Source organism: Parambassis ranga, chromosome 2 (assembly GCF_900634625.1).
Source record: "Parambassis ranga chromosome 2, fParRan2.1, whole genome shotgun sequence".
NCBI lineage: Eukaryota > Metazoa > Chordata > Actinopteri > Ambassidae > Parambassis > Parambassis ranga.
In genome coordinates, this window is record NC_041023.1 from 10,905,466 (window position 1) to 11,044,753 (window position 139,288).

The 139,288-nt window shown below is 41.2% G+C and overlaps 7 protein-coding genes across 11 annotated transcripts; 3 read left to right on the forward strand and 4 right to left on the reverse strand.

Annotated features, from left to right (window-relative positions):
* Nucleotides 1-6,920: 6,920 nt before the first annotated feature.
* Nucleotides 6,921-9,721, reverse strand: fam8a1a (family with sequence similarity 8 member A1a). 2 transcript variants are annotated; one of them, XM_028398912.1, is made up of 6 exons: nt 9,203-9,721; nt 8,836-8,956; nt 8,557-8,680; nt 8,122-8,169; nt 7,824-7,963; nt 6,921-7,739 (listed from the first exon to the last, which is right to left on the reverse strand). In XM_028398912.1, the coding sequence occupies exons 1-6, from the start codon at nt 9,600-9,602 to the stop codon at nt 7,595-7,597; spliced, it is 978 nt and encodes a 325-aa protein (XP_028254713.1). In that variant the 5' UTR covers nt 9,603-9,721; the 3' UTR covers nt 6,921-7,594. The 2 variants fall into 2 exon arrangements, with proteins under 2 accessions (XP_028254713.1, XP_028254722.1); XM_028398921.1 differs by lacking the exon at nt 8,122-8,169.
* Nucleotides 9,722-18,780: 9,059 nt separating this feature from the next.
* fabp4a (fatty acid binding protein 4a) lies at nt 18,781-20,001 on the reverse strand. Its single transcript, XM_028430373.1, has 4 exons — nt 19,863-20,001; nt 19,545-19,720; nt 19,347-19,448; nt 18,781-19,065 (listed from the first exon to the last, which is right to left on the reverse strand). The coding sequence occupies exons 1-4, from the start codon at nt 19,933-19,935 to the stop codon at nt 19,012-19,014; spliced, it is 405 nt and encodes a 134-aa protein (XP_028286174.1). The 5' UTR covers nt 19,936-20,001; the 3' UTR covers nt 18,781-19,011.
* Nucleotides 20,002-20,831: 830 nt separating this feature from the next.
* On the reverse strand, nt 20,832-22,747 carry mrpl53 (mitochondrial ribosomal protein L53). The gene is made up of 3 exons (XM_028399865.1): nt 22,633-22,747; nt 21,862-21,974; nt 20,832-21,022 (listed from the first exon to the last, which is right to left on the reverse strand). Exons 1-3 carry the CDS (start codon nt 22,725-22,727, stop codon nt 20,907-20,909), a joined length of 324 nt encoding a protein of 107 aa, XP_028255666.1. The 5' UTR covers nt 22,728-22,747; the 3' UTR covers nt 20,832-20,906.
* Nucleotides 22,748-24,568: 1,821 nt separating this feature from the next.
* Nucleotides 24,569-61,294, forward strand: pag1 (phosphoprotein membrane anchor with glycosphingolipid microdomains 1). The gene is made up of 9 exons (XM_028399507.1): nt 24,569-24,819; nt 49,263-49,301; nt 50,413-50,644; nt 50,916-50,973; nt 53,451-53,547; nt 53,796-53,965; nt 54,192-54,617; nt 58,148-58,207; nt 58,562-61,294. The coding sequence occupies exons 3-9, from the start codon at nt 50,457-50,459 to the stop codon at nt 58,916-58,918; spliced, it is 1,356 nt and encodes a 451-aa protein (XP_028255308.1). The 5' UTR covers nt 24,569-24,819; nt 49,263-49,301; nt 50,413-50,456; the 3' UTR covers nt 58,919-61,294.
* Nucleotides 61,295-62,725: 1,431 nt separating this feature from the next.
* On the forward strand, nt 62,726-97,960 carry znf704 (zinc finger protein 704). The gene is made up of 9 exons (XM_028396187.1): nt 62,726-63,626; nt 67,047-67,231; nt 89,297-89,400; nt 90,559-90,836; nt 92,832-92,932; nt 93,237-93,531; nt 93,816-93,950; nt 94,041-94,132; nt 94,516-97,960. Exons 1-9 carry the CDS (start codon nt 63,363-63,365, stop codon nt 94,628-94,630), a joined length of 1,569 nt encoding a protein of 522 aa, XP_028251988.1. The 5' UTR covers nt 62,726-63,362; the 3' UTR covers nt 94,631-97,960.
* Nucleotides 97,961-105,426: 7,466 nt separating this feature from the next.
* Nucleotides 105,427-118,637, reverse strand: tpd52 (tumor protein D52). 2 transcript variants are annotated; one of them, XM_028421991.1, is made up of 6 exons: nt 118,449-118,633; nt 110,072-110,199; nt 109,665-109,813; nt 109,174-109,275; nt 107,096-107,144; nt 105,427-106,742 (listed from the first exon to the last, which is right to left on the reverse strand). In XM_028421991.1, exons 1-6 carry the CDS (start codon nt 118,465-118,467, stop codon nt 106,617-106,619), a joined length of 573 nt encoding a protein of 190 aa, XP_028277792.1. In that variant the 5' UTR covers nt 118,468-118,633; the 3' UTR covers nt 105,427-106,616. The 2 variants fall into 2 exon arrangements, with proteins under 2 accessions (XP_028277792.1, XP_028277801.1); XM_028422000.1 differs by lacking the exons at nt 105,427-106,742; nt 107,096-107,144 and having other exon boundaries at nt 109,170-109,275; nt 118,449-118,637.
* A 1,582-nt stretch (nt 118,638-120,219) lies between these two features.
* On the forward strand, nt 120,220-138,244 carry zbtb10 (zinc finger and BTB domain containing 10). 3 transcript variants are annotated; one of them, XM_028421979.1, is made up of 6 exons: nt 126,076-126,093; nt 127,475-127,518; nt 127,640-128,669; nt 132,205-132,270; nt 134,200-134,375; nt 135,108-138,244. In XM_028421979.1, exons 3-6 carry the CDS (start codon nt 127,643-127,645, stop codon nt 135,387-135,389), a joined length of 1,551 nt encoding a protein of 516 aa, XP_028277780.1. In that variant the 5' UTR covers nt 126,076-126,093; nt 127,475-127,518; nt 127,640-127,642; the 3' UTR covers nt 135,390-138,244. The 3 variants fall into 3 exon arrangements, with proteins under 3 accessions (XP_028277762.1, XP_028277770.1, XP_028277780.1); XM_028421961.1 differs by lacking the exons at nt 126,076-126,093; nt 127,475-127,518 and adding an exon at nt 120,220-121,141 and having other exon boundaries at nt 135,108-136,327; XM_028421969.1 differs by lacking the exons at nt 126,076-126,093; nt 127,475-127,518; nt 132,205-132,270 and adding an exon at nt 120,220-121,141 and having other exon boundaries at nt 135,108-136,327.
* The last annotated feature ends 1,044 nt before the right edge of the window (nt 138,245-139,288 follow it).

A 139,288-nucleotide genomic window follows, 5' to 3' on the forward strand; every position in this document is an offset into this window, starting at 1 on the left:
GGTGGTAATATTTAATTCCACTCTTACCCTCATTGTAATTCTCGGTGCACAACATCTGGACTATTTTTTAAATGTGGTCTCTGTGTTCATCCTACCGTTCCCAAAATAAAAAAACACCAGCACCTCATGTATGATAAATGAGGACGTTTCCTCAGCCATCTTTTCTGGTTTAATAAGGGTTGGAAAAAAATGTCTCTTCTGTCTGAGCCACTCTCCTCCTACTAAGCATTCACTTTAATTATTGACCAGGCAAGGAAGGCTCTCAAACACACCATTGCACACCCCGATATATATATACACACACATGCGGTATGAGTAGTGCGAGTGATATTTACAGTGCACAGTCACAAACTCAGGGGTCAGAGTGGAGTCAGCTAGATAATAGATGAGCTTGAAAGGGGGCGGAGGACAAATCTGTAGTGCTCGACTTACACCCTGCCTGTCTGCCTGGGTGCCTGATTTTCTTTTGGAGTGTGAATGTGTGTGTGAGGAGGAGCAGAGTAAGTGACAGTCTGAGAAAAACAGACAAAGATGAAAAACACAGATGTATTGTGAGGGTGGTGTAAGATATGTTCAATAGACTGAACTGTGTTTTTAAATCCATACAAACGGGACAGATGGTGGTATGACATGCATTGTATGTGATTTTAAGTCATCTGTGTAGAAAAAAAAGAATAAAGTGCTCAATTTAAAACCAGTTGTGTTTTGTGTAAATTACATTTTTTTTATAATGGACTTATGATTGAACAAAACGAGTTACATTAGGGAAAAAAAATCACAATTTCTTTACTGAGTAAATCAATTGAACAAATCATCTCTGAAGACAATAGTGGTTAGTAGGAGAGCTAGATTGTTGCAAATGTTGTTAGAGCACAAGTGGAGCAGGAAGAGATGTGTGCTAATGCCCTGTCTTGCTACATGCATTGATTACAATGCGTCTTGGTAACTGATCAATGCTGCCTCTGTGGCTTCACCCTCTGACCGCTATCATTAGCATCTGTGTATTGAGGTTAAGGTTACTTCATCACACACACAGAGGAACGTGTTGATATTCCTCTTGTGTTGCCATAGAGTGCAGCCTCTTTTATCATGTGGGAATGTCAGGTCAATGTCACGTCAACTGCTTCTACTCACCAGCTTTGTACAATGCATCTGGTTCGATGCATTCAACAGTGTCTAATTCAATAATAAGACTGAAATGTAAATGTGATACAAATGGTAATCTACCTCACTCATTCAATCCCTGCAGCCAATGTTATCTGCTGTGCTAGACACTTGATTTCAAAGGCCTTTTAAAGAGGCGAATCAATAAAGTTTCCGTCTCATCAACACACAGCTATTCTCAATGTCTGACCACATAAGGGCCCGATAACATTGTGCAAATGCTGAAACACCATCGATTAATCTTTACCACTGTGTCTCTCTTTATGTGTGCATATATAAGCCTCCTCGGGGAGGAGAGAGTCCCAGCTTGTTCTGACTCTATTTATGCTGGATGACAGTGAGGCCTCGTGTTTGCATGTGAACCACCATGTGCTGGTGTGGTTAGTCAAGATCTGTGGCTACATTTGGTCATAATTAAACACAAATACAGTGTATTTTTTGCACATGTAATTTCTCATATGCATCCTTCGAACTCAAGTCCCACATCTGTAGATTAATATTAACACAAAGACACATTCAGATCACTGACAGCTCATTTTGTTTTCATTCTGCTCTCTTCCTCTATTCAAACAGCCTCTCCTCTCTATTTATAGATCACTTTCTCTTTAATTTCTCAGTTCTTTGAATTTTCAATTATGCAGACTCTTTTGAGTATACTCAAGTGTATACACAGTCAGGCCTGACCATGGATTCTTAGCTGGCTATAAAAACTACCATATAGACCATTTTATCCTCCTGCAAGCTCCCAGGCAAATCAACACAAGCTGCTGCTCATGGGGTTTTTAAAGCATGTGTATGTGTATGTGATGCATGTATTAAAGTTGATGGTTTTCCCCTCTCACATGTGTGTGTGTGTGTTGGAGTGTGCCGAGGCATAATGCATTCATTCATGTAGAGCGGAAACTGTGGGGTTTTCCTGATACTATAAATACGTCAGTGTACTCTAAACATTCCATGTCTGCACATAATGTTACATCAAATTTAACATGAAGCATGTAATGAAATTACACTTAGCTGGACTAAGTGTGGGAGGAAACTGAAAATTAGATGTGAGGTTCCCCCTTCCTCATCAATGTACAAATGTCATCATATATTTATCATTCACTCTATATTGATTTAGAATTGCTGTATACAAAAGTGTTTTGTGTCTTGATCTTTGTAGTGTGTTGTGTCTGTGCTTGTTTGTGAGTGTGTTTGCATGCTTCTATTAATAGGAGTCCTCCAGAAGCTGACCCTGCATTAACACATGTTGTCAGTCAGCAGGCCAGATTATGACCCATCAGACTGTTACTACTCTGCCATCTGTGACAGAGTGGTGGGGATTTCTCAGATTCTATGTGCCCCCACCACTTAACTTTGTATGCACACATTGGATTTTTTTTAATCCGACTACCAAGTTTTATCTTTCTAGTTTACATTTTTCTGATTTTCTTCTAGGTTATAAGCACACAAGCTTCACGTATACACACTATCTGTTTACACATCGACACATATGGACATAGAGTACACCCACACTGCACCCCCCTTCAGGGATTATTTTAGATCTGTGAGTGTGTGGGACTTTTTACGTTTTGTGCATACCTCCACCAGGTGTTGAGTTTGTTGAGGCCCCACTTTGGAGGCACTAATCCTCCATCTCTGTTGCCTGAAGCATCAAACATGTAATCTGTTACAAATTTTTACAACGTTTCTGTAGAATCTGACATTATTTGCACACACACACAAACCTACTAACATACTGCAAACCCTAAAAATCCAATGTGTTTTTCAAACTGGGCCACAGTTTGCACATATATCCAGATTATTTTAATTTTAAGTTGAGTAAATTGTGTGAAGCATGCTCAGGTAGATAGGGTGGGTACATATTTGTGGATATTGGGCAATGTAGAACAGCTGATACTGTAGTTTTGCTTTGCACACACACACAATAACTTCTGCTCTGTCATCGAGCATTTACCACTTCCTCCTCCTCCTCCTCTCTACTCGTCTCCTCCCCCCATCCGTATATAGTATAGTACTACATGCTCTAGTTGACAGCTCATGCCGAGCCAGCACATTCCACATTATTACTACTTCAGATGTTTGTGGCCCAGAAGTGTGCCGATTGGCTGAGACACCTCCAACACTGAGGCCACCGAGAACCAATAAAGAGCTGGCTCTGGGGATACAGGGAGACAGGCAGTGAATTCAAAAGGAACTCCCTCTGCTGGGCAACTCAGAGAGAGACACAACTGCATGTTAAATGAATGAACTCTAAAATACTTTCCACTCAGAAATAGTTCCGTATTACTCACTCATATGAATCTATGCACTATGTTGTGTTTCCTTGTTTTCCATCCCTCTTCACAGAGAGGTTTTGTGTTTATTGGAATAGGTCTTTAGTTTTATGCAGATATCATACAGCACATTATAAGAACAGACACACAGATTAAAAAAACCAACACAGACCTGTGTTGTGTTGCCCCACGGTGTTGGAGAGCAGCCAAAGTATGGACTGAGATATCAGAGTGTGGCGATCATCTAATAGTAGCATTTAAATCTCAACTTTTATATCGAGTCATGTTGCACTATATGCCAGAATCAGGTTCTTAAAGGTATTTTATAGTTTTTTTACATTTTGAAAAAAATGTTGATGACTCATCCTGCACTCAGGACACACACTGAAAATAGTGTCTGTGTGTGTTGGCTGATAAATATGTAAAAAATTGACTGAAGCTGGTAAAACAGCAACTTAAGTATTAGCTCAAGTTGTGTATTGATTGTATAATGTGTGATTCTTCGTCTATCAGTGAAGACAAAGTGTCTGCGTGTGTGTGGATGGGTGTGTATGGTCTGTTTGTCTTTGGCGTGCACGTTCATGAATGCAACCGAAAGCAAACAGAAAGCTGAGCTGTGCAGGGCATCTCTTGTATAATAACTGAAAGCTTAAGCGAGGCTGGTTGAATTTTAATAGAGTTCTGCGGGGTATTCCATCGCCTCTGGTCCCACAGCTCAAAGATCAGAGAGAATTTTCAAGCATGGTGTCCCTCAGCCTCTCACACTCGCTCCTTCTTCCTCTCCTCCACTTCTTCTCTTCCAATTTTTTGCACTCCCCCTTTTTCAATCCTTTCCTTCCTCTTGGGGTTTTTGTCTCTCTCTCTCTCTCTCTTAATCCCTTTTTGTGTCTCACTCTTTCTGTTGCTTTCTCTCTCCTCTCTGTCTCCCTGTGAAATTTGTATTAGAGCCACTCGAGGCGTAATTATTGCTAAGCTTCTCTCAGTTCCCTGGCACGGAGAACAACTCATGACTCTCAGCACAAAAACTTGCTACTGAAGGACAAAATGCTGTGATGAACTTTTAAAAGATAGATTGAGCATTTTGTATTTCAGTAGCAAATCTTTAAATGCACAATGGCTGACAAAATGTTTGGATAGTTTTCCTGTGCGAAGAGATTATACAACAGAAAGCTAATTTTCTCATTGCCTCAAAGCCATTTAAGAAGTCTAATCCTCCTTTTTTTCCAAAAAGTCATATCTAGTAGCTCATATCTAAGATACATTTATAATTTAGATAGAGCATTTACATATGTTCTAAATAGAAGCCACTGCTGCCATGGCAGAAAAAAAAATGAAATTAACAGACTAGAGCTGCAGTAAAAAGTCTTGAATGGTAGCTGTGATTTGTCTTTTGTTTCATTTGTGTGCATGTTGGAGTGAGAAAGTTGGCAAGAGACTGGTGATGATTACTAATTCATAAGGATTAATGGTTGCTATTTAAAAACTACCATTCTGAGGAGAACGAACGTTGTGTCTTCCTATTGGGACCATAAGACAAAATATGCCCCTGGCTAATCTTACATGAACACGGCTCATAAAAATTAATCTCTGCAGCAGTTTGGCAATGGAAATAAAAAAAATAAAATAAAGAGTGGGACTGAAGTTATTCATTATTTCATTCCTGTTTCTGAATAGCAACTTGCTTGTTATGTATCTCACACCTTTAAATGTGTTTCAGTTTTTCTTACTGCTCTAGATCCAGTTAATCAAGAACCAGTCATATAATTGAAATGTGCAGACTCACTGGATACTGTCTGACTTGCTTGGGTCAAAGTTTTGGCTCTTCTGCAGGCTGAGATTTAAGTTTAAGGTATTTTTCTTGACAAAAGATGACAGGTTAGCTTTCTTATCTCTTGATATCTTTTGATCTTTGCACAGAGTGGTTAACCTGCATGCAACTAAAGCCCAGCCCTGAAGTGTGTGTACGGTCATCATGTCCCAGCACAAGTCAGATGCTTGTATAGGAAAAGCTCAGATTAACTCTCAGACTTGTCTGGTTCTTGGGCTCGATCAGCTATGACCAGCTGGTTCTAGCTCCAGGCTTTATCCAGTACCATGGCACAGTGTCATCACTGTTGATGGATGAGGTCTATCAATACAGAACAGAAAAAAGGACTGTAATCTGGTTTCATCATTATCAAACTTTACATCACATTCAAACAGTTTTAACAACAAAAAATTATATGAGTGTTTTGACTTTGAAGCAGCTTATATATATATATATATATATATATATATATATATATATATATATATATATATATATATATATATATATATATATATATATATATATATATATATATATATATATATATATATATATATATATCCATAAATACTTAATACCTAATGTAGATGAAGGTTTGAAAAGTACCCAAGTATTGTACCAAATGTACCGCACACATTCTTGCATAAAATGTTTCTCTGTTTCTTAATTCAGTCTTGCAACAGGCTGAATGGCATAATCATCATCCCTGTGTGACAAAATGCAGACTATATTTACACTGGTACACTGTTGTCAACAAGCCACATCATTCTGTCTGTATCCAAGTCAAGTGTTGCCCTATGCAGCTGGCAGCATAATGATTTCTCTTGCACTGATATTTTTTTTTCTACAGAAGAATTTCTTTTTTTTTTGCAAGTGTCAGCAACCCAGGAGCTAGCTGCAGATGTCAGCAGAGGAAAGCAAATTCTATCTGTGGATTAAAAGTTTGTCACCACTGTGAAAGTGACAGTTGCTCGGGGTTTGTTTGACATGTACCTGACCAGACACAGGAACCGTGACAAGCACACAGACAAAAATGTAGGTATACAGCATGAAACACTATCTGCAAATCAGCATAGTTTTTGTTGTGCATCCAAGTTATGGTCAGGTATGAAGGTAAAAGTTGTGCATTTATAAAATTCCTGCAAAGATTGTGTGCAAAAACCTTTGAAAAAAAAAAAAAAAAAAAACATGCCAGCATCTAGTATCTATTTCTGTCTACTGTATCTAGGTGTCAGTCTGTTCTGATCTGTGCTGCCCCCATGTGGCGAACACAATACAATACTTTTCACGGTTTTTGTCACTTAGCTGTAAACTGGTCTGAGCAGTGCTTCAGTTAAGAGTGACCTTTGTGGTAAAGAAAGACCAAACATTACATGGCCTAACAGAGGAAAAAAAATTTAAAAAAATGAATCTGTTTCATCCTATATTTTTTCAATACATCATGTTAGCTGCATGAGTCAAAGAAAATTGATTTCTAAATTGATTTTTGAATGTCTTCTGCCATGAGTACAAGAAAGGATCAAAAACAGCTAATAATAATAAATGAACCAAGTCCAATGACTAAAATTAATTAAATATGTGGTGGATTCGAATAAATGGTACCACTAAGCCAGCAGCGTATGGTAATAAATCATCAATAATATTTAATACCAAGAGATTTACACTGTGCATTAGTAGAAATCTGACAACAGCAGAGGCATTTAATGTTCAGCTGAGACAACCAGTGCTTCTTTATTGCCTAACAGTCACCCTGAGTCACAATAATTGAAGAGACGCAAAATATAAGGAGGGAATTTGAGAAATTTTCCATATACCACAACAATAATTAATCATAGGCACAAAGCATGGTTACATAAAGCCTGTCATTAAATTGTCTCCAGTGTAAGTGCATGAGAATTCACAACAAAACAACCAACAAAACAAGAAAATGCTATAGTTTTTAAATCAGCATACAGCCCCTGTATGAGATTATTCTGGATTCAGTTTGAAGAAATAAAATGTAAGTAATTATCTTAAGGTCTTTTCTGGTGCGAGGAAGGACAGTTACCAAATTCAATCAAGGAGCTTTCACAAAAATAAATAAATAATAAGTATTATTTAACTGAATATTATGACCCATGTTAAAATTCACATCATATGACAGCACCATTTTCAGCTTCACATACATCAATACTTTAAAAATGTCCTCACAGCTTATTATTTTATTAAGTGGCAACAATTAAAAAGATGATTCCAAGTCCACAGACCCAAGCCTGCATCTGCACACATCTCATTTTAAAGTGCAAGTCCAGAAAATCACAGACCCTCTTCAATTTGATTTGAATGACATTTTACAGACGCTCAGCTATCTGCCCCCTCTGTGCTGCACAACTATGGTCCCAGCCACGATGTCATACACAGCCCTGTTGTGCTGGAAGAAGAGGACGGTGATGAAGATGGGAAAGAGAAAGGCGATGGAGAAGTTCTTGTTCAACGCTCGTACTGCAGAGCTGTGAAAATTAAGATGAAACCAACATGAATCCCATCAAAGGGGATTTGATTATTATTTTTTAAAAACATTCTTAAGGACTCACGCTGAGAGGGAAACGTTAGACGCTGGAACCACAAGAACACGGTTGGGTCGCACCAAAGTGGACGTATCGCACGTCACCACCCGCAAGCCAAACAGGAACTTCCCTGGAGTAGCACCGCCTGCACCCCAAATACAGATTGCCTGAGCAGAAACACAAACATCAGACAAACGATCACTGAATAAGATTTTTATGTTTTAAAAGTTTCCTGACCATGCTAATAAAATACAGTATTAGAAACACATATAGATGTTGCTACTTATGTCGCATGACAATAAACAGGAATTAATTTGGAGGAAACCTGCCAGATGTCGTTAGTCTGAGCAGTAATCCCAGTGCTGGTCCACACCTGGGAAAAACAAGCCACTGACGCTGAGTCCAACAAGAGACGTGATGCATGACTTCATATCAGGCAATTGTGCATGCAACGTTGCATCAGTGTCCTCTGTGGAAAACAGTGTTGTGTTGTAAAGAACTCTTGCCTGCTCTCATTAAAAAGAGTTCATGGAAGTGAGGCTACTCCTGCTGAATGCTGTGAGTACTCAGATGTCTTTACCTGGCATTGTGTTTAAATCAGTGATAATATTTAGTGGTGAGAAGATATTTCAGTTTTCTGGAAAGGATGCAGTGGGGTAAACGACACCCAGGTGGACATTCTAAGTTTTTCCCCAAGCCCCACTTGACACATACCTTTTCAACATGTAAACTGTGCATATATATTTAAAACAGGACCCACCTCATAGACACACACCAGCACCCTGTAGACCAGAGCTACAGCCATCATCTTCTGCAGGTCCTCCATGGATGTGTTCTCATCTATCTCCTCCACAATAAAGTTGGTAATAAATCTGGCAATGTCCCTTTAAACAGGAAAAAGAGTGTGTTTGTGTAAGTATGGATTTGTGGATTGGTGACATCACTTGGCACTGATGATAAACTTTTAGCTGGGCCTGAGATAATTGATCAATTTATTTTAAAGCCACAGGCTGTCAAACAGATTGATTGCTTTACCCACTTCATACCACTCAGATGCATGATCCACAGCACGATGGTGGCCTTCACACAAAACAGGATGATAAAGTCCACTAACTCTGCCAGGAACCTCAGCAGAGGAGAGGGGATGGTGAACTCCTGTCCTGTGAAGAAAATGAAGCGTTTCTCATTACAATACTGAAAAATGTGCCCAAAGGTTAACAGAGGACTGAGGGAGACCTCGGAATGACTAAGCATATAAGCTTGTTTCCACAAGGACATTTACTTAAGCCTGCTTCCCACCACACTCATGACCTAGTTTATACATAATGAACCTCACACATTACTGCAAGCTAGAGACATTTTACAGTTTTCTATTAAATAGGCCACGCTATCAATCTGAGCCTCACCTGCCCGAGGCGGATTCTGCTGCTGGGCTGGCCGGGCATCAGGAGCCAGGAGCGGGGTCGTGGACGAGCTCTGCTCGGTCTGGCCGCCACCCAAATGAGGAAAGGATGCCGGGGAAGTGAATGGATAAGGGTAGTTGTACCAGTTTCTTGTGTCAAAAACTTGTTGCCCATTGATTGAAGTCGAGGCAGGTGCAGCCGGTGTCTGAGCTGTTGTCGGAGGAAAACTACACGGGGGCGGAAAAGGGAGAGCTGTCAGAGCCAGCCAGCTCTGCCAGCTGGCATACCCCCAGTAATACTGCCACATCCACTGCTGCAACTTTGCGCAATACTCCGTTGTTGCAGTGCTTTGCAGCGAATGTGTGTCAGTTTCAAGATTATCACGGCTTTTGTCTTCCGTCATATTCGCAAATATATCCAAACAACTTCACCAATTTATTGAGAAAAGCTTCTAAACACCTTCCGGCCGTCAGGTAATCCCTTCAATGCGCCTTTCATTAGCGGTGTCTGCTGCAGCACAGCGCTAGCTGCGTCTGTTTGTAAATACAGGGATTTCCGGGTTCGATCAACTTCATAAATAACTTTTCTAAATGGCGCCATTGTATGATATTTATTTTATGTAGCTAAATTAAAATTAAGTCATAGTTATATGACATTTTCATTTGTGGTGCAGATATCAGAAAAACGTGATCATGTTGTTAAAATGTTGAGTAAACCCCCCTTTCCTGTCAATAATGGTATGAGCCAGTTTAAAGGAATATTCCCCTTTCAATTCTAATTTGGCAGGGACAAAATACTCCTTGTAGTTCTACAAACTAGGGTACTATGTCTCACAAATGACCTTAGTTTTAAAAATTCTGCTTGTGTTGACCTCCTTATGTTGTATGCTATCTTAAACACAGTAGTTTGCATGTTTAATGGTACATTATGTATTAGTGCTATTTAATGTTACTGTACTTTGCAGGCTGCTGATGGAGGACAGAGGTGTCCATTATTGCAATAAAAAAATGGTAATTCGATGTGTATAGTTTCTAATAACAATAACTTCTTCTTTATCTTGGGCCTAACATGAACCTCTCAGCTTGCACCTCAAGAGGGAAGCAGAGCCCTGTTGATCCAAATTTGTATCAAAAACAGAATGTTTAAATATAATATAAAACAATAATTAATAAATATTTTTGTGTACAGTGTTTAAATTTATTCATGTTGCATTTGTTACAGTGTCAGCTTTATGTTAGGAAAGGTATTATGAGCATATTAATTACACAGTGATTCTCCATTTTACTCAGAATGTTTGATCTTTTTTTATTTTTTTATTTTTTTTTTTTTAGGGGGGGGTCTTTTAAGTGTGATCATACTCAGACCATATGTAGGAATCCCAAACATCTAGGGTTGGGACACATCGGTAGCCTGTTATAGAGGTCACTTGGGTCAAACACTCAAAACTCAGTGGCCATTCAGCTGATGAAATTCTATGTTTTGCCCTTCTCTTGATGTCCATCCTTCCTTATCATCCCAGTTCCCTTACTGTCCAACCTCCATGCTTACTTGTCTCTTTCTTTGTCTTCCCCATTTCTCATTTTACTCCCCCCTCCTCTCTGATTAAAAGGAGAGAATGAGTAGGGGGGTTGGGGGGGGGGGATTGTATTTGCTGACTGGGCTGGCCTGACTGTTTGGGATAGGTGTTAGGTCTGCCAGTTCTAAATGATTGTGCCGGGCCTAGTGAATGGAGCCAGTGAGGCGGACGCCAATCCGACCCCAATGAAAGTTATCCCAGTCGACAGAGGCCATACGATGACTGTGCCCAAAAGTAATCGGGTCCAAATAAAAGCTGTGTCCGGCAAACGCTGACCCCCATAGAAACCCAACAACCTGGTGGGATTACTGCTGTGGAGGTGTGTGTGTCTGTTTGGGTGAGCGTACGCTGGAAGAGAGGTGAATGAATAGGGGTGACTTGGTTACTGTCATCACTGCTTAGGCTTCTTTTAATGTTTGAAAAAAAAGACATCTACAATACATCTAATCTACTAAAATCAATATTGGACAAACATCATGACGAGATGTTTGTCCAATATTGATTAAAGCTATCTTGTGTAAACACTAAGCATGTGCCTCAGTGTTTCACTCAGCATGTAAAATACCATGTCGGCTCAACACAAATGTTATGTAATACATATGTCCTTTTTTGAGTCACAGCAGCAATTTTTTCATCTGCAAGAGTTTCATGATATTTGCGTGCTTAGGAAAATATGTTGTTTTCTGCATTACTATGTCCATTGGAGAAATGCACCACAGACTGTGAGTCATACAAACAGCAGAGAAATGCATTTACTCACCTAAAAAGTTTTCACAGTTCACAGAGTTCCTGTGAAAAATGTTGCTGTGTCTATACAGGATGTGCGCCATGGTCCTAGACATACACTAAAGGTACAAGGTCACGCAATAACCTCAATTGCTCTAAAACATGTTTTCTAAAGTGATTTTTCTGTGTATTTGGTTTTATTGCCTGGTTCAGATAATGGATGGATGGATGTCTGCAGATTGTCTAGATTCAGTTTTTTTTCTTTTTGCATCCCCTGATGATAGCCTCTGCATGTGGGATGTCTAAAATGAAATATTAAGGTAATTTTAAAAATGTACAAATAATTATATTGTCTAAATGATCCAGTACTTCTTTCTATTTTTAGTGTTTATGGTGAATTACTTTGACCACAGTATACTTCCCTGTCTCCAGACTTACATGAATAGTATCGAACCATGAGCAAGAAATCAATAAAGGATATCTCCAGAAATGTCAGACATTTTGATTAACACATTTATCCTGAATTCAGCCACAGAATATGTAAAACTCCAGCATATCACTTCTCTTAGCCAACAGATGTGCAGCCCTTTACAAAAAAAAAAAGCAGCGACCCTCTGATCCTCAAATGTATCATTCAGATAAGAGTGTCAGAGAGCCCACTGGGGGAAAAATTCCTCTACTGCTATAATGTGGGAACTGAAGATTGAAGTTTGTGCAGACTGCTGGTACTGGAATGTTGCTTTGTATGCACTGGTTTAGGTTCTTACTACACACAGAGGTCAGCACACAGTGATTTAGCCCACTCAGAATGTGTCCACTGGGTCGCAGGTTAAAGAAATGAACAAAGCATTCAACAGTCGCCCAGAGAATGTGGAGAAAGGGGTCAGTCATGTCCTGTTGAGAGAGCCATCATGTGACCTATGTATAAATTAGTGAGACACAGTTATGGCATTTCATTTTCATAGTTTGAGATTGTTCTTCTCTTAGACAAGATTTATTTGGCACAGAGCATTATGCTTTTTTTTAAACACATGACTAATAAATTTCAACAGAGTTCAAACATCAAGAGTGGAACAGGAACAAGCATTGCTGAGGCAGCAGAGGGAAGTTCACTAAGAAAGAAAAAATCCCTGCTTTGTCTTTTATGTTACAGTGAGAACCAATTAAAGGAATTATGTCTGCTTCCCTGGAGCCCTGACAGGAACACCCAAGGGCAGGACTACTCTCCCAAAAGCCTCAACTTTTTACCCCCCCCAACCTAATTCTCTTTATTTCCTGCACCTTTCACATCTCTGCTCAGATTCACCTTTCCCCTGCCGTTAGCGTGAGGAGGTGAGAGGTTTGCTCGTTGTACCAACACTCCTCTTCCTTTCCCAGTCTTCTGCTGTTGTCAAAGTTCAACCTCAGATTATTTCATATTTAAATCCCTTTCATATTAATGATGGATTCGATTTCTTTGCAGTATGAAAGGTCACTGCCCCAGCTTGTAGTTCACCATTTTAATCAGCCCTGATTCCAGCAGCAGCAGACAGCTGTTGTCTATCTTCCCAGCACCAAACACAGTCAGCTGGTGAGCATGCGGCAGCATTCATCACCTCACAGTAGACAGTAGTAAGAGACAAATGTAGTGTTTTACAATTATACAACTTTTACTGAAGAATCACATTTATTTGTTTTGTTTTGTGAGACCACAACATGTCACAGCTTCGTGTTGTGGCTGTAATTAGTGACTGGTCAGGAACGTCCAGCATTAAGCAAGAACCCGATTGGTAGAAATGTGCTCATCAGCTCTCGCAACAACTCAAAAATGACAAATTGTTAAACTTTAAAAGCAGAGAGAAATGTGTCTCACTGTAACCTTCATCCTCACTCTGATTTCAGGGCAGTGGGGTCAGGTTCCTGACTTTCAGTCACATGCTCCATTTCTCTCCCTTCTCCTTTTTCCTCATCAAAGACAAAGAGCTAACATAGGCTGCTTGTTTGTTTAATGTGCAGCTGTGCATTGCAGGGAAGGCAGTGCATTTCTTTCCTGGTGACTTTCACACGGGCAGCTGTGGACCTCAGAATAATGGGTCCACACAACCCTGTCCAAGTTGCTTCATACTGTGTGTTTTATGGTTGTGCTGATACAGTAGACTGACGTGTCCATCAGTTGTACAAAAACAAAAAACGAAACCTCTTTTTTTGATGCTTTGTTGTGGTTGACTGGATCTAACCTGAAGGGTTAAAACAGGGGTTTGCCGTTTGGGCTTATTCTGTTGAAAGGCCTGTTTACAAGCCACTTGGAGAAAAGGTCAGCCTGTGACTAATGGCTTCCGTTTTCCTCCCGCCTATCAGAGTCTACGGTTATCTCTCCAGTGCATTGTGGGGAAGTGCCTGTTGCCTACAGCACAAAAGTGTCCATAAGGCCAACTTTCCTGATGGTCATTGTTTTTTTTTAAATAAAAGTTTCCTCAAAGAAAGTCCAAACTATCTGAAGTAGTACTGATGCTCTGTCTGTAGATAAGGGCTCACATTTTTACCAAGGACACGAACATTCATACATCAAATTTTCAACATTCTCTACCTTTTTCCTTGATAAACTGAACTATTGAAACCTGGGCAGACAAACAGCATAGTCTGACCTTTAAAATATCAACACCATTCAGACCACCTGCGGCAGAAGGTCAGAGGGTCTGTGAGCATACTTATGGCAACAAAGCATTATTTATCTATTTCTCTGTCTTTTTAGATTGCCCAAAATCTCTTACATTTGAACTAATGTCAACAGTGCAACTGTATTGTCTGGCACAAGCCTTTTTTTCCTAGTAGAAAAGTACAAGAGTACAAATTTCAGATCTCTGCTGTGACTCTGCTGCCACCGTGAAATAATGTAACATTCTGTCATTTGCCGCTTGCACTGATAACCTGATTTGATAACCATTCTCTGATCTCAGTGGATTATATTTGTTGTTTTTGTTTTTGTTTTATTTTTACACTGTTTACTCTCACAGGTTTTGCCTTTAATGCACACATCTTTTGGTTTCACTGTTCTTATTGTGTGTTAATTTCGTTGTTTGAAGTCAGTTTTCCCTTAACAGAAGTTCCGCTCAAGCTCTTCATGCTGTGGCTATAAAATAAACTTCTCTGCATGCTGCAAAGAGTTCTTTCTGTGAATGGAGCACAAAGAGTGCTTGATGTGAACAAACAGAGCCTATTCTACAGTGGTACTTCCCATCTGGATTAACACACACACATGTTCAGAACGCACACACACTTATTTCAAAGATCATCCCATTCCTTACTTTCCCACTCTATCGCCATCACCCCCTCCAGATTACAGATCACATGTCCTGTCACACAGTAGTTGCAGGAAGAGAAGGAGGAGGAGGAAGAGGAGGAAGAGGAGGAGGAGGAGGAGTGGACAAAGCAAACATGGTGACAACTGGTGGCATGTTCTGAGCAGAAACCACCAACACTTCCCTTACTTGTTTCATTGACCTGCAATTACTTCTTCATCTGTTCTTTGACAGATAGAGGAGGAAGGAGAACATTAAAGTAATCACGCTTGTATAATAAAAACCATACATCAGGATACGTTGGAGCGGTCTCTGGGGGAGGCCATTGTGTAGGCTCAGTTTGCATAGTCTGACTTTAAAGATTTTCCACCATCCTTCCTTTGAGCTATACAATCACTCACAGGGGCCTCATTCTAGGTGTTGGACTTTGACAGGAACTCCTGGTGGGATGACATGAAAAACAGTGACTGTTTGTGGTGCTCTGAAAGACAAAAATGTATTTCCTCCTATACAGGACAGAGGCCTCTGGAAGTTACTGCCTATACCTTTTATTAGCTTTAGATTGAAAGATTCAAAGCAAAAATAAGCAGTCAAAACAAATAAGGTACAAACAACAAGATCTACACAGTAAAAATGTACAGACTGAGTGCAAAGACAGCAGCAGTGTACAATGTGAAGATTTATGTAAACATCAGCATTTATTACGGTATATACATATTATTTAAAGCTGAAGCAATTGGATTCTCCATCTGTCTTGATAATAAATTGAGTAAAAGGCTGATGCTCAGGGTTGAGCTAGCTAGACAATTAGCTTTAAGCAAAACTTTACAGGAAACCATAAAAAAACCTGGCACATCTAAAGACTATGGACCATATTGTAATTGGATATTCCCATGTATATACAGCAAGTCCTGCTAATAGGACACAAATCACCGTAATCCAGATGTTTACACAGCAGTGTCAGTGTCACTGAGCTCTTTTGGTGCAATATTAGACCAGCCAGCCTTTGAGTGACCAGACAAGACACTGCTTGCATAACATTCAGACACTTGTTGATGAAATCAGAGTTTGCTTTTCAGTATAACTGGATTGGAAGGTTCACTGGAAAGAAATGTTGTTGCATGGCAACCAGTCTCCCCTACAGCTCTGCGGGGGCCTCAGCAGACATAGTTCTGCTGTTTGGTTGCCCTGGAGACAGATTTTGAACCTGCATAGATTTCATATAGGTCCCGTTCAAAGCTGGCTGGAGACATACCTCACAGAATCTCTCCTTGGACAGCAGGTGGAGGTCGCCCCTGAGGCCATCCCCACCCTCTTGCAGAAGCCTGGAATGGGACTGGGATTTGGCTTGGTTTTCCCAAGTTGTTCTGAGGCAGTGAAGTCACAACTCATCTTTACACTTTCAGCTGTGAATAATAAAATGTTGCTTTTGGAGTTTACAGCCAAGTGTGTGTCATAGTTAAGAAAAAAGGATAAAAAAAATCTTTCCCAAGAGTTAAAAGCTGAGCAGAAACACTTGGAAATATGTCCTTCTATCTTCCTACTGACAAGAAAATAATACATTATTTGTTGAAATCCCACTTATCATTTCTTCAGATGTTAAAATAAACAGGAACTATTGTGTCTCTGATGCACTTCTCTTTGCTTTGCAGATTAAATAGTTGTGACTAACATGTTACATGTCCAGACTACACATCATTCTTGCACTTTACATCCCTGGAATTTAAAAAAAAAGAGTGAAAGTCAGCAAATAAATTATCCTTATTGGGTAAAAAATAGTTTGCATGTTTGGTATGATTGCAACACATGTAAAGATATTTTGGCAGTTCATGATGAAAAGTAATAACACTTATACATGTTGCAATGTTGCCTGAGAGTTAAAGGTCATACATCATGCATCTGTAGCCCTGTCGATAAACCTGATAGGTGTTTGTGTCTGACAGAGTTTAAGTTAAGGACAGGCAGAGGAAGGGTGTGAACGCCACAACTCAAGTGGAGCTTTCCAGATGTTATGCAAAGGATGGGATTTCCTTCTTATAAAGTCCAAAATGATCTCACCAAACAGCCGCCCTGTCAACAAGATATGGCCATGGAAAAACACAAACACATACAAGCAGCATTACTGTGTGAGCCTGTTTTCTGATGTTCTGACTTAAATGCTGCACTGAATATAACAACTCCAGTATTTCTCTCATGTGGTGTCTTTGTGTTTGTTGCTTCCTTCCCTGCCAGCTCAGTGGGGTCCTCACTATCTTTCTCCTTCCTGACCAGTTTCCTAATTGCACTGAAACCGCTCCGCTGATGTAAGCTGTACCTCTGTTAACTGTGGGCAGCGGAGAAAGATCAGGACCTTTTCTCTCCATTGGAATACCTCCCTTTCTATCCTGTTTGGCTGGAGTATTATTTCAGGTGGTGGGAGGGAGTCTCAGGCTCATGTACATGTTCATGTTATTTATGCAGTAAATATATGACTAATGTAATTTCCACGGCTCACTTCCTAAATTACATGTTAGGATAATTAAGAAAAGCTGCAGACTGTGGACTCAAGAGGTCTTAGATGAAACAGGGAGGTGGAGATCTTCCCTGTTCCCTGCAGTTATCTAAATAAAGTGATGCTGATGGCCCGTGGTTTCCAGGCAATGCACCTGTAAGTCAATCCACAGCAGATGTGACCTGTTCTCTCTCACTGTGTTATCAGGCTTTTTTGATTATGTGCACAGGGCCCTTTCAACTGCATTCACACACAGAGAAGATAACTCTGATTGAGCTACTGTGAAAAGTCTATAAGTACAAAGTACATACATACTCAAGGAGCATTTTGAATCTTACTGTAGTGCACAGTGAAGTGTAGGCTATCGATTGGTTCGGTGATTGAGGTGTAGGGCATACATAACACTGTAGATACAATATTTTGATGCTTTGGTTGGCCCAAAGTTACCTCCCATCTACCTTGTGGTAAAAGAAACCAGAGCTACATCATGCAGGTGAAGAAGAAGAACCTGAACAGTGTTTCAGGGGCCCCTGGAGGCCTTTAGCGCAGTTTCTGAGATTCAAGGAGGATCATTACAAAGCTAAGTTTGTGGGATCAGGTCAGGTAAATGTATTTTTATTAACTGACTTAGTCTAATCTGGTGCGGCTATGTTCGACGACCTCTGTGGGGGAGAAATGTCTTTAAAAACATGGGCAGCGACACACTAACTCTTCGATGTTGACCCTTGCTAGCTGTGATGTTGTCATTCACTTGGCATCTCCCCAGAAGTTGAAATACTGTACGTCCTCGACTCGCTGCCAGATCTATTGTCCTGGTTGAAGGGAACACGAGTGTTGGCCCAGAGTTCCACCTGGTTCAGCTGTTTTGGACATTAGGTCCAATCAGTGCTATCGTCTCCCTTTCCTGTCATGGGAAAGTGGCCGTCGCCTCTCGAACAATCTCCCCAACACACACACACAAAAACACACATACACGCTTGACCAGTGGCCAAAGGGTGGGGACGTCTGTAGGGACGACCCATAATGCCTTTAGCCTGCGTACAGCTGCCAGTACATGTGCAATGGGAAATGTTCAACGTCCTAAAAAGGAAGAGGGGATACATTTCCCTACTGACCTCCCTGCATGATGTTCCCAATACTTCTAAAATGAGTTCACATTCCTCAAAGAGCCCCCTGCCAACACTCATCATATATCATCAGGATGTCTGTGTGGTTTGTTTCTTAACCTTTATGTATGTTTGGATCGTTTTGTCTTCTGATAAAAATATAAAACATGCTGTACGAGCCAAAGAAAGTAGGAAAAGCCAGCACATGTGGAATAAGTACACAAACATAAGGGTCAGGAAATCAGCTTCCCAGATTAGGTGGTATGTTCCCCCATTAGTGCACTTTTTTTTGTAAGACATTCCTCAGCATGCCCGAATGCTTTCAAGAATGTCATAATTGAATCTGCCCGTTAAACCTTTAGTAGCCAGCATTAATAATATTCAGAAAAATCCCAGAGGCACCGTGTTGACAAATTTTCATTCATTTTTATTTAAATCACCACAACAATTCCAAATGAAACCAAATGTGTCATGTTGGAGAACAAAGGCACAGAAATCGGATTTTTTGGCAGCACAGTGAGGATAAAGAAGAAAAAAAGGAGAAAGAGCAGAACACTCCATTACTTCAGTTTGGCATAACGCTCATTGAACTGAGCCTGTCATCCAGAAACGCATCCAACGAGTAGGCTGATGGATCATGCCTCCTTCACGTACGTCCGCACCGCCACCACGTCTCCCATTATGCATTTCTGTGTAGAGAGACAGAGATTAGAATATAGCTGCAGATGAATTATTGCACACTGTAACACTGTAATATGTAAATGACATGATTTTTATTATTGATGTTTAATACTTCATAGTGTTTTGGTTCTGTTATTTTATTATGTCTTCTATCATAAAGTTTTGACTGTGTTTTTGTTGTTAGCTGCAAATCTTTTCATAAACATAAGGGTGAATGTAATTTAAAGAGAGTAAGTTAGAGTAATTTAACATCTACCAACTGCTTCTATTTCAAAATAAAAGTCCTTACCGCTATCATCTTCCCATCTGTGATCTCTCTCTCAATATTCGTCTCTTTGCCATCCCAGCTCTGTTTCTGCACAAGTTTTCCATTCTCCATCGTCACCACGGTCTGAAGGGGGCAGAAAACAGACAAGAGCTGTGATGAATCCAGCAAAGACAAGATTGAGAAGGCTGTAATTTACTGTTTTTATTCTCTGTTTCTAACCCTTGTCTTCCTGTCATCTGCAGTCGTCTCCTCAAATGGCTCGTTGAGCTTAAACTTGATTTCGGTGGTTTTGAAGGTGCTCTGAGACTTCAGGCATATAGTCCCCTGATCGTCCATGGTCACAATTAAATTGGGCTTGGTCCGGTTTCCCACCTGCCGGGTTGCAAATCCAACACCTGCATAGAGTTAGCATCAAAATGCAGCAAATATTAGCACAAATTAAATGAGTTTAAATAGTTCTCTCAAAGTGACCTCACAATGTTACTTAAGTTAGCTTAATTTGAAACTAGCTTAAAGCAACACACATAAGTATCTTACCAATTGCCTTCATGTAGTCATCAAAATTCTCACTGGAAATCATCTTCCATGTCCCAACAAACTGGTCAACCATCTTGCAGGCTTTGATTTGATATCCTTCAACAACAGACTGGATGCGGCTCTCTGTCTCTTCCACTGTGAGAACTCCGTCTGAGCGCTTTTAAAGGGACACTCCGCGCAACAACAGCCAATCACAGCATGCGACGTCACACTGGAAGCCCGCCTCTGCTGGACCCCCCCACTCAATGGCAGCATGATGGATTTGGTCAAAGAGAGGGTTTATTTTTATTGCCAGAAATCATTATGACAAATGTGTACATATTGTGAACTAGATGGGTCTTTCCTGCTTTGTCTTCCATGGGAAATCCTTCATTATTCAAAGTATCACCAAAAAGTAATCCTTAAAGTATAAATACATTGTAAAAGTTACACTGACCTATGACTTACATATTAAACAATGGCATCATTACATCATTATTGATGAAGAGTCAGTGTTGAAAGCAACACGGTGAAGCTAGTTTGAACTAGTTTTACTTAAAAGGAACACCAAATGTATGCAAATGACTATAGATTATTAATGAAAAAATAAAAAAGAAAGCACTCTTAACCACTGGTTAGCATTTAATACTATGAGAAGTTTTAACACTAAGTAAAAGTTTATCTATGACTTATATAAGTCATAAGTATAAGTAAAAGTTTTTTTTTTGATGGGGCCACATTAAAATCTCTGTGCCAGATTACATTTCAGCCTGTTGTATCAAAGGTTGGAGCTTGCATAATGTACTCTCAAGCACTGGAAGGCTCTCTTTTATCAGGAAAAAGTCACATTATGCAAGGACACACTATGACCCGTTCCTGATCACAGCACATTTCTTGTTTTGTGTGGAGAAGGTAAGCGTAGCTGATGTTAAAATGATTCCTCCTTATTACAAGAATGTGTAGTTCTCCTGCTGACAACATAACACATAATACATATATATGAAATACCTTTATTGTACATGATAAATACAAATAAATTTAATACATTTGATGAGTGTATAATCATTATTTCAATCCAGCTTTTGCCTGTGGGTCCTTGGCTATGCAGCGGGCCTGAAATGCACTCAGCATCTCACCGCTGGTCAAGTTTGCACCCTTCATCAGCAGCCTCTCTCCATCCGCTGTGGTAAAGAAACACAAGGACACAATGAGGTGACTCATATCATCACAATGTTTAAGGAGTACATGAAGCAAAAGTTGAGTCTGTGCAAAAGTCAGCGAACACAATGGGATTCATCAGAGCACTGCTGGCTGACCTGTGGGAGGCATTTTTACATTTGGGAAATCTGTGACTCACTGTGTGTGAGTGATAACTATTGTGTGATACAATACAGCACTGAGTTCTAAAACTAGGTCAGATGGTCCTTAGTTGTACATGGAGGATGTTGTGCTGCATGTACACAGCTCTTTCAGTGCAAAAGGAAAGTGTCGCATGGACCAGAAAAAAAACCTCTATTTACATTTATACATCAGGGGATTGTTTTTCTAGACATAACCTAAAACAAAATAATTAATAACAGGTCAAATAAATAGCCCTGAATCCTGAATTCTAATGAACCATAAAGCTAGACAAATGCTACATGGTGTGTGCCTTTCAGCCACATCAAATTCAAACAGACACAGGCTGCATTTTACTATAACTTATTAACCCAAAAACAGTAAAAACATATTCATGTCATGTGAATTTCTGCATTGAGTGCATCTCGTTGTTTCTAATTGATATTACAAATATATGCATATACATGTGTGTATATGCAATACATGTAGTATTAAAATCAGTGCAAAAGTAGTCTCCTGTGGCACAGACAATGTTGTACCGTATGTTTCTTGAACTGAAACTATCTTGAGTCCGGATATGAAAGCAGGTAAACATCTTGTGGGAAATAAGAAATACTCCAACCTTTATGACTAGTGATGACAGCCTCTCCAATACATTTGAAAAGGATTAGATCATACTTACTATACATAATATCCACTAGAGGCTCAGACTTGTCGTGCTTCACCACAGGTATCACTTCACAGTTCATGTTGGATGCTCGGGCCTTCTCTGAGCCCACCATGGCCAGAAACTCCCTGTGTGGGTGAAGACAAAGGGAAAGCAAGCTTAGTACAATACAGAAGTGATGGAAAATAATATGCATTAGGCATGATGATGCTATGTGGGGTATTTACATTCTATTTTATTGCTGAACTACTTAATTCAGAAACACAGCAAGAAAATGTAACTTGAACCGTTCAGTGTGATGCTTAACACCATCATAGCAGGAATCAAACTGAAAGTTTAATCTGTGCTTACACATACCTTCATCATTCTCACTTTAACCAGACTTATACAAACACATATAGAACTTTCAAATAAAACTACTTATATCAACGAACTTGCCACGTGTTTACGTTTTAGACCCACTATTAAAGACGGTTACGCCCACGTTAAATATATGCAGGTGAACATACGTAGGGTACTGACGTACGTAACCTGGTTGTGTTGAGCAGAGGAAAGGCCTACTGTTATTTTAATATGATATCTAAACTCTTCATAAGCACAGTGCCTTCATAATTAGATACTAGTTAATTTCCAAATAACCCCAGCTAAAAGACAGAACAGCTCCTCCAGTGTCGTCTTCTGTTGAAAACACTCGCTATCAGTCGTCAAATTACGACTTTTAACCGCAGTCTAGTTACACAAAACGACTCTCCGACAAAACAGCAGCAATAAGCGCACAGTTCTTACCGTGTGGACCGGACGTTGGACTCAAAGGGACAAAACTGCACCGTTATTTTTTTCACAGTCTTCAGCAGCACCGCAGCTTTCCTGGAGGCCGCCATGTTTTCTGTCTCAATGACCCCTAACCTCCACGGAGAGTGACGCAGCTCAACTGCGTCACTAGAGGGCGCCAGAGGATAAAGAACTCAGCAGCGTTGGGCTGAAGTGAAAGGGCAGTGCAATTTATTGATTACAGCATTATGATAATCATTGATGATCAGTGACCCATGTTATATAATTACAATTATTAATATTTACTAGTAATTTCTGATACCTCTGTAGGTGTGATGATAGATGATAGATTCATGACAACAACATAACACATAGGTGTACATGTAGGTCATTTTAAAATGCAGAGTTGCAGATGGCAGCATCTTGTTCACAATGGCATGACAAGGCTCATTAAAGCAAAGTCAGAGGGAAAGTGACTGTGTCACCTTCCTGTGAAAATGTCACAGAGCAGAATTAGAGGACAAGCGGAGGGGATGGGGGAGTCTGTCAGGAACTAAGTCAATAAAGGAGGTGCTGCTCTCCAAATAGACAATCAAACAGGCACATCTCATAATCAAATAGACAAGGAGGATGGGAAACAGTCGCTGCTTCCTGCATTCAGCAGATGAAAGAGGTCAAAAGGCCTGTCAGTGTGACAGAATGCATTTAAATTTTGATTGCATTTGCACTTGAGTCAAATTTAATTATAGCATGAAATAAGTAAGCATCTGTGAATACTGGATGAGTTTGCAGCATTCAATCAAAACAATTGAGGAAGTTAAGGTTGTTAAATTGAATTTTAACAGCAGAGAACGCATGAGTTCAGCATTTTTATTAATAAATTAATTTCTTTCAGATATTTCCTTCTTGATTTAAAAAAGAACTAACACTGCACCGCACGAACCCATTTTAGACTTTACTATGACACTTCTGTGACCTCTGCTCACTGTTTATAGACACACTGTTTTCCAATGTGTTATCAGATCGGTAGAGCTTTGTACAATTTATCCTAAAGTTAACACGCCTCAAGTCTCTTTCCTGAATGGTCGGCTAGCCTGTGACAGTTCAACAGTGGAGGCATGGGGCTCTAAATTTAGACGTAAGGCTAGCATTTCCTACACACACACCCCGCACACACATGCTTAGTGAGTAGTTGTATTTACAGCAATAAGAAAGTGGGGAAAAGGGTGCTCAGAAACAATGAATACTCATGGGGGGGAGAGGGTGGGGTTGACCTCAAAAGAAAAAAAAGTTATTGTCTAATGCAGGACTTCATATTTCAAGGTAACAATAATAAGTTATGAAATGGTCATATGAGGAAGCACTGGTGTTTACTGCTCGTGTCCTCTTTCAAAGTGCTACTTTAGGGCCTGTCACTGCTGTTTCTGCACAGATAAATACACAAACACAGGGTCACATCCACATTCAACCCTATGAATACAGACCATAAAATCCAGAGATAATGAAACAACTGCAACAGCATGTGTGTGAGTGAACGCCCAAAGAGGGTTCTCATGGAAATACCAGCAAATCCACCTCAGGAGAAAAAAGGTGTTCCCAGAGTACATGCGGAAGTGGCACTGGTATTCATGACACTCTTTATTCCAGAGCTCCTAGAAATATAAAGGGTGTTTACTGCATCACTGACAAACTTAAAAAAAGAAATAAAATACATGGAAATACACATGAAACTCATAAAATCTGTAAAAGAAAAGAAAAAAGTGGAAACTTCAGCAGCAGCAGCAGGGTGTTGTAGTAAATTCTACTCTATACAAAAATATATTTTTTTCTGTGTTTCACTGAGACAGTCAGCTCCTACTTTTCTGACTACATTTCCCATGAAGCTTTGCGCAGCCGCTCTTACGACCCTCCCCCTGATACCAGCAGCGTCCTGGCTGGCTGGCTGGAGGAGCACAGAGCGGAGCGGACTGAAGTGAGAGTCTCCGTGTCTCATGTCCTGAAATGCGCGCAGACTGAACAACGGGTCTCATCGCTGCCTGTTGTACAAAGTACACATCACGCTCCGCTGTTTTTTTTTTAATGCAGCGCCGGAATGTTTTAATCGGAGGATAAACTGCTCACTGCAACACACAGACACACACGCAACCACTTTCTGTTAAAGCTGACCCTGAATGCTGATTTTTGGACAGTTTTCTTTCTCCGGTGAGTGCTCAGTTTGTGGATCTATATAAAAGTTGTGCTGTTTATTTGTCGGTCTCATTGTGAGGCTGTGTGTGTGTGTGTCTGGAGGGCATCACGGGGAAACTTCACTGACAGGCAGAGTTGTTACTGCGGCAGCCTCAGTGCAGTGAAACCAAATTTGAAACGCGGTGACAGCCGAGCAGAGACCGGGACTTGTTGCTAACTATAGAACATGTTGTTGTTTCCTGTTAATATTAAACAGTGCAAAGCATCTGTATTAATGTTTAAACCGGCTCATTGAGGCTATTGCTCTTTGCAGTTTTATTGGCTTTTATTGCAGATTTTATTGTTTATAATAGAACCAGACTCACTGAATTCTTTGGGAGATGCCCATAACAATATGTTGGATGATATATTGTGTTTGTATACATGTTACAGGCTGTATATAAAGATGGGTGAACCATCTGTGACATGCAGGTTTTTCCAAAGAACAGACCAATAAACCTGCAGGTTTGTGGATATTAACTCACTTTTAGAGCCAGCCTTAAGTGGTCACCTGGGGAGGTGCAGTTTTTGTCTTCTTTGGCTTTGCTTTTCTGCCTGAGAGTTTGACACTTGACACTTATTTCTGGAATTGAAAGATGTATTTGCAGCACAAGAAGTCTAAGGTGTCCCTGAATTCAGAAGAGAATTGTGGCCCTGGTAGATTCTTCCTGTGCTGAGATTCAATAGATTTCACTAACATAGCAAACAGATACTCAGGTGTGATACATGTTCTGCTCCATGTGCTGCAGACAGTTCTGTCTATGTTGGCACACATCATCCAACATATACTGATGTTAGTTGGATGTTGCTTAGCCCTTGGGTCATCCTCAGACTTATTTTTGTTGACCAGCCTTCCCCACACAAGTGTGACCTTCCTCCTGTCTTCATAGCTTACAGCATGCACGCATGAACAAACACACATACTGTATGTGCATATATGATGCAGATGGCACACACACACACACACACACACACACACACACACACAGTTCTACAACAATCTCCCTCTGTAAATGGGAATTTTCTGTCTGCTCACCTGCCGAATAAATAAACACTCCTTTCACACTCCGTCAGCTCTTCCCCAGTTCTGTCTCACCCCCCTTCACTTTTCTCTGTGTGTCTCTCTCTCTTTCACACACACACATAGGCAAACAGAGCCAAATGCCAGCAGCCCCCCCCTCTCTGTCAGCCTGTGTGGATGCTGTTGAATATGTTGGCAGACCATCCACCCCGCAGCAGTCTGGCTTTCACAGAAGCTGACATTCACTTCAGCAAACACAATTTGCACTTTGTTTTAGCTTCCTTTTGCATTCACTGCACTTCCCTGTGTTGCTGCTAAACATTCATGTGTTATTTTTTCCCCTAACAGCATCTTTTCACAGGAACAGGGTGGACTTCACACCTGTATGACAGAATCCTAAATGTGCACCCATGCTTAATTTGATCTTGTTTAGACTTTGCATAGCAGCAACAATGGCTTCATTTCAGAATGTATGCTAACACATGAATCTCTTCTATCATTATGTTATTATGCTGACAGCCTTTTGCTGTGCATATGTTGGGAGTGTCACAGTGGGATGTCTGCATGCGACCAAACCTTTGTCACAGTAGAAGCAGTTGGCTGGGTGTAAAGGGACAGCAGCGTGGCAAATGCTTTGTGACAGTTTTAACTCAGGAGTATTCATAGCATGCTGCTAATGCTGGAATTTGGATGGAGACGAGGCCGGGTGCATGCAGCTGTTGCACGTAAGAAGGGAGATGAGTGAGGAGCAGAAGAGAGGCCAAGAAGAGTGTGCGGTAAAAGAGTTGACTGAACCGAGTCAGGACAGTCCGGAGTGTCAGATTTCCAGTGCAGTAGCTGCGGTATGTAGCTCTGTAAATGTTTTAGTGTTGTAGAAATGTCTGGCATCCTCACTATCTGAAATGACAGGTCTTCACAGCAGCATCTTTGCTTCATCTGATTGGGTGAATGATGGGTCAAACATGTGCATGATAAGCATGAGTAGACCACAGGGATGATTTTGTTTTCCTGTTGTGAAATGACTATGTAGAGCCTCATTTGCATGGATAGAGCTGTTCTGTATTCAGGAGTGAGGAGAGGCTGAACAGCTGCCTGTAGTTCTGCACTCATTAAAACTGGTCATGATGAGTCTGATCAGGTAGAGACAGCCAGTGATGGTGCTGTGAAGGTTCCTGTGTGACTGCTGTGCACGTAGAGTTTCATCATATTCAAGATGTCTTTTAGCAGACTGCACACATTTCACACTCACTTAGGCTTCAACAAGCAACAAACCCCATCCCCAGCATTGGTAGGCAAACAGTGGAGTGTCTGGCTCTACACCCCAGGTTTTACAATTACCCTGCACGGCCTGTTTGACGCCCCTGTCCACCTGATACACACACACACACACACACACCTTTGGGATTAAGACTGAGAATTGAGTCTGGAGTGTGTTGCTGTGGCTACCAAAGAGCTCCAACATCAGGCTTGCTTTAAGCGATAGGATTCTATTATGAAAATGGAAAACGTTTTTATGTGCTGTTGTTGCAGAGTCCTGTCATTGATCTGGAACAGAGCAAAAACAGAGCAGCTAAATGTAATTATTTTCCTTTTAGATGCTCTTTTTAGCTGATCTTCTGCTGTCACAAGGGGATTTTTCAAAATAAAAGCACCGAGATACATTTGAATTTTTAGAATTTTTTTGGTCTTTTCTCTCATCAGTCATTAGTTTGCATATTTATTTCTGTAAGAAAGAGGAAGAAGCTCACAGTCACTGTGAAGCAGTTGACAGTGTGGTCGAGGGATACCTCAAAGGGTGGTAGCTGCAAATTGTCAAGGAAACACCCATTCGTGTGGCTGTCGCTGATGAAACTTTGTAGTTTCCACTCACCCCCGGTTAAGGCTTGAATTCACAGTGTCTGTGGTGTTCCAGTTTGATTTAAGGTTTTGATCATGACTAGCGTCAATCCATCCCTGCATGCGGCGATGCTCATTTGTCTTCTGTGTTAATCTGTCATTTTGTTATTAAAGAAAAAAAAGGAAGCTGCTAGTGCAGCAATAATCATTACATCTGCACTTGGTCACTCCAGCTCATAGGGAGGCTGCTCTGCTTGCAAAAATTAGAAGGTTTAGAGTGAGACATGAGACAGATTTGATCAGATTAAGAGAATAGAGAAGCTATGAAAAGGAGGGTGTGGCGATGAGAAGAATGCAAAATGAGTAATTCCAATAATAAAAAGGGGACATTGATCTACAGGGCAGCAGTAGGTTATCTGTGGTGCTCCTCTACAGTATGTCAGCTACTGACCCTTGCAGAATTGATTTTTCATTTGTCCCTTATAATATAAAGGCCTCTTGGAATTTTGAAATGGTATTTGTAGTGGTCGTTAAGTGCCTGTTTTTCAGAAGAGACTCAGTCCTCAAAGGGTGCAGAGTTTAAGAATTTTCAACAGATTTTAGAGCTGCGTTTGTCTCAGAAATGCACATTCTTTCAGTGAAACCACAAGGATAGAGACAGCTGGCGGGTTTTACTTTCGAAACAACTCCTTTTTTAACATGTCACTAAGATCAGGAAACACTCCTAGGTGCTTATTCAAAGCTCCTAACGGCCCTCTGAGCTAGAATGTTAAAAGAGTTAATGGATGACACCATGATGAGTGTACTCTTTGGAAGAATATATCACAGCTCAGCCCTCATTCCATCATCCTGTACTTCACCATTAAATGACTGACAGTTTTTGCAGTTTTTAGTGTGTGTGTGTGTGTGTGTGTGTGTGTGGATCTTTAAAAACATGCAGCAGCTCAGCTCATTATGTAAGCATAACAAGGTTAGGAATGCACACGTGTGTGTGTGTGTGTGTGTGTGTTTGCAAACAGTGCAGTACTCATTGTTGAAGTCTGACTTGTTTGTCCTGACGTACAGTAGTTGGAATCCTGCCTGATCATGCCTAGATAGACTGTAACCAGCGCACACACACACAGGTTACCCAAACACACACAGATACAAACCTATAATGCGTAATTTCCTCCAAACTCCCACAAAACTTCAGACACGCTTACATATTGTGTACTTCTTTTATCAGCTCACAGTGGCCCTTAGCAATTTTCTCAAAGATAACAGTTCCACTGCTCTTGTATTTTATTTTTTTCTGCTGTGCACCAACTCTCCAGGCTGTAGTGCAGAAACGACCTCACCTCTGTGCCACAGAGGGAGAGAGAGAGAGAGTGTGTGGCATGTTCAAGGCAAGTAAACACTGTGTGGATGCAATTAATGAGATTGCCTAAGAGACGCTCTGATGGGAAATCAGAGTCCTTCTTCCCAAGAACTGAGGATAACACAAGTTGTCATAATCACCTCTGCTTTGTTAGAATCTGTGTGGAGAGGAGGGTGGGGAATTCGCCGTGACTTTTATTCTCATTGCTGTCTTGTGCAGGGAATAATTACCTCTATTCTAAGCTTGAGAGGCTTGTCTTCTGATCTAGCTTCTTTTTAAAAAGTTACCTGCTAACTGGACACATTTATAGATAGCTGCAAAGCAACATCATAGGCACAGGTTTCAGGAGAGATGGTGATTTGGCTTAACTGATATTAGATGCACAAAGCATGTGTATGTGTTTGGGAAAACATTTCATATTTGACTGGCTGGCGTTCACTGGTTTTAACATGCTTTGAAGCCCGTCCAACTTTACTCCAGTTCTACATTGGCACCCTTGTTTGAATGCTTATTTATGTGACTGCTGTCATTGTTGCTTCTTCGATACAAATGGAGCGATGCCAAGAGTGAGGAGGGAACGAGCAGCAACATCCTCACTGTAGCACAGAAGCAGCAGGACTGGTTGGTTGTGCAGTTGTTATTTTGATTAACACAACTTGTAACACCTTGCCTGAAATGTGCTGTGCAAGTGCCCTGTTCTGTTCATGTAAAAGCTGTAAACAAGTGATAAGCAAATGATTAACAGCATGCCGAGTGTGTGGAAGGCTGAGGTGAGATGAGGTGATGGACAGCGGACATGGGTGAGTGAACACAGTGTGTGAGTGTGTGTGTGTGTGTGTGTGTATAGACTGTCCTTTCTCCTTGGTTTAACGTGTTGCTGATGCAGCAGATGTACACACACACACGGTCACACACTGCAGAGGTGGGATGCTGTAATGTCGCCTAAGGGGAGGATCCTCATCTTACACTTTGCTGGCTAAAGCACTGCAGGGAGCTTATGCACACACTTGCATGTTACACTTACTGTGTGTGCATGCATGCACTCTCGCACACACACAGAGCCAGTGTGTATTCTGAATGCCTGAATTATTACTTGTTATTGTGAAACTAATATCAGTGGTTTTCATTAGACATTTAGTTAATTTATAGGGACAAATGCTAATCAGGGCATCTTTATGCTGTACACAACTATATTTGTTCCACTTTTACTTGCAAATACCTGAATTGGACACATGCACTCACACAGGTGATAGTGTGGTGGAGGTGTTTTGCTTGTGTTATTTGCTATGTTTACGTGCAGTCAGATGACGGATGGGACGGCCACCGGATTGGCTTTCATCCATCACCGAGGCCCTCCGGCTGGCTAGCACCATTTTACACCTTCTCTCCGCCGTCTTTGTTCTTTTCTCTCTTCCTATGTTTCTTTCACAGTTTTTTTTATTCCATTTTCTCTCCAGTCTTTTTTTTATTTCCTTCTGCGCCACCACCTTCTTTTCTTTCTCCACCTGTCCCCTCCTCTTCATCTTGCCCTGCATTCCAGTCGTCTTCCTCTCCATGTCTCACTTACACACTGTTTCCTTTCATTCGTCTGCTTTCCATTCCTCTTTCGATATATATATGTCACAAGGCTCTCACGTACCATTTCCCCCTGGTACCTTGTTTTTTCTTTTTTTCGTAGTTCTTAAAAAAACAAAACAGCATCAGTACTCCTGGCATTAATCTGGAGCAGGAGCATTTGTACACAGACATGTACACACACACACACACACACACACACAAAGACAGACTGTCCTGCTTACAATTAAAGCGCACCTCCCTCTTCCCTTTTCCCAAGCAGGCTCATAATAGGAAATGCCCCTGTTATCTCATCGGGTACCAGTATATTAATATAAGCCATAGACAAACAAGGTGGGTACGTGCTCTGCTGTGTCTGTAATCTGATTAAATGCAGCAGTACAAGGCTGGTTAGCCTTTCTAAACTCATTTAGCCCATCAGTGCATTAATGTGGCAGAAGAAGGTGAAGTGCAGATGAGTGAGAAATGACAGGTACATCTCCAGAGTGTGCATAAGCAACAGCGAGGGCCCAAATGAATAAAGGTGGGACTTATAAACCCCTACATTTTCTATATATACATAAAAAACAAATCAATTTACAATGGCATAAAACAGAGAAAGCGTAATAGTAAACACTCACATTTGAGAAGCTACCAGCCTTTACGCCGTCTGTCCTTGATGTATTAAAATTACATTTTTTACATGATTGTTTTCAGTATAGTGCAACGCTAGAGATTTGGTTGCCACAGAAACTTCACCTCAATACAGCTGGATGCTGGTTAAGATTTTTCTTCAACCAAAGAATGGTTTCATTTTGTCCTTAACTCATGCTTAAACTTACATTTTTCTGCTGATGACAGGCTGGGTTTGTCTTTACAGGGGGGCGTGAACTCGTGTCCCAGTGTCAGATCATTTCCTTTGATCCCTGTGCTTCTGATACTGCATTCTCTTTAATATTAGCTGTAACGGACGTGATCGGTTTTGATCTCTGTCTCAGCTCAGTGTGTGTAATTGTTTGAAGGTATTATCTGGCTGTTACAGAGGAAATAAGTGGCTACTTTTATCCATTTTCTTTCTCCTGAGATGGGCTTTAGCCTGATTGCAAATGACTGTTTATCTCCAAGACAGTATTTGTTAATGGACTTTAGGGGCATTATGTCACCAGAGAGCATGATGTTTGTGTGTGGGAGCATCAGAAAAAATGGACTGTGTGAATCTAAATGCAACAATTTGTAACATGAGAATTGTTAAAAAGCTTTGAAAAGGATGCAATTATAGCCATTAGGACTGTTTTCAGATGTTGTATTTACTCTGAAGGGATTGCTTATTGATATCTCAGACTTATCCAGGGAATTTACTCTCCGTCTCGGCCTGTTTTTCCCCCCACTCCATCCTCCTCCTTCCTTTCTCAGTGCTTTCAATAGGCTGCTTGTTTGCCTCTGTTGGCTGCTGGTTAATATGTTCCACTATCCAGGAGGAGACAATGACAAAACGTAAACGGAAGAAGAGTGACAGAAAAAATGAAAGATACAGAGAGTGACACAGACAGAGGATTAGTCCTGAGAGAATGAGTAAATACAATTGGGGAAAAGATGTTAGAGCCAAGTGGAAGAACAAAGAGCTGATTGTTGAAGTGAACTGAGGGGCCTTTCAGTTCCTGGACAGTCAGTCCCTGATGTTTTTCTTAGATTCCCTGATGAAAACTTACAGCGTTAGGCCCCATCACTGTGTTAACAGTTTCACTCCATGCTATGCATTCAAAAACAACAGCAGTGTGCTGTTTTATTTAGTAAAATATATATAGCACGGCTAGCCAATCAGTGTGTTACATGGCACTGATGTCTCTGTAAAGCTGCTCAAGTAGACATGTAATGATTGACAGATATTCAGTGAATGAAATGATGGCTGGAGGTCTTGGTAAGACTCGCTGAAGGGCAGGATTAGCAGCAGAGCTGACCTTTGTTGAGCTGTGATTCTACATCTTCCCTCAGCTTTGCTAAAATGCTTTTCTTTTGCTTGTATATGCATTTTTTTCACAGATCAGAGTGGCTGTAAAGAGTGTGAGGGAGTAACATGTTTGGGGAAAAAAAAAGCCAGCTAAGCATACACGCTCATATTGCTTTGCAGAAGCTGCACCTTTTCTTTACATGGCGAGAGTTTTGACAAGAGGAAGAAGACAAAGGAGGGGTAGATGAAAGCGGTTTACCTTCTAGCTTTGGGTAAAGGAAGTGATGTGAGTGCCAGTGAGGGAGTGACCTTTTTAAAAGAGAGAGATGTGAGCATGAAAAACGGAGAGACCCACCACAGCAGGGGTGCTCTGCTGAGCTGCACTGAGCAGCGACATAAAAAGGTTTTGAACCAAAGCCATGCCCCTGAGCTCTCTCTGAATACTGAAGGGGCTGAGGAGAGGAGAGGAAATGATGGGAGATGAAAAGAGTAGAAAGTGGAAAATATTTGGAAAAAAGAGGCTCATGAAGAACAGGGCTTTTCACTGCTTTCTTTCAAGTTTGGAGATGAATAATTTCAGGTGCAGAGGTGTAGCTCTCAGTGAGACACTACACTTTCTTTTCTGCAAACAACTTGAACAAATTGGAGTTGTGTAGAAGACTCCCTGAGACAGCATGAGGAGATAACAGTAAACTTTATTAAAGGCTGTGCTAGGTTTGAAGATGACTCATTCAGAAAAGACTTAAAGAGATCCAGAGGAATTGGAAGAATGCAGCTGATGAGACGAGCCAATGGCAACTCTGAGAGAGGCAGGATATCCAACTTGTAATAAGAAGTACTTGATGCACATTTGCCAGCTGTAACAGAGCTCAGACATTCCAAGCACTCTGTAAAAACGTCCAATCAACTGCTGTCCTGCTTGCCAGTTTTCCTAATAAGAGACCTTTTATACTCTTTAGAAAAAATATAAATGATCTAAAAAAATCTACAAGCATCTTTTAAATTTCTTTGCCAATAAAATGTGTCAGACCGCTTTTGGACCATCAGGTGCAGCTGAGGCCTGTAGAGGCTTTGCCAAGATTACATATCTTAGCCAGTAGACCATCATGGGTTGGAAGATTTCTTCACTAGGCATGAACACCAATTGTTCCATGATCTCTGGTAAATGTGCACTGGAATACCTGTGGAGTGTTACTTGCTCCTCATATGTTGGAGAGCAGACTACATGGTACATTAACCTAAATATCCTGTCATGCTACAAAGGATTGTGTGATTGTATATGGTCTGGTGTTGGCTGCCTAGCATGCTAATTTTAGTAGTTTATCGTGCAATGTCAGGACTATTTTTCTTTACATTCTGTTGGTTTAAATGAACTGATCGTGAAATATTTTTCGCTTTATTTTTAGTCACATTACCCCATCGGTCTCAGCTTGGCTGCTTGCCCATCATGCCTTTGTTTGTTTTTTTCCACACTAGTTTTAACTATATGTAACACATATTTGTAAGATAACAGAAAACGTTCATTTTTCTGTTTTTTTTTAATATGTGACTTGTGTTTGATTGAATGCACGCTGAGTCATGTTTTATTATCTATACACTATTTCCTCTTTCGACCTAAACTAAAGGGATAGCTTCCCTTCCTCTGTTTGTCCAATAAGGTTATCAATGTGCTTACAGTTATTTATAAGAGCTTCTCTTTTTCCTGCACAACATTATACTTCTGCATTGTTGCTCAGATTTAAATAAATGTGCCGAGCATTGTTTTCTCTCCGGCTCTGATGAAGCCTGTTGTTTTTTTTTATTCTGACAGTAAAGCTACTCTGTGTCGTATTTGATAAGGAGCAGGCTGCAGTGGCTGCTGCAGTGAAGCAGAAGACATAGATGTAGAATCGGGGGTGGGGAGGGATCCCACAATATAATTTTTTGTTTTTTTTCCCACATATTCCTGACACTACATACATATATAGACTGGTGACAATAAGCACACACATTAGGTCATTACGCGGCAGATTAAAAGCCTGAGTCAGTGTAACAAATGAGGCGGGGGGATTAGCGGCCTTTTGACCATGTTATGAAGGTTATTTTTAGGCTCTTCTCAGCAGCTCACACAATGCCTCATGAAATAACAAAGCTGGTAGGGTTTGGCTTTTGAATACAGATGTCTGGCTCTGTGTCTCTGGGTGAGGTTTCAGTGGGTTTGGATATGTCATTGATTTTGACTTCCAGTAAATTTGTCTTTGAGCATGACAGACAGGGCGAGGTTTTATTGGACATATAAATAAAAACGGACCCAATTGTCTATGTTAAAGACAATAATTCAGTTTTTTTCTTCCATCATGTGTACACACACAGAGAGAGAGAGAGAGAAATGAGCGCTGGCCCTCAGCCCCCACAGTAACTAATCACTCCGACAGCATGGCTATGCCCTCTCATTAAGCATGCTGTACACTGAAAGCAACACTGCTAATGACTCTGCGTTGCCTCTTTCTCACACAATACTTTCAGACTTAATTCTATAATAGCTAACTTAACCCACGCAAACACTACAGACAGACAGACAGAGTGGCAGACAGACGGCACTCCTACCAAACTGTGGTGATGTGAAGCAGACAGAAAAAGAGGGGTGTGTCCTTCAATCTACACAATAGCTGTCAGTTAATAGGTCCGTGTGTGTTTCCCTATATTCTGTCAGTAAACAGAGGATGTATGGCCTGAACTGTACTCTCAAAACACTGTTCCAGAAACTTCACATCACATTTGTGTTGATGTTGATGTTGCTGGTTCACTCCTAGGCTTTTTAGCGCTTGCTTCTGCGCTGTCATCTTGCATCCACTGAGAGCTGGAAGTGAGCATATAGCCCGCTCATTTATTACAGTAGAGTTAGGCTGCCTGTGTGGTTCACTAACTCGACATGTCAGCCAAGCATGCACAGATTCAATCAACAAGAATTTGCACGCAGGCAGCTCACAGTATGACTGAATCCAGTCCACACAATCTGCTTCTTCTTTTAGCTCTCTGTAAACTGTCTGGGTGTGCTTCATAGACAATACATAACATCCATTAACTCTTTCTTTTTCAGTTATTCATAACATGCAAACAACTTCTTGGTTCATCAGATGTTCAGACGTTAATGAATGACAGGAAGTGTCGGTGGCATATTAACTGTGGAAATTGTGTGTTTTTATGACTTTTCCCTGACATTGAGTTTTATTTATGATGCTACATGCAGAGTTTGTTTGTGTTTTCAGTATGTTTTTCATGTTCATCTGTGCCTCAGTATATGTGTATGGATCTAAAAGGTTCACATAAACAGCCCCTTGGCAACAAGCAAATGGAGAGTTCTGCTCTGTCTGTTCATTGTCAAGCCTCTGTCGCCCCGGGTTACAGGGTTGCTAGGGGATAGATGGACAGACTGGCATCACCAAAATGCCAGCAAGGCATGTGGGTGCTCTGCTTCTTGGTTTCCTCTCATTTTTTTTCCTCATCAGCTTCAGAAGAAGCCAATGGATTATTATTTTCACCTCCACAGATTTGAATTTAAAAAAATCTTTTTCACACTGAAAAGCAGTGATGCTTTTCTTTAGCCTTGTCCTCAGTAGGTACCACACAAAAAGGCATTCTACCAACTGTGGTCTGCAGATGCTTGAGACTAATACCAAAAGATCTGAGGATTAGGAAGCAATGCTTGTGAGCTTGTGCCTGCTCCATAAACAGGGTGTGTGCTGTCCTTACAAACAGGAAGTGAGCCTGCTGTTTCATCATCTTCCTCTAGTTATCCCAGTGCAGAAGTAACTTTAATAATTATTACATGAGAAATCATGTATCATACAGTTCCTGATTTTTCCCCAGTTATTGATTTATTATAGTGATAAATGTATATTTGTTCACTGACAGAATCCTTTTTAACAGTTTGTGTCATTAATTATCACTGTAAAGTGCTCAATGTAACCATGCTCCACATCGATGGATGTATTAAGATAAATAGCAGCTATATATATGTGTGTGTGTGTGTGTGAGAGAGTGAGTGAGAGAGAGAGAGAGAGAGAGAGAGAGAGAGAGAGAGGAAAGGAGTGGAGGTTTGAGGCGCCAGCAAAGAGGATATGTCTGGCAGCTGTGTCATTTCAGAGAGTATGGGATTATGGGAGAATTACAACGAATGAGCAGGAGGACCCACACACACACTCACATAACTTTCCCTCTAGATTGTGTGTGTGGTAAAGAATCAGTGAAACTCATCGCTCAGTTGCTGCCAGTGACTCGCTGTTGTGGCATTCATAGCAGCTGGTAGCACTTGAGTCACAGTCTACCTGCGTAAACAAACACAATAGACTGACTTACTGTGAACCATGTGTGTCTGTCTGAAGTATTTTCTGATGGCAACAAAACATATGTATTATTAACTTTAGATAGGCTTACCACTTTCTTTAAACTACCGTTGTTTGTAAATGGCAAATTTAAACTGAATAGGCACACTAAATGGTTACTAGGGAATGAATGTAAGACTATTTAAATGCTACAGTAGAGACTGACTATGACCTCAGGCTCTTTTAAATGCTAGTGACATTTCACTATGTATGATTTGTTACGACAACTTGTCACATGGCCAAACCCAAACACACACACCCCAGACACCCTCAAAAAGCAGCCTTGTCGTTTGGGATAGTCGATGTGTAACGTGTCTGTGACGGCATGTGTGTGCCTGTGTTTGGATGTGTCATCTCTCATGCTGTCTTACTCCACACATCAAGGTTGCTTTTATATCCTCAGGAGCATCCCAGAGAGTCTCTGAGGCTGCCGATATGCATTGTCATTTTTATAGCCTATTATTAGGACACGCTGCTTTGGTGCCTGCCAAGCGATAACAAGACCCAGGGACGATGCCCGACCTCTGAACATCAGACGGGATGTTAACAAGCTTCCCCTGATCCCGGGGTGTTTGTCATACAGCATGTATATATTGCTTCACAGATGTGCGCCTACACAACGGCTCTCTGGCTTGATAGCATCAATGAGTAACAGATTTGTTAATTTTCCAATCACAAAGGCTATGTTTCAAGTACTGTAAGCCTGGCTGCTCTATCAGCAGTTTCTTCTTATAGGTCAGTGGTCTAATGATTCCCATATGTCTTGTGTGTTTGAGTCCAGGTTGTAACATATGTCACATATCAGACTTTTTCATCCCAGGACATCCTTTTGATCTACACTCCTAACTTTGAAATCAATAAGATCAATATCCCTCCAGGTGATGCTCCATTCACCAGATCTCAGGATGGAGCTCATTACTGAGTCATCATATGGAGCAGCGCCTCGACCCGTTAATCAATTATTCATGGTAATAGACTGTGAGGTGAATCACAAATTTGTGTACAGTGTGTGTTAAACAAGAATTTTTACAGCAAATATATTAAAATTCCGCTCCTTCCTCAGAGGAGGAGATTGACTTTTTGCTTTAACAGTCACTTCAGGTTCTGTTTTTACATTTCCTGCAGAAAGCTTTGAAGGCGCTGCGGTCCCCAGCATCTGTTTTGACTTATTTTACCTTCACACAGCTCCACAAAGAAAGAGCTCACAGCTTCAGACGCTTTTTATTTTGCTAATGCAGTCAAGCTAATTTAATGGGCCATTATGACCAAACACTGAAGGCCTTTATTACTATTGAGTGTGTTGTTTTAATTAGCGATACAAAGAAATCAATTATGTTGGACCACTAAGTTAATTAAGAGTTGTCGACATAGATTTTGGCGAGATTATTTCCCTACATTGTTGCTCATGAATGATGTGATGTTTTGTGGCTCAGATGGATTTTCTTCTTTCTGTCCCTCAAGGATTTTTTTTTAAATAAATGTGTCAGCATCTTCGTGACCACTTTTTTTTGCAGACAAAACATTCATGCTGAAAGCTGAAAGGGGAATCCCTCCCTTTTGAAGCAGCTGTGGCAAGTTTAGCCACAATAACATGGGCTGAAACCAGCTGTTTATTTAGCGGCCTGTCAGCAGAACAATAACTGTGGTGGCCACATAGCTGCTAAGCTAAACGACAAGCGTAACCACAGTTCAAGGCCAAAAGGAGTCAAAACACAGGAAATTGGCTGCTGTGTACTTTCGTTTGTCTAGACTTGTTCCCACTAATTAATGCCAAAGAGGCCCCTGGTGGATTTCTGATCTCAGAGGAGTCTGTGCTAAACGTTACTGTTGCATATTGTCTATCCTGTATTTTGAAGTGTGGCAGTGTTTGACCCATTTGTGGCCCCCAGGAGTATGTGCTGCAGCGTTAGCCCTGCAGTAATCCACCAGCGACCCAGAAAGTCATTTCTAGAGCAGGTGGTTATGTGGGCCATAGGCCTAATAACATAACAATGGCATCATATGGCAGAGTAAGTGTTAAAGTGTTTGCCCTTCTGATGAAAACGTATTCAAATTTTGTTACTGACCGCTGCTCTGCTGCTGGAACTCTGAAGTGCGTCTTTGGTACAGATGTGCACACACATACAGGACTGTACGGTGGTCCGCTGTGTGTGTGTGTGTGTGGGACCCATGATGACAGCTCATGTCACTTATCCAAACATCCATAGGATAAAATGAATGCAGAGGATTAGGCTGCAGTGAAATGAATGTACACACACACACACACACACACACAATTGTGAGTTCAGTAGAGATAATAAGAATAATGTTTTCTGAGTTTTTCATTAAATTGCACCCCCCCCCCAGCTCTGACTTGAGCCTTGTAATTCTCACTAAACTGTCTGTCTCCTTATTTTTTTTTTTACCCATAATTCCATAAGATTTTGCCCACAGGATGTTTAGTACTAAAGAAAAGGGTAAAGGTTGACATATTTCCCAGCATGCATCTGCATTCCTGCAGGCTCTCTTGGGGCTTTTTTGGAGGACAGTGTGGGGACAGTAAACTAAGAGGACAATCCCAACAAACTGCACTGTTCTCTGGGGCATTTTTTTCCAGATGAGGCCCTTGTCTCACGGCCTCTGATGAAGCACTTTGAAAGTGTGTGTGTGCATGTGTGTGTGTGTGTGTGTGTGTGTGTGTGTGTGTGTGTGTGTGTGTGTGTGTGGGTGGGTGGGCTGTTTACATTCCACTGATTCCTCGTGGGAATCCCATTCTCGATCCTCTGTTCCCTAACTGTAATACCCAGGAAGGTGTATATTGAGTGTGTGTGTGTGTGGATATTTTTAGTCTTCTCTCTGCAGCAGCACCCTCTGAAACTGTACTGCAGCACAAACACACACATCCTGATGAACTCTTTAACTTTGAGTGGACTTTTTCTTGTGTGACAAAGAGGGAATGTGATGTCGATGTGTAATAATCCATAGCGTTAAATTAAATATTCATAATCCTGCATGCATTTTAAAATTAAAGACCTGTCCTTTTTTCTAATCTCAGCCCTCTGAGTGAGATTTCTAGGAAGTCTTATACAACAAATTTGTTGTGAGAAGTGGGGGGATTGAAAATGTCAATTTTGTACTCAAGCAGCTTAGGGCGCAATCTGCAATCTCTTCTCTGGCCCTGTTCATGCTGTTAATTCCTCCTTAAGGGATGATTTTTTATGCTCCTTGCGGTGTCAGCTGATGGTAAACTGGTTGCCTTTTTTATCTTCCTCTTAATCTCCAGGAGAAACACAAATGTTCTCTTTTAAATATCGTTGTATGTTGAAGTTTTTCAGCATCTTTTTTAAGGCAATATATCTGTATATCTTTGAGAATTTCTTGCAGTGTGTGGTGAATAACATCCTGTCTGCCCTGACTCACAGTAATTCATAGACACTCAGGAGGTTCTTAAGTAACCAAGTCATAAACACCAGCCATTATCACTGTAATATGATGTCACATGTTGCATTACACATTTCACCTAGGGTGAGAAAAAAAAAATCAGCATCATTAGCTCGAGTAGGGTCAGTGCTGTGTGGAGTGGGTCTGTTGTGCAGAGTGTGTTAAGTGTCCAGGGCTCTGCTAATGGCCTGATATGATTTTTTGCGGTGAGCCGCGTTGAGAGATCATTTACACAAGTTGTAATGTAGTGACTCTTGATCTTCAGGGGCACTCCGTTCGAGTGTGTGTGTGAGGCAGTGCACAATAATATATATATGCACCTGGGCGACAAACTGAAAAATGAGTAGAATGAGTCACTGCGGAATTAAAGGGTTAATAGTTAAGAAGAAGTGCAGCCAAACACTGCAGGTGCATGTTAAACCACCTCCAGATGTAGTTGTGCATGTGTTTTAACATTAATCAATGGATTTCGCCTGGAAGACTGAACAAGGCCCTTGTTGTCATAGCTACAATAAAAAGAAACTCCAAACACACAGTCAGAAAAATATGGGTGGATGCGTTTTGATAAGCTATCTCACAGATCACTAAGCAGTTCTGATAGAGTATTTGAGTGCTTGAAGCACGGGGACTGGACTTGTTGAGTCCCTTAAAGATGTTTTGCTGCTTCTCCAATAATAACTGAACAAAGTCTCATGTTGACCTGATGGTTTTTTTCTTCATCATAATTCACTTCATGTGTCTTTCAGGAATCCTCTTTGCCTCTCAGTCTCTCTGTCACCCTGTGAGTAATATCAGCCCTCTCTGTCCCACTCCCTACACACATCATGCTGCATTATCCACCCACTGTGTCAGGACTGATTTGCCACTGGCCACCTCAGCTTCCTTGAAAGTGTCGGAGTGTGAAGGTGCCTGGGTTGCGTTTTCCTCTCGGACTGGCTTCCTGCACACTGAGTGCTTTAATGTATTCCTTCGCGTCGTTCCCTCCTTCTTTCTCCCTCCATCTCTTTCTGTCACACTTGATGTCTGCCGCTTGTTAATTGGTTCATCTCTATTCAAATGTCTGTCTGTGTGTATTTTTGTGTGTAAATTCCCAACTGTGTGCGTGTGTGTGCCTAAACAATTGTGTAGATCCATGTATGACTGACAGCAGATTTTCCGCCACCAGCAGGCATTCTGTTTACAGCTCTGATGCACATTTGGTTGGTTCATTTGCTTTTCAGCTCTCCCTCGGGACACCCTGAGCCACCACCATTAACTGATTTGAGAAGGGCTGTGGCAGCCACCGCCGCTTTGTAAATAAATATTCTACCATGTTATGTATTTATTATACATGATGCGACCCTCTAGTTTATGCAGCTGTTGAATGTAGCAAGCAGTGTGTTGCCAAAGAAAGAATAGCTGCATGCTATTGTGTCTTATTGTATCTTATTAAGAGCTATATCTACATTGTATAATCTGTATTTTAGTGACAAACACTGGGACTGACTGACTGGTGGTGTCTATAAACAGATGTCTGCATATGATTATGCGGTCTCTTTGACCACAGAAAATCTGAAGGGCCCATGTGGGACCTGCTGCAGTTCTGCCCCTCAGGCCCCTATGAAGGCTCTCTCACTGCAGGCATCCCCACCATGCAAGCCCACACAGGCTAAGCTAACAAGGCTGCAGCAGTTTTCCCCTGTATAATAATGCCTTGCACTATATATGCCAGTTTCTGTCCTAACGTCCTAATGAAAAAGGTTTTTTGTAGCTATTATTAGTGGTATTTTAAACTTTTTTGTGGACAAAATTTTAGTTGTTACCAAATATAATAGGAAAAGTGAACAAAAAACAATTCTGTCCTAGTGTACTCTTTGTTTTAATTCCTCCCCTTCTAGTGCCTGAAAGATGGAGCAATCCTCGGCTCATGAAATGAGAAATCAAATGGAATTGAGAAAAAGGTGAAGGCAGAGCTCTATCTGCCTCATGCAATCTTCCAGAGTTGCTCAGGCGTGCGCTGGTTGGATTTAAACAGAAATCTGAAGATTGCTCTCTGAAGGTTGCCATCTCTTGCAGCATCCCTGTCCACCCCCTCCTAACTCTTATAGCCATCCCCCCAAGTGTCCGCCCCACCCCCCAGCTTCTGATTGTAGATATGCCCTTTGAGTCCCTGCAGGCTTCCATATTTTACCATATCTTTGTGGGCTTGCAGACATGTTGCATATGCGATGGGCTGGTCTGGAGAGGCTCTGAAAGTACAGAGGTGAGAGAACAGAACAGATGACAGGAACAGAACTTTAGTAAAAAAAACACAGGAGAGGGAATGACGGTAAAAAGAAATGGGGGGTGTGTTGTTTGGTGTTAAGGAATCTGTCTGTCTGTCTGAAATTGGGCTTCCACTGAAAGGTCACACACTGGATCAGTACGTCCTTCTATTCCCTTCAAAATGAACACATTAGTAAAGCAGACTTTCTTTTTAACATCAGCCTCCAATGTCTTATATTAACAAGGGTTGGAAGGGCTAGCCCGCCTCCCCCGTCATAATAACTCACCCCATCTGGGTCATCTAATAACCCCACCCCTGCTGTGGTTAGATCCTTGTAAAGATGGATCACATTTCCATTTCAGCCGCTCACACACAGACACACACCTCTATTAATTCTCCCTTTTGCCCTATGCCTTTTGTCCAAAAGACCAAAAGACTGGTGTCACAGGAGGAGATAAATGCAGCACAGCGTGGCCATGTGCAGCAACGGCAGCTTCAGGGTGTGGCATGTTAAAAAGACAAAATAATAAGATGTGTTGTTTATACAACTTAGATGGAGAAACTGTGTGTGTGTCACCTCATTGCTATAAAGGGGAAGAAGATATGCTGGCATCTGTTGCATCTCATTAGCAGCTTTTAGAATGAATTACCTCAATGGATTTCTCACACACATCCACACACACATAACATCCTTCATCCTATTCCATCCACCCTGATAATCCCTTTATCTTGGCGGCTATTCAAAGCATAGAGGCCAATGCCACTGAATAATGATGTGCTCGTATCTACTCCTTATTCACTCCAATGCTAATCTTCATCTCAAGGTGACAATGATGGAGACATTTTATGCGTGCAGTCGTTCAGGGTGGAAAAAATCTGCTGTTTCCTAATCAGAGTTGTGTGCATCAGCTTGTCTGACAGCAGTTAATATTTCCCTCAGAAGAGGAGGAACATTAACCAAGACACACACCATAAGACTTTAACAGTTCAGCCCGCCCTCTGTCTACTTTACATTAGTGGGGTTTTTTTCTATAAAGGTCGATTACCATGTTAGTGACAGTTCCTGAAATCAATACAACAATCCATCTCTATGTTTTTTTTCCACTCTCCATTTACATATTTGGATGCCACGCCTGGCTGGTTTGTTTAATCACTGTACATTGCTCCACTGCACAATTACTGAAGTCGCTTTTGTTTTAGCATTTTATTATTAGCTGCTGTCACAAAGCCAATCAATCTGAGACAATGTTTTTTTTTTTTTTAGCAGAGTTGGGAGAATGAATAGTGGAGAAAAAAAAATGTGTGGGCGAAGGTTTTAATACTGATAATACACTTCTGTTTTCAGAGAGTGTACGAAAAAGAACCGAAACTTAAAGATGTAAGCAGGAAACAACTGTAAGGAGCCTGAGAAAGCATGTGGGTGAAAGAAGGGAAGGAAATAGAGAAGTAGAACTGAAGTTAAGAGTATGTAAGTGTAAGTATGTGCTGTGGAAAGCTTTAGCTCCTTACACTCACACACACTGTTAAGTTTAATTGAATGCTCACAGAGTAAAGTCCTAATGATTTTAAAACAGAGCAGCTGCCTCAGGCTCAGAGGGCAGATAAAGTTGAAGAAAACAACAGACTGAAGACTTTAAGACAAGTTTGCACTATGTGCTTTTTGTTCAAGTGAACAGCTCTTATGGTTTTCAAAGTCACAGAAGATGCCAGAGGTGGTCCAGCTAGTCAATTAAGTTAGTGTTTGAACACAGCAGTTTGTGCTTCACTTGTGTTTGAGAGAAATGTCTGCAGGCACTCCAAAGACCCCGGGTCATCAGTGTCCTTGAAAACTGGCAGTGGAAGACAGGAAACGTGGCTTTCCCATGACTTAGCGTAACATTAACTACAGGCTGATTTTTACAGACATGCACACGTGTTTACACAATCCTGGCACACATGCACAGAGCCTCTGTGGACTCTAATGTCTCAGTGGAGGTCAGGACAGGTCAAGAAACGCTAAGGGAGAGAGGAGCTTTGTCGTTTACTGTGAAGACATATGACACATGTTGCTGTTTTTGTGGCCTTGCAGCTGGTGAGCATTCAGGAGCAGGACATGCTTATATTTGAAATCTTTTGTGGGTATAGAGGGCTTATAAACAAGAATTACTAGGAGGATATAGTGCTACTTCACATCTTGCAAACTGTATAACCAAAAAGAAAACATAACAACAGTGGCGCAGTGGTTGTCTAGTAACCGGAAGGTTGGTGGTTCGATCTCAACTCCTCCCTAGTCACTGTTGTGTGTTCATGGGCAAGACACTTCACCCTAGCCTGTGGCGCGCCTTGCTAGTCATTGTATGACACTGCTTGGCAGCAGCCGTAAAGAATTTCCCTCTGGGATTAATACAGTATCTAAAATAAAAAAAAAAAATAAAATAAAATGATGATGGATCACCCCACATGTGTGCACATAGGACTGGTTTAATCTCTTTATATCAGGAGGGGAATCATTTATCTGCTTGAAGAAAATGGTTCATATTTCCTTTATATACGTCCCCAATGGAAGATCAATACAAATGTTACGGCTAGTGGATACAGTTACTGTATCTCGTTATGAGAGAGGAACACAGTCCCGTATATGGATGAAGATAAAACCCACATATCCGTAATATGAGGAAAACGAGGAGCCTTGCTAAATTATGCAGCTTCAATTTCCCCATTTAGGGAAGATGGATATATTTCTCATGCTAAAAACCATTAACCCTTTGGATGGCTATTGTTACCATGGCAACACTGATGTGTCCCCTTGATCATGAGCACCTGTTTTTTCATGCTTGCACTGACACTTATCCACGCTGATGTCTACAGTGATATAACACACACCTCATTCGTGCGTGACACTTGTAGGTGGCTCTGTTAGCGCCCTGCTAATAGTGTCTGATTCAGGTGCGTGTGTCCGCCTGCATTTATATACTTGATTGCATTGTCTCAGTCAGAGCAGGGTCCCTCTCACACTGCAGCCTGTGGGGAGTTGTATTTCATTAACTCTCCCTGATATGTGTGTGTGTGTGTGTGTGTGTGTGTGTGTGTGTGTGTGTGTGTGTGTGGTTGTATCACTATGACTGTCATCCTGTATGTTCTTTCTGCTTTCCTTCCTTGTGTTTCTATTGCAACATGTTTTCTTTATCTGAGTTGCCGTCTTTCTCCTGCATCAAATCACATTCAAACACTTTTGGACACTCTTATAATTGTAGTGTAGGTTCTGTACATCTCGATTACTCCCCCCTCTTTTTATCTTCTCTTGGCTGCAGTCCCCTATATCCATTGTCTCCCATCCCCCATCTCCCATCTCTCTCACCCCCCACCATCCAAATGCCCCTCCGGTCAGGACACAAGATGGTCAGTGGTGTGTGGATTTCATGCTCTTTGTTTTTCTGTTTTAAGATGGCCAACTGTCCACACAGAGAAGGACCTGTGATGAAGACTATAACACATTAATATGTGTGTGCCGGAGTGCATGTGTTAATCATGATGTGCATTGTTGTGTATGTGTGTGCATGCACATATAAGATTTGCATTGATTTGCAGGTCATTGTTTATCCTTACCCAGCTTCCTATAAGCAGCTTGTTTGCACTGTATGTCTACAAATTTTTGGAGAACATAATCCAAAATAGTGCTTTGTGTGCATTGTTTTTTGTAACAATAAAACCTGCTTCATTTCCCCAAACGATACACAGTAAAACATTTAAAAGCAGCATAGCAGAAGTACTCATTGTTTGGAATAAACTGCAGTCATCACTTTCTTCTCTAACTGTGTTTATAATCGTGCAAATGCAACTTTGCGCTCCCTGCAGAGCTCCACGCAGGCAGGACTTCTTTAAAGAAAGTTTTCGTCTCTCTCCCCCCTAAAAACTTGGATTATTTAGTATTGTGGAAATGCCTCCGGCTCTCCTTTGAGAAGCTTCCTGGGGCTCATTTCTCAGCAGCGGTGCAGCTGTAAACCCTCCCTGTCTGCGTACCCTCAGAGGACCCTGCAGAGGGAGGTGTCACACCGCTACAGAAGCATCCACACAAACTGAAGCACTGCTTTGCCTGTGGATGTTACATTTTTTTCTCTGCTATGCAACAGACGAACTCCCACACACACACACACGCATAGCCTACATCTTTTTTTCTGACTTGCATGCTTCACTGCAGGGTCAGGTAGAGGCTCTGCCTGTGGAGCAGCAGGACTCAGATGGTTTGGTTTTTTGGCTCTATTTTCTTGCATGGATGGTTCTGCCATGATGAGGCTTGTGGTGAGCGTCAGGTCCGTGTGTTTCTATGTGTACAGCTGGGTGGGGGTAGGATTTGGATTTCTGCCTTTAATTTCCCCAAACACATTCCTTTTTAAATGACTTTTCCAGTCAGTTATTTTCTGTGGCATAAAACACAAGCCGCACTGATTGTCTCCTTTCCAAGGCTTCTGTTTTCCTTCATCAAAGCCTGGAAGCCATGAGAGAAAAAGAATGACAGTGTATGAAAATACAGTTGTAGTCTTTGGCTTGCTGTGTGGTATCATGCAGAGAGAAGTGGTGGCCTGTGAGAAGCTGTCCACAGTGCAAAAGAGCCTTTATGTATTGCATTAATCACGTAATTAAGATGATGAACCGGATGGTTTATATTCCACCCATATTTTCTCCTCAGCAGGGAAATACATCAGTAATGTTATCCAGGACTGGGTCTGTGTTTATACTTAACAGGTTTTTTATACCATTTCTGTAAAGATGGCACAATCTGTTTAGAGAGCAGAGCTTATAAGACTGGGACTACTGGACTGTTAGATGCTGGCAGCAACTGCAAAGAATGCACTCACAATGTACTAAAACACAAAGCAACAGCAGGATAAAAAGTGTTTGCATTTGTTTGCATGCATTAGCAACTACAAGCTTGTGGTTGTATCTTAAGTCTTTAATACTAAACCTGGGTGTGTTTTCTCGCTGTTACTTTGCTAACTTTACATTTGTAAGACTGTGAAAGTGTTGTTCTTTTTAATATTACACAACCACATCGTAAAGCCTCAGAAAGATGAGAGTAATAATAACCTCATTATGTAAAGATGTCTCATCATCATCATCAGTGCCTTCGAAAGAGTCAAGAGTATTTCAACCATGGTGTGTTGAGTGTTGTGTGACAGAATGTGTTAGTAAGAATCAAAGGAAAGTATGCTGTATAGTTTAGAGACTGTAGCAGTGAGGAAAAGATAGAAGGCAGAGCTGGAGGTAGCAGAGTTGAAGATGTTGAGGTTCTCTTTAGAAGTGACGAGGATGGACAGGATAAGGAACGAGCACATCAGAGGGACAGCTCAGGTTGGCTGTTTTGGGGACACAGAGAGACCAGATTGAGATAGTTTGGACATGTGCAGAGCAGGGATGCTTATGATGGCAGAAGGATGTTTGAAATTGATGATGAAATTAAGCTGCCAGGCAGGTTAAAAGGAGGTTAAAGGACGGCCAACGAGGAAATATATGAATGTGCTAAAAGATGACATGGAGTTAGTTTGTTGGTGTGAGAGAGGAGGATGCCGAGGATAGTTAGGTGGAAACAGATGATTGGCTGTGGTCACCCACGACCAGAACAGTCGAAAATAGAAGAAGAAGAAGATGGTGTGTTGAAATTCAGATTAAGAACCTCCCAGAAAGAACAGAGAAAGACTACAAATATGGCTGCCATTGAAAAAAATGTTGTCTACCTGTATTTGAACCAGTTGAGGGAGGAAATTATATTTTATTTATATGATGTCATAAGGGGAATAAAAAAAACCTTAAAATGCTCATTCAGAAACACTCAATAGAGAGAGGAAAGTATTTTAGGTGGACTTTGCATATGTCCTTATTAAAGGTTGACATTGGCCGTTTATTCTTGATGCCTGAAACAGCAGCAGAAATGAAACCAAACACAGCAAAGCTAAAAACAAGCACGCCAACAAATCCACTAACCCTCAAATCAATAACCTACCTGAACACCACCATCTTTAAAAAACATTTCTGTGGATTTATTCTCTTTTTTTTTCTCTCAACCACCATAAATAGCGCTGATGGGTAGAAGGAAATGTTGCCATGGTGACGCAGTGCTGTGGCAGCCGGTAATTATTCTGGTTTAAGTGCCAGCAGAGACATGCTGGCACACAGTGGCAGATAGTGACACCTGGACGGTAGCCGCTCAAAAGAGGTCGGATTAAGAGTTTATCAGACAAGACCTTACAAAATTTTGAAGACACACCTAATTAATTTAAAACAAGATCAGAGAGATCAAGGTCAAAAGTGTGTCTTCCACTTGATGCAACTGTGGGGGCTGTAACTGAAACACTGCACCTTGGGGAGTGTGTGTGTGTTCACAATATAAAATGGCAGATATGTGTGATATGATATAACTTTGTAATGATTATTGCCTAGTATTATCTTCTCAGTTACATGACTAATCAATAAAGTGTGTGTCCTGTATGTGACTTCCTGTTGTTCAATACATGCTTGATATGCATATTAAAACACACACAAACATACTCTCTCCCACTCCCACTGTATGCAAACATAAGCTTAAAGTCCACACACACACACTCGCAGAACAACACCACCCTCCAAGGATAATATTCAGCTCAGTGCAGTAATCCCCCCCACCCACCCAGCTCTTCTCATTTTTATCTCCTCTCTTCCAGACGAGGCCGACCTGACTAATCATCATCCAAGGTGTCAAGGTAAGGCTGCTTCTCACAGCCACTCACACTGATAGCAACATGAGCCCCGGTGTATTTTTCATCATCATGGGAAAACACATCCGACGCTCTAACAAAAACAGGACTTCCTCTGCGTCCTTTGAAAGCAGAAGAAGAAGTTAAAATAGGATTCTGCAGCTCTCCATCTGATTCGACACAGAACTTCCTTGCTGCTCGAAAATGAGGAGCAGCTCCCACACTCCCCGGTCACATTAGCATAGGCGAGCTGAGAGACACACAATGGAGTTTTTCACTGCCGGAACAAATACACACACACGCACATACACATTACTCCAGACAGGAGTTTGGTTCCTCCGGGGAAAGATGGATTGTCATATTTTTGTTACTGTCATGTCGACCCCTGTCAGGTCTGCTGTAGGTGTCTCTTCAGCTGATTGAGAGGAGGAGGACATTCAAAAGAAGGCAGATAGATAGATAGCCACAAAGAAAACACTCCTGACTTTTCTGGGGTTTTTTCTGCTTGCTGTCACTCATCGTTGTATGTCATCCTTTCATTCCTGCTCCACACTGTCTGCCCACAATAACACGCAGACAGTGGGAGACAAGCCACCCTCTCCACCCTTACTTGCCAATTTTTGGTCCCTTATAGTATCAACCCAATCTCATCCCCTGCCTCACCACTGCTGTGACTCACTGCAACTCCACACAGCCCCATAAATCATCCATGATAAAATCAGGGGTTCCATCAGTTTAGTGAAACCCAACTTTAGCTGTTAGACAGAGACGTGATGAGGGTTCTGATGCTGTGCGCAGAGCCCAGACGCCAGCTGTGGAAGCTCTGGTGTGAGGGCCACTGCAGTAGACTGAGGCAGATCGCTGTCTGCACTGCAGTCTCACGCTGCTCTGCTCTGCCACCTGCTGGCCATGTGTGGTCATAACATGCAGCTCCGCAGCTGGTGAACAATGAAAAGAATAGATACATTTATTAGAGAATAGGTCTTAACAAAACAGAAGAAAAGACTAAGATCAACAAATATTTCATCCTACTTATATGTCTGTGTGAATGATGGCTGTAAAATGAATATCTTCACACTGCAAGGCATCTATCTATGATTCTGTTGTGTTTACACAGCCGGTACCTGTCAGATGTCCTCTACGCCCACAGTGTGATGTGTTATGGCTCCGGTGCTGAGTGGAGTGTGGTGGGGGCCGGAGGCGGGTGTGGTCCAGTCTGGGACAGAAGATGCAGCAGGTGTGGCGTCCTGGCTGTGGAGTGAGCAGCTAGCCCTGGTTGTCACCCTCAGCGTTCTCACTGGCCTGGTGATGTTCTCTGTCCTGCTACTGCTGTGTGCGAGCTGCCAGGGGTGAGTTCCGTGTATAGTTGTTGTCAAATAATTTTCCATGTGTTGTTTGTGTATCGACACATTCTGCTGTGTCAGCGATCAAAAGCAAATAAACTTTGGTTATTGGAAATGTGCACCTGAGAGCTGCCATAATTATAAGTACAGTATAGCACAGTGCTGCTGCCCTCAGGGGTAATAGCGATTTAACCATTTATAGTACAGACTAGGGCTCATAAGGGTAATGCTAGATTGTTTGCACTCACATTCATGTAACATTCCTTTCACCTTTTAGGCAGAAGAAAGCAGCTAATGGACATCCGGCAGGAGACCACGAGAACCTAATGAATGGAGTGAGTTTGAGTTTCTTGTACCTCTTTGTTAAAGATCATCCATAACATTAAATCTGCTGACAGCTGAAGGGAATACTGTTGATTACAATGGTACCTATAGGTAGTAGGGAGGCAGTGGTTAGGACATACCAAGGAGGTAAAAGCAGGTGAAAATATTTCACTATTACGACACAAACAAAACACTTTCAGCCAGATTATTATTACATGCATAGCTGAGCATTTATATTCATTTTGTGTGAAGCCATAAATGTTTTTTTTTGTTTAACAATTTGATCTAAATGCTAAAAAAATATTTACCCAGAACCATCAATGTGCACACACACACACACACACACTGTGGGAGAGTAACACGTCTGTAATCAGGCTCTGTAACTACTAGAAAATTAGGCTTTCAGATTGGCTGCAAGCCTGAATAACACACACACACGCAATGCTCACACATCTCTGCTCTGATATCCCATGACACACACACGCACCCTCTGACATTTGCCTTTTTGCCCACTTCCATCACACTGACACAGAGACACACACAAACCAAACCTCCCTGCACATGGCTGACTGACAGCCTCCAGTAGTTAACGAGATTGTTTCTAAATTGCCAGCAGCTGCTGATGGGGAAGTAGTTACTCCTAAAGAGCACATGTGAGAAATTCCACAGTGGGTGTTCTCATATCATTTATTATTTATTTTTATGTTGTAGTCTGTGCTTCTTGAGTTATTGAGGATTGAAGACAGACCTACCCTGACAAGGAGAAGCAGAAAAAAAATCAGTATCTATTGTTGACCCTTTCTCTTTTTCTCATGCCCCAGTCATAAAGTGAACACTGTGTCCTCTTGTACACCATGTCATGGACAACGACTGTAATTACGAACTACTATAATATTGATGCTTCAGTAACCAAGCAATTTAAGTGTGACAAATACCCGGCTTTCACAGGCTAAGTGACATCCACTTACTCTCTTATTCTGTCACTTCCTCTGAGGCCTTGTGTTTGTGTATGTGTGTGAGTGCACATATACATTCCTCAAAGCCAAGTGATTGATATCTTCACAGTAACCTTTAAGCAGTAGCGTAATTGCCAGGCGGTCAAATTGTTTCAAGAGGGGCCCATTTGTATGATGGACCATGTCACAGCCCGACAGGTTAAATGGGGGTCTTTCTCTTGCGGATGAGTAGATTAGCTCCTCCTGACTCACCCTCAATCTGTCTGACTGTCTTTTCCTTTGTGTCAGAACAATTGGCTTGTATTCTCATCATTCATTACATAGATTCTTTGAGGTTGTAAATAAATTCAAATACCGGTATTCTTATTTTTCCTTTGGCCATTCCTGATTTTAGGCAGAAATATCCTGCATCCTCACAAGGTCATAGTATTAAAAACACAAGATCTGTGAATGTTGAACATTTTGGCCCAATTACAACTGTCAATATGAATTTATTAAGATTGAGATGGTGTAAAGGTGAGATGCTTGCATTTTTAAAGCAAATTAAACAATGAATGAATGATGTAAGGTTCACAAAATAGTTAAAGATTACATCATTGACATAACTTGTTATGAGTAAAAGTGGCCACCAGGTGGGGTTGTGGAGCTTCTAATGCAGAACTTTCTGCTCAGAAGGTAAACAACAAACCCAAACAAAGAAGGAGCCATGCTTGCACCGTTTAAGTGGTTGTTGCATGTTCTGATCTCTTAGTGACTGAGCGATAATTATGCATGTAGGCAGAAGTTTATGTGTAAAGTGCATGTTGACAATTCATGTCTAATATTGGCATCAGCTCAGCAAATCCTGCCTTAATTAGCAGCAACAGTGTTGATTCTGCTCCGTAGAGTTTGACAGTTTAATTAAAGATGCTGAATTTTTCCACAATTCCATGATGTGTGAGACAGAGAGGACACGTTTAAAAGGCACAATGTGAATCCCTGCCAGTTTCAGAGCCGATGTTCTGTAGCGCTGGGCTTCCTGCAGACTGGAGGAGGATAAAGCAGGAAGCCACTAAATTCCCTGAGGGTTTCCACAAAAAGTATCATCCTCCTATGGCTTTCATTGATATTCATGTGACAGTACTTACATTAGTTTACTGAACTGTGCTTAACTTGATGTTAGGGTCTCATTAATCATCAGCAGAGATCGGTTCAGCTTTCTCAGACAGAGTCTGTATGTATATATGTGCTTTCTTTGGGGGTTAAAATACAATACATGTAATTAAGTATGCATCGCTTTGTGGTAATGAGCTTAAAGTACAAAGAGATTCTGCTCCACAAAACCTGAAGTCCCTGAAGAAAATGCTTCAAACCGATTATATTCTGCTGCCAGTGGGTGAGGTGTGAAAGTCATTCATCATGACTATGAAGGATCATCGATGGATTTCAGGATTGTTTTCAGTGTGACATGAATTTTTTATGTGCATTAACAGGAGATTGATTTAAAGCTGTGAGTGCAGCAGTGACAAACATCTTATCCTTTTGTTGTGCAGGTGTCAGAGAGAGAGATGATCAGCCAATCAGCAGACAGTCCAGTGACTGATGCCGCAGTCAGTAGCTCTCACAATGGTCCTCTAACCAGCGGTACAAGTAAGATGACTTCTTCTCTCTTTACCTCATTTTCTTGGTGTCATTTGCTCCACAGCTGTTGTTATGAAGCTTGTTTGCACTTTGGGTTACTTTCTACTTCAGCTGTTGTTTTGTTTGGTTGTCTACGTAACGTTCTTAGTCATTTGTACCTGGGTGGATACAAAAATGTCGTCTCATTACAGAATGACTATGAAGTAATTGTGAGGAAATACCACGAGAAGCTGTTTAAAGCTTTGTTTTTTCTCCAGTCCTCACTGACACACAGGACACCAGTCCCCAGTTGTCAGAGGAGATGCTCTCCAGCCAATCAGAACTCAGGTCATCCAAGTGTCCTCAGGACCGTGAGCTCCCCAGCATCCCTCCCAACAATGCCCTTATCGGGAACGGACCCCCAGCCTCAGGGGACAGCACCTATGAGGTCAGCACCTAAAGGCATCTCTCAAAGACAAAAGCGTTTTTATTAGATTAAAGCTTTGATTGGTTAGGAACATGTTGCAAGAGTGTGGCCGATTAAAACTGAAACACTCAAATGCATATTGCCTATTTCAAACAGTAGAGAATCTAATCAATTCAAATCTAAATTTATTTGTCACATAGACAGTTGTAGATAGTAAAATGCATAGTGAAATGTTTGTGATATCCAGGTGGTGAAGGAGATGGCGGCGGCATCACGTGATGTCAGTGTTGAGGACTCCCTGTACGAGACGGTAAAGGAACTCAAAGACCCCCCTGTGGAGCTTGGCCTCCCAAATGGTACCATCCAGCTGACCCCCGACGAACCTCCACCTCACCTTCCTGCCCTTCTTAATGGCCGCCTCAGCCCCTGCACTCCTGAGCGAGGGCCCCTGTGTGCAGGGGTGGAGTACGCCTCTGTTGACCTGAATAAGAAGAGCCGTCACAGCGTTGACATGGAGGCCAGAAGATGCTCTGATAATGCTCTATCACACAAGCCTCAAGAGGAGCCTGACGAGGATTTACCTCCACCGGTACCGAAGAAGGTTCTGGATGAAAATGACAACCAACCAGTGGTGATGAATGGGCTGGTGGGAGTTGGGCTGCAAAATGGAGAGGTAAGGTTCACTACATTCTAAAAAAATGAGTCATGACTTTAAACCATCAGATGACCTTTGACCTATATTAGATTTCAATTGCATTCCATATTGCTTTTCCAGTTCATGCATCTGCATGTTGGAGATCAGTCATCCACTTAGCAACATTTTGTAACAGATTCAAACATAACTAGCTTAAGATGAAGATAAGAAAGGAAGGAAATGTGTCTCACCATCACATTTATTATCTGCTAAGCTGCCATCTAACTAATGTTTTAGGGAGAGTGGCAGGCTTAAGGAAGAGAATTTGATGGTGAGAGAAAAAGGGCGTAGGAGTGAGGAGAATGAAAATTGGAGCTGGAGTTTGAAGAGCAGGAAAAAGTAATAGATGAAACAGAGATAGTGACGGAGAGATGATGATGGGAGATTGAGTCAAAAAAAATGGCTAAAAGGACCGGCAGGCAGGAAAGGGTGAGGGAGAAGGAGAGTGAAGAGTGAGAGACAGTGACAAAAAAGAAACCCAGCAGAATACAGATGAAGCCATCAGCACTTAAGAGGAAGGTAGTGAAAAAGGAGGGGTGATAAAGAAGAAAGAGCATTAGAAAGAGGATCACATAGATAAGTAAAGAAAGAGGTGGGATGGAGGGGTGAAAGGAGGAGAAAAGCCGTTAATTGTCAAGGACTGAACAGTGCAAAGCAGAGCTGCTGCTTTTGCTCTCAGCGTGCTGCCTTCCACAAGCTGAGATCGCACACACGAACGTGCTTTCAGAGCTAGGAAAGAATTGCATCAGACAAAACGTCACATTGTCAGTCTGCCACAAAGCTGTATGAAGCTGTTCTTCTCCACAGTCCTCTCTTAAGTTTTGATCATGTCTGCTTTCTGCCTTCATTCACGAGTGTCCCGCCTCCTTTCAAAATAGTTCCAATGCTGTGTTAACACCCTCTGTCTTCTCGGTCCCTCCTCTCCCTTTCCTCATCCATCTTCTCCTCTCTGTTCCTTTGTCTCCAGTGTTTGCAGCCAATTAGTTAATCACTGCTGCTCGTTTGGACAGCAGGCAAATGTAACCTCATCTGACCTCCAGTATCTGTGATGAAATCTTCACTGTTCTGTATCCACAGTCCACAACACAGGCAACCACACACACTTCAAAATGTACTCTTTTATACAACCACCCACAAATGTACATTTTACATTTTACACACACACAGGTATTACAGCATGTTTACTTATATCCTGCTACACATAGACACCCCCGGGGCTGATTTAAGGTTAACCATGATTCCCTGTGGTTTACGCCCATGTATGACCAGGAGTTGTCTGTGATTTGTCTTGTCTTGACCGTGTGTGCAGTGTGTGTGTGTGTGTGTGTGTGCACGTGTGTGTGTGTGAGCCTACTGTGCACCAGCTGGCCACCATCACTATGACAGTTAGTCTGGCTTCATGATGGATGATATGGACTATCGAAACACTCGCTCCATCTCTGTCACACACACACACACTCAGACACACACACACAGATGAATTGTGCATACACTGTATGTAAATGTCTGGGAGGGATCCCCTCAGGTTGTAGTTTGGTAAATGCTGCACACTTACACACAGACACCCACACAGACACCCACACACAGGCAAGTGTTTTTCCATAGTTTAACATTTACTCCAGCCACACAGAATTACACCCAGCCTCTCCTTTGTGACCTTTCATTCACAGCTTCTCTGATCCTGTGCAGTCCTTGCAGTTATTGGACTACCGTAAACAGCAGCAACACTTGTATGTAGTCATTTGCTTGTGTGTCGCCTATGGGCTTTTTATATGAGGTGCAGGAAATGAATTTGACCCAGCCACCGGGCTGCTGGGGATATACACCAGGGACACAGTCCAGGCAAACGGCATGTCAGCACCGACGAGCTGCCTGTCGCTAAAGAGAATCATTGCTGTTAGACAGAGGATTTGTGAGATAGAATATAAGATGTAGATTATATATTTTGTATTAAGAGTTAATGTACTCGGGTGACCACATATGGCTCCGACAACCTGAGCTGATTTATGTGTGACACATGCATCACCCTGACTGACACATTGACACCTGAGCCATCCATCTTCTGAGGCACCTGTAATCAGCTTACAGTCACACTTGCTTGCCCTGTATGTCATTGTATCTCCTACGTCTGTATAAACACATTCAAATAATCCTCACATGCGCACATGCAAGCATGTCACGTCTTATGGTAAATCTCTCCGATGCATAGTGACACAGAAGCCTCCACATACTTTCACAGGTATTTATTTTAGTTTCATAATATCATATTTGTTTTTAACCAATTAATTAGAAGTAATACTGGAGCCAAGTAGAAGTGAGGGCTTTACATTAGATGGACTGTGTAAGTGGACGCAGGTGACTGGGCCAAGTCACCTTGTTTGGTATGAATACTCCTCTGGGGGCGTTCTGTCTAATTGGTTGGCTAATTAAAGTGAAATGAAAAAGGCATCTGCTGCATAGTCAAGTGCACTTTGGATCTATAAAAGTAATCATGTCTCTAAACATGCCTTATCCATAAAGTAATCATATTGATTTAGGTGCTTTGAGTATAAAACGTATCTGTATGAAGATAGTACCACATTCAGCTCGGGCAGACAGGTTGATGGATGATCTCCGTGAGCAGGTTTTCATGTGGTGAAGCTTCTGTGGAGATGTGTCCTCAAATGGTACCAAGTCAACGGCTTTTCCTTTTGTTTTTTAATGCATCTGCAGCCACCATTCAAGGACTAAATCTGAAGTTTTATCTGTACATAAAGTAAAAGAAAAACAAATATAAGCAATGTTTTCCCTTTTCTTCCCTTTTTTTATGTGATATGAAGTATTTAGTAAGTGCTGGCAGGGATATTGAGGTTCTTGTTAGACTCCTGAGGTGTTTTGTGCTGCTGTCAGATGTGCTTTGTTGATTAATGACTCCCTCATTGATCATAAGGCGAAGTGGACAGGGGCTGTGTGCAAAAGCATCACGCTCTCTGTCGCTGCTTATTGACTTCTACTCAATAACTTTTGGAATGAATGGGTGGTTATATAGAACATTAGCTTCATATGTATCAGGATAAACATAGTATATGCAGCGCATGCTTCTCTCCCTCTGTGGGGAATAGTTTAGAATTTCACTATTGATCATGCTTTCTCTCGTATTCAGAGAGATTTTCGACTGGTGTACATGTTTTTGAAAACTTGTCAATAGTTGCCAGCATGTTTTAGGAACACACCTCGATGAGAAATCCAACCATATCTTAACTGCAAAGCCTTGAAGAGGTTTGGAATAGCTCTGTTACTGCACTCTTAATTATTTAATAAAATAAAATAAAAGTTCTCCTGATTTAAATTTTGTAGACGTCACCAAATTCTTAGAAATAAAAATGTGCGGGAACCCTTCAAATGTTGATAACAACCACTTTCAGGTGAAGCGCTCACTTTTGTTAAAATGTTTTAAACGTCTGGGTCTTTTCTTTTCATACTCTAGTCTGCCATATCTGAATCCATCTTTTTGTTCTTCTCTCCTCCAGTTACACTCCCCTCTGTCTCCTGTGCTGGGGTTCGACAACCACGTTCTGTCAGACAATGAGGTAAGTGTGTGCTAAACTCCCCTATTCCCCAAACTGCCGTTTCCAGTCCCGAGACAGCAGCACTTTAGTCTGTGAATGCCAACGCTCCAAGCATAAAAAGAAGAAGAAGAGAAAAACCACAGTAGAAACTGGTAACATTTAACATCAGACAATAAAAGGCAAAGTCTTAGCAGGAATTTGTGGCTATGAATGTATTACTGTCTTAACTAGTAAGGCTTTATCATTCATTTTCTGTCTGATATGCAGCTCTCTTTTGGCTCATAAGTTAATTAAATCGGTAAACCAGCTTAAGAAAACACCATTCACTCCTCACAACATATGAAAAGTTGAGTTTTTCTCTTCTCTGTGTTACAGTCTGCAGTGTACTCTACAGTCAACAAAACAAACTGTGATGATGCTGTAAACGAGGAAGACAAAGAGCACGACTACAGCAGCATTGCAGAGATCAAAGGTCTGGTCCCGGCCTCCTCCTCCAGCGACCTCTACGCCACCGTCCGAGACATCTACACCCAACCGGATGAGCCCCAGTCAGACGTAGATCCCAGCAGCATAGACCCCTGCTACGAAACCATCCGCATCCCAAAGACTAATAGTTCAGATGACAACCACAGGGCTGGGCTGGGGGCAGAGGGGTCAGACGTTGCCAAGGCAGAGCCTGACTACGAGAGCGTCGGAGAGTTGGGTCTGTCTCCGGAAATGTCTCGTCTTTGAGTTTCAGTCATCTTCATCTGTGGTGACGTCCTCGCCAGTGCTTACAGACATCACTGCAGTGCTTTAAACCTGCTCTCAAGCATGCTGTCTGTGCATAACCTGAAGAAAACAACAGCACCCGTCATTGATGCACGAGTGTCCTCTTTACAGCTTGGTACGGTTCATCATATCTGAACTTAATTTATCAGCCAGGGTGAATGTCGTCGGTACTGGTAGGCCTTAACAACACTTGATTGTCAAAAATAATTATCCAATCACACCACATGTGCAGCATTATAAGGGTTAGGTGAGGACACTATTAATGCAAGAATTCAGTGCCATATACTCATGAAATTCATGCACTTACTGTACATGTGAAGGTATTATTATTTGTATGCCCTTTCTGCAGCTGCTAGCCTTTCTAGCTTCTACCAGGTGTCTGAGTGTCATGTTTTATTGAGGGATCAGTGTATTTCTAGACTATTCTCTGTCAGGTTGGCAGCACTAACATTGTGAATTCTCTGATGGAAATTCCTGTGTAAAGAAAAAAACAAAAAACAAAGAGGTCAATCGGGAAAAAACATATATAAATATTTGATCAATTACACCATCAGCTGGAGCTGATGACTTCTTGACTGCTACAGATTATGCTGCTAGCGTATGTGGCGAGATGAAAGTAGCCACCAGCAAAACCAAAATGGAGGAAAGTAAAGATGTTTTCACACAACTTATTTCAAGCAGTTTTAGAAGTCCACATCAATGGTTTTTGTGAAATTCATATTTATTTGAAAATACGTATTGTGTAATTGTGAAATGTGACGGTGTGTGTCTGTGAGAGAAACGTTTTAGGCTTTTATAGAAGTTTCTAGCACAAATTGAGTTGTGAGGGTGACAACAGTTAGGTACGCTTTCCCCACCAACTATTTAAAACATTCATTGTTTAAAAAAGGAACTTGTTTTTAACATTTTGCACAGAGGTTGATATGAATAGAAGATTTGGGCCACTGTAGAAATGTATCTTTATTCTAGAGTTCCATCTTTAAGCCTTCATCTTAAAGTCAGAACTCCAGTGCTTTTCTACAGTGGGCCCTGATCTGCTTCTGTGGGTCGAAAACAATTCAAATGTGTTTCTGCCTTCTCTTGGTACAGTCTTTAGTTGGCTTAAAAGCACAACTTGTATTATAATGGTACTGCATTTATATATAAATTGCCTGAAGCATCATCATCACAACCTTTTGGAACATATAATGCTTTTTAGAAGAAAAAAAATATGTTTGTCTGTTTGTAGCTTGTACTGACAACATGCCAACTGAGGCTTGTGTATATAGTTAGAGCACTATTTTAACCAACTTGCTGGAAAATTTATGTAAGCTTTCACTTATTTGTACAATGTCCAGAGCGGTATCAATTTGTGTCTGTTAGGAGCACTGATGTATGTCTCACTTGTTTTTTTTTTGTCCAATTACATTTTTTTTTATTTTCTTTGAGTTCTTTGAGTCAAACAGTGTGTCCGTCCCAACAAGTAGTATGTCAGACATACGGTATGGTACAATTGTTTTGGTACATGCATTTTAAGAAAAGTGTGGTACATTAATTTATTAATTTTTCTTTCTTTTTTTGGCTGTAAATAATATCTTTTTCATTCCTCTTTGGCAGAAAAATTGGTGTTTCCACCTGTATCTAAATATTATCTCCAGCCTCAGTTCATGTTTCATTAGAAATCCTGCACCTTGTCCGTGATTCAGAACAACAAACACAGCCAGCTCGCCCTGCCTGGTATTGGATTCATAAATGATAGACATCTAAAATGCTGTTACATCTCCCAGTGTTACTACAGTGAAAGAGGATTTCAAGCGCAACCCACTCCCAGTGTTTTTCTGAATAGACGTGTAAAAAAGAAGCCTTTGACCGAATTATGCTCATTTTTGCAAAGAGGTAATTATCAGTGTTACACACTTAACATGTGAAAATAACACAACCATTTGGGTGCATTGTCCCTTCCATGTGCGCTGCATATCAAGGTAGTGCCATTGGAGAGAGATAATGGCGCTCACAGGACGCTATAAATGACCTCTAAGGAAATGATCTGCCAAAGGGGGATGTTTTAGTGCCAAATTTAATCAGGACAACACACACAGACACAGTTAATAGACACTTACCTAAAATCACTTATTCTAGCTGTCTGTGTCAGTCATATAAACACACATACACACACCCCTTACTCTCCACCCCTAATGAGACTATTCCCCCCCCCCCCCCCCCCCCCTACAACCAGCAGACAGCTCTATGGTGACACCCACCTTTGATCAAAGGGCAAAGCCTGTTTTGGCAGTTATGGCCACATCTGTCACTCCACCCTGTCCAACCTCCATTCTCTGCATGTAAATATTTTATGACATGAATTGTTCTATTAAAAAATATATATATATAATAAATTGTTTCATTTTGTCTTTTCATGCACTGGGGTGCTGTCTTGTAGAGGGATTGCACGCTGCAAATGATTTTTCGAAAAACATTACATCTGACATTAATTAGGTCATTTGTTACTGTGATATCATTCTTTGGTGTATTTTCTCCGCCACTCTGGGTGATAATTACGTTAAGTGAAATAGTCTCCTAGTAAAAGTTGATTTATCAAAGCACTGTGAACCTTCTAATCACAAGAGATCAGATATCTTTCTAGCAACATGCTGTGAGATTACACATCTAGTAGGCAACAGTGTTACCTGCCTGTATGGGCAGATATACAAGGCTGTAATAAATGGGCACACATTAAGGAGTTTGGAGTGTCTATTATCGGCAGGTGTTGAACACATTCAGGTGCAAAAAAAACTAAAACATTTTTAATGTTTTTTTTTCCCAATTATTATTATTATAAGTGGGAATCCTGATTTCCTCAACTGCCTGTAATGGCCTCTGATCTAATGTGTATGTGAGGCAGACTTTCCACAATAATCCACAGGACGTGCCTCACTCATGAGATTGCTTACATTAGCTTTCTAGCAACCTGAAGTTTAAGAAGTCAGTTTTATGTAGATAACAGCTATACTTCCAGTGCTGATCTGGTCGTCATATTTCTAAAAAAAATCAATCTTACAAGCAACATTGTGTGAGCTGCAGTTCGCTTGGTGGCCACGGGTGTCGCTATAAGGATTTTACAGCACCTTTAACACAATTTTTAAACTGCCAGGTTGAATATTCAACATGTTTTTTTTTTAATTTTAAAATATCACAGTATCATTGTGGCAGTCCTAGACTACATTATGACATTTCGCATAGCTACTATCAAATAGAAATCATTAAATTCTTACTAAATGTGTCCTCTTTGGCATATTTTACATTCTATCATACCCATTTTTGTTTGCTATTTTAATGCAATCCCCTTGGCGCCTTTAAAAGAATAAAACTCATGCCTAATGAAAGTCCCACAAGAAATTAAATAACCTGTTGTATTTACATTAGAGAATCAGTGCAGTCTTTTTAATTTTTTAACCAGATCATAGTAATTTAGAAGTCCCGTGGCACCAGAAAAGTAGGCTATGTGCCTGTATAACTAGGTTATAGCATAAAGGCTGTCTGGCTGGTTGAAGTTTCTGTTTCCTTAGCCTGAATTCCCGCTTTTCCCTTTTCACTCCTACTGCCACACACCCTCCCCGTTGCTTTCCTATCCATCCTTGCGTCATTGTTTTGAATGGAGCATCCTTCGGAGTTGCATTACCTTCTGTTGAGGAGAAGCAGGAGCGGTGGGGGCTTGTGGAGGCGTGTGCTGCATCGACCAATCGCAGGCCGTCTTGGCCGCCGGACCGCACATGTTTACAGGCAGCATTCCGCCGGTAGAGGCTCTGCTCGGTGGGAAACAACGGCGGACTGGATGTCGCACAAGACGGAACTGGAGTCGCATAATGGACGTATTTTCAAACGTTTACAACATTTAGAACTGTTTTTACTGCGTGAATTGGCAAGTGAGGTGAAATAATTCGACGTATTTACTTACATTTTTATATGTTCGATGCGTTTACTCCTGAATTAGCCGCCATTTTGTTTAATCGTGTACAAATGTCATTTCGGTTCTTCAGCAGGCGATTAGTCCGCGTTTTCCAGGCGTCCTCTCCGCTCGCAGGGAGCAGTGGGGAAAACAAACAGGTCGAACGGAGGAAGATTGGTAGCCGGTTGGATGTGAAGGCTGTTTAGTGGCGAATGAGTCGTTTTCGTGTTGCGGGCTGTTGTTGGCTGTTATTTCGAAGTTCTTGGTCAGTTTTCGGTGCTTTTGCGTGCGGAGTTGAGTGGGAGTTTTCGCCCCTTTGAGTATGTTGCCGCTTTCTAACATTTTGTCAGGGTTGGAGAGCGTAGTCTACCCGTTGCGGTTTTGTGTTTTTCTCGACGTTGTTTACCGGTTATAATTCGACGTTTAATGATTTAAATCCACCGGCTTGCCGGCTCTGAATTCAGTGAGACACTTTTAGACATGCATACGAGGCGTCTGGTGAAGCGGTCGATCCTCGGCAGCCGCGTTTATGCGCCGAGTCCAACAGGGGACGGTGCCCCGGTGACAGGAGTGGTCCAGGCTGTCAAGCAGGAAAACAGAGACGCCTCGGCCGCAGCGGGAGCCCGGCGTAGCGTTTACACCGTGCTCATGCAAGACGGGAGCCTGAAGGAATTCTCGGAGGAGGAGATAGCCAGTGGCTTTAACCACACTGCAGCCAAAGGACCCCTCAAGTCCAGCTTAAAGGTGTGTGTGTGTGTGCGCGCAGAGGGCCCCGGCCAGCCGGCAGCGCTTCACTGTTTTTGTTGTGCGGTGTTTTGCAGCGTTTAACCGCTTCCTGCACGGAGCGGACTTAACGGTGTCATCGCCGCCGCTACCGCTGCCACTGATGGCAAATTTAACCGGTCGGCACAACACCTGCATAATTCAGCAAAGCAAAAAATGTCGACTTGGTTGCATGTTGTATCAAATAACTGGCTGTCATGACATTTGGCGACATCAGATATATGGGACAAAGGGCTTGATAGGGCCTGCGCAATGTTTATGTGGGCTAGTGGGTGGGTAAGATGAAGCAAACAAACACACTGACTGCAGCGTTCTGGACTGATGTAAACATCTAGTTCGATAGTTGTGCAGATAATCTTATGGTTTACATAGCACAATCAGCACAAATAATTGTATGCATTTAGCAATAAATTGCAGGTTTTCACATAAAGAATGAGTTGTATTTTGAGGAGGGGGGTTCATTCATACATGATGCAGTCTGTCACCCATTTGAATATTGAATGGCTCTCTGTAAGCACAGGCTGTTATTGTTTAGAAATGGTGTAAAAATAGATCATGTGGTCATCTGTGGGAAAATAGTAAGTTTTGATGGTGTCCAAATTTTTAGTCGTGATCAGCAGTGACCTAATTCACTTTAAATACAACTTGACTGCTTTACTTTCACATGGTCTTAGATAAAGATGATGAACAGAAGCCAAACCAATACTTGGATAAAACAGTTTCTGGCTTAAGTTGTGTGTGTGTGTTGTGTTCAGTTCTTTTTTTCATAGCAAGGGAGTGACTGAGGAATGCATCTGATTGAATAATGCTTGGATTCTGATTTATGTGCATCCCAGAAGTCAGGCATATGTGTTGTATTTTGTGCAGTCTTTCGCTTCATTCTGTTAGAAACTGTAGCTTTCTTTGGAAGGATTGGCAGATGTTTGAGTGATGGGAAATGCAGTGTAAACTTGAGTACTCTTATTTTGCATTTGCACATTTGTGTTTGCAGTGCAGCACTCACAAAAGCTGTTGCACAATGCCGCTACAGTCAGCGGTGCAAGCTGGAGTAGTGCAGCTGAGGCTGAAAGTGTACTCCTGTCAGCACAATGGTCAAGTCTCTTTCAGCACAACTCAATTCCCACTGAGGTCGAAAACAAGCCATAAAATGAGGAGGAGGGGTCTGCTCTGAGTGTGCAGATACACATGTGTACTTGTTTTCTGTGCATAAGTGTGTAGTAAAGCATGGATGTGTTTTTTTTGCTGATCTGTATGTGTATTTGTGTGTTTAATGACTGACTTTAAATTTTGGAGTGGGGGTTGTTTGTGAGAGCATGCCGCCCCATTTGAGCAGCAGCAGCTGTACTGCCAACAAAATGGGCACCCCAGTTTGGCAACCGGTGGCCTGTTCCAAAGAATCTGGATGCTTGGCACATGGCCCAGTATCGCAAACGAATGTCCCCTGATCTTGTGGAGGATGAGGGGGGCAGGATGCCACTTGTTGACTTGTTAGTTTGTGTGTGTGTGTGTGTGTGAGCTAAGTTACAGTGATTTCTCACTGCTAACAAAGAGGCATTACTTGTTTTGTTGTGCTGCTGCTTTCAGTGTCCTCGCTGTTGTTTTGTCTGTGGTGACTGTACGTCAACGTGGGAGTCAATGAAGCAAGCTTGTTGACAGAAGCTGAGTGACTCTTTGTTCTGAAGCCGTGATCCTGGGCAGGCCAGTGTTGGTCGTCCTTATTGCTTGGCTGCTCAACATCAGTATGAAGCACAGTGATCAGAGGGTCATGTCTGGATGGTGGTGCCCCTGTGGAAATGTATGAGTAATCTTTAAAGGAGTATGCGTTTAAATATGTATTATGCCTGCTATTTACCCACAATCTATCGTACGTTTGATCCAGTTTGAATTATATTCCTGCAGAATACTTCCTCTGTTGGCAGATGCAGGGAGTTGAGACACTCCAGATATTTGTTCAGTTTACAGGCACCAGCTTTGTGATATGAAACTCACATTTCAGCTTCAATTTGGCTTGATTCACAATTTCCTGTCTCTGTGAAATGCCATAATTCATAAGCCTGGTGAAGGGAAGGAATAGGTGTTGGTTTTGTCTGAGGAGCCTACACACGTCATACACACACACACACACACAGCACCTAATCTTCCCCAAGCCGGTGTAATCCATCTTGTTGTTTTACTCGAGTCTGAGTTTTAACTGCACGTTTTGTGCACCACTAAGCATCCATACAACCAGCGTCCATCATGAGTGATAGTCAATACTCATTTCTCTTGTTTTTTATCGCATTAATCTTAAGTAAATCGGTCTCTTAGTGTTTTTTGTTTGAGTGAATGACTAGGGTGTAGTTGCCTTTTCTACAGGCAAGACTAATTGTGTTACAGTATGTTGAGATAAAGATCTAGATCACACACATACACAGACATACACTGGCCTTCATATTATGCTCCTCAACACTCCAGTGACATGGGCAGCTGTGTGTGTCACTCTATGTTTTGGACCTTTTCTCGATATCTTTCTGAGAGCTTGATGGCTTTAGTTTCCTCCAGAGGTGTGTGTGAGAGTTGGTGTGTGCGTAGGTGCATTACACAGGTATTCATGTGCAGAAGTATTTGTTACTGTTGTGTAAGAGAAGAGATGGTGTTGGGCTTTTTTTTTCTCTAACATTGGTAGGCGTTTAAGAGCATTGTGATTGGACAGACGCTATTCCTTTGTGACCGTGGGTCAGTGTGGGGTGGGAATATCTATGCAGTCTTGCTGTGTAGAGTATGTTTGTGAGTTTATTTGAGCATGCATATGGTTTATAAATTAACTGCCTTTACAAAGCAATACAAAACTTAAACAAAGCAAGCTATCACATCATAGTAAAGTATGTTATATTTTAGGCAGTTACTGTGGCCCTTTGTGAAGCTTCATTTTATTTCTGCTCGTAAGATATTTGTGGAATACCTCACATGTCCAGAAATGTCTACGGAAACTAAGAAAAACGACTTTGCTTTCTCACTAACCACTGTGCATTTTTGAGTTTATCCAGTCTGTTTTGAAAAGGCTTTTTTAAGCCCAAAAGTCTAAAAATGTTTTCTTAGACCATCGAGCCTTCTTTTGAAATGTAAACACCCTGACACAGTTCTATTGTGTTGTATATATCTGTTGAGACAATGTTTCCCTGCAATTATGTAATTCTTTCATGATATAAACAGGGAATTTAAAAGCACTTTTCTTTTTTATGGTAATTTTTCTACCTGTAGCAAATAGCATGAAGCATTCATCACTATGGTCCTTTAGAAAAGGAGAGGAAAGAATGTCCTTCACAACTTGCAACCCATACCAGCATGTTTATTTCATTTACCAACCATTGAAATATTCCTCTTTGCTTTCCTTTTCAACAGAGCTCCACTAATGAAACATCAGACGGCCAAAGAATGGAGAGTGGCTGTCTGAGTCCAGAGGCCGTGGAGGAGCAGCGGTTGGCCGATGGCAAGCGGGTTAGCCGGGACCCCGACACACGATCAGTGTCCCTGCTAGAGCAGAAACGCAAAGTGGTCTCCTCTAGCATTGATGTTCCTCATGCCAGGTAAGTCAGTGTGTGTGTATGTGCATGTTTGTGCGTGTGTAAACATATACAATTTCTTGGCCAGTGAGGGTCTAATTTCCATCCTAGAGGGAGTTTGGTTTGAGTTCATACGTTCAAAGATCATTGAGAGGTTATGACATAGATCTGTCATCTCACAAATAGGACAGAGATCATATGGGCTGACATCCTGGTTTTTTTTTATCTGATTCTTGAAGCCATTTTGGCAGCACATTGATTACATTTGACAGCAGTCCTCTTTTACCCCATTACATATATATTTTATTATGTGCCTTTATACATTGCACATTAATGCTCTTGGTATGTTGAATTTATGTATTCTTAATTGTACGAATGTATCCCATTTTTAAATATTAAATGTTCTCTGCACATGTAATTTTGGAAGAATCCCTGGCTGCTTCCTCAGCTTTCGAGAGGCAATTAAAGGTATGCTATTTTAAACAACATGCATTAAACAACATGGTGTTTCCCAGATTGTTTCAGTACTGCTCCATAGTAAGGTCACTATGGACTTCCCGGATGTTTTTGCAGTCTTACAGCCTGCATGAACTTATCGGAACAATTAAGCTTGAAATTTATGTGGTGGTGTTTCCATGTTTTATTGAAAGTAAGGTACATAGTCCATCTGACCCTGCCCTGTGCGATGCAGAACCCTATACAACTGGAAACAATTATTTTATGATGCATTAGTTCCTCTACTAATTCAGTGCTTCTTCTTACACTATACACACATGGACCCAGATGTTATTTTTTGATGGTCAGCAAGAAGCTGGTCCACAATAGGGCAATTAAACATTAATAGGCAGGAACACATGGCAATGAAGCACAGTCTAATAAAGAAACAATACTCTGTCACTATTAAATGTGAAACACTAATACCTTGTAGGACTCCTTGAGGAGTGCAATCGATGGCAACTTGCTGAAGTACAGTAGAAGTCTCTCATTTGATCCACTTTATCACTACATCCTGATCCATTGATTTAAATTTAATAGTTGTTTGCTGGGGAATCATTGATTAGATTCTGTCTTGTAGCCAATTAAGAGGAAAAATCTCGTTTTATATTAAATCTATCACATAGATTACACATAAGTTTTACACATGTCCCACTATAATTACCTCCTTGCATAGGCATTGCAATAATATTGATATTTATATGGTTATAGGGGGATGGTTTATTGATTTCTTTTGCAGAAGTTCTGCTTGTTGCCTCATCTCAGGGAGGACTGCTACATAAGCCAACTTTCTGTTTATCCTCCTAATAAGACCATGTAACACCAAGACAATAGAATGCCATACAAATCAGATATCAACTCACATGCAGGACACCTGATATAATGGTTGAGAAAAACTCCGACCTTCAAAAAGCTGGACATTTAATAGTTTGGGCACACACTCACACCCTAAACTCAAGTTGTTTCTCTGTGGCCAAAATTCCAACAAGACTGTACCAGGGTTTGTGTGCTGTGTTTTTATTTAGAATACTCAGACATTTTTGAAACGTCATTCTGTTCACAGTAGTTGACACTGATGAAGATATTGCCAAAGACACCATAAAAAAATTCATTTTTCAGTCACCCACTTTATTAGGTCTGCTTCTACAGATATGGAAAGTTTATTGTTGTCACATCCTCAGAGTCGCTATGAGCCTGAGCTTTTTTCTTGGATATCCCTATGGTGACCTCTTCAGCACACAGCAACATTATTGCATCTAGATTAAGATCCATGGCTCACATCCACTGCACACCTGCGACCGATTTTCAGGCCTGCTCAGGCACTGGGGAAGAAATGGTATTGCCACTGACCACAAAGTAACGTTTATCTGTAATGGAGACAAAGGGGGGAGTGAAACAGGGTGGAGGCTTGCAAAGAATGGTGGAATAGGGGCAAGTGGATACAAGGAAATAAAGTGAGGGAAATGTATGAGGAGGATAAAAGAGCAAAGGAGATGGAGTGTGAGTGTGAAGATAACTGCCTGAGGTTTTTTCAGAGCCAACTCTCCAGAGATGTCTGACCTTGAGGTTGTTAATTGCACCCTGAAAAGTTCCTTCTATGCTAGTGATTTACCAAGAAAACGTCTGGCTGCTTGATGGCTCTCCAGATCCCTTGCAACCTAGAATACAATAGGTCCCCTACGTCACCGGGAGTCACTTAAGTCCCTGAATCCCTCCTCTGCAATCATTGGGCAAATAGAGGGAAAATGACAGTGTGCCTTATAGGTAGTGGACCTCAGAGGTTTTATGTAGCTACAGTTCATGTTTCTGTCAACTAGTCCAGCTCTCATTACTTCATCGAGTGGCTTCCCTCATCGTATTTGTTTACAGCACATTTACTTTGTCAGATCTTGTGCCAAAAATCAATAGGTGTCATTCCATGATTGACCTATTTTCTCCACTGCTGCAACTCCCAGATGTCCAAAGAAATTGTATTTCTTATGAACCATTTTTAAATGTGCTGTGTCTTAAGTTATAAAAAAAATGCTCACTGTGGCAGATTCTGATTTGTTTATGCCATGTTTACTGTGTGATTCTGTCTATAGAACACTCACACATCTCTACACATCGTCAGACTGTGGTCTCAGCCAGCTGCTGGACCTGCTCCTTTCTCCAAAGGCTGTTTTCTCTATGCAGGAAACAGTCAATTGTAACAAGAGCTGGCGGGGGCAGACCAGTGGAAACGAATGGCTTGGCTTTTGACAAATAGCATTCTGGAGACTAATTGCTAGCAGGGGAAGTGAAGTATAACCTTAGTTGAAGAGGAAATCAAGGGAGTGCTTTGCTTATTATTGCAAAACCCCAAAACAACAGATCTGAGGGTTCAAATACTCTTGTTTTCAGACCGCCAGCTGTCAGCACTCCCACTCACAACACTTGTGTAGATGCTGGATCCTGTGCTGTTCTTCCATTACTTTTTATGTACAAGCCCAATGCAGTCAACACATGCAAATTGATTATGGTAACTGATAACAATTTCACAAAGCTGTAAATTGAAACAAGGAATGGGGTAATGCTTTGTGGGGCCAACTTCAAAATCAACTTCCAAGCCAAGCAAAATAGTTTGTTATTGTCGTTTTTATTGTTTAGCAGTGTGCTTGCAGATCACCCGGTTCAGTCTTCTGAGCCAACCATGTGCTCCACACTCAGAGCTCAATGCATCAGCCAAGTCAGACATGGAATGAAGCCAACAAAAAAGGCCCAGAGGGACTTTCAAATTACCATTTGTTGTTTGATAAAGTGGCATGGCTTGTAATCTGCTTGTTTTTCCTTCTGGTCTTGGTTTTGTATATTTCTTACCTTCTTTTTAGAACACTGTTATAGCACTTTTGCACAATGTGTTTGTGTTTGTGGTGAAGGAGGGTTATTTGAGTTTCGAAATAAGAGAAAGGGGGAGGACGGACTGTGTGCATGAGAGCAGTCTGGGTTCTCCAGAGAGTGAGTGACAGAGAGAGTGAGGGAAAGACTGAGAGAGATGCTCAACGTTTGCCAAAGAAAACAGTTTTCCTGGTTTAGATGCCAGTGGAGTCCAGAAACCATAAGAGTACCATCTGAAAAGACAGCTCCAATCGCTATCTCTCTCTTTCTCTCTCTCTTTCTCTCTCTCTGTCTATCTCTCACTTTCTCTCTTTTCCTCACATGAGCTGCCTCGTTCTCTTAGTTTATTATTGTCTGATTGAATGTTGATATCTTTTTCCTCACAACAATTTACTTGACAAAACCAAGTGCAAGAAATAATAATCTGATTGGCCTGACTACACACAGTTAAAAATAACACCAAATTGCCTGTATTTATATAAAGCAAACATTACCCAACATGTGTAATTTAGCATTTTTGAGCCATTAAACTGGCTCCCAAACTTTCAAATGTTAGTGATGATCATTAGGACGTTAGCAGTCAGGCAGTGTTTTTCAAAGACATTGATTTTACTACATTGCTTTTGATTGGTTATCATATTTCCCTCTTTTCACCAGAAATGAGTAGTTGAAGGAACTTTAGAAAGGCTGCAATCACATTTTACACATAGTTACATGATCTTTTGAACACAGTGCTCACTACCCACTGAGACCTGAACAGTGACCAGAAGTAATTTTTGACTTTTGTTTTCTGGAAACTGGTCTCAGAGTAGGTTTTATGAAAGGGTTTCAATAAATATAGCGGCTGAGCTCTTCATAGCTTTGATGTTGCTTCAATGTCTAAGAGCCTTGTTAGAAAAATCCTCAGCTTTATAACTGCCTGTTGGGGCCACCCCAGGGTCCATATTGTGGCTTATGTGGAGTTAAAAGGTCTCTGATGATATCTTGGTATCAGGTGCCTTCATGTTTTAAAAAGGATTAGCAACGTCCTAAAATCAATTCTGAGAATATCAGCTAACAAGTGTAAACATGCTAAAATTAGACTGATATGATCTCATTTGTGTCGGGGTTGCACCGCAACTATCGTGTACATCACTGTAATATCAGACTGCCTCTCCAACCTCCCACTTTTCATCTTTGGTGTCTCAGTATAACTGCAATATAATTGGGCAAAATGAGATCTTCTGTGTGGTGGGGAAAAAAAAACACATGTGAAAGCCAGCTGAGACAAAAGCACCTCTTTGCTGCAGGGTATCATTGGGGTTTTCAAGCATGAATGATTTTTTGAGGGAGCATATCTTATTAAAAAGTGGGCTATATGGATTTCTTAAATATCATACTAATGTTTCTTTGGTTGTTCAGTCTCTAAAAGCTGGTGACAAGCACTGTTGACATGTGCCTTGAAAAAATGAGTTTAAGTTGGCTTGCTCTGTTAAACAGGATTCACTTGAAGTTGGTTTGTTTAAGGCTTGAAAACATCTAAGCTTCTGAATCTCTTAATCTCAGATGCATTTGAGTATGCATGGATTCACCCCATCCTGCTGTTAACTGAGCTTTAGATTTATCACACACAGACTAATCAAAGGCAAAGCCTTCTCTCTTTCTCAGTATCGAGGCACACAAGTGGGGGAACCACATCGAGTTGTTCTACCAAATTAATCGACAGGGTTTGGCTCCCAAGAAAACAGCCACCTGTGATGCCACAGACGTGACTTTATATTTATATGCAAATGAGCTCTTTAATTAAGTATGCACTGGTGTGAGGGGGGTACTGGTTAACTCTGGATTAGTAGGTGATCTGCCTGACGACTTTGTGATCTTTTTGCCAAAGCAGTGGACCCTGGCAAGTATATGTACGCATGTTTACATTTACTTGTAAAAGAAATAAACTTCAGTTACTTCCAAGTTTACGGCAAGTGGTGTACATCAATTACAACAACAGTTGTAAAAATTAAAAGAATCAATGCATCTTTGCATTTTTTACATGCAGGTTTTCTGCATGCAGTTTAAATGATTGCTTTGGTAATAAATTGATAATTTATTTAACAGTTACGATGTACACTGCTGATTACTAGTAGTGGAAATGACTCATTACTTTCAATATTCATTTTGAAGGCATCAGCAAAATCTATTTGTAGTTATTGATGTCATAAATAAACATAATGCAGCTTCTTGGGAGTTTGAACGCTCGTTATGGCTGTCAGAGGAGCGTGATCAAATGTGTTTATGTGACAGCATGGATGTCATGAATCAACAGATGAATCAATGTAAAGCCTCGCAGAAAATGTCACTAATATGTCGATTGGTCATCCCTGTTGTTGTATCTGTAAGGTAACTTAAATCATTACATGCATGCTATCTGTACCATAAAGTGCAGGGCTTCAAAGCCAGTGTTTAATGTGACAGTTCTGTAGCTTCACGCTAATCCATAGTCCACAGCTTTAATGGACTGATGGCACAGAGTGCTGTGGCAAAAGAAAAGCTCTAATTGATCCTATTGACAGATGTGCATTATGGTCATCTACGGTATATGCAGGCTGGTACTAATTAACAGCAGTGTCAAGTGTCACACTATGCAGCCAAACACAGGTACTAATGATGAGCTGAAGCTTCGACATCCTCCTGAACATCCACTCTCTGATAAAGTGTGTGAAAACCACTATTGACTTAAATTAAATTACTCACCATTAGTAGTGGTAAATTAGCAAATTATATTTATTCCAGACCTGTTATTCAAGCAGTTTCTTTGTTTGTTTTGTGTCGTGTCTTTTTTGCTCCTAAGGTGTTTTTGTTTTTTTGTTTTTGGTTTTAATAATTGCTCTGACACCAAAGAAAAACAAATACAAATCTTGAGTTCAAATTGTACTGCCTCCGGGTCACAGCTTTATGAAATTGCACCTCAGCTCCTGTCATAATTTTGTATTAATATTGCTGTACTGACCCCGACAAAGTTTTGGTTTGGGGCAAAGACATCATGACACAACAGGGAGGCTTCTCAAGTCTAACCTATTAAGAAACAAACCCAGCCCTCCAGAAGTGTCCCCCTCCTCACGTTATTTCTAATTATGGCCATCAATTTTGAAGCTCCATTGACCTGTCTCCTTTAAATTATTGATATCTGTCAGGCTGACAGGCTTTATTAATTAAAATGGAGATGTACTAATTAAGAGCACGGCATGAGGGTGTCATAATTGTAGCCCCTTTTTAATTTGAGTGTCACACATTGGTTTTATCGCAGTTTAGCAGAGTGGGCGCAGTGTGGCAGAGCATTGATGAAGGTGGGGTGGAAGTGCCCTAGTTTGACATGTGATTGTTTGAATATGTGTGCTGTCGTATATGTTTGTGTGCATTTATTCTGCATTTGTGCTAATTCCCAATGTTTTGATATGACTTACAGTTTGCAGGCTGCCAGCACAACCTAATTTAAAGACTAGATGTTACAATGGCTTTCTTTCTTTGTTCATGATGGTTTGCACGAGAACATTAGTTATTCTTCATTATAATTCAAGGAGATAAGCACAAATTAAATTCAAGAACAGGCCCAGTTCCTCCAATGAGCTGCTGTCCACATGTTGTACTGTAGGGCCCTTTGAATGTAATTTAAAACTGTTGAGAAACAGGACAGGGAAGTGGTATAAAAATCTGTTCAGTGTGCTTCAGTATCTTGTCTTAGTGTCATGGCATGGCTTTGTTGATTCCTTCTATTGGTGTCCCAGAGAGAATCTGTCATCTTGGAATGAAATGTGGAAAAATGCTGTGACTGCCAAGCAGTGTAGTAAGGCTTGTTTAGTACATTCAGTACATCTATTTTCAGAATATGTGTGTGCATGTTTATTTATGCATTTTCAGAGACATTAGTGGATACACATACACACACATAGCTATATAGCTGTAGTAATTTCATAAGATTAATGTATCAGTGCTGCCATATTACTCACTTGCGGCATCTCTCTGTCTCCCCTGCTGCGATCTGGCCCCCCTCTGAGTCATATCGGGTCAGAACACAGGTGTCTCTGTTCTCCTAAAAAATGTTCTGTTCTGCAAGCACTCAGACAAATCTCACATTTTTAAAATGTATGCCCAGTCCATCAAATGCCACAGTCCTTTAAAACTATCAATAGTTTGTGTACTGGTCTAATGACAGTTGTATTATTGATCACAAAAGGACACAAATTACTTGCTAATTAGCTGTTTGGACATCATCCTGACAGAACACTGACCTTAAATCCCCACAGTGTCCTTCAGAGTTAAAATGACACATGTTGGAAGTGATTGACTAAATGCCAGTTGTTAACAGAGTACCTTAAAATGGTCTTGTGAATGTAAGCAGTCACAGCCAGTGAAAAATCAAGAATTCTGTTGATTAAATCTCTGCCTGCGCTTTGTGTGATCCTAACTCACGTAATGAATCAAAACCATGGTGACTCTATGAGTTTTAATTCCCAGATGTGATATGAATGCACCTTCTGGACTAACAGATGTATAAAAGATATTTACACCGTGGGAGAGGCTGTAATGTGTTTAGCACTGTTGAATGTAATTTCACCTCAAAGAGAGCAAAAAGATCATTTTTCACACAAGCGGCAAAGTTGGAAGTCGTGATAATGCATCATATATCAGAGGACCTTTCAGTGCACATTTGCTCGATTTACTGTCAATACGATCGTGTTTAATGATGGAAATAACATTTAGACTCTGAGAAGTGAGGAGGCCATCTGATATGTACTGGCATCCTTTGAGATTGGTTCAACTGCATCGTCAAATAAGCCAGACATTTAGTCAAAACTATCCCACAGATGTCTCCTTCAGCACAAAGACCTTATGTTGTGAGTAGGGGAGCGATAAAGTTAATTGAAAGTTAGCCATTTGCTTGTCACATCTAAGAACCATCTGCTGGGGCCGATCTACATAAATTGTTCTACAACAGTGCATCTATGGGACAACAGTGCAATATCCTTTTACCTCATAATCCAATAAGGGCTGTTGGTGTCTCTAGTAAGATCTAAACTGTGAGTAGGCAGCAGACCAGAACTGTAACTAAGAGACTAGGTGCATCCAAAGTACATTTTAAAGCACAATCCATCATCTGTTAGGCTTCGGTTTACTGACTTGGCCAGATATATATCCTACTTCAGAGAAGAGACAGAAATAGTATTTTGTTTCCTGAATGCTATTCTCAACTTTTTTTTCAACACCCCATTGTTCTCTGTCCTTGTGACTTTCCCCTCAGAAATCATTATGGCATTTAAAAGCTTTGAAATGCATAAACCTGCTTTCGTGGTGCTAAAACTTTAAATAGGGGGACCCCAGCTGCATCATAAACCTACCCAGTCATAATTGGCCCTTGCCACACACACCAAGCCAACCTTCAAATAAGATAAAGCTTCGATCGTTGTATCTCTCCTCCGCAGGGGTCCTGTGTAATGTTCTGTGTCTCTCTTTTACTCACACTCACTTTCTCTTCGTCTCTTCCTTTTGGCCGTCTCTTTGTTCTTCACAGACATTCGTCATTAGTTTCACTCGCTTCACCTGCAAGCTACAGGCATTGGCATGGTTACTATATACGTGTGCACATGTGCACGCCGGCACACACAAAACCCTGAAGGTAAAGGTTAGTTTTTCACAGTTTTGCTTAGCTTCAGGTTGTCCCTTGTCGCTGAAAGGAACAGCTTGTAAGTGCGTATACAGCCAGCAGTGGCACTTTCAGCTTTGAGGTAGATTATGTGTGTGTGTGTGGAGTAGGGGTGGTTGTGTGGATGGTGGTGGAATTTAGAAGACAGCTGGTACAGTTGCCCCCTCAACCCCCATTTGGAGAGGTTGTTCAGACCATCTCCTGTTTTCTTTTAGACACACACCACCCCCACCATCAGAGAGCTTTTAATAACGACAAAGCTGCAGTTTGCTCAAACTATAGATTCATCATGTTCCCTTCCTCGCTCCGTCCCCCTTTCTCTCCTGTCCCTCCCTGTAAACAATGGGAGCCAGTGGCTTTGGTCACGTGAGCTACCAGCATCTGCAGAGGAGGTTGTTATTGTTTTGATTTTGGGTTCCACATGCTGAACTTGACTCCCATGTGAGTGGGATTGTTCGTCTGGGTTTGGGTCGGGTGGGACTCCAATGTTCTGCCAAACCAGCTCTGTCGAGCTGCAGAACTTTGTGTGTGTGTTTTTGCATTTGTGCATGTCGATCGTGCTGGTCTTGGCAGCATTACCTCACTGTTGAGCTGAAAATGGATGTGTTTACCAGGGGGCTCTCTCTCTTTTGGTCGCTTTTTCTTTCTTTCAGCTCCCTCTCTTTATTTTCACTCTTGCAGCCAATTGAGGATCACAGCCTAGATGAAGGGGAAACATAACACCCCGATTAGACAGATACACAAAAGCATTTTCTAGAGTTTAGGTCTGCACACATGCATACACGCGAACCATGTGGCTCCACCATATAGCATGCATAATTCATGACATCCCATTGACATCTATGTAAACATGGGTGCTTCCCTTGGCTTCTCTGTAGTCGATCTTTGTTTGAAAGCTTGGAGAATGCATTTAAAATACACCACATGTACTCAGCCTAACACACTTTCATCCAATAATGACGATGCATGTCAGAGAATTGTTGTTTTTGCAGCCAGTGTTGACTTGTTGCATGTCAGTTGAGGCTTACATTTTCCAATAATCTGAGTTGCACTGCAGAAATACGTCAGATTTAATGGCCAGTGTTATACATTAGATTCAAGGTGAATGTTTATCTGAGCTGAGTCCTGCTGTAGAAAAGATAGGGTCTCATGGATCTTTGCTAAAACAAAGAGCAAACTGAAAACCACCCATCCCTTAAAGCATGCTTCTTCCTCTGGCTGTCTCGCCCTTCCTCTTTTTTCTTTTCCATCCATCTATCTTTCTTTTGCCCCCCCCCCCCCCCCCCCCCCCCCCCCCCCCCTTTGCCCAGATGACTACATGAGCTTTCCATTTCTTTGTTTCGCTCCTGCTTTCACCTCCCCTGACTCACTGTATTCTATCTTTCTCCATCTCTGCTTTCCCGCTCATTTCCCCCTTCTCTCCCCCATGATCTCTGTGTCTCTCCCACCCTCCCACACTCCAGCCCTCCCTCTCTTTCTTTGTCTCCTCTCCCAGCTGCCTGCTTTGTGTGTGTATGTGTGTGTAAGTGACTGTGTTTTTCCTCTGCCTGACAGAGAGAGATGTTAGCCCACTACTGAGCAGCTCACTGGCTATAGAATAAACAGCATGGCTAACTTACACAAGTATATAAAATTGAAGAGAACACTGTCAGACACGTACAAGTTGTTTGTTCGAGCGTTCCCTGAGAAAAAATGATGCCACAATTTGGCACCAAAGCTTTTTGGTTGGATTTTCCCGTCTCTACTGCCTAGTGTACTTTTCTCATAACATGCATTATACAGAGTCGATACCCACACACACACACACACATATGCATATTTCCAATTAAATATGTAAATATGCCAGTCATAAGCAGTTAACCTCTATAGGAAAGGTCAATGATGAATAATTAGTGCACCATCACCTATTTAGAACTGATTATGATATTTCAGGGAGACGGCAAAGAGGCATCCTCCACTCAGTTGTAGTTCATGGTAGTCACAGCCTAAGTTTGTTTTGTTTTTGTGTACCTTTCTGCTTCACACAATTGCAAGTAACAGCGTGCAGCATTGACCCAAATGCTAAGTGACAATTGGCACTTTTGCTGGCTGAAACTGTCCATCAATTTGTTGCCTCGCTTGCGGCCGCTGGGAGCATTACCACAGAGGATGTGAGAGGCATACTGACACATACACAGGTGGTGGGAGTGCAACCCAGGAGTCCAAACACATTTATCTACAGCTTAAGGGCTTTACTTTTTGTTGTTTTGCATGTTAACACCTGCATTAGGACGCTCAATTCGCAAATCATTTTTGTAGGTTTAAATCAATCTACACACAAAATATGTATGCTATGCTTTGTAGAATGCTGATGTCCTACACAATTAGGAATAATCAATAGTGCAACTGTAATGTGATGCATTTGTATTTGTTTGTGAGACCTATTGATTGTTATAGTACCTGCTTCAGTCAGCATCCCTGTGCACTATTTAATTTTTTCTGTCCTCATGTTCAGTGCTTTGCACATATTTTAGGCATTGCAATCATTTTTTTAATTGCTATCTCTAAGGTTGACTTACAGTGTGGGTTTTTTTTGGGGACAAAGGGGTAATTTTTACTGCAGAAACTTTCAAAAATTAGTTTTGTGTTGACATTCCACAGCTCTGTACAGTCTGGTTTAACTCTGCAAATGATAGAGTAAGAGTCAAGCGAGATAATAAATCCTTTTAAAAAGGGTGTTAGATTTGAGCATAACTAAAAACCATGTCTGGTCTGTGCTTTGCATATAAAACTGCTAAATTATATAGAATGTTTTTTTCTTGTTTTTGTCTCGAGTGTGGTCTGCATACATGCATAGATTTAGTTGCTCTTATAATTGCTAAATATAATGCCCTGTTTTCATAAAACTTGATTAACAATTAAGTGCTAAAGTAAAGTTTAATTTACAAAAACACCTTTTATATAAAAGTGGGCAGTAATAGATGGATTGATGCATGTGTATAGATCTGTAAAGGATAATGTAGTAGAGGCGTCTTTGTGTGGACTTGTTGACATGGATGAGAGGAAGTGGGGTGGATCTTTCCTTACTCTCTCTCTTCCACTCTTGTCCTCCCTCCCCCTCTTTCTTGATGTTTTTAATTTTTGTTTGTCACGGCTGTCTCTTTATGGTCTGCAACACATCCTCATACTACACAACAGTAAATTAATCAGAGATGAGGCTCGTCTGATGGACACCTTCCCCCAAAACACATTCTTCCTCTCTCCTTTTTACTCTTCCTCTCTCTCCTCCTTTCAACAAAAGGTCATTCAAACATGGTGACTGTGATGTAGTGCACTCATTAGCTGCATTTTAGCCTAACTTCTCATTTAAGGCTGTAGTACAGTAGGTCACACTATGGTGAATGTGAATGATTTACTTCCCAGTGAACTTTTCCTGGACAATAAAGGTGCAGACTTAGGAAGTGACTCCCAAATGATAAGCAAAAGGAGTGAAAGAATGAGAGTGGGACGGGGTGAGAATAATGGGGGAGGGGTGTAAGTAAAAGACCTTTTAGGTAAATGTTGAAGTGGCAAGCGGATCCTTTGTCCTGCCTAGAGGCTGTATGATGCGATTGGACCAGCTGATAGGTATTTTATAATGCTCTCCATCAGCTCAATCTCCAGAGGTTTTATGAGAACCTTAAGCAAACATGCACACACACACACACACACACACACACAGTGTCACATGCACACTGACACACCGCTACCCCCACCTTCAAAGTGTAATTGGTAAAGAGGCCCCTTCCATGTGTGTGCGTGTGTGTGTGTATTGCTCTCTTGGGAGCTGAGGAGCTGGAGGTGTGTGTCTGCGTCTGCTGTGGTTACAGCCAAGGTGTTTATAATCAAGCTCAGCAGTGATAAAAGGGTGCTTGTGTCTGTTGATTTCTGTGGTTTATGGCACTTATTAGCAGTTTGTGGGTGTGTGTGTATGTGGCCAGAAGGCAGGTGGAGAGGGTGGTGAAGGTGCTCTCTGGGCTAACCCTCCCATTATCCCTGCAGCTCTTGTCACTAAACACTTTAACAGACTCACAAAAACACATCGATGAGGTGCAGGATGGATGCTGGATAGGTTCTTGGTTCTTGATAGAAAACTGGGAAGGTGGACAAAGTGATAAATGTTCTATGTTGTTTTGCACAACATATATCTATTCTGGACATTGCCCATGCAACATTTTAAACCATTTTGTTGTCAGTGGCATATACCACAAATATAGGTTTGATGTGGGGCTGCCTTGGAACCATGCTTGTCAAGTGAATCACTGACTGTGTTACCAGAGCCAGGACTCTGATGTTAACACAAATAAATCACGCTATACCACAGCCGGAAAAAAAGGCATTACCGAGAAAACCACCCGAGGTTTGCTTTCCCTGCTACACTATTGGCCTTCATTTACTCCATTTTACAAAACTCAGATATTTCTGTCCTGTGACAGTCTCTTTGTTTACTCCAAGGCTGCATCATATAGATGGACAATGTTGAAAAAGAAAAAGACAGGTGACAGAGAGAAGGGGGTTGAGGAAGAAGCGCCGAGGAATAAATGTCCAACAGTCATCGTGACTCTCTTAGCTCATGCCTTTGTTTACATCACTGAAATCTCTCTGTCACTCTCACATACAGTTACACACTGCCAGTGTATGTTCATGGCACATGCTTACTTGAGAGCAGAAATATAAACATCTCCCAGTGAGCAACACATTTACTCATACACACACACACACCTACACACACACGGTGAAATGAGTAGCTTGGAGCAGTAAGGTCCTGTGTATTCCCTCTGCTCATTAGGGCATACAGCAACATCAATTCAGAGGAAGCCCATCACTACTCGTGTGTGTGTGTGTGTGTGTGTGTGTGTGTGTGTGTGTGTGTGTGTGTGTGTGTGTGTGTGTGTGTGTGTGTGTGTGTGTGTGTGTGTGTGTGTGTGTGTGTGTGTGTGTGTGAAGATGGGTTATCCCTTCTCCCACCTCCTAGCTCCTGTTTCCTTTCCCATCTCCCTCATCATCATGCTTTGCATTTTAAATGTGTCTCAATCATTACATTATTATGCCCATTGTTATCTTATTGAATTATTCTAGCTTTGCATATTTTTTATTTAGAATTTTATTTTTGTGACATTGTTTACACAGAATTTCTGCTTATTCAATGCAGTTGTTCCAATTTAAGATTTTTTTCAATTTTAGGTTAGACTAAACTGAAGGGGAAAGAGGAGGAAAATAACTCGTAACTGGTTATGTTGTGATTACGTGGTCAGCGTCTTAAACCTCTTTGTGTCAGGGCACATCATGGGGATGATTTTGAGTTGTTGTTTTGTGCTTTGTGCTCAGCAGACAGGAGATAATATACAGCAGTGGCTCATGATTTCCTCATGTTTATAATCATTGTAAGTCCTGAAGTTTATGTTGAATGTTTGGTGTGTGATTGTCTTGGTTTTCAGGTGCACAGGTTCAATAGACAAAAAGATCAAAGATTTTAAACCACTAAAGTACTGTATATTGTATTTGTGTGGTGCATTTATTATTCATGTTTCTTAGCACCTTGTTTGTACAATTCAAGTCTAGATTTTGGGAAAAGAATGCAATGATCCACTAATAGCATTGCAGAATCATTCAGTCAGGAAACAAGTGTTGAATGTAAAAAGGTAGTAAATGTAGAAGAGATAAGCAGTGATTGTTCCAGGTTTACATTGGTTTGTTAATGAATGTGTGTTTTTTACATTGGTTACTTACTCAAGCCTCATGCTGTAGGCTTATTACCATCCCCCAGGTTTGCTTTACCTTCTTTTGGCCTCACTTCCTACTGTAATGTTAGAAAAGGGTTAGTGTCCATAGGTACATACATGGGACCTCTAGCCTATAACATATATCTAGGCCATAACCACAAGTGTGTGTGTGTATGTGCACATCACAAAGTCTAGGATGTACAGTGCAAATCTAGGTCACACGCTCGTGAAGTGTGTGTGTGTCAATCAAACGGTATATTAAAAGGTAAAGTGTGGCAGAGAGAGCAGATGATCATTTCTCCTCAACTCTGTAGCTCAAGGGGTTAACTGTATTTGTAGATGTGAAATGAGAAGAAATCCAGACCTATATACATCAACTTGATGCACACGTGCACATTCAGTCACAGAAGGGCTTTTCCCTGCAGCAGTTTTCCTTTATAAACACATATACGCTCTACCTGACAATATTCATTCATATATTTAAACATTGCTGCATTTGGAACCATTAATGTGTCAGTACACTTCTTTGTCCTCATGAAGTGTTTACATTCAATTTCGAAGGTAATGCTGTCAATAGAAACATGCTGATGCTTATCCCTGGTTTGTGTGTAATCTGTTATTTTTGCGTCACAGATAAGCATCCCTTTCTGAAATTATATTATTAAGGTCCAGTATTGCGTAAAAACCCCAACTTTAACATTTGTTTTCATGGTCAGTTACCTGATCAAACAGATGATGTCTTCAGGCAACATACAACAAATTGTATGTAGGACTACACTTCTACCTAAAAATTCAACATTTTTGTGGAAAACTATGGATTTACATTTTCTTGTTGCTTCTAGATGGCGAGTACAGGTTAGTGGAAAGTTTAGACACAACTTGAAATGGTTAAACTATGGGTGTTGATGATGTACTCCAACTAAGTGCAGTCAAATATTTGACTACACTTAAAATAGTTTTTAAGTCCCGCTGACTTGGTGAGTGCCTGTGAGTATGGAGTATGTGAAATTAATATATAACTTAAAAACTGTTGGATCCAAGCGATGTAAAAATCATTATGTTTTATACTGTCAAAATGAAAAAAGAAGCCTCAGGGTCTGACTGTTATATCTAAGTGGAAATAATTGTTTCTCCCTTGTGCATGTGTCCCTGTTCACATGTATGATCTAATTTTAGTTTGTGTGTGCACGCTCAATCTCCTGGTAGTGCGGTGTGTAAATGCTTATTAGAGGTAAGTAAACTCTGCTAAAGAGCAGCAATGAGTAAGGATGTTGTATTTTCTGTCTTATTGAAAATCTTCTTTACTGTGTAAACATTAAAAAGATTGTATGCGAGGAAACTGTGTGTCAGCGGGTCAGAGTCTGCTTATTCACTCAGGCAGTACACATATGAAAAATACCTCATCCACTGCATCCAGTGCATTAGAATGGGGCAAAGCAAAGCATGCACAGACGTGCAGATGGAACACTTGATCTGTGGATCTGTAAATAGTTCTACTGTACAGCTGTGACTGTCTGTCTGCAGACTTATGAGGAAGTAACACACACACACAAACAGTAGACACATAGTGAGGGTCTTTGGCCTTATGCCCAGCTAATGTACACCACACCCTGTTTTCTTCTCCATACAAAAAGTGTATCTGAGTGTGTTTGTTGTTTTTTAACAGGAACAGTTAGGGGAACTACCAAACTGTGCGTGTGTTTCCATCTGCTAATACTATAATGTTTATGTATATAGTTCTCTAGTGTGTGTTTGATGGACAAAGACAGAAAAGCAGGCAACTGAGACACGCTAATGCATAATCAACTAATTAGCAGCAGTAAATGTCAAAGATTAGCTACAGTATGTCACTGCAATAAAATTGTTGAGCCTTAATGAAATTGACTTTAAAGTATATGTGACCGTGTTTATACATTCAATAAGCAGTTCTCTGCACAGTGAACTGTGCAGAATTTTGCTGAGGGATATGATAAGAAAAGACTTAACATGCTGGATATTTCACATCCCCTTCAAGAAAGACAAAAACACAGCAACTTCCTCTGGAGAGGAAAGTCTACCACTACCTTAAAATTTGTCATGTCTGCAGAATAGTGCACACTCTTGGGTTGGATTGATATTAATCGCACAAAGCAATTTCCTGAACATATTTCTGTTCCTGGTCTCTGATCTTGAAAGCTTTGAAAGTCAGCAGTCACTTATAATGATGTCTTCATTGGCCTCACTTCACTAATGAAAGCGAATTCTAGCAGCCTCACATCTTCTGATGCTCTTCAGAGTCTTTTTTTTTAAGCAAAAGAGATGTGACATCACTTCTTTGAGCTTTTGTAGTTTAAACCATGTTAACCCTTTAACCGCCACACCATACAAGTGGCGTGATTGATAACTCTGTGTCCTGAGGTACAGGGAGTATATTTTTAAAAACCTAGCACATTATTTTTAAACAGTCACGCCTTACATGAGGTTTATTTATTTATTTATTTTTACAAAGTCTGTGTGTGTCCTTATTACCAAGTTAACTTCATTACCAGGTTAAGCTGTCTTTCCTCAGTAATGTCCGAGTCAGTTTGGTACAGGCTTTTTATTATGTTCACAATTCTCCGTACATGAGACACATTTGTTTTCTGGTTATCCCCTGCTTTCTGTTCCAGCTTCCTTTCAAATGTTTCCAGTGTGATGTATTAACTTGGCATGCGGGTATCTTGAAGTTTCTAGGAAGAGGAACCCATTTATTTCAGCACTTGAAAAGCACAGTTCCATGAAAAACTCTTGTTACAGTGAATCAGATGGAAGTTTGGTACTGAGTGTGTGTGCAGGGAAAGATGCCCAGGGCTCCTATTTCAAGACACTGGCTGCCAGGCCAGTGCGTATGTTGTTATGGCTAGAAAGATGATTTGGTCCTTTGATTATGTGTGTGGCTCCCAGAACAGATGTGCTATTCAGGAACTCTGAAAACCTCTTGGGGATTGACCAGTATGGTTGTTTCAGTACCGCTAATTATTATTCAACATGTGAAAGTGACATACAGGATTTATGAAGTTTAATTTATTACAACAAAACAGCTTTGTAAAACTTTTACTTTGTGTATATATAACATATATATAATATTTACACAAAGTAAAAGTTTTACAAAGCTGTTTTGTATATATATATGTATATATACATGTATTAATATCAAATTAAATTAATATTTTAAGCTCTTTTAGGCATGCGATTGGCTTTACAATGGGACAGCTAGCACACTAGTCTAATTTCCCCTTGTGTTTATGTTCAGGTTTTATATAAATTCTCTTAAAGGACTGATAACATCACTGAATGCATATAAGCATGTCCCTTGTATTGCCAATCAAAAGATGTCTCCTTCATGTATGGTAACCCCACGTTATATGCAGATTCCTTTTGTGGTTTTGAACTTGGTGTGTGTGTTCATGCACATGCATGTGTGTGTGGGAGAGAGAGGAGTCAGATAAGCACCAAGTAGAGGAGGACCTATCTGATTTATAGGACCTTATTTAGCAGGAAATAGGCTTCATAGTCCAGTGGCTGTTATAAACGAGGAGACCTCCCTGCTCTCCCAGCATCAAAGAGACAAGAGCCAACCCAAACACACACATTTTTACACACACAGCTGCACCCACACACACTCTTTTCCTTGCTATCTTTTTCGCTTACTTCACTTTGCTTACACACTTGATCCATGTGTTCAGAGTGGGAGGGAAAGTAAGTGAGGCAGAGAGAGAGAGAGAGAGGCACAGAGAATTTTAAAGTCAGTTCAGCAGGGGTGAAGGGAAGAAGAGGAGAGAGAGGATGGAGTGCAGACGGAGGGGAGCGTAGGAGTCAGGGGTGTGCTTGGCAGCGCTGGCCTCTGTTTCAGGGGAATTCCTGTAACCCACCACACCTTTCAGCTGCCTTCATTAGAAATGATTGATAGCTTTTGGGCGACATAGAAACTAACAGGGCTTGTGCATGTTTGTGTGTGTGGAGACTGACCTTGGCCCATTTAGTTTGAAGGATTTTTGAAAGAGACTTTTTAATGGTGCATGGCACATCAAGAGTTTTTATTTGAACTTGTGAAGAATGTCAGATTGAATGTAAAAAGTCCTTTTTCATTTAATAAATCATGTAGATACTACATCAGTGTTTCCCATATAGTTTTTCTTGAACACCAAATTTAAAAATGCAATGACAAACCAAGACCTGTCCCACACCTCATAGGCTTCGTTCTACCTGTCAAACAAAGATGGCCACAGTAACATGAACCCCTGTTTTTCTCTCTCTCCCTCTCTAACTGCCCAGTGTTTTGCTTGAAACTGGACACTTCTTGTCCCCCACAATGGTGGCGACTTGACTACAGACACACACCATGACCCTGCCTCCTGTCTCACTTATTCTCTTGCAGGCCCTTTGTTTGGTAAATTTACATGCGGTATCTGAAAGGATTAGGTACATCTTGCATTAGGGAAGTACAGCACTCACACACAGTCAATGGGCAGGTTGGCAAATAGCCATGTCTCCCACCAAACTCATCACAACCCCTGAAGAGGGAGCTGTTGTTTTACTTGTAGCTCCACAAGCACACAGGGTTAATACCATCTTACCCCTGCTTCTAATTTTAACTCCTTTATTTTTCAGCATGTGTTCGTGGTTTTCTGACTCTTCGATGTATGTGTCTTTGTATCTTTGAGAAATCCAGTAGCTCTTGAATCTATAAATAACAAATGGCCTATATCTTTTTTCTTTCAGAGTAACTTCCTTGTTTTTGGTTCTCTCAGGCCCTTTTCAACCAGCATAAGCTTGTGCGGTTTGTCTGTTCTGTTAAAAATAAGAGAAGAATGAAGAAGAAGTAGAAACAGTAGTTATTACAATTATATACAAAATATGAATTGCCTGTGTGTTTTGTTATGTGCTTGTGAAATTAATAAATAACATGTGCGTTGTGAATGGAAAGGCTTGATGGCAGTGTAAATCAGATACATATAATTGTGTGTAGTGATTCTACCTGAACAGACTATTGTTTTCAAGTTGTTAATAGACCTTGGAAATCATAAAAAAGGGCTGTATTTATTCGGACCCTGAAGACAAACTCCTTTTTCATTTATGAATAGCCTGCAGCATGATAAAGTTATGGATCGATTTAGTGTAATCTGAATTAGTAAACAAGCTCTTTACTCGCTCTCTAGTTATCTGTTGATGAAGCTGTACATTCAGGATAATGTTCCTTTTAGGAAGCCTCAGGGAAGATGTTGTTATTGCAAATAAGTGAAGTAAGAATATTAAAACACACGCTGGTGCACATACAGCAACACACAAACATGCCAACATATGAAACTCATTTCTCAAAATTCACTTACCAATCCATTAACCATCCCGCCATGTCTTCTGTGTCACATGTATCAGGCTTTTCAACATCGCGCACACACATGCTCTTAGTGTGCGTTAATTATAGCCATAATAAGCACTTGGGCGGAAACTAAGTTTGATAAGACCACTAATGACAAATGCGATCAAGGAAATTCCCGTTCCTGCTCTCCTTTTCTCCATCTCATACATCATATCTTAATTATTAGTCTTCTTAATGTGTTTTTGGAAGATTTACCCTTATACATTTCACAATAGATACATCTCCCAGTAATTATTGTCTGTCACTGTTGCCATGGAGATAATATCTATAGTCACATGATGGCCTCCCAAGGTGACCAGGAAGTGGTTTTACGGCTGTGCAGGGTGGGGGTTATGGGTGAAAGTGACAGTTGGGTGCGCAGCTTCTTCTCTTGATTTATGTAGAGGCTGTAATGACATCATATTCAACAGCAGAGAGGGTAATAAATTAGACATCAGCTAATGGAGGCTGAGGCTCACTCTTTGTTAGCTAACGTTCTCCCATCTTACATCGCTCCAGTTTACCACAGAAGTAAATACACTTTTAATAGTTGACATTCATTTTGAAGCATATTTTATTCACAGTGTTTATTACTACTATATTATAAATAAGGAGATACACAACTTTTAAGAGCCTGAACTACATTTAAAAGATTTGTTGCTTGTAGCAACTCTCTTATAGATGAGAACCGCAGAGCTCTATTTTCAATTTAATTATAGCTACATACTGTTGTGAAACCTGTGAGTGTTTATTTTATTTTTTTATCATATTGTTTACAGCTGACCCAACACCAAGTCTATTATAAGATCATCTAAAATAATCTTCACAAATCAGCTTTTGTTTAGCTTTAGCTTAGCTTTTTTGAACTTGTAGTTGCAAACACAGGCTCTCAGTCCTCACATGGGACATGCAGCCAAAAGTAATTCTTACTGACTACATCTGGAGAAAGTTACATTCAGAATAAAAATGCAGTCATTTTACAGACTCTCTTCACAGTACTGAGCATTTTGTATGTGTTTTGTCAGGCAGAAGGAAGAAGAGTTGTTTGTTTTACCTGTTTGTTGCCTATACTGTATGTATACCAATTAAGATGCAGTAAACCTACTGTTTGATCTCAGCAGCAGTGAAAACTGGGTAATGGCTGATGTCATGTTTTTCTATAGCAGCAGCAGATTTCATCATTGTTATAGGTGTCCATGCATCATCAAAGCCGTGCTTGCTAAGGGACGGCACACACACACACACACAAAGCTTGTCACGTTAATAGTGAGTATGTACTGCAGGTTTACTGTCAGTAATGAAGCTATTGACATCGCTTTGATCACAGGGGTTGTATCTCTCTTAAGAATACATTTGAGAGGATTAAAGTGCACTTCTTCTTGTCACCAATTAGAATAGACAAATATCATGTTTTTTGGTTACTGTCTTGATGTGTGTACACTGTGGCATTGATGTTGTTTGTAACACTGGCTGTAGGGTACCCACATCGTTCTAGTTTAGTTATATAAATGTTTGTTATGTCTTTGTCACTTCAGCAAGTCCTACCTAAAAATCCCTTGTGGCTCTTCTTCAGCCTTTTCTGACAATAAAACTGCAACTACTTCAAAGAAACATAACCATCCCTTTAACTGTTGATTTTTCCAACGCCGGGGTGATTGCATTAGTCAGGATGAAAAACACAAAAAACTTGTAATTAGAAGCTTACATTGCAGTTACTCCACCGGTATGCAAACCAGGTGGTTTGTTCTTTGTCCACAAACATCTGGCTGAGGGAAGTGAGGAAAACGAATGCTCACTGGGTTGAGCTAAGTGCTTCCCCTCTTACTTATGTGTCGTTTTTTCGCTGCAGCCTGCATGTGAAAAGCCTAATTTTGGACCTTAAGTTTAACAAACTATAAATAGAAGATGCTGAATTAATTGTTCTCTTTTTTTCTGCTGTGTTGTTACAGGCGGTCAGAGGAGGAAGTGGACATGGACAAGGTGACGGCTGCCATGGTGCTGACCAGTCTCTCCACCAGCCCACTAGTTAGGAGCCCACCAGTCAAAGTCAACGGTGAGTATGAATGTTTGATCTCTGCTGTTGCTAATAAAGCAAGAGAGTCCATGAAATGCAAACACAAAAGCAGTAGCTCAGCTTCAGCCAATAATTTGTATGTTCTGTGGTACAATGACTTTTCATTCCCTCACAGCTGTTATCTTGTGAATGCATGTGGAAGCCCAGGTGATAAATTACTGCCACCTGCTGTGCTGCGGAATTGTCTCACCGGCAAGACCTGCAAATCCACAGAAAAACACAATGAGTCTGGATCCCTGCCACTCCACAAAGTGGCGGGAATCCAAAGTGGCCCGTAACTGCAATCACATGCAACCATTTAGATAGTCTGTGCAACCAGCGAGGCTGGCTGTCCATTCAGCCGAGCAGACATGCGCACAGCCAACCCTCGGGCCACCAGCACACGTTGTCAAAGCCACAGACGGAAAAACATACATACATCATGCACATATGCACAGATTACATTTTAAATACCATACACATACACTTGACTGTACAGTTGATGTAGTCCTACAGATGTCATGCCCATGTGCTTTTACATCAGTGCATTCAATAGGTTCTCATAATGTGCACTTCAAGCTCAGGCCTTGCTGGCATTCTTACTTATACTCTACCATATAATTGTTAAAATGATCTGACTGTCTCATTCTAAATTGTATACTATACTATAAAAATACTAAGAACTCTTCCTTACTGTTTTGTAAAACTCCACCAACATGAAGAAAGAAAAGGAGATACAACCTGAAAGAAGCAGCTTCAAAAAACTAAACTTGGTCTTTTGGCTTTTTCACACACATACACAACTCTTGCAAAGTTTTCCCCATCCCTGCACAAAGTTAAATAACTTTTCTAGCTGATATTCAAAAGTAATATGTCTTTGATGTAAAAAACAGACCTCAGAAATGTCTCAGCGGAATCACAAAAACAGGAGAGTAACCTTTCTTTTGTTGTGACACAGACAACAGTAGTGCTCGGAGGCTCTTTTATGTGAAGTGCAAATAAAGCTGTCTGAATTTAATTGGATGTCTTGATCTCCCCCTTTCTTGTAGTTGTACCATCTACAAATATGACTTGAGAAGTAAGACATATTATTTGATTTACTCTAATGCTCTGCCTCTCCTCTTATCTTCCCTCTCTATTTCACCTCCATTTTTTCAGAGGGTCTGAGTGGTTCATGGAAGGACAACGGCTCAGCTGGACCCTTCACCCCATCTAGCAACAGCTCCTCAGGAGGGTACTGGAGCTGGTCTGCTCCCAGCGACCAGTCTAACCCCTCCACACCTTCCCCACCACTCTCCGCTGACAGCTTCAAACCTTTCCGTGTGCCCAGCCTGGGTGGTGTGGGGCCTGGCCCGGCAGGACCTGAAGATCCCAGTTTGGATGAGCAGGATGGCAGCAGTCTGCTCTTTGATGAGCCCATCCCTCGCAAGCGCAAGGTGAGACCAAAACATCTGTAGGGATTCTTAGTAAACATAAACAACTGTATTGTGTGATGGTATGAGATTTTCTTGTTTTTAGTCATGCACATTATGACTCTTTAGTCATATTTAAAGTTTGTCACTCCACCTGGACCACAGCATATATTTTTCTGAAATAACATTTAGTGGTGGTCAGAAGGGGGCAGCAATCTGTTTATTTATTTAGTCCATTCAGGCAAGGGTCTGTATAACAGGTAGTATGAGATAAGGAATGAAGATTTTTTTAACTGTGAGTCATGTAGAGCCACACTTGTGGTAGGATAGAAATGTTGCACTGAAAGGTTAAGTATTGCATCTTTCACAAGACACTTTAGTCTTCACAGTAAACAAACATCTTATGTTTTCCAGAATAATTTGAAGGATTTGGAGTAATCTATAGTCCTACTGTAAGAATGAGTTTTCTTAACATTGTGGAGCTGTCATAGACTGATGCTTTAGTAGGGTTTTAAAGAAGAGCAGAAGCACCTCTCCTGAAAACAAGCAGATCTAGAATAAAGGTTAGGAATGCATCTGATGCTGTCACATGTACGGGAACTGTTTGCTTCTCCTCTTCATCATGCAGTATCAGGTTGTGAGGTTGTGGCTGTGTGTGACTGATAGGCATAAATGAGGAATGGGACAGGAAAGGACACACAGCCTTTTTCTGCAGTGGTGGTTGTCCCAGCTGCCATGATGTTGTACACACACACACACATGCTCTTTGTTTTCTTTCTCATGACAGCTCATCACATCCATGGCCCTCTGTCAGTCATTATATTTTCAGATATGTATTGCGCTCTCTCTCGCTCTCTCACTCTCTCCCTGTCTCTTTATCTCCTTATCAGCGCTGCTACTTGGTAGTTTGCTGACGGTATCATCCATCTGTCCCTCCTTTCTCTCTGACTTTGTTGTTTTTTTCTCTCTTTTTTGTGTGTATGCATCTCCTCCCCAGACATTTGCCCATAATTACTTCTCAGGTATCACATGCAGCAATTTCACAATAGCAGTAATGATTTTAATGCCTGCCGCAGCAAACATAAAGATCCTGCTGGTTTCCGCTCAGGATCGATCAAGACTCTTGGGTGAGCTCCACACCAGCACATGTCTTTGATTTAATAGGGGACTTATCACAAATACAGACATGGAGGGAGAGAAACGGAGACTTGTATAGAAGTGATCCTGGTTTTCACATGAAATTATCTTCATGCGCTTCTGGTGTGCTCATTTTTTTCCTCCTGGCAACACAACACCGTTTGAAGCTCCCCATTTAATTAACTATGAAATGTTTCTTTAAAGGGGCTGGAATACGCACACACACAAAATGGGCTTTTGTTACACAAAGACAAAACAATGCACATGGGAGAGATGATTGTTGTGCATGCACATGTTTCTGAAAGGAGGAAAATTAAAAAAAAAACATATTGTCAAAATTAAATCAGCCCCCTGAACAATAGTTTGATAGACTGGCCTGTAAGCCCATCTATAATGGCTCGGAGAGGGGGTGCAGCAGGGCAGAGAGGAAGCTCACAAGGCTTTTCTCTCCGTGAAAACATTATACAGTCTCTATAAGAAGGGTGTAATTACAGAAGACAGATAAAAGACACAGGAGCAATGCCAACATTGTGTTCAGTATAGCTCCACTGAAAGATGTTACAGTAAAACTATTTTAAGCCCAGTCACTATTATTTACAATTCATTGTTAATCAGATATGACTGCTGATGCTACACATGCAATTTTTGTGTTTCTGTGAAATTGCAGTTATGGCCCCCTCGAGTATTTTGAGTAAGCCCATACAATGGCAGTGTTATTTTTTTTTAGAATGAATATGGCAGCAGATAAGAAAAGGTCACATCCTCTGAACTGAAAAATATGTGCGTGATTTGTTGTTGTTTGCTCTGCAGTCTGTGAGGAGGACGGCTGTGTTTGAAGTCAGAGTGTTGGTGAAAAACTGATGTGTTGTCTGTTTCCTCCAGAACTCCATGAAGGTGATGTTCAAGTGCCTGTGGAAAAATTGTGGCAAGGTGCTGAGTACCGCTGCTGGCATTCAGAGACACATCCGCACCATCCACCTTGGGTAAGACAAACAAACAAAGCCTTCCACTCACAGATAAATCCTCTCCCTCTACTATGGATCTCTAACAGAAGATTAATGGTTTATAAATTACAGCACAATTACACATCCTGCACCTGTTATGAAGGAGGAGGTGACAGGTGAAGGGAAAATGATTGAGGCATGAAACATTGATATTGGATGGGTCACACATTTATATTGATATTTTAGTGGAGAGTGACATTAATGTTGAGAAGAGGGTGGGTGGAATGGCATTGAAATGTTTAGCATCACATTTATCATCATCATCATCATCATCCCTACCTAGGCGCAACTGTGACTCAGACTGCAGTGATGGCGAGGAGGACTTCTACTACACAGAGATCAAGCTCAACACGGACTCTGTGGCTGACGGGCTGAGCAGCCTGTCCCCCGTGTCGCCGTCCGTCCTCTCCCCCCCACCTCCCTCCCCCTCTCCTCTCCCTTCTCTTGGCGAGCTGCCGGACTCCCACAGACCAGCGCAGTCCTCTGACCCCAAGGAGCCTCATGCTGGTGGAACGACACCGCTCAGTCGCTCTGCACCCAGTGCTCTCTACCTCATCCACACGGACCACGCCTACCAGGTGTTTGATGCGATTTATCACAACAAACACACAAAGTGTACACATTTTTCACACGCCGCTATCAGGGTCATGATTATGCTGATGATCCATCACATTGTATATAAACAAACTAATGATGCCACAGCTGTTGTCCTTCTTTCGTCTAGCATGTGTGTTAAAGTAGATTTAGTAGATTTACATAATTCATTGAAGGTGTAATAGAGCTATCAAATTAGCCGACTAACAGCTATTAATAAGATAAATAACACTTGATTCATGTACTAATTTTAACTTTTGCTCTTCAGGCTACGGCTCCGGTGTCTATCCCGTCCAGCGGCAGCAACTCAGCTGGCTCTGCCTCTACCAGCTTCACTCCCACCAACAGCTCTAGTTTTAGCATCTCCTGGCAGTCACCGCCTGTCACATTCACCGGGAACATGGTGCGAAAAGTGTACAGTTGATTGTTTACTGTAATCCATCGTTCCTCTATGGGTTTTTTTTATGATCACTCATCTGTTCTCACTCTGCAGGTTTCTCCCAGTAAAAGCCAGGGATTTGGTGAACAGCGTTCTCAGACCATCGCAGTGCTTTCGTCCCCTCCCAGAGCCAGCTCCGCCCTCAGGTACAGGACCCCCTACTGTTTTTAGACTTAATTAAAGGCTGAAAAACACTAATCAGATATCACTAGGAAACAACTCCTGTTAAAACCAGTGCATCTAATATAATTTTCTCCTTGAATTCAACCTTATTGAGGCAACATCACCTCATGTGGTGAAAGATAAAAATATTGACACCCACAAATTAGCTTAATGGCTTTTAAAGTAAGCCATAATCAGCTTAGTTCAAGCCCTGATTTCCTTTGATATGGAGCCACACAGTTTTGGGTTAAATGTGTTGCCTTCCACACCAGGACACAACTTATTATTAATTATGTTTTGTGCTGTCAACATAACAGTTTACATCCTTCTTTATCATAACACCTCCTCTTGTTTTTCTCCTTTACAGTCGGAAGGTCCGTGGTGAGGGGAAGAAGTGCCGTAAGGTGTATGGGATGGAGAACCGCGACATGTGGTGCACCGCCTGTCGCTGGAAAAAGGCCTGTCAGAGATTCACTGACTGATTGCCACCCGTCACACCAACAGTTTTTTTTCCAGAGAAACGGGGGGTGGGGCATCATTTTGCATGCATTTGGTTTTATTCAGCTCAAAATCGCATCTGTCCATATAAGCTCTGGCTCTGCCGCTGTTTTCGCCCCCCCCCAGCTCCAGCACTGGAAACAACTGAAGGACGGCAGATTAACCTTTTTCATTCCGTCCAGGATTCCCAGTACTGCCTCGCCATTCCCATATTTCCCAGTTTTGGGAAAACCCCAGTGCAGCTAAACAGTGTAAACATAGATTTCTGCAGTTTTTCATGTTGGGTTCAGTGTCGCATCTTTCTGTGTTTTGTACAGCTTTGGTTTTTAAATGGAAGTTGGAGAAAGGGTCCAGAAAAAAAGCCAAACGCTTTTTTTTGTTTCTTCAGAAAAAAAACAAAACAAAACAAAAAAAACTTTTCAAGGAGAACGGGCCTCTCTGTTGGAGTGTTTGAAGACAAAAGCGTGTGAAGGCTTCTAGTTTTTGTTCTTCCTTCAACATCTATTTGTTTTATTTCTGGACTTTTTTGAGGTGATCTTTTATCACCAACATCAGAGCCTCTTTTGCTCCCTCACCACTCCTGACAGCCCCGAGGGAATGTACAGCCTGACAAACAAAGAAGGAGGAAAAGAGACACACAAGGTGAATGATCAATGCAAAAAAATACATTTTATACAGTCAGGGAACAAAGATGGACCACAGCAGTAATTTACTACAGCATTCACACAGGTATTCCCACACAATCATGTTCATGTTCTTTCTTTTATCAGGGATGGGATCCCTAAGAAAGCAAAAACCAGCAGCTTAAACTTTGGGGTTAAACTGTATGCAGCAGCTTCTGTCTTATCACACATGACAACTTTACAACCAAAAACTCCTTTATCTTGTTCTTCATGTTTTTGGGTCTTGTTAAGGTGCCATGTTTAGTGTTGTCGATGGTTTTATTTGTTGTTTTTTGTTGTGTTTTATTGGTGAAACCAAGACTGTTTACCTAACTGCTTAACAAAGACCTTCCTGACAGCACTGGAAGTCAGTGGCATGTGACGCCATGAAAAGATGAACACATACAGACAGACCAACTGCCCTCCTCCTCCTCCTAAAACAACCTTCCCAAAGGGAACAAAATATCTTTGTGTTTACGTATGAACCAAAGGAGGAGGGCTGAAAACCAAAAGTGAGGCACTTGCACTGTATGTGTGTAACACAGCACTTGGTACACCAGGTTTAGATATTTTCCACCACGTCATCTCCATTTCCAATTTTACTGATAGGAAGCAGCAGCAGCATAAAAAGGCCCACCTAAATGTAGCTAATCCTGTTTTTGAAACATTTGCACCATTTTGTTTTTTTTGTTGTTTTTTGGAGAAGGGGTGGGGTAAAGCACTTAATTAGGTCACTCCCTTGTTGCTTAATGTGTACTAGACACTGAAAAGTGTTATCGGATTTGTTCATTCGAATTTCAGCCTTCCCTGTTGGCTTAAAAAAGAGTTTACAAATGTGGACCAAGACTTTTGTCACCTTGAAGGGGGGGCTGTGTACTACTTTATTACGATGAAATGCGTCTAATTTGAAGACAAATGTGTGTCCCAGCAGGCAGCCTGTCCCTTTTATTTCAGCGTTTACTTCTGCTTCTTTGTGAATGCATGCTGCTGGAGTCTTTGTCAGTGTCATTTCACACCACGATTATTTAACAACCAACACCAGCTGATAAACTCACATGTCTGCCCATTTAAATACACAGTACTTCCACACGTAATGATCGTAGCTTTCTCTTACATTTTTTTTCTTGTATATATGTAGATCTTGTATCTTCTCCCTCTTTTTTTATGACCTCTGTCATTACATCTGCCACCTTATGAATGAGACAGGTTTGAGTGTGATGTGTGAGGAAAATAATGTACCGTTTAACCTGTCGGGCTTCTGTTGTTTTTAATTATAGGGATAGCCTTAAAGTCACTCTTTGTGCTTCTTTCATGTCATTACATTGATGTTTCAGGAAGAAATATTTAGATTGTCTCGAAAACTGACACCATTGTACTATGTGAACAGATTGTTTAAGAAAAACAAAATCTATATACGTAAAGAAGAAAAAGGTAACAACATTGATTTGGCTGTTTTGTTTTATTAATTTTTCCATATATATGAATATATATATATATCTATATACTGTTTATGAGTTTTGTTTTCATGTTCTGCTGAAGGTGATTTTTGTGGCATGAGGAGGAAATCCCTGCTTTCAGTGTCATTACAAACTAAGCTTGTTATGTTCCAGTAAGTCCTGGAGCTCCTTCACGTCATGCTCCCCGCCACCGGCGCTGCTCAGAGGTCAAAATCCACAGTTGATTAAAACCTTTATCTTATTTCCAATTCTGCTCTTCCTCTGTCACGCAGGCCCACTCGCAATTAATTTGATTGACATCTCGGTGTGTTGGCGCCCGCGTTTGTGCGCATGCAAACGTGAAGGAGCCCCCCAGGCTGAGTACGCAGGGCTGTCACTGAAGCACGGTGTCCCTCCCCCACCTCACCCATGCATCATTCCTTCTGAGGAGTTCCACACCTTTTATCACATGGCCTGCGGAGTTTCCCTGTCGGGTCATAGGTCCGTTCTGAAGCTTCTGACATCTCTTGGGTTTAGTTATAACGCCCTCCATGGCTGCATGTTTTTGTTACTTCCCACTGCCGCTTCACATCGTTGTGGTGCATTATGTTCCATTCTCCTCCACTGGTGTTTGGAAAAATCTGGCAGCCAATTCCATTTAGTGAGGGTTCAGTCCAGGAACAAGTCCCTGCAGCACTTCAGATCATTCAGAGGTGCTGGCAAGACTAAGTGGCAGCATTTCCAGGCAGCTAATGTACGGAGAAGTTCTCTCTTTGGATGCTCATTTTAGTGTGTGTGGATCAAAAAGGCTAGTGATAACAAGATTCGGCCAAAATAAGCTAATCCCTCATCCTCATTTTGGATCAAATGACCTCAGAAGTAAATTCGCTGCCATATTCTTTTATCTGTCCATCTCCTTGTAGATCAGTGAGGCACTCTGGGATTTGTTCATGGACTGTGGCCCGGCCTGCATCCGTGTACTGAGAACACATGGTCCCATTCACTGCCGATGGCACAAAGGTGGAATTAGCATAAAGGTGCTTCTTTCAGAGTAACTTGGCTCACATCCGTCTTTGCCTGCTGTACATTCTGGTGCTGTTGCCTCGGCAGGTGGGGGGGAACTGGAGGTGCTATGTCCTCTGATCATATTAACTCCATTTTGTACACATTGTTATGCTGTAGAACATGAAAATAAAAACACCCTGCCTCAAGTCTACCAAGTGTCCAGACACAAGTTTAGTGAGTGGGTCGCCCCAAAACCTCTGTCTCCTGCTTCATGCAAACTGTTTTAATGGTTTTATTTTGGTCAAGTCCAAATTGTTATTCTTATATAAAACAAGGAATCTATTTAGAACTTAAATTTGCACATAAACATTGGTAAAAACCTCACTTGGAGCTTTCAGGCATTATCACATAGTCTTGCTGCAAACGTGTACGACTTGTTAGCTGCACAGTAGCAAAACTGCTGGAGTTGATCACAGCATCTTATTCATTAACTTCTCAGGCAGCTCTTGCCACAGTAAAGGCTAAATCAGTCTATCAGGTAAGATTCAGCCAGTAGGCTAAGTGTAGCTCGCTAATTATATCACCTAAAATACTACCTATAAGCAGCAAGTTGGAGAGCTCACCTGTTACCTGGAACTTAGTCCATAATTCTAACAACAATCTGGGTTTTAAGGCAGCAGTAAATGATTAAACAACTAATTGTTGTTTATCATTAGCCAAGAGTAAGGCATAGACATTAAACTGCTGACCCCCATTGGTTGCTTCATAATGTTGTCATAATAATGCACAGGGCAATATTGTATCTGGCCTCTTTGTTGGTTTAATATAACAGTAGTTCAAAACAACAGTGAAAAGTTGTAGAATTGATCCAATCAATGAGCCCTTGATCAAATTACTGCACCTCTGCTGACAAAGACCATGTGATCTAGTCACAAAGCTCCTAATGGATCAGTAACTCACATTTTGTTTTGACTTTTGATTTTAAACATACAGACGTATTTCTGCTCAAAACTAAATGAAAACTATTGCCACATCCTGGAGGTTTCAAAGATTAAATACTTCACCATCAGATGAACATGTTGTGTTTTGGGCAAAGCTGGCAGACAAAGCGAGATCATAACGCTCATCATTTTCCTCCTAATGATGCCAAACGTGCCATATGGCAGCATTCTCCTGATCTGATCATCTAACTTATTTATATCAAACTCCTCACTCAGACCTTTGGAGGAAGGGGGGTGAGCAGCTAAACACAACCTCACAAACGGGCGGCCATTATAAACATGTGTTCGCACAGCAGAATTAAAACTGTGCCATTAAAGGCCCACAATAGGCGTCCTGTTGCTCTGGTGAGAGTGATATGAATACTTATGAGGACTTGAAGAGGCAGCGGCGGGGCCTGGCTTTTGTTCTCTGGCGTGTTTGCTGCTGCCTATTAAAGGGCTGAGCTGTGATTTAGCATTATTCTGTTTATGGATGGTATAAAAATCAACTCGTGTGAGTTATGAGGGACCCTGTGTGTGTGTGTGTGCGCACACACAGTGATGGCTTTAACAGCAGTTCATGTGTTGACCGTTTTATAAGGATTGCTGATCCTTGGTGAGATCCATAATTCATTTATGACAAGACTTGTTTGTGACAAGAGGCTGACACATAATATACCTTGTATCATCCAAGTATAGGTCAATATGCTACCATATATACAGAGTAAGCTGCAGTACAGTATATCTAAGCTACAGTATCAGTGTGTATCTGTGTATTAATGTCATATCCCTAACTTTTCCACTTTTATTCACACTCTGAGTGAGTGGAAGTGACGGGTTGTGCCTTCGGTCAGGAGGCGCCCTCAGAGCTGCGGTAGCCACATTCACCGCCGGGTCGTTACCTGCCACCACCTTCACACTGACCCTCCTGTGTTTTCAACAGGCAGACAGCAGGTGGCGCTCTGTGGAGCCACAAATCAAGTTGTTGTTGGTCTTGCATGACCCTGAGCAGATCTTGAGGAACAGTGCATGTTTTTTTGGTGTCCACCTCTTACTGACTGTAAGGCTGGTTACCCTGGCAACCACACTGACTGGCAGGATTATGAGCTCCTATGGGCTGCCAGTGCAGCGGCGGGGCAGTGTTATTGTTGTCAATAAAAAGAGGAGCGGCCCTCCCTCAGTCCTTCATTCACCAAGGAGGAGGGTGGAACAGCGGGTGGAATGGCTTCTGGGGCCATTTTTTGGAGGGGGATTTTTTTTTTGGGGGGGGGGGGGATCTTGAATGTGCCTTGATGAGAGTTTCTAGAAAGGACCTCAGCTATGTGTAGAAACTCTGGAGGGGTGTTGCTGTGATATGCAGGCCCACAGCGACGGTGATGGAATGTCTATGGTGCTGGCTAGTCCGAGTTCTGCTTTCTGTATCTATGATTCAAAGATTTGTGATACAAAGAAATGTCCTGTGAGTTGCGTTCAGGGTCCTGTTTGGCCCCTTCTTGGTTCCAGAAAGATGTTGCAAGATCTAAAGAGTGACTTTTCTACTCTTTGCTGTAACTTGTAAACTATTTTTTTTAAAATCCGAACTTATGATGATACTGTGTGTTTCAGTGTGTTTTTCGTCTAATATTTCTTTGCTTTCCCAAACCTAACTCCTCCCCCCACCCTTTTGTACAAGGGCTTGTACATAACTGTGTGTCGACATAAAGAATTCGCTGTTGTGGTGCAATCTAGAAATGTTTGGGAAATCAAGGAAGCCTCATTCAGCAAGCAGCATGTGAAACAGGCGGTGAGATGATCCAATTTTAGTGCAGAGCTGCTAAGTGGTTTCTACAGGAACCTGAAAAGGCTCCACTTCACAATTCTGTGTGAAGGTGGGTGAATATTAATGTGTAGAAAAAAAAGAAAAAACACTTTCATCAGCCTAGAGTGCTATTATTGGATTTAATCATTCAGAATATTAATTAATAGAGTTTGCTTCATTATTTCAGGGTATTTGTGCCGCAGCTCCAGTCTGAATATGCAACAGAGAGCGGCAGACCCGCCCTCTCTTTAAACTGGATCATCTCAACTGCTGTTTTATCTGATTACAATCATGTAGACCTCAAGAACTCAATGACTGTCGCACTGGATTTTTACACTCTTTTTTCAATATATATACTGCTCTGGTCTAACTGTATTTTTAATACTGCATGTGCATGCAAATAAGGAAATTATGGAATACATGACTTTATATAAATGTGCTCTATTTGTGCTGTGGCGGCCATGATGGGAGCTGAGAGCAGCTCAAGTTTTCACATGTATAGCCTACCTGTGATTTCCTGCTGGCACACACAGATTTGTCACAGTCTGACTCCAAACGTCTCAGAGAACTCCACTGAAAAACACGCAGAGCTTTAAATGGAAGATGTTTCCCACGTGTGTGATCACAGGAGGCCAAACTTTCAGAAACATGCATGTATGATATTTGACTGGCTTTAGAGGTGGAACACGGGCCACTAAGAAAAAAAGTGATTATTTAAAACAACATTCAGCAGTACTTACCGGAGCTGCTCTCGGCCCTGACGTGGTCGGCACAGTCTGTGGCGTTTTCTATCCTTTTTGAAGCCTCTACATGTAAAATGTTTGATATGTGTTTCCAGACTGTAATCTAAGTCGTAGATGCAACATGTTTTCCTTCTCCAGATCTCTTCAGTGCTTTTGGTCGGTTCAAAATGTTAAACACTAGCTTAGCTTGTATCTGACATTAATGGTTGGAAGAAGTTATTTCTAGGATGCTGAGTTCAGCTTTTGGTTTGGTATGAAAACATTGATGCAACATGATCCTAACACAATGTGAACACAGGGAGAAAACAGCTGTTTGCTTTCTTGTTGAGAGTTACCTGGTTTAAATTCCGCTCCATTCTCCTCTGTGTTTCCCACAGTCCTAATGCTAAGCTAGGCTAATTCCGTATTTACCATACAGACCTGAGAGTGGTGTCAGTCTTCTCATCTTCCTCTCATCGGGAAAGCAAATAAACGTACCAGGCTTACCAAAAAATGTTGACCTCTTCCTTGGCATTCAGGTGAAGGCAGAGCCCGGGTGTACTCCCCACGCTGGTTGTTCTTATGAAATATAACATCCTGATGCCTTAAATTTGTCTCATCCAATCAGCATCACTGAAACAACAAGCCTGATATTTCAGTGTCAGAGTGTCAGCTCCAACAGGAACAGAGCCTCTCTTTACTATTCAGTGAGAATAAGTCTGCATTATGAGCTCCAGTTTGGGTCCTATGGGTCATCATTCATTAACCCGGTGTCTTATGACTGATGAATGAATGAATGAGACACTGTATATCTTTTTTTTTTTTTGCACTGAAAAGATGGGTGAGGCTGATACAGAAAATCAGGTCAGACAGTTTTCTTTTGTTTCCCAACCCGCCTTTAAAGCCACTGCAACATTTCTATCGATCTGCATCACGTCGGATTTATCAGGAAAGAATATGCAACTGAACATCTCAGTCAGTTACTGCACTCATGATGTTACACAACGCAGACCCTTTCACACACACACACACACAGGCGCATTATGAGTGAAAGAGGTGTGAAAGCCAACTGTGTTAGACTCATGTCATCAGGGGCAGTGTGTGTGTGTGTGTGTGTGTGTGTGTGTGTGTGTTCCTGCCGATGAACATATGTCCCTGTGGCTTCAGGTCTCGTCCTGTGATGATGTGAAGAGCTGGCTGATTGAGGCCGCTGGTCCAAAGGCACAGCTCTGCTAAGGAGTTGTTGCATCAGTGTGTGTGTGTGTGTGTCGGTGTGTGGGTGCAGTCGTGAGAGTGTGTTTCCACTGACCGCCCGAGGTATGTCCCATCTGCTCCATGTAGCATTTACACCTCCTCCTGTTTGTCTGTGTTGGAAAAATGAACACAAAATCTTTGTTAGAGCATTAGTGTGTGTGTGTGTGTGTACCTCCACTCCCTAAAAATGCCTAAACAAGCCATTCCTGCAGCTATAAATGCACATTTCAGTGCGCAAGCTGTCATACCTCATGCATTATCAACTAGTACATTGACATAAACCTCCGTCTGCTGCACTTCACACCAGCCTGTCTGATTCATCCTCATAAACACTGACATCTGCAGAGCATCAACCTCCATCCAATGACCAAACAGAAATGTAATTAAGGAGGGGGATTCTTGATGCTAAACACAAGGTCACGTCGCACTTGCTGTAAGCTCTGACATTTCACACACAGTGCAGTGACGGTGGCGATGCTTTTTGCTGCAGCACACTTGTCAGGGTGCAGGTTGAGGTGTGGAGGAGCTGTAGCCTCAGTGAGTCAGGAGATGTTTGTGGGTTATTAGTGTAGCACGGGGAGCTGCGTATGTGTTCATGTGTGTCCAAGCCATTGAATAATTGATGAGGACAATGAGAGAAACACACACACATATGTACGCAGGCTCCATCTGTGACCTCAGTGGATAAGAATCGCTGCTGTCCATGAAATTGGTATTGAAAGAAGGACGAGGAGACACATATGGATCAGTTTTACATAAGCAATATGGCTGACCTGAAAACTCAAGACAAAGAGAGAGTTCTTCAGTTGAAACAGCAGAATCTGGCTTTGATAAATTAGAGAGGAAAATCAATTCTGCATGTTTGCACCACAGCAGAAAGGTCTCAAGTGTCACAAGACCTGGTTTCCACTATAGAACCATGATCTCATGTGTCGGAGAGCAGAAACAAGAAGGAATCGAAATGCACTGTGGCATGATCTGTGTGTCTTTATAGCAGAGAAAGTCACTCTTTATTGTTCACAAATGTCAGCAGATATGCTTCACATTCCTGCAGAGGATACCACGAACTGGTGTACAGTGGGGGGAAAAAGTCTCCCATTGTACTGTACAGTCTTTATGCTAATCAATGCTAAGCTGGTATCAATCTCCTCATCACCAAAACAAATCATTGAGTATTTCCCATAATATGAAAATGTTCATCTCAGATGATCATTTGGGATTTTGTGAAGGTTTCTCTTTTGCCTACTGGACCTTAAACACACCAAGCCATGTTTGAACTGAATGTTCTCTTTCTGCACACTTTATAACCGGCCTGCTTCTTCACATTACACACACACAGTTGTCAGTGTCACACTGATTTTATGTCGGATTCTTTATTAACACAACGCTCTACACGAAGCACTTGGCAATATGTATCTGTACTATTACAAAATGTAATCTCTGTTGCACCAATGATGTTTTCTTATATTCTTTTCCACGATATTATCAAATGAATTCTATCAATAGATGATGACTCTTCTCAGATGAGAAGCATCGATGCACACTGACTGTTAACTCCTGTACCATTTTGTTTTCTTATCTGATCTTTCTGTGTAGAAAACTGCCATTGTTCTTGTTGTGAGAAGAAAAAAAAAAGGTGTTTACTGACGAATTGCGTTCTGGTGCTGTTGTTGTTTGACTCGGTGTACAGTTTAGACCCTCTGCCAGAGTGATCTGTGTGACTGGACGGCTCGGCAGATATCTGGTTCTAACTGAATAAAGATTTTTTGGCAGCTGTTTGTTAGCTGCTGTCAGCGTGTCTTTTCTCATCTGTGCACAGTTTAAACTGAATATACTCTAGTTTACTGCCTGCTGCACTGCATTAACTTACAATGATAGGACTACTGCTTAACAAGGCTAATGTATACTTTCATTGATACTGAAGTGCTTCTTCCAGCCTGGTCTATTGTGGCGTGTGGTGGCAGCACTTCATTAGAGTATTCATGTAGGAATACACACACAAATGCATCTAATTTTTTGCTTACTTATTTACTTTAGACTACAGTATAGACCACTATGCTGTTGTTTTCAGTTATTACAATATGTACAGGGTGCTTTTGGCACCACTGTAAACACAGCATTCTCTGTTGTGACATGGTAACATAGGTGCATCCTCATTTTTTGCACAGAAACACAATAACTAATATATTTATTTTCTGTATCTGTAAACTTTAAAAAGATGTAGCTCCTCCACAAATAGTGAGAAGCCAGTTCTTCCACTAAATATAACAGCCACCAGTTCTGACTGTGATGAGTCAGCAGCAGCAGCAGCAGCAGGCTCGGCTCCAGGCAGTCTGGTCTGGGTTGAGAAAAATAAAGCAGCTTCTGATCTTGGCTGCCCTCTTGTGTACAAATCAGGTACTGCATGTATGTCTCTTCAAGTACATTTATGATACATACTCTCAGCACTGTATAATGAGCAGTCACTTGAATTAAATGTAGGATGTTTGTTTTTTTTTAATATTAACATTCATGTAAAACTGACACGTTGGCCCCACACAAAGCCCGCTGAGTCAGAGTACTTCAAAAGCATTTTAATCAGAATACACTTCATCTGTCCACAGTTCCATTAATGGACAAATATGTGTGTGATGAATATATGACTACAAATAATCTCCCCGTGAGATAAAAGGCTGTAAGGAATACTCTCAGTGAAGTGGGTCACAGCTGGAAACACAATGCTGCATAAGGACATGAGATATTGTATTAATGATAAAGAAAAAAATCAATAAGACAAAACAACATCTTCACACAAGATATCCTGCTGATCCACAGTCAGTGGGGCATCATTAAAGGTTGGGACTTCTCTTCAGTGGGGGGGGGGGGGGGGCTGCTTCTAGTTAAGATCTGGTTCAGTGTCAGAGGGAATCTCAGCTGTGCTCAGATGTAGTTAGATCAATTAGAAAAGCATCTGCTGGGACTAAGTGTTTCAATCATTTTAAACATATATGAAGCAGCATGACATTGTAAAAAAACAACTCACTGAAGATGTAATGTTGATCTCTTGTAAATGAAAGCAGCTTTTTTTTCCTTTTTTTTGTAAATACTGTGTATAACTCTGGAGTTTGTAAAGGCTCTTTTTTCAAAAGAAGCACCATTTCATGTGCGTTCCTAAAAACTTCTCAACAAATACGAGGAAAAACAAATGATTGCACATTACTGGCAAAATGGGGGGGGGCAACCCCTTTGTATCCCAGGCTAGGTGTTACCTCCCACACAGAAACAATGGACAAGTGTTTCAATATTGACTCTGGCTCTGGAAGAGACACATTTATTTCACTCTCACCTCAGGTCAAGGCTGAACCTTGACGCAGTGTTTGCTCTGTTCTGCAGAACTTGGCCATTTTCCTGCCGCCGTCTGAGCACAGAGGCCATTTTCATGATATGCGTGCTTTTATTCTGAAACTCTGATTTTAGAATTAAACCCACAATACTGAGTTAGTGAAGTGCTATGACACCGAAAGGCATACATTCATTGTTTGAAGACAGTGTTAAACTACTATATGCGTGTTGGTTTAAGAAGAAAATCAGGTAACCCACAGAAAACCAGGAACGACCCCAAAATGGAGGCCAGACCAAACAAATTTTAAAAATAACTAACAATTAATACAGGGTCACGCAGAAGCTTTAAGCCAACAACTGCCTGGTTCACATACAAAGGAACTGTATTATTTTGTGCAGTTCTCTACACATAAATAAACTTGTTAACTTGACAAAATAAATCGGAGCATGTTTGGCATTGCTGGTTAGACAAAGGCAAAAGAAATGCAGGTAGAAACACGAAAGCCACTCAGCGTGGAGGATTCCTCACGCATTGAGCCTGAACAGACTCTAAAATATACGACCGACGCAAGACCCTGCACCCATCGCATGCTCTCAGTTCCCACACAAGTTAACAAGTGAGCGCACGTGTCAGGAGGAAAGACCAGACAATTAGATCACAAGGCTGGCCGGGGGAAGTCATTTGTTTCCAATAAAGGGAGACTGGCACACAACGGTTTGGGGGGGTGAGTGCTGATGGCCCAGAGGTTAGAGGGTCAAGTGAGGAGGGGCAGAGGGGAGGGTTAGGCTGGCTCAGTGCATCGGTGTCTCCTGGTTGGGTGAGCCTTCTGGCTCACTGAGAAAAGCCTCAGTGCTGGGAGGACTGCTGCTGTCCTGGTTGTCAGGGTCACCGGTGGATCCTGCAGGAGTCATCTTGGTCTAAGGCAGCAAAGGAAGAAGCATAAAATATATACTCAGGTATTAGTTAGAAATTCTGCCATCAATGTCTCACTTTAAAAGTTGAGTAAAAACCTTTTTAAAAAAAGAACTCCCTGTTCCACTGACAGGCATTGTTGAACTGTCTGTGACCTCAGGGAATACTCAATAAAGCTATGAAAACACGTTTGATTGAATCAAGCTAATGCTCTGACCAGGTCAAGAACCTGACTTATTTACTGAATGGTGACATTTCCTTCACAGAATATTCACAGTTATTACATATTCAGGCACATTTACATACACTGTTCAGGGCTTTTAGTTATTCAGGGACATCAATGTCATCAATGTGTTACCTTCAGAGTCTCTACTTTCTCCTCAAATGACTTGAAGGTTGGTGCATTCCTGTGAAAAGAGAAAAGACATGAAAGAGCACATGTGACAAGATCACAGAGGAGATTCATTTGATCCTGATAAAAGTTAAAAAAAACAGACATACAGACAAAATGTCTCCTCTTAAAAGAAAATAAAAGGATGAAGGAGCACAACCTTGAGAGATCATGTTATCTGATACCCAATGCACACAATGCAAGATAATATGAAGTGACCCCATTCTTTTCTGTGTTGCTGAAAAGGTGCTAAAAGGGTGTCACTTTCATGAAAACAACATGAAGAGAATGCAGAATGAAAAGGAAGACAGGAGTGAAGGATGGCTTCACGGTTGTAAACATACAGGCAGAAGGAGAGCTGTTGCTCCACACGTGGGAGCCTCTGGGCCGTCAATATAATCCGTTCTTCAGCTGTTATATTGTTGCCCTTTCCTATTGTGTTGCACCATTTTTAACTGTCAAGTATGTGCATTTATTATAATAAAAAACAAAGCTGAATGCTACAAAGCAACCATTAGCATTACAGCTAGCTGGCCTCGTTGCATCATGGTTCATGTTGGGAATTATTATGCTGAGCTAGCTACATTAGCCCACTGCATGGTTACAGACAGAAACTACTCCACGGTGTCATACTTCAGTGTAATTATATGCAAACATTAATTGATTTTGTCACATGTCAAGCATTTAGACATTTATCTCTACATTTTCTATCAGAGAAGATTAAAAGATCAGATTAAAATGTTGAGCACAAAATCTTATTACATATAATGGAGGAGGCTGCAGCCGTTTGTGAAGATGGGGTGTTTCCCCTCTCACAGCCAGTAGATGTTGCCCCGGCTTTTATCTCCATATTGTTGACAAGTTTTCTGCAGGACCTCTGTCAGCTTGACGAAACGGCAGCCTGGCTAAGTGAGATTATTAAAGCTGCAGCTTGACTGATAGCTGATAAGGAGGCTGTCAGCAGCGGACTCTCTTGGTGTCCTCATGCTGCTAACACAGAGCTTTTAATTTACAGCACCTCTTTCTGAATGTTTTACCTCAGTCATGTTTCATTCAACATGAACACCATGATGCAGCATTCACATGAACATAAACCTTACCTTATGACAGGCATACTAGCCGAGTGTTGTAGTGAGTGTATGCTATCCGTCAGCGTAATAGAAAAGAAAGGGAGGGTTAGTGGTCATCAGAGGCATAGCAAATGGGGAAGAAGAGGACCACAAAAGAAAGACATGCCCATATATACAAACACACCATACAACACAGACCCTCATTTATTCTACCAACTGCATAAACCCTATAAATCCTTCTCTATCCCATTAAGATCAATTGTGTATTAACACAGTGGGTATGTGCTAATCCTGCGCATTATGGGTGAATATCTTGTCATCAAACCACCACCAGACAAAGGACACACACAAGCACACACAAGCAACCCCTGTGACCCCTGTCAGGTCGCTCTTCACTACCCCCAGCCCCCAAACCAGGCATCTGTGAGGCTGCTTTTCTCAGCACATCGCAGCTTTAACTGGGCTAATAATCTCGTTTGCAGCTCAGTAATCCAGAGAGAAGGATGACAGGAGAGAAGACAGATTAGGACCTGACCGGGGGGGCAGCATCAGCAAGAGATCTCAAAAGGAACTGGAATGGATCTGCAGTTAGGTTTGTTGAAACTGAATTTAAATCAGAGAATATAAACAGAAATGTGCTGATAGTTTTGTCATTTTGAAAGAATATGAGGATTATTATTATTAAAAGCTGTGTTTGTGCAAGGTTTACTAAAGATATGCACAGCTCATGAAAAAAATATAAAGATCTGTAATTTAATACTTCTTTTTGGCAGTCTTACTGAAGCAAATTAGAAATAGACTGGAACCTGTAAAAACAAAGTGCTGATTTAAATTAGAGACATTTGTAGCATGTGTGCTACACCTAAGCAGCGCATCAATAGCCCCAATAACACAACACGTTACTACACACACACACACACACAGTGTGATTCACATGTAAAAGCTGCTGGATATGTGGTGATACTGATGTCTCACCTGACATCCTCCAGCTTCCGGCTGATGGCTGAGCCCATATTGGAGAAGGCTGCTGTGGCCTTCAGACTAGCCTGAGACAGAGTTTCAGATGTCCTCCTGTAGCTGGGGCGAAGATGAGGAGATGAGAGAGAATATGAGTGTGATACAAAGAGACTGAGGGATCAAAGACTGAATAGAGACATCAAGGTCAGAACTAAATTTCAGTGTCTTTTTCATTTTAAAAAAGGCTGCGAGCATCAGAATTCTGCTCATTTTCTCTTTTAAAACCCATCAAACTATTTTACACAGGATACAGGCAGCCTCTCAGCAGCTCTGACATCCCTTTCCTCCATCAGTGAAGCTTTTTCAGCACATGTGACAGTTTAGAGGAAAAAAAGACATGGTGATGGGTATGTTGGAGAAATTATCTATACAGCAGCTGTTGACCTAAACAGAAGTGTGCAGAGGGTTAACTTTAAAAGAGTGTCAGATGAAACCTCCATGGTACTTACGCAGTGGAGGTGGTGACCTCCTGCCAGGTTTTGGTGATGTTCTGCTTCAGCTCATTGAGAGGCGTGATGCCCAGCTTCCTCTTAATGTCTGCCAGCTGCTTCTCTTTGACAGCCAGCACCTGAGACAGAGTCAGGATCTCATCCTCAACCTAAGTGTGGACACAAAATGTCAAAGTTGTTTTACTGGCTCATGTGCTGTCAGGTATATTCAGACTGTGTGGTCACAAATTTGGACCTGAAATTTAATGTTGAAAACATGAACAGTGCCGTAATTACAGGCAGCCTGGCAGCAATTAAAATAACAGAATATGAGAGCCAGGCAAAAGAACTGTCCAACTGACACACATCCAACATAATCTTGATTCTCTGAACCACAATTGTTTCAACTTCCCCCATCACCTCCTGACCTTCACCAGCTCCTCCTGTAACTCCTGTCGCTCCTCCTCTGTCATGGCGGGGATAGGTGAGGAGGGACTGACAGCTGTCACAGCATCTTCTCCCACCTCTGGGACTGAGTCCGTATGCTCCTGGGAACCTGGGAGGTGTAGAAAAAAAAGTCTCTGAGGTTAAACAAAGCATACAGCACACTCAATGTATTCACAGTATCACATCTGAATGTTATGTGGATGAATAATGCATTTCAATGCAAAAAAGAGCTATATAAGATCAATGCATTATGATTATTGTCATTTTTATTATAAACAATGGTGAGTGAATATGTAGAAAATGTCACAGCATGCTGATAATGCTGTCAATGAATGAAGGTGAAGGGTTTTCACACTAACACTTTCCTTTGTAAAGATGCACAACACCCTCACACCCACGTTTCCCCTGCACACATGCACTGTATGGAGTGATGCCCTTTGATGGTGCAGTCTCTAGCAGAGCTGTGCCCAGTAAGAGCAGCGGTGCATCAATAATACAGAGAACTTTGTAGATGGAGACATCCTGGGTCCAGACAGTGTGAGAGAAGACAGGAGGGAGGAGGGGTTGTCAGGATGTGTGAGTCAACAGCAGATCAGGATGTTCTGAGAGGCTCAAATCTGTCTCTGAGGTCAGTTTTCTTTGTAAACTATTATTTCCAATTATTTCAAGGAAGTTAGAATACAAAGCCAAAAATAGGGCAGTATTAAAAAAAAGGTAAAAAGAGGAAACCCGAGAGCTGAATACAGGGAGGGGAAGAACACACAAAAAAGGAACTACTGGGGTATTAACTTCATGTGTTACTGTACTGTTATCTCAGCAGGAAGAAGTATAATTATTATTAAAAGAGACGGCAGAATCTGTTGGGTTGTTACAATAAACTTAGCTTAATAGTGTAGCATAAAGACAAAAACCTATTATTAGACTCCTTCTTCAGCCTCCCACCTCATTCCAGTCACACCCAAATACTTTAAAGAAACATTTGAACTGAGCCTGATAGGTCAGAAACATCTAGCAGTACATATCCCCACACAGACTTCCAACCACCTGTCAGTAAGCTAAGAGCTGCCATTACTTTTTACTTAACATGCAAATATTTATACGTCAAAGCACACTCAAGTGAGAGCAGAGGAAGTACAAAGGAAGCTCAAGACACAGTAATTGAGAAAAAGTACAGAGGAAACTCTCCCCCACTGGTTCACTGAAGTGCCCTCAAGCTCTTTCTCCTCTTTCTTTTCTCCCTCTCTCGTGTCTTACACTTGCCCTTTCTTCATAGTACTGGTGATGTCCCAAACACACACACACACACGCATACACAATACACAGACAAAGACAATATTGTGTAAGAAAACACACTTCCGTTAATAACGGCTATACTTGAGTCAAGTTTATACACGTTTCCCTCCTCCTCAGATTTTCTGTTAATATATTCCTGCAGGCAGCAGTGTGAGATCGCTATAATGTGCAAGTCTGAAGGTAGTTCTGCATGAGTGGATCTATGGCTTGGAGGTGTGTTTCCATCTGTATGTTAAGATTGAGAGAGGAATAGAGAAGTTTGAGAGTGTAGGCAGAAGTTTGGCTTGCTACACCAAACTGCATACCCACCCACATCACTGCTCTACCCCTCTGGCTGAGCTCATTTCCTCTTACAACGTTCTGCCCCATGACCACTGAACTCTATCAATAAAAACAGAACACTGCTGCACAGTTACTCTTTACTTATGACTAAGCATATACAGACATGTGGAAATGACAGATGCCTGCTCTGGAAGCTGATTAAACGTGAACAATGGAATCTTACCCTAAAACAAAACAAGTCATATGCATGCAACACATAGACACATCTCACTGACATTCCACTTCCATACTCTATAAGAAAACAACAAAATACATTTTTAGAAATTAGGAAGTTAATTCATATATCTGTACAAATAGAACCCACACACAGAAAAGCCTTGCTGACATTAAATATTCATCAGAATTTCTAACTTTGAGAATACACACATAGTGTTATCCAGAGTTCGAAGACAATTGAGAACTTCTCTGATGAAGGAAAGATAGCTAAAAGTATTTAGGTAACCATGCAGGATGTTGTGCTATAAAAAAAACAATAATTTTCAATGTAAGCTTTCTAAATTTTAAACATTAAGACATTTAAAACTGGCATAGGTTGCTGTCACACACCATCACCAATTATCATTTGTTCCCTCCCCTCCAGCTTGTACGTATTCTCCCCAAATTCTTCCTGTTCAGTGAACCTTAGCTTGTGTCCAGCACACAAACACACACACGAACACACACACTCAGCCTCTCCCTTCACTCTCTGTGTTTACCTCTGGTTTTGACAGCTGGCGAGCTGGGCGGTGTGTCGCTGTAGGCTGGGGAGAGGTAAAGGTAGCTGGCATTGACGCCTTGCTCAAAGTCAAAGGGAGAGTGGTACTCCTCCAGAGGCTCCATATTTACAGCCTGCGGTGTGTTGTTTGTCAGAGCAACAACCACCTCCCTGCCACCACTACCTAAGCAAATCCAGCCAAGTGCTGATTGTCTGCATGTGATCCAGGCGCGTGCTGGTCGTCTCTGTGTCTTCTTGTTTACAGCACCAGGGACTTCTGTGGTGTGTGTGATAAAGAGGCACACTCAATGTCCAAGTGTGTATACATGCAAAGTTGTGTACTGGCTTTTAGGTGGTGAGAAGGTCAGAGTACGACTACAGTGAAGTCAGTTGGTTTTCCATTCCTGCAGGAGGCCACAGCGTTGTAATTCCTCGGTTTCTTTCTTGCTGTTAATAAGTTACCTGCACCCTCAAACAGTTGTTGCAGCAGAAACACACACACACCCTGGAGCTTCCTTTCCACCATATAATCCCAAAGGTTAATTCTCAGTCCATCTTTCAAACATCCGTTTGCACAATCAGACGCTAGCCAACATTAGCACAAGCTAGTGCTGCAGGGATATTGCGTGAATCCGACCAATACTCTCAGGTCTCTCTCTGCTTATTCCCCTCCTCCCTCACTTTCCATCACCCAGTGTGTCATCCAAGGAGGAAATAAGAGATGTCCCATTTGTATAGGCAGGTCACGTGATGTGATATGTGTGTGTGTGTGCACGCATGTGTGTGTGTATAGGGGAGCATTAGATGAAAAGCATAATCTGCAGTGTCCCAGATTACAGCAAAGCACTAATCCTTGGTGGTCAGTCCAGCTTGAAGCTGCAGTAATGCTAGTCAGCCAGAATGGAGAAGAGAGGGTGCTGGAGGCTAGGCCAGGTATTGTGTGTACTTGAAGAGTAAGTGCTCTGTGTGGTAAAGAGAACACATGCGATTGTGTGCACATACCGTGAACTACACGCTTTCATGATGTAAAATGTCACATTAAGATAATCAAATATCGTTTCTTAAATTATAAGAATAGTCTTTGTATAACGTCATAGAAATAGAGAAATAAAGCTGCTGTCATGAACAAAGAGGCGGGTATATGAGCTGCACATAAACAGGAAAACCATGTCAAGTTTCATTCCCATATAATGTCAGCAGAGAGCAAACATCTCATGTATTCAAACACCTGCTGCTATTTCCAAGGCAGCAGTGACATGGAAAAGCAGTCTGGTGACATTCCGGCACAAATTTTATGGATGACACAAATGACTAGATGTTCCTGAAATTAGGTTTTACCACTAATCTGTTTAGTTTCCATTTGCAAACTAACCTCCAGTAGAACAAATACAAGTTAGTTCAAAAATGAAAATACTGTTTCATGAATGCCAACACTAATGTCTGCTGAATTTCAGCACCACATTGACTTCTCCTCAGCCACTGTTCCACTGTTAGAAGGAAGCCAGATGAGGGGCATACTTGTGTGATATCCTTCAGGAAATACCTCGCATTTAGAGAGCAGGCAGGCACTCTCCTGGAAGTACTGAGAAACCGGGGGACAAATTCCACACACTAGGCCTAAGTGAGGAAAATTCTCTATAAAGCTCAATGTTTTATGTCTTTTGACAAATGTGACAATTTCCTGCAGAACAGCATGTCAATTTTTTGTATGATATTCTTATTAATCTGGACTGAATTTCTCACTTTGTCATTTGAATTTTTACTACAACACTCACTAAGAATATAGAAGCAGCGACAAGGATAACAGAAGACTAATGATATCCCTATTAGGGCAAACTACTATCTGTGTGACAAGTCGGTACGACGACTGTGGGACATACCAGGCTAACTAATGTACTGTAACACACCGTGCTGTGAGTCAGGCTCCACTGCACTGCTCTTTCATTCAGCAAGGTCAGCCCAGAAATGAGACGCTTGGAGTCACTCATCACAAGCTATCAAATGTCAACATGTACAGATACAGCCCCACATCAAGGACACTGAATCCTTTCCCCTCTCACTCCACAGATTTTTGACCCATTGATCCTTTCCATTTTTTTCTGAAGTTTTTACAGTGATCTACATCATTCCTACCAATGTATCAATGAGAGTCCCTCTATTTGACCCACTTATCCAAAATATTTGATAAATTAAAGACGATTAAACAGCTCAGTTGATTTTTTGGCCTTCCTACAGAATGAGCTCAACATCACTGTACTTCCATTCTGCAGCCCTTCTGACCACTGGAGCCACTCATTTGTGAGACACTGGATTCATGTGACGCTTATTAAAAAGAAAACGACTTGCATGCTTGAACTGGATAAATTATTCAATAATTTAAAATCAAAGTCACATATTTTTTAACCAGCTTTTTTCAGTATGTTCTTCAAGTGGACTTTATATTTTTTCACATTTGATTTATAAACCAAAAACCAATACGAACACTAAAGACAAGTAGAACTGTAGCCAGGAACAGACAGCCATCTTAAAGTGGTTAATGAAGCGCAGCATGAGATCAATTACCTTGCTATTCAAGGCCTAGCCTGTCACATGATTAGCCTAAAACTAGAATCATGAGACATGGATGCATCAACCGGGTCCAAAATGTTCCCATGAGATGAGCATCATGGGAAAAAGGTAGGAAATGAGTGGAGTAGCTACACCTCAGCTGCAACACAGACATAGTGAAGTTGTGCTGCCCTGCCTTAGACATCAGATTAAGATAAACATTAAAATAAAACCTTTTTTTGTTGGTGGGGGAAACTGTTGAACGAAGCACCCCTATAATGTGTGTACACACTGCAGCTACTGAGCAGGGCTGTATTTTACATTCAGTAAGGGACTGCTGTACATGCTGAGTGGAGGAACCTGTGTAAATATTGGTAGAACATTACCAGTGTAAAAAAAAAAAAACAACTCTCAACATTAGCCTAAAGGAAAATGTCAGCTTGCTGTGAAGAACCTATCAGCAGCTACGGGTGTGATTTTGGTATGACAACTGCACACACGTTACAAGCTGACACCAGGATATTTATCCATCACATCAACTGAAGGACAACTTCTCGGCTAGTTTGTTTTAAATAAATGTCAGGCAGATAAGGTTAAAGGAGCCTATTAGCAGCCTATATGTGACAATTGGACAATGCGTTATTGAAATACTAGTTCATCCTAAATTTACAATGACCAGCAATGTCATTGAAATGGATATTAAACTATCATGTGAGACAACAATAGAGGGATGTACAAAATGGAACTTCCTGTTCCTTTTTACATCAGTGGGTTGATAATAATAATAATAACAATGATTACATTATAACTCTTGGGTCAAATAATACATGGATTTGTAAAGTATACATCCACAGTGAGGTCTAAAGTTTCTCTCAACAGTGTTACGTTGGAAGATATGCCGTGTGATGCCAAGACTACCAGACAGGTGAGAATGATGCTCGGCCAAATCTCACAGGTTAATGAAAAATTCTCCATAAAGCTGTAGTGAAAGAAGAGGAATTAAATTCAAACTTTAATTCAAGTAACCAGTCCAGAGAACAGAGTTTAGACAGCAGGGGTTCCCTTTAATCTCTGGGATAAAATGTGCAAAGCTGCAGGTTTACTATTCTAACTTAAAACTCAAACCCATGACAACCATGACTGCACAGCAATCATTTGGCCCTACCTAACATGAATGTAACATATTTATTCTATTTACTAATCGTTGGAGCCTTTACTCCAAGTTTAGTTGTGAGGCCAAAAGTTCTCATAACAAGATACACAGAGCTGCTGCCATAAAATCTTAATAAATAGGAGGACATATTTTAAGAAGTACTATTTTGTTGTATTGAATTCCTAGCTTGAGCAGCTCAGCTGTACATTGCTAGGGGGTTGTTGCCTGCTAGAGACTTCCTCTGACTGCTGAAAGCAAACGGTTGTGCCTTGTATAAATCTAATAAAGCAAAAATGTTGGGTTACTTGCTCATGATCAATCTCATTAGATAAGTGAACTGAAAAACAAGATGAACTGGTAAGACTGCGTGCGTCAATTCAGAACATCATATTTTAAATAAAATCAAACAAGCAACATTTAAAGAACAGACTGACTGACATCCCTGGGACTACTGGAATTTTTACTGCATGTAAAGGTCATCTTTCTGCTATATAAAAATAGCAAAAACTACGTGCTAATCAGAGTTAGAGGTATAGTACAACAACATGGCAAAGAAATTCCACTTGAGGCAAAAGCACAATCCATATGATCTGAAGTCACTATTGGAACTGCTGTTCAACTGCAGGCAATAGCAATCCCAAAGAAAGAGATGCTTGTTATCAAAAAGGACATCTACACACAAACACACGCTCACTCACATACACAGTGTTCTCTAAAAACAAACAAAGCCTGATGCTTCCTTTTTTTGAAGCCCTTTAGTTTGATGTTTTCAGTGGCATATTGACAAAATTAAAATAATCAGAGAAAATCTAAATATGTTGATATTTAATTTGCCTTTTTAGTCTAAAACACTGCTGACTGAGCTGAAATCCAGCAGGTGACAGTGACAAGCACCACAATTAAGAAGGATGCAGGTACAGATGGTGGAAGGACACAGTTACCATGGATACCTGCATAAAAGTGCGACAGTGAATGAACTTTGCTTATAGTTGCCATGACAGTGTGACTATAAAGAAAGAGAATGCACCAACTTCTGTGATGATATTTGAAGTGAGAGAACGACAGCTTGGAAGCTCATTTGTGTACAAGTAAGGTAAACAGCTATTTTAATCTGAAGTACTATTAAGCATGCCTCAGCAGATGCTGTTTTCTAACAGTGTAAAAAAAAGACCATATAAGGCAACAAAAGAGGCACAAAAGACACAACATAAATGCTGGTTGTTCTGCAGGTGCATCAGCTGCATGTGGGGAGAAAAATAAAAATATATTCTTTGCACAGCACAGAAAAACCTCCACAGGCAAAGATGAACCATACTGACCGCTCACAAACTGACAGTGAGACAGTGTGCTTAACAATACCAGTATTTCACCCAACTGGACCCAAACATATGATATGTCTGATATGTAGATACACACACTATCAGCTGGTTGCATCTGTTGATCTGGCATCTATGAAACTTTCTGTGCATTTCCTTTCTAAATATTAAGACAAAAACAATAAAAACAGACATCAGGAAATTACATTCCTAAAACCAGGTGGATGAAGACTCTTTTTTCTGAAGGGAAATGAGGTCTATTTAGCTGGCTAACCCTTAAGGTGAACAAATAAGCCTCACATGTCACATGGTTCTTTCCACAAGACATACATGATGCTGTCACATACAAGTAAAGGCCTTTTTGAAGAACCTGTTGGAAATTTTCTTGTGTGACAAACAGCTGTCACAACAGATAAAGCAGTTGTGTAAAAGGCTGTGAGAAAGCAGCTGGGTACTTGGCAGTGAATGGAAAGGCCCAGGCACATGAAGAGAAAAAAAAGCAGGACTAGCAGGTACATGCAGAGCATACCTGTGGCTCATACACTGTACTGTGTGTCCTTTGGCAAATACACATTTGCACTCATTTAAATTAAAATACTTGTGTGCCTTGGTTAGATTCTCAGCTAAATAATAATAATAATAATAACAATAAATATTATTTTACTAAACAACGTCAACTTCCTCGTTTTACGTTTTTACTGAAGTAACTTTACGGCTGGTTACATGTTGAAACAAATGAAGTGTAATTGCACTTCCGTGTTATTTTATAACATTGGCATTCTATTTTAATAATAAATAATAAATAATTATCTTCTACACAACTCTCAGTGTTGTTGTCTCTGGGTGAAAATTGACTAAATGTATTTTATTCGACTTTGAAAAGTAGCATATGTTCTCTGCTAGCTACTGTAACTTCAGTCACGTCACAAAGTTAGCTAGTTTGCTCATTTTCATGTGAGGCTTTTAAAACTCCACGGTAACAACACATTAGAACAGATGAGTGAGTTCATTACCTTTCTCTGCATCCTCCATTGTACGATCAGTCGTAGTTTCTCGTAGTTTTTTTTATGTCCAGAGTGTGCAGGTTGTTCACTTGCTTGTTGCAGATCTTCCTGGTCTCTCCCTCATGTTGTCAGGCAGCTCGCCGTGAGGGGTGGGGCTCTCTCTGACGTCATCACGCAGCAGTGTAAACACAAGCGAGCACGTGGATCAAGTTTTACACCATCAACAATCCACAGCTGCACGACAGGGACATGTCATTATTTCAGTGTTTTCTTCTACTGTACTGCACAAACATATATGAATAAGAAATATTGTATAAATATAAAATTATAGTGTATGACGTAGAAGTGATCGGTTTTATGTACAGCTTAGATCTCTTGTTTTAAGTCCAACATGCATGCTTAATGTTTGCAAGTTTTCCTCCTCATACATTTCAAGGGGTTAACTTTAATGAGGAGATACACTTTATTGATCCCGCAGTGGGAAATTGTTATGTTACAGCAGCAAGAATAGAATTATTAAAATAGAATTATTCAAAATAAAGAGAGTTAAAGCCTGCTGACAGGTTAGCTTAGCAATTCCACCAATATATGTATTTTAACAGTAAGTAAAGTATGTAAGTAAAAATGTCTTTATTCACTGATGTCTTCTGGGCTCGCCTATTTGGTTCATACCTGACAGAATACCGTGGCTGAAATGTTAATAGTATTTTAAATTAGCTTTATTTCATTTGTAATATAGACAAGTTGACAGACAACGCTTGTGAGAAAATAGACACACTAATTGTACACAGCATGCCTTATCACCCCCTTGGGAACATACCCATTACGGCTAGATATACAATCCCCCTCCTTATTGTAATCAAAACCTGAGTTAAATCCCAGTCTTGTTCACACATTGTGTGCAAAGCCCTTAATTGGAAACTATACACCCAACTATGTCAAGCATCACACACGCAAACACACACAAAGACAGTGCCAGGAACGCTCACATGAAAGAGTGCCACCTGCTGGGCCCCATTCTGATGACAAGGATCAGACACAAACGGGAGAAACGTGATGATAGAGTACTTCACTCCAGGCTATAACAAGTCAGCAGTCTCTAGAGGATGACAGTTTCACATCAGAACCCATCACATGACTTCAGTAGGTCACACATTATTGCACCTGTTTCTTTGCTTTTGAATTAAAAATAAAATCTAGACTCCAATGGTATTAATTAATCATATAACTTATATATTGTACTGTGTGCACTGTTTTCTACTCCTGTCCTTTAAAAAACAAGCAGTTATATTGCTACAATGAAGTATTAATTAATGTAATACAAAATGCAAATATTACAATTACCAGATATATTGAAACATAAAAATGTGTGTAAATGAATAATAAATAAGTTCATTGATGAGGGCATTCTAATATACATTTTATACACTTGTGTATTTCTATATATCTTTGATCATATATACATATTTTTCTTAATTAAAAAAACACTTGAAAAAGTACTTTGCAAAAAAAATGCAAAGTAAAGAATTTCTATAAAAATAATATAACAGGAATATCATGGTAACCCCGCTTATTACAAGGACTACAGTGAGGCACACAACTCGACATTTATGGGCTGAGAAAATAGGCAAAAATCAAAAGATAGAACGCATCCAGAAAATGGGTGCAGTCTTAAAACACAAAAGACCCCTTGCTGGTCCACAGCACCCCCATCTTCCTTTAAAAGCCGCCCCCTCCCTCTTCAACCCCCCTTTCTCCAGTCGAGGTGCATTGTGGGGAGGAAAGTCGTTGCCATTCGACCTCTGCGGGGCCTGCGCGGACGCAGCGAGAACCCTGAAATTCATTATGCGTTTAAAACCTTTATTTATTTCCGCATAACCTACATACTCTCACCGGGAGGGCCAAGCGGAGAAAAGAAACGACGACGGTCCATCTCTTTCGGAAAATACATCGTTTACAAATAAACTGTTTTTTGACGGAGGGAGATACTGTTGAGAAAGAGAAGATTCTAATATATATTAAGAAAAATGTCCGGTGAGAGAAACCGCAGGTCGTTGGCTTTCCGAGGAGGTGGATTAGCTGGGTTAACGGGTTCCAGCGGTAGCGGTGGGGGGAACTGTAACAGCTGGGAGGCCCCGGCCTGTCAAGACCGACATTTTAACGGGAATAGGGCAGATCAAGAGGAGGACAGGGATCTGGGGGCAAAAGGACCGTCGCAGAAGAGAGTGGAGGGCGCTGGGTCTGTCAGCGATAGCACGGAACCCGAAGCGGAGGAGGAAGAGGACCCGGAAGAGGGCAACTGGGCAGCAGGGGACGGCGACGATCGTGTCGGCTCGGTGGAAGGGGGGGACGAGTCCAGAGAAGGGAGTAGTTGGTCGGCTGGGAACGGTCCTAACAACGCCGACGGCCAGGAGTCGGGAAGCCAAGCGAAGGGAGGCGAGATAGGATCCAGGAAATCTGGGGTTGAGATGAGACCGCAGACGCTGCTTCAGAAACACTCACTGTTCCACGCTTCGTGGTTACAAGAATTTCCCTGGCTCAAATTTTGCCAGGAGACGGGACTCATGTCTTGTTCCTGGTGTCACAACATTGCCACTAAAAACAGCGACGAGCTTGTCAAAGGGAGTCGCAACTACAAACGGGCCTTGCTGCTGAGACATCACCTGTCTTCTGAGCACGGGAGGAATGACCCCACCAAACAGGTAACGTTAGCTCCATTTATGACACTTTCGCTTAGTTAACTACGTAACATTGAATACCTGTCAACTATCATCACCTCATGTGGCATTTTCTGCTTTATTAACCGATCATAATGGCTGTTTCTATAACTTTTAAAAGACAGCGAAGAGAAAAATAGGCTCTTACTTAAGCTTTACAATCCCCTCTCCTGGCTAATTAGTTAGCATCAGCCTGCTAACCTGTGCTAACAACTAGCCTAGCTTACTAGCCGCTTGTAGCTTTCCTGACTCGCCGGAGGTAGATGGGCACTGGCTGCGGTGGAAAGCCCCTAGCAAGTCTAGGAAGTAAGAACATTGCAAAACTGAACTACTTGTAAGTGTAGGGGACACGGACCGATGATTAATTTCTCCTGTAAAATGTGTGTCAACTCACCAGTCAAGTGACACGACCTGCTCCTGTATGACACCTGCTAGCTATTTTCACTCGGGAGGCTTTGTCTTAAATTGAGCAGGTAATTAAAAAATGAACAAGTCGGTGGCAGTGATATTGACTATCTTGTTAAGTGCACACTGTACAGAAAACCACCTTTTGATGCATCAGCAGTAGTCTTGATTGCTAGCTCGCTAGAGGTCACACAACTGCAAGGGCTCGACCCCGGCAGCCTTTGGGGAACCGCACCCCTACCCAACCCCCCGCCTCTCGGCCACTATTGCTGCCTCACAGTCCCGGGTGACCTCTGGCGCATTTCTTCCTCCTCCCTTTAGGGAGCTAAATTAGAGGCATTGTGCTAGAATGACCCCCCAAAATCCATAGAGGGTGTCACTTGCAGGGCTGGACAAGAAGAGTAGAGTAAATCATGTTGCCCGGAGCCTGACAGCTTGCACACCCTGGAGCAGCCTTTTGAATAGATTTGAATGAATGCAATACATTTCAGCAATAGAATGACACAGCAGCACCTGAACCTGTCATCCTTGTGTGTAGATTGATGGAACCAGAGGTGTTTTGCAGGAAATCTTGTAATTACAGCCTCATCCTGTATGTACAAGACTGAAACCATATATTACTCATTGGAAATTAGAGCTCTTTATTTAATTTGCATGCCAGTGAGGTTAGCCTTATAAGAGTTGGTACAAATTTATTGGGGCTATCAGTATATTGAATTGTGTTAATTAAAAGCTCTCAAGGCAGTTTTATAATTGAACTATGTCTTTATTGATGTGCAGTGTATCTTTTTATTGGTTCATTAGATTTTATTGCAATGTAGGCAATATGGTACTCTTTCAGTGACCTCATATAAACAGGGATAGCAGATTTACCCAAGTCAAAGGGCATTTTCCCCATTAGTCCAATTACAGTATAAATACTTTACTCCTACTACATTGCCACATTCTACCCTATATCCTGGCAATAGTCTGAGCTGTCATGGGATGTAGAGCGGGGTGCTATTTGACTCTAATTTGTGAGCGAAGAGGATTTCACTACTACATTTAGTTCCTTCCTTTGTACACGCAATCACTAATCAGAATGACTTAAAGTGATCCACTAACTTGTACACATCTCTAATTGGTAAGGAGAGCAGTAGGAGTGGATTAGGGGCTTGGTGTGGCTTTTCCCTAGCAACAAGGACCCCAGATACCGCATTGAGAGGTTATCCAAGCTATTTCCTCATGGAAGGATAGAGCTGGGATGATCAGCCCCATGGCTGTGTTATTGTGGAAATTATTTTTTTCCCCAGAACTATTTTTTTTTTTTACTTTTTTAGCATTGTGTTAATGTTTTTTTAATTAATTTTTAATAATTCTTGTAAGGCTTGACTTGAATAAATATAACCTTCATGTGTACAATTTTGCTGAAATAATATGTTACACTGTGAGCAAGGCTGCAATGTGAGGCAGCACATTAAAGGGGAATTATTGTGTTATAAGGCAATGTCTTGTTCTATTCACCCATTCCTGATGTTAGTCAGGCCTCTACTGCATTCGTTAAAGCTAACTCAATTAGCCCTAGCACACCAGGGCAGCTGCTGTAAATGTGGGTATCCTTGGAGAAGGGGGCTGTTGTCCTTAATTCTCTAGATGCTGCCTTGTGCTTGCATTGTTCCCTGAGCTCACTGGTAAAGGGTTAAAAAAATGTAGGTTATTGGTTTTGTAAGATCACATACGAAGAACTGATATAATTTAGTTTTACTGTCTCAATTTTTTCCTTATGACAGGAAATATATGGCACGGGGCTGCCAACCCACATTGGTCAACCTGTCATGGCTTATAGGAAAAACTATTCTACCACTGTAGTACCAGGCACATTAAATTGCATGCATACATTGTATGTTTGTTTTAGAAAACTGGTTTTGGTTTCAGTTTTCCACAGTAAGCCTCACAATACATTCACTCCTTCTGTTGTAGCACACACATCTGGTCTTTTTGTTCTTTATTTAACATCATAACATATTTTCACCAAATATCAGGATAAGGGTCACGTGTGTTATGAGTTGTAGCTCCTTGATTTGATGTTGCTGCAGTAAAATAATACAGCCTTTACAAGCACTTTTTAACTCCATATTTTAGTTAAGACAAACACCACATATTGTTAGTGAGTATCCCCAAACGGGGAGACTGACCCACCCACTGCGGCCTGATGCCAGGCAGATAGATAGGGATGTTTATTAGGGGCCACAGGTCAGGGGAATGGGTGGGGTGGAGCCAGAGGGAGAATTCTTCTCGTTGAATCTGTCAGTGACACCCCCCTACCAGCTCTTCAGCATTGTTAGGAGGCAGGGAGACACTCAGTGCAGCCCTCCCACACCTTGGGCCAAATGCACACTGCGGTATTGTTCTAGCATCTGGGGACAGACAGGCTGTTTGGGTAGGGGGTGGGGGGAGCTGAGTGAAGGATACAGTAGATGTAGGGATTTGGTGATGGCCTCAGGGCTGGGCTGGTCATGGGACTGAGTTGATGGTGGTGGAGAGGGGATGGAAGCAAACGTGTGCATAAAAGGTAAACAAAAACTGGCTCCAGTGGGTCATTATGTTGCATAAGGACAGTGTTGTATCACATGATCTGTTTGAGGTGTGTCTGAAGGTTTGTCATGGATCTGGTGGCCTCGGGGCTTTGGGATTTGTTTGGGTTTGTGGTTTGTTTTGTTGAAGTACACGTTTCTCCAAGTTTCTAGCTTTTCAACTGTGCAGCCAGTGCATCAATAGCTTTATGACCATCTTGGTTTGTTTAATCCACCTGTAAATCAGCCGTTATTGGCAATGCACCTTTGATTTTGAAACATTCATTTTTTACTTAGATCAAAGGATTCTTCTTCTCCAACAGCCTCTTGGATTCAGTACTGTCTTTCTTTCTCGCATGCCTTACGCCCCTGCCATCTCTGGCTCAAATAAAAACCTAGCCACGTCATGGCTTAAGGGGGGGAACAATATTGTCCCCACATTCTGTCTTGGCTCAGGCTGGTTTGGCCTCCAGCATTTGCTGTGCAGGGTTGAGCTGCTGGTTCTCTAAGCTCCCAGCTCACACGTGGCACATCTGGAGAAAGGATGATGCTGCTGATGAGGCCAATATGAAGCAACGTATCCAGTACCAGGCTGTCCTAGCTAGGTGCACACACAGGCAGCACATATGAGTTCTCAGATCTTAAGCAGGATAAAAGCTCTGGGGAGTCATGACCTTTGTGGGTGGAATGGCTGATTGGTTGAGCCGATAAAAACTACTAAAAATGTTTAAACGCCTTGTTGTTGCCAGGAATTTACCTTTCTGTGTAATGTTCAGCATCATGTAAAACGAGGTTGGCACAAAAGATTATTTTTTTTATTTCTTTCACTTTGATTTCTGTTGAATGAATGATGTTTGAGCACTGTTTCGAATATGTTAATACATTATTGCTAGATCATTGCTAATCGGAGCTGGAATGGATAAATATCCATGACTACAGCAGTCATTTGACCTAGTAATAAAGGCCAGTTATACCTTTTCCCTCAGAAGACAAACGTGAGATGTTAGTGTTGGTTAAATTCTTAATGGCTTTGCTGTTAACTCCTATTTTTTTAATTGTTTTTAATGCATCATTTTGCTGCAATGTGCAAGTGGAAAGATTGTTCTGTCTAAATGTATTAAAAGAGGGGAACACTTGGCAACGACAAAGCAGGAAAAACAGTGTGAGCCCTGACAATCTTGAAAGCATATCTGATTCCTCTTGCCGTGATAGCTCTCCTAACCCTTCACCACACCAATATATTCCACTATAGTACACTGCGTGATGACCATATCTCTCCAGAGGCTTTGATGTGTATATCATGGAATAATTTTTCTCCCTCTCTCCTCATCCTCTTAGCCTCACCCACATGCACCATGGCTCCTTTCTATGCTTGTGAGTGGGAGCTGCAGTGTAATAAGAGAGTGAGTGCAGTCTTTTCACAAAGGCCCACAGTGAGTGGACAATAAGCCTCGGGGAGAACATGGACTATTGTGGAGGCTAAAACGGGGTGACCCAACTCCTTCTCTATGGCGCTTGTTCTCTGTCCCCCTCTGCTCCACATTTTCTCCTCCGCCCAAGGTTTTGCTCTCAATCTCTGCTTCGTGCTCTTGTATTCTTTTTGTTTCAATCTGTGTTATAGGCTGTGCACTACCCATTTCTTGTGTTCTGTCAAGGTCTGTCTCTACAATGTGACTCTTGACGCTCTTGTATTTTCTGCTTTTGCATCCTCTATTTATTTTCTGTGGTCTGCAAAGCATATCCACCCCTTCTATCTTCCCTCACTCTGCCTCTTATTTTATCCCCCCCTCCCTCTCTCTCCATCTCTCCCCTTCCAGCTGTGGCAAAGGATGATAAGCCCCCCATACTGGCCTGTGTGCCCAGGCTGCCCTGGACAAGAGCTGCTGTGTGGCGGGAGTAGGGGTTGTGGGTGGGGGCTGGGTGGGGACCTCAGAGAAATGGATTTAATCTGAATTACTCGAGCTGAAACCCCAGCTGTGTGTATGTGTAGGCAGCTTGGTTTCTGTGTACTTGTGTGTGTACGTGCATATGTGTGTGGAAGAGATGGTAGTGGGTGGGGGCAAAAATGCAGGGCTCGAGCAATGTGAATTATTCTGGATTAGGACATCTGCTGTGCAATTCTAAAATGAGCCAGAGATATATGCCCTGCCTGTGTATTACTTCAACATACTATAACATTACCTCCTCTATATTCCCTGGCATACGCACATTTTTCTTTGTTGTTATTGACCTATGTATTTTGTCTGAGCATGTATTTATTTACCAAACGTCATCCCGCATGGTTTATGTGTGTTGCCATGCGTTTAGCAAACGTGCATCTGCGTGTATACTCCGATCTCTTCTGGTCTGTACCAGGCTGGCGCTTTGCCCTCTTACTCCCCCTCCTCTGCTCCCCCATAAAAGGGGAGGCAGGAGATGGGAGACTGAGGACTGTTCCAGGGTAGTTCTATGATTCTGCCAGTTTCCCTTCTATCCTATCCAACAGCACGGTTTGGATCCTGCTTTGGATAGTTATCAGCCCTCCTTCTGGTCTTATTATGGTCTGTTTCACATTTAGTATCTATATTAAAGACTGGATATATGTCCTGTTTAGAAGCCAAAGGTTTGTGAGATATTGAGTCTTACTTTGCAGTCTAACTAAAAACAGTCTTTATGAGTCATGTAAATGTAGAATGTTTCTAAAACAAAATTCATTTTCTAGTGGTTGAGCAAATTAGGTTTGATATACTTCTGGCAAAATGATGAAACTACTTCCTCCTTGTTGTCTCAAAAGATACTTTTTAACCTAAAAAAAGCCATGATGGTTGTATTATGTCAGAATTATCTGTGCTGCATTCAATTCAACTCAATTTTATTTGTATAGCACCTTTTACAATCAAAGTTGTATCTAGGTGCTCTGCAGATACCCAGAGCTGACCCTGAGCAAGCAAATGCATGTAGGCAGGCATGCATAGATGGCATTCGGAGATGTTTTGTTTTGTTTGCATTTGAGTTGAATCGATAAGCTTTGTAGACAAGCAGTCAATGTGTTGAGGTTTTAAAGGTGTCATGCGCTTCCCTGCATATATGCTCACTTACATCATACATTTATTGTAGGTCTGCTATGAATTATGCATGCCTGAAATAGTGAGTGATGTCTCTTGCATTGTGTTCCTTTTTTCGTTTGCAGCAGTAATTAACGTGACTCTCACAGAATATTTTATTTTTTGTATTAGGAGTGGTTGCATGTAAGTGTGAGGGGGAAAAACATTGCATATTACAGGACTATAAGCTGCTCAGCCGTAAAGTAATACACCCTTATTGCCTCATTTTCACCTCCCCCATTTAAAAGCCTGTCAAACCTGTTTTACCCTTGGGGCAGGTGCAACACTGTCACACCAGGAAAACATAAGGGTGTATGTGTTTGTAAGTGAATTATAGAATGAAAAACCTGTGGAATTATATTTATGCTTGCTAATGCAAATTACTTGTTTGACAGACAAATTTTCTGCAATAATAATCTTCTTCTTTCCTTTTTGCCTAAAAGGAGATGAGGCCCTCAGAGAACACCAGTCCCTCCACTAACTGCTCAGAGGAAGACTACCGCAACAAGGCCAATGAGAACTCCTACTGTTACCAGCTTCTCCAGGAGCTGGACAAGCAACGCAAAAGTGGTATCCTCTGTGACGTCAATATAGTTGTCTCAGGCCAGGTGTTTCGCGCACACAAGAACATCCTGGTAGCAGGCAGCCGCTACTTCAAAACCCTCTACTGTCTGACCAAGAGCGAGGCCCAGGACCAGGCCACTGTCACACATCTTGATGTTGCTGCTGTGCAGGGCTTCTCAGTTATCCTCGACTTTCTTTACTCTGGAAATCTGCTGCTCACAAGCCAAAATGCCATTGAGGTGATGTCTGTTGCCAGTTACCTCCAGATGACTGAAGTTGTACAGTCTTGTCGGGCTTTTATAAAGGATGCCCTAAATATCAGCATCAAGCAAGAGGCTCCAGATTCTGTAGTGGTGGACTACAACAAAAGACAGATGGTGGCCAAAGAGGGGCAAAGAGGGCTAGACCGGAAACCGAGCAACTTCTGGGCCACAAGCATCCTGTCAAAGTTATCAATCAAGGCCAGCAACAACCAAGGAAAGGATGCCATGGAAGAAGATGATGATAATGGCAGGGTGAAGGAGGAGACCAGTGATATAGAGGTGACAGTAGTTGGGAGTGAGGGCTGTGCCCTTGTGACCCCCGGAGCCTCTGGTAGCTGGTCCCACCACAACGACAACTCATCTGATTCAGCAGAAACCAATGAGACACGGGCGGTGAGTGGCCAGACGCAGGTCTTCGTCTGGAACGAACCTGCCACTGGAGGCACCGCTGCAGCACCCGCAGCAATAAAGCGAGAGGCACCAGATGCTGCTGCTGGAAGTGGCCGCAGGAAAAAGCAGACCACCACGCGGCGTTTTGTATACAACTTTCCACCAGAGCCTGAAGAGGGGTTTGATGAGGGGATGTTCATCCAGCCCTCAGCCTCCTACCCAAGAGAAGACTTCTCCTCCCTTTCTGAAAATGCCGGTAAGACACACCTTTACACTTTAACACACCTAAAACACACTCTTGGAACACCTGAGTTATTATAACACATTATGCACTGTTAAATATCAGTGTAGATGACTGCTGGCCATACACTGGTGTTTAATCTGATGTAAGTGAACCATGAAGAATCACTGACTGAAACTTAACTGAAACAGATTCAGGATGTCAGTGATTGATGTCCACTCCTAGATACATAAACCTCACACAAGCACAGTGTTTTCATGCCTGCACCCTTGCACAAATTAAACATACTCTACATGTGTAGTATATACTATTTTTTGGGGTCACCTGGCTTCAAGCAGTATTGCTTGCTGCTGTGGGTATCATTGGTTTGATCACTTATTTTCCCAATCTAGTTGAATACATAATAGATTTAAAGTTTTCAATCAATACCCTGCTGGTTCGCTCTACACGCTTAACAAGCTTTTAACCTGCTGTGCATAGCCAACAAGTGAGTCACTCCTAGCTGTGATCTCCACTAATCACTCCAGAACGGGGGGCTTACGAAAGTTAACGCCCACCTGGAGAGATGAGGGATGTGTGTGAGGAAATATGTTGCCACATCACTGCAGAGACTTGTTTGTAACAAAAGTTATGGGCTTCTCTCCCAGTTTAATGGCTGGAATTTTATGTTGTAGTGATTTTTCACATCAACAGAGAATTTAATTTTTTTTTCAAATCAGTCCTTAGGTACCTTCCGTTCTGTATCTCTTAATCTATCTACTGCTCCCTCCCAACCCTACACACAAAGTGTAGAGCTTCTGCTAATCCCTTCTCCTATCTCCAGTCTTCTCCTTCTGTTGGTCCTATTTAGCATGGCACTCCATGAAACCATAATGATATCACATATTAAGTAGAGTGTTCTGGGTAGGGGGAGGGGCAATGTGTGAGGCTCATAGTGTGTGTAGAAATGGAGACAGAATCACATTTTGTGTGTGTGTGTGTGTGTGTGTGTGTGGGAGGAAGAAACCCTCCCTGATGCAGGATAATGAAGAAAGCAGGGGAAACATTGCTTCCCCCAGGCTTCCCTGAATGCGCTTGAATGCTCTTAGTACCTCCAACTCCTCCTAGAGCTCTTTAATGCATGCACGTAGTGTTTCAGGGTGTTGTAACAGCCCAGAGAGACTTGCTTAAGGTGTTCAACCTTCTTATATCCACACACCTTTTGTTGCTTAGCTCTGTCTCTTTTTAATGTATACTACTTTGACAAATAGATCTGGTTATGACTTCAACTAGGTTGTTAGTCAAATTAAAAGGACTCAAGGCAGCTGTTAAGCCTTTGTTGTTTCAACCCAAACATCAGACTCCGTCAGCTATATATGTGTTGACAGTTAAATAATTCGCTGCTGTATTAAAGAACAGTGAAAGTCTGTTGTCAAACAGCGGAGGTTGGTGGTGTGGTGTCCAGAGAATTTAAGGGGGAATGTGCAACAAATTGTCCTGGTAATGTTTGATGTTGAAGTGAGGTGTTTTAAGCTGTCAAAAGGAACATGTGAAGTTGAATTTTTTTCTGTGGCTAGATTATCGGTGCAGTCATATAGCACATGCTGTTTTTCAGTTCCCATTTTTTTTTAACATTTTCTGAGTTCCTTTTAAAGAGTAGTGCTTTACACAGTACTGAATAGAGTGGAGTTTAATTTTAAGTGTCATTGCAAAGAAATGTAGTTATATGACAGATGTTTTTCCACTGCAGGAATCGTGTGAACATTTACATGAACTGCCACCTCATCAAATCATACAGAGCTGTTTTTTCCCAGTTCTGAATAAATTTATCTGTAAACGATATTCAGTATTTTCCATTTTTACATGTATTTCTTGTAAGTTGCTGGCTGTATTAGAGCATGCAGTGCTTCCAGAGCTGGGGCAACTCAAAACCATATTAATGCCATTTTCACCCCAATGGTCCAGTACCATTTATGAACAGACAGCTATTTGTCTCTTTGTGACAGTGTTTCTCACAGGCTCACTCTACATTGTACTTACTGCTGTCGTCAGATAGAATGAACAATCTCAACAACGCCCCACCTCTGATAAACCTGTATTCCCCTTGCAAAACATTTTGAATTGATAAGGCTGCTCTCCGAAGCAGTGAAATGTCTTCAAGGAGCTCTGACAAGTCCAGGTAACTTGCCTCAACCTTGAATTAAAATGATCTGGATGATTGAGAATCTTCATTATCATACACTGTAATAAACTGCAGACACACCAAAAGGTAAGATGCAGTTACATCTTACCTTTTGGTGTGTTAATAGTCTCTAAGACTAGACAGCCCTACTCACTGCATTTGCTTAAATACATCTCAGTCTGTGAAGAGTCATCCAGTAATCATTGCAAACCCACAGTGATGTCACGGTCTTAGTTTTCACGTTGCTTCAGTTTGATCTGTGCAGTCATGCTTCATGGAGTGCAGTGGCATTTTCTTTGTTGTTGTTGTTTTTTTAGAAGTACAACAGGTAGGATCAGAATTGTTGGCATTGCACCTCTCGGGGATTGGAATTGTTGTTGGTGGTGTTAAAAATGACAGATGTTAACATTGCAATGGGGTGACTTGTGATCATGTAACAAATAAGAACCCTAAAACAAACCCAATGTTTTTGGTGACTAAATCTCACCGAACAGCGAATGGGAAGGAAAGTGAAATGATCAAATACGGGACATCAATCGGTCTCTTGGGTATAAATCGTAACCACATTTACTATCAAGGCTTTTACCATTTATGCGTGACGATATGTTGGTAGATGTAGTTTAAAGTCACGGGTCAGCCAGTGAAGAATAAAAACTGTTAAAAGGTAGAAGCGAGGCTAAACATACTTTACCAATGCTGTCTGGTGTTACAGAGCTCGCAGCCAGCACTCATGGCCAGTAAATTCTTGGGTGTTCCCCAAACAAACCTGTTGGATTGTTTAAAGGGTGGGTGCTGTACAGAGCAGGTGAAGTGCATTTGCATGTGCACTACTCGCTGTTGAAGCGCACACAAACACACCCACGCACAATAAACCCCCCTCAATCCCTGAGAGGTGCAAAGCCACCCGGGGCAGTCCCTTCTTTCCCTAATCCACTCTAATGCACCAGGGCTGTCCTCACTATTCCAAATATTGACCCAGGGAGAATGGACACACACATTCACGCTCACACACACAAGGGAGTGTCTTTAATGGGTTGTAAGCGCCAATGCTATAGGAACCAGACACTCATGCACCCACAGGTGCTCACACAAGTGCGTACAAAAGCCGAGTGTAAGATGAGCTGCTGTGAAGGCTTGACTCCGTCATCCTCTAATTAACCCCTTCTCTGTGGGAGCCCTGGCTTTGGGAACACTCTGCTTTACATACAGGAAGAACCTGTGTGTCTGTGTGTTTATTTGCTTATATTGTTCACTTGAAACCTTTGTTTGTGTGGGGGGTGGTGAGTTGTGTACCCAGGACATTGTGAGGTGTGCACACCCCCAGGCTCTCAACCACCTCTCATCTCTCTTTCTCCCTCTTGCTCCTCTTGTCCCCTCCCCCTTTCCCAGAGTTGGCCAATCAGATCCAGTATAGCATCATCCAAGACTTACAGCAAGGGGAGTCCTGGGAGAATGGTAAGATGCCACACTCACTAGACTAATATGCATCTTCAAATGAGTGTGTGCAGTCTATTTAACATATCAGCAGATACACAACGTTTTTCAGTTTAAGGACTCATGCTCAGACAGTTTTGTGACACGCTTCTCCAGTAAAAGTTTCCTGTATTGTCCAGACACTTTACCCACATAGTGCAAAGAGAATTGTCTTTCCACAGCAGAACAGATGCTCCCATAGGTTTAAGCAAATTAGTCCACCAACATTTTGAAGGTGCGACTGACTCTTTTTCCCTATGCAAAAATGTAAAACAAAGCCTGGACTTTGTTGTTGGTGGTTGTGGGCCCACTAGTCTGAAATATCTTGAAGGAAAACAGCTCCTTCGTTCAAGTAATGTATTTGCAGTGGCGCCCAACATTTAGTATACAAAATATATGGATAAAAACTCAAGGAAGGAAAAGTGAAGGAAGAATTTTATTCTAGTTTCCAGGAGCTCCTGCAAATTTACATCTGTGTCCCAGCTGTGAATACCTACTGTTTGTTGGCAGAAGGTCCAAGACCACTGCTCTTACAATTTAATGAAAATGTTATTATCCAAAATTAAGTTAGTTCCTAAAAGTCCCTGCACAGTGTAAAGTGGGTATGGCAAATGAATGGACAAATACATAGATGGATAAAGGGATGAGTGATGCTGCATCCCATTTATTTATTTAATGAATGATTGACTGTACACAGTTATTGCTCATGTAAAGGCAGACGGGTTGAATTAATGGATCAGCTGAAAAGGTATGAAGAACATATAGAACACATAAAGTATGGTAAAGGAAAATCAACTTTAAAGAATAAAACCCCCAAAAAATCCTCCAATCTCAGTTTCTTCTGTAAAGACTTAGTTCTTAATCCTGCCCTCTCCTGTCTTAAAGATATATGACACTTCTGAAGCCTAAATACACACACACACACACACACACACACACACACACACACACACACGCACACACACAAAGAGAGAATAGGCAGGTGACCTGCTTCTCATCAATTCTCCCCACTCCTCCCTCCCTCCCCCCCATAGCAACGTTCCTTGCCAACGCCTCTGTTGTGTGCTCCTTGGTTTAAACAAAAGCATAGGCCCTGCTGCCTCACTCCCCGTCTTTTAACAGAGAAGATCAGGATTGTGTTTGGTGCCTCTTCCAAATCAATACTTGTTTTTTTTGTTGTCGTTAGCCCGGCTTCTCACTACAGTGTTAACATAAGCCCTCCAAGAGGGTTGATTTAGGATAACTATGATACAGTGACATCTGGATTTTCTTTATTTAAGATAACATATTGACATAATAATTAGATACGTATTAGTATTCTTAGCGGATATTTTATGTTTAGTGTATTCATTTTTTTAATTTACTGATCATGAGTCATTTGACCTCATCCGTATTTATATAGTTAGGTATTTCAGTTGCTGCTACATGGAGTCAGTGATAGAGCCCTGCTCCTCCTTTACATTCACTGCAACCTAACATTTGTATCCTTTCTACCATTGCCATGGTGAGACCTGCAACATCATTACGTTGGACTGCAGACAAGCACCGGTTACTTAGCAACGGTCACAGAGAAGGACTGTGAAGTTAACATGGCCGCCACACTAATCATTGTGTCCTTAACAGCTAGCTTTGACTAAATTATTTTTTTTGTGTGCATTAAGGTTTGTATTCTCTGTAATGACCACATCCTAACTCTAAACAGGATATTGATTCCTGACACACCCCTTTACTCATCAGAGAATCTATTGATGGAAATGTAGCTTTTATGATGATTGTCTTTTTCCATCTCAGCCTTATTGGTTTAACATAACACTTCAGTCATGTGAAAGTGTATTCTTGTTATAGAGAAATCTGTCTCTTTACTGACCAGCTTCTGCATGTGCATATTTTTCTCTCTCTCTCTCTACCCAGGTGAGTCCTCACACCTAGCCCTCAATAAGCTTAAGTGCCCCCACTGTAACTACATCGCCAAGCACCGGCGCACGCTCAAGAGGCACCTGATCATCCACTCGGGTGTGCGCTCCTTCAGCTGCGATATCTGTGGCAAGCTGTTCACCCGCCGCGAGCACGTAAAGAGACATTCCCTGGTGAGTTCACATATGCACAGGACGCTCTTCACCGTGTAATGAGCATCCTCCACCTCCTGCCAAACACTGCAATGTTTTGGCCACCTTTGTGATATAACATGCTGTCACGCATGCTGTCTGGTAGCTTTTGCGAAAAGGGAGTGACGGCAAAAGGAGACAATTTTTGCTGTAATCTGCACTTGTATTGTAAGGTCAGTCACGCAGAGGTCGTCTGACATGACGTATGTGACCGCACATCTTGAATAAAAAAAAATTCTCATGCTGGAGGTTATTGTGAGATTGAGCTTTTTTCATGTGAATGAGGTAGATGAAAGTAACACACCCACTTCTGTGAAGTATGCAGTTTACAAAGACCACTCCTTGAGGGGTTGAGGTCTGGCCTTTTTAGGATCTCCTGTGTGCATCACAAGCTCTTTGGAAATGCTGCTTTTATTGCATTGCAAGCTTGACGGATGTACATCCAATCATCATTGTGGGCAATGAATCATGGGAGAGGTTGAAATCTGAGTGGAGTCTTTGCAACCAGTGAAAAGAAGGTTACGTTTAAATCATCACATCACTGTGATGCAGCTGTGTGCAGCTGCTGTATTTAGTCACAGTTCATCTGAGCATGTCAGGGTTAAACAGATTATGACATGTAAATGAAAGTAAACAAGCCTATAAGTCTATAGGGTTTATTGGTAAATATTTAAATGACTTCCAACTCCTTGACCCTCTTGTTATCTCCTACAGGTGCACAAGAAGGACAAAAAATACAAGTGCATGGTGTGCAAGAAGATTTTTATGCTTGCAGCCAGCGTTGGAATCCGTCACGGCTCACGCCGCTATGGCGTGTGTGCGGACTGCGCTGACTCGCACCAGGCCACTCAAGAGGGCCTGGAGGGCATGGAGTTTCCTCGTGATGAAGACTTTGACGGGGAAGAAGGGGAGGACGTGGAGGGGGAGGAGCCTACTGACAACGACCAATCAAATTGGGGGGAGGGCAACAATGGTGCTGCCCCAGAAGAGGACTAAAAATTTTAACAAGCTTGAGAAACAAAAAAAAAAAGTTGATGTTTAATATATATGTATACAAAAACTAGCTGGTAAACAATCAACTCCAAAGTGCTATCAAACCATGAGGTTACTTAATTGTGCAAGTATATGACAAAGGTGGATTTTATATATATATATATATATATATATAAAAAAAAAGCTTTGCTAGAGTGGGAACTCCAAGATGTACAGATGTTATTATTGTTAAAATGTGTCCAACTCTGGGCCCAGCGCCCACAAGAGAACGATTCTGACGAATAATATAATGAATCAGGTTTTTGGTGATGTTTTTTTTTTACTTCCTATTTTTTGGGGGAGAGTTGGGCAGGGTGATGTAGTTTTTGAATTGAGGTAGGCCAATCATCTAAACAAAGTAATGTTAATTATTTAATTTATGAAGAGAGGTTATTTTGGTCTTATCAAATGGTATAATTTTTATTTCTGTTGTTTTTTTCTTTTTGTTTTTGGCGAGCAGAAGCGCAGTGAAGGCTGCTGCCTGCTCATTCTGAAAGTATATTGCTTGGTGCTTGTAGAAATTGAAGAAGAGCATTATTGTCCACAGGAAGATTTAAAGTTTGCTCGATAGATCATGTTTAGACGCGCTAAATATTATATTCTTTTTCTATTTTTTATTTTCTTTTCCTGCACAAATCTTGGAACCAAAAAATCTGTTTTGTGACTCTAATGTATCACAGCCATATTTATGATTAATTTAAGAGGGCTGCGATATTGTGCCAAACAGACAGCACACCAAGATTTAGCAGGAGACAAAAACTACTGAATACGCTTAAAAAAAAAAAAGAAAAAAAAGAAAAGAAAAGAAAGAAAGTAAGACAGACAACACTGGGGTTGTTTTTGAAAAAATGGAAAAAAAGAGAAAGAACAAGGGGAAATGTTATTGCTAGCTTTATACAAATCACGGCGTCACAGTAACACTTTATTAATATTAAACAGAAGCATTTGACTTTCACTTAAAGCTTGAATTTTGCCAAATGATGAAACGTTTGGTGCTGTAATGCTTGTTGCAGAATACTGGACCTACAGGCTATATATGATGTTTATAATCATAAAGCTTAAACTGACTCAGTTATGCATATGTAATCAGCTTAAACTATAGAACACTGTTGTGCTACGGCGACTATCAGGTATGCTTTGCCATTGTTTTTAAGCTTTTTTTATTTAATGCACACACACACACACACACACACACATACACACACACACACATGCCATTTTGTAGAAGTACCGGCTGTACTTGTAAATGACATCTTTAAGGACCTAAGTAGATCATCCATACCTGTTTGTTTATACTTGGTACTGAGGTTAAGGAGGATGCAGAAATCGTGTTTGTTTAAAGACAAAGAACTCCATTTTTCACATCTTAAAAACATACAGAAACGTCATCGATTTAATTTCATATATTTTTTATTTTTTTTTAGGTCTGCCAGGTAGAAAACACTTTGTTCCACAAAAAGTGAAGCTCTATGGCGCCTCATAGACATGCACTTACTTTTGCGTTCATGAAAAGAATTTTCTTTTTATGTTTCTGTGTTTCCCCAAAAAGCGGGTCTGAATGGAACTATATAAAAACCGTTGTCTTTCTTCCAAATGCGCAACTTTTTCTATTAGACGTTTTTTGTTTTGTTTTTATTTTTGTTTTTATTTTTGTTTCTTCGTTATTTAATATTATATATATATTGACTCCAAAATGCAATCAAGACTGTTAATTTTTATTTGTCCAACCAAAATTGTTGTTTTTAATTATTGTTGAAATATAATGTATGAGAAAAGCCAGGTGAATACTTGCTTTAGTGTAGAGAATCCTTGCTCGTGTCTGTAATTGTTGAGATTTTTAAATGTTTTTATTGCTACAGAATCATTCACTTTACCCTAGAAGCATATTTTAATTTTTACTTTTTTCCACAGATGTTTCCTTTTTCTTCCTTTTGTTATCTCATTAAGCACATATTTTCTAAAGAAACACGGATTGTTTGCGGGTTAAAACCTTGGAACAGCAGTATCTGTTCATATGCAGTGGAATATATACAGTATGTACTGAAGTGCTAATGATACAGAAGATGTGTAACTTCCCTTTACGCTCAGTGGAAGAAGATATATTTTAAGTCATAGAGATATTCATCCTCTTTGTGTCACTTTTACCTTCAAATCACTGTGGGAGGGGTTATATACGGATATATATATATATGTGGAGAATATATGAGATAAATATATATATATATATATATATGAAGAATATATTATTTAACTAGTGGATTTACTTAATGGAACGCAGTGACAGTCGGCTAAAAACCTCCTGCCGTGGCGGTTTATTTCCGTGAACTTAAACCCTCCACTTTCTCTCTCTGTTCACGCTTTGTGCTTCATCAACACCATCCTGTTGTCTTGTTTGTTCTTTTGATACTATTTACCATCCTACTGATTTTACTGTAATGAATGAAACTCAAAACTATGATGTATCATTTTAGATTTTATGCTGTATTTGTTATATGGACAAAGATAAAACGAAAAAAAAAATCACAAAAACAAAGCAAAAACACTACAGATGTAAAGCAGAGGTTTTTTTCCCCAGCTGTATTTTTTTACGCTGTTGCAAAAGGTTGTATTTTTCAATTTCTCTCGAACTTTTAACAGTGATGCAAAACTCGGGCCGCACCTCAGTGCCCTCCGAACACAAAGCAGATTCAGGTTACTCTTTTTACGTTTTTATCAAAGGTTTTCAAAGATGGAACTACATTCTCCTTTTTTCTGTCTGAATTGTACTACTGTTCCTCTCTATACTACATTTTAAGAATAAATCTTTGATATTGCTTTAACAATTTTGTCATCTTATTTTCCTACAGTGAGACCTAGATGCACTTCTGAACAAGTTTATTTATAAGAAGTAACAACAGGCAAGGAACAGTAGGCTGTCATTCCTTGTGGGGAGATGGTATTTACTGCACCCTGTGCAGCTTCAGGTCATGCCAGGTCAGCAGTTTACTGTGTTTGTGTTTTTCCTTCTCACAATAAACTGATAAATTTCTGGAAAAATGACCAAAAAATACTGCTGGCAGTTGATCCATTTACAGTTAGTCAGGTGTGCTCAGATTTATTCTGGAGTTCTGCCCAGAAATGCTTTGAATTCTGTTATCAGTTGCCAAACATGCAGATGTTTTTTAATGTTTCACACCTTAAACCTAGAGTGCTGCCACCTGCTGTTTGGATCTGGTGCACAAATATTTTAAAAGTGTTATCTAAGCTGCCACCAGGTGGCAGCACAGGTCTTTGCATTTACCGTACTGTTCCATTCACTGTAATGAAGCGAGTAAAGGAGGTGGTGCAATGATTCCCCTGTGATTTTTTTTTAAGAAACGCACACCGAGCGTAAACAAGAATAATAAATATTATCATGAAAGCTTCAGATTTAAGCTTTTAAATGTTTTTTTTCTGTTAAATGCTAAAGGACACCCCTGCACTGATTGGATTGAATGTTATTCCCATTTTCCTGACTTCACAAACACAACACAAACCCTGTGAGCCTCTCAGGTCATCGTGCAAACACATTAACGCATTAACAAATCTGTTATGAGATACAATCTTACTTTTCCAGAGGGCATGATAAGTAGAGTTGAAACTTTGAAAAATGCAGGATTGAGATCATCTGTTCAGAGCATCTGATAGTACGGTCCACTGTGACAATTTATCTGAAGGGTTAAATGCAGCAAATTCCACCAATTTAGCTCTTTGACTGAAACAAATGCAAAGAATGCATCAAACGTACTATCTGATGTCACATGTTCTGTGGTACATGCTGTGCTGAAAGTTTATTATATTGTTTATTTCCTCGTGGGTACTGTGTGTGTGTACATACACAGAAG

What these genes read in the sequence shown, in the direction of transcription:
- pag1 (XM_028399507.1), top strand. Translation starts at nt 50,457, where the DNA reads ATGGCTCCGGTGCTGAGTGGAGTGTGGTGGGGGCCGGAGGCGGGTGTG. An exon ending in TTGGGCTGCAAAATGGAGAG is followed by an intron (nt 54,618 to 58,147) that starts GTAAGGTTCACT and finishes TCTCTCCTCCAG; the next exon opens with TTACACTCCCCTCTGTCTCC. An exon ending in ACGTTCTGTCAGACAATGAG is followed by an intron (nt 58,208 to 58,561) that starts GTAAGTGTGTGC and finishes TCTGTGTTACAG; the next exon opens with TCTGCAGTGTACTCTACAGT.
- zbtb10 (XM_028421961.1), top strand. Translation starts at nt 120,467, where the DNA reads ATGTCCGGTGAGAGAAACCGCAGGTCGTTGGCTTTCCGAGGAGGTGGA. An exon ending in CTCCCTTTCTGAAAATGCCG is followed by an intron (nt 128,670 to 132,204) that starts GTAAGACACACC and finishes CCCCTTTCCCAG; the next exon opens with AGTTGGCCAATCAGATCCAG. An exon ending in ACGTAAAGAGACATTCCCTG is followed by an intron (nt 134,376 to 135,107) that starts GTGAGTTCACAT and finishes TATCTCCTACAG; the next exon opens with GTGCACAAGAAGGACAAAAA.
- fabp4a (XM_028430373.1), bottom strand. Translation starts at nt 19,935, where the DNA reads ATGGTTGACCAGTTTGTTGGGACATGGAAGATGATTTCCAGTGAGAAT. An exon ending in TGACTACATGAAGGCAATTG is followed by an intron (nt 19,721 to 19,862) that starts GTAAGATACTTA and finishes AACTCTATGCAG; the next exon opens with GTGTTGGATTTGCAACCCGG. An exon ending in CAGATGGGAAGATGATAGCG is followed by an intron (nt 19,066 to 19,346) that starts GTAAGGACTTTT and finishes CTCTCTACACAG; the next exon opens with AAATGCATAATGGGAGACGT.
- fam8a1a (XM_028398912.1), bottom strand. Translation starts at nt 9,602, where the DNA reads ATGACGGAAGACAAAAGCCGTGATAATCTTGAAACTGACACACATTCG. An exon ending in GCAGAATCCGCCTCGGGCAG is followed by an intron (nt 8,957 to 9,202) that starts GTGAGGCTCAGA and finishes TTTTCTTCACAG; the next exon opens with GACAGGAGTTCACCATCCCC. An exon ending in AGACTAACGACATCTGGCAG is followed by an intron (nt 7,964 to 8,121) that starts GTTTCCTCCAAA and finishes GTTTCTGCTCAG; the next exon opens with GCAATCTGTATTTGGGGTGC.
- mrpl53 (XM_028399865.1), bottom strand. Translation starts at nt 22,727, where the DNA reads ATGGCGGCCTCCAGGAAAGCTGCGGTGCTGCTGAAGACTGTGAAAAAA. An exon ending in TCCAACGTCCGGTCCACACG is followed by an intron (nt 21,975 to 22,632) that starts GTAAGAACTGTG and finishes TCACCCACACAG; the next exon opens with GGAGTTTCTGGCCATGGTGG. An exon ending in TCTAGTGGATATTATGTATA is followed by an intron (nt 21,023 to 21,861) that starts GTAAGTATGATC and finishes TCTTTACCACAG; the next exon opens with CGGATGGAGAGAGGCTGCTG.
- tpd52 (XM_028421991.1), bottom strand. An exon ending in CGGAAGCTGGAGGATGTCAG is followed by an intron (nt 107,145 to 109,173) that starts GTGAGACATCAG and finishes CTCTTTTCACAG; the next exon opens with GAATGCACCAACCTTCAAGT. An exon ending in AGAAAGTAGAGACTCTGAAG is followed by an intron (nt 106,743 to 107,095) that starts GTAACACATTGA and finishes TTGCTGCCTTAG; the next exon opens with ACCAAGATGACTCCTGCAGG.
- znf704 (XM_028396187.1), top strand. Translation starts at nt 63,363, where the DNA reads ATGCATACGAGGCGTCTGGTGAAGCGGTCGATCCTCGGCAGCCGCGTT. An exon ending in ATTGATGTTCCTCATGCCAG is followed by an intron (nt 67,232 to 89,296) that starts GTAAGTCAGTGT and finishes GTGTTGTTACAG; the next exon opens with GCGGTCAGAGGAGGAAGTGG. An exon ending in ACACGGACCACGCCTACCAG is followed by an intron (nt 93,532 to 93,815) that starts GTGTTTGATGCG and finishes TTTGCTCTTCAG; the next exon opens with GCTACGGCTCCGGTGTCTAT.